The 124,980-nt window shown below is 41.0% G+C and overlaps 3 protein-coding genes across 4 annotated transcripts in view; 2 read left to right on the forward strand and 1 right to left on the reverse strand.

Annotated features, from left to right (window-relative positions):
• Nucleotides 1-5,256, forward strand: part of LOC111662181 (atypical chemokine receptor 3-like) — a 6,414-nt gene extending 1,158 nt beyond the window's left edge. Inside the window, exon 2 of the mRNA XM_023415960.2 lies at nucleotides 2,079-5,256. Coding sequence (XP_023271728.1) covers nucleotides 2,153-3,289 — 1,137 coding nt within the window. The 5' untranslated portion in view covers nucleotides 2,079-2,152 and the 3' untranslated portion in view covers nucleotides 3,290-5,256. The remainder of the gene's footprint in view (nucleotides 1-2,078) is intronic.
• A 24,848-nt stretch (nucleotides 5,257-30,104) lies between these two features.
• Nucleotides 30,105-33,213, forward strand: rpe (ribulose-5-phosphate-3-epimerase). Its single transcript, XM_023415827.2, has 6 exons — nucleotides 30,105-30,271; nucleotides 30,648-30,727; nucleotides 30,888-31,027; nucleotides 31,308-31,442; nucleotides 32,301-32,387; nucleotides 32,496-33,213. The coding sequence occupies exons 1-6, from the start codon at nucleotides 30,150-30,152 to the stop codon at nucleotides 32,616-32,618; spliced, it is 687 nt and encodes a 228-aa protein (XP_023271595.1). The 5' UTR covers nucleotides 30,105-30,149; the 3' UTR covers nucleotides 32,619-33,213.
• A 17,092-nt stretch (nucleotides 33,214-50,305) lies between these two features.
• igsf3 (immunoglobulin superfamily, member 3) lies at nucleotides 50,306-113,210 on the reverse strand. 2 transcript variants are annotated; one of them, XM_023415862.2, is made up of 10 exons: nucleotides 112,502-113,210; nucleotides 112,242-112,375; nucleotides 95,289-95,669; nucleotides 73,404-73,823; nucleotides 69,705-70,091; nucleotides 66,735-67,136; nucleotides 63,467-63,892; nucleotides 57,537-57,947; nucleotides 55,175-55,621; nucleotides 50,306-54,542 (listed from the first exon to the last, which is right to left on the reverse strand). In XM_023415862.2, the coding sequence occupies exons 2-10, from the start codon at nucleotides 112,279-112,281 to the stop codon at nucleotides 54,292-54,294; spliced, it is 3,165 nt and encodes a 1,054-aa protein (XP_023271630.1). In that variant the 5' UTR covers nucleotides 112,282-112,375; nucleotides 112,502-113,210; the 3' UTR covers nucleotides 50,306-54,291. The 2 variants fall into 2 exon arrangements, with proteins under 2 accessions (XP_023271630.1, XP_023271629.1); XM_023415861.2 differs by having other exon boundaries at nucleotides 112,242-113,210.
• Between the last annotated feature and the right edge of the window lie 11,770 nt (nucleotides 113,211-124,980).

Consider the following 124,980-nt stretch of genomic DNA (forward strand, 5'->3'; position numbering starts at 1 on the left):
ATATAATATAAGGGAATTAGACAGAGACCATTGTGAAGGATTATCTCAGCATAGAAAACCCCTCCATTCCAATGAATAGTCCTCCCCAGTGGGCCAAAAATAATCGAAAGTTAAATTAAATGTGAGGTATCTGACATCTCTTTAAAGAGCTTTATCACAGGCAGTGGTGGAAGATATATAGCCATTACATTAGTAGAAGAAGCAGTGCAGAGATGTAAAAATACTCTACAGCAAGCACTGGATTTAAATTGAGTAAAAGTGCATAAATATTCATCAGCCAAATGCATAAAAAACATAAAGCCACTCATTTGCCTCTGTAGAACAAAAACTTCTATCACAGTATATGGAACTTTATATTGTTATGGAACAGTTAGAAGATAAAATAACCAAATGGGAATGTCTGCTTTTTGCTAAATCTAGTGTATTTAAATGCTGGAAAAGTCAAGTTACTTTATCACATTTATGGGAAAAAAGACAATTTCCATAAAGCAATTTTCCTCAATAATTTGCACCATTGTTCACTCACAAGTATTATATTATAGATATAAATAGTATGGCAAACTCTCTGGTGGAAGTCAAAGTTATATTGTCTCAGTATATTGTCATATCGCCCAACCTTGGCCCCTTTATATAATGTTAGGTAGTTTAATTTGTAATTAGATATCTTTTTTCACAAGCTGATCATATGTTCATATGTATAAAACCTGAACCTGCAAAGTTACCACTAACTGTACCTGTCAAATAAAATACAATATTTCCCTCTGAAATATGGTGGGGTAGAGGAATAAAGCAGTGTGAAATGGGAATATTCAAGTAAAGTGAATGAAAACAGATATAAGACACACTACAGAGCTGCACATCTTAATATGGTCCAGGTGTCCTTGTATATGCTTATTTTCACTTCGCCTTTTTCTTTCACCATCCTCTGTGACTTTGTGCCAATTATCCTGTGTACAGCGCAAGCCTCCTACACAGACAGATGTCTGCTGTGGTCACATTTCACTGCTTTCCGGCGTGCTGTGTCACCCAGTGGCCTGTGACCCTCGTTTTAAATCGTGGTCCGAGCAGTTTGCAGTCGTCAAGCCTCCCGCTGATCTGCGCACACAATTCACTCTGTGGGCGTACAAATCAGTCCGGGGAAAGCGCAGGGTTAGGACACCCGTGTTCTGGTTTTGATCTATCACCTTTCACCTCTGAGCTTTCACACTGGCAGGCTGCCATTTAGGGAGCTGAGAGAGACATCACAGCTAAAAAAAAAAAAAGGAAAATTGAAGACAAGACAGATACCACCATGCAGGGTTGGACCTATCAGCGGCCCTAAACTCAAAAGGTTACATGCATGCCAAGCTGCTCTAGACTACTACCCCTGTACCCTGTATTTAAAACTGCGTGCTTGTGTTCAAGTCTTATTAGACTCAGATGTTGCAGAATGACGTAGTCAAGGTTATGAGCAGCATTTTCTTTGATCATCTGGGTGGTGACAGCTCCACTCTCACCCTTTCTTTGCTTGCCTCAAGAGAAGAAGGGAAACATGGGATTTTTTTTTTTTTTTACCATAACAAGCATGTTAAGGGAAAACATTCTTTAAAGTGGCATCAGGTTTCCCACCCTGACCAACGCTTTATCTTGGAATGCACGGAACGCTCCGGAAATACACCCTGTTTGGACTTCTCGATCCCACTTCCTCATGTCTAATCTGCACTATGTGCTAGTGGAGCTAATGTAAACATTTATTGTACTGCTCCCTGACTGCACATCAGTCACGGACAAGTGTTACGTTTGTGACACGACAACAGAGAACCTTTATTAACTCATGAAAGAAGTGTTTTAACAGTTAACCACATTAAGATTCTTCAGGATCTGGTGGCAGACCGCAAGCAGCTTTATGTTTTATTAGCTTGTGCATTTTGAGTTCACGCGGGTAAAATAAGCCACGCTTTATGCAACACAAAATTAATTTTTAAATATGATACCAGAAGATTAAATAAAAAAAACAAAACATGTGGTTTTATTTAACTGTTGCTGTCTTTTTCCATGTATGTTGCAAGAAATGATGAGTTAATGACTTGTTTTTGCAGGATCTCTCCCAGTCAGAGGTGGTGTTTGGTGTGTTACCTCCAAGTGATCTGTGGCTTTCTCCCAGCACTGAAAAATGAGTCTGAGTACCAGTGAGCTGGAGGACCTGTGGGAGTCGTGGGGCGAGCTCAACTTCTCCGAAACCTTTAGCAACATATCGAGTGTGGATGCAACGCTGTGTGCCACGGCGTTCAACCGCAGCACTCTGCTCTACTCCATGTGTGTCCTCTACACTTTTATCTTCATCGTCGGTCTGGCTGCTAACGCTCTGGTCCTCTGGGTCAACATCCGTGCGCAAAGAGACTCCAGCCCTCGCCATGAGACACACATGTACATCGCCCATCTCGCAGTCGCAGATCTGTGTGTGTGTGCCACTCTGCCCGTGTGGGTGAGCTCGCTGGCCCAGCATGGCCACTGGCCCTTCGGTGAGGTGGCGTGTAAACTCACGCACCTGCTCTTCTCCGTCAACCTCTTCAGCAGCATCTTCTTCCTGGCCTGCATGAGCGTGGACCGCTACCTAAGTGTGATGAAGCATGGAGACAACGAGGGAGGCGCGCGCAGTAAGCTGATCCGCCGCGGAGTGTGTGTAGGGGTGTGGCTTCTGGCTCTTGTGGCGTCCTTGCCAGACACCTACTTCCTACATGCCGTGAAGTCGACACATGGGGACACCATGCTGTGCCGGCCTGTGTACCCAGGGGAAAACACCAGGGAGTGGATGGTGGGAGTGCAGCTGAGCTTCATCCTGCTGGGCTTTGTTCTCCCCTTTCCTGTCATTGCTGTGTTTTACGTCCTGCTAGCCAGCGCTTTCACCCGCTCCTCTATGTCTTCGTCATCTTCCACAGTAGAGCAGGAGCGTCGTGTGAGCCGCAGGATGATCTTGGCCTACATCGTTGTGTTCCTGGGCTGCTGGGGGCCCTACCACGCCGTCCTCCTGGCTGATGCCCTGTCTCAGCTGGGCCTGGTGTCGCTGACCTGTGGCCTGGAGAATGTGATTTACGTGTCCTTACACCTCACCCAGTGCCTGTCCTTGCTCCACTGCTGTTTCAACCCCATTCTCTACAACTTCATCAACCGAAACTACCGCTATGACCTCATGAAGGCCTTCATCTTCAAATACTCCACAAGGACGGGCTTAGCACGCCTCATTGAAGCTCCCAACATGTCTGAGACTGAGTACTCTCCTGTAGCTGTAGAAAACCCACCACAGATCTGAAACTCACAAAACCCGCATTTCTTGAACACTGTTTCTAAATCTAACTGACAATAATGCAATATAACCTTATGTTACAACTGATTTGTTCAGATTCCGACAACTATCAGCATTATGTTTGACATTAGATGACAGTGAAAAGAGAAAAACCAAATGCAGAATCTTTTTTTTTTTTTTACAGAAACCTGCTTGATTTCCTGTAGAAAAGCTTGAAGACATAATATCAACTTTAATGGACTGATTAAAAGCACTTAGAAAGCAGTTTAATTATAACAGCTGATACTGAAATCATGAATATTGTCACTCATTTGTAAAACAGTGACTGTAAATGTGTACAATCATTGCCTTTACCGTGTATAGGATTGTATTGTGTGTGTATGTTTGTGTGAGTGGTGTGCATATCTGTCGGGCATTGACTATTGATAGTATCAGCAGAGTAATATTGTCAATCTTTTTTGTATCAAGTTGTATTTATATACTTTTGAACTGTTTTGCCTCTTTCACATTTTAATGTTAAGTCTTGACACACTGATGTCTGCTCAGTGCTTCACTTCATACAATGCTGCCTCATCATTTTAGTCGAGCCACTGAATGGCTCAGCGTTGTAGTCCTGCTGTCTCATTATTAATCGTAACCTCATGTCACACCAGCTGAATCCTTTAGACTAATCATATAAATCAATTTTGAGTTGTTCCATGCTACTAAGGTTTGTAAATTATCTTGTGAGTGTGTGTTCTGGGCACCATTGTTGAGTTTTTTGGAAATACACTTTGCATTTTTACTTAAGTAGTTAAATGAGAAAACAATACCACTCTAATCTCTGTACACTAAATATAAAGCTGCAGCCAACAGCAGATTAGCTTAGTTTTGGAAAGGTGGTAGGAAAAATTCCACCTAGCAGCATCTCTAAATTCCACATTATGTTATTTGTTTAATTTCATGGACAATTATGTGCCAAACTATTGATTAGCCAGGTGCGGTGACTTCCTGTTGTGAAGATAGCTGTAGTCTAGTTTTTTGTACAAATTAAGCAAATAAGTACAAATACATGTTAATTACCGAGCTTTAGAGGTACTGGTTGGTGGATATTTTTGCCTTCGGACAGAGTCTAGCTGTTTCCCCCTGGGTCTTTGCGCTAAGCTAAGCAAAGCAAAGCAAAGGTGAGCTAGGCTAATCTAAGCTAATCACCTGCTGACTTTAGCTTCATATTGAGCGTACAGACATAAGAGTGGTTTCAACCTTCTCATCTAACTTTACGCAAGAAAGCAAGTAAGTGTATTTCCCAAAATGTCAAACTGTTGCTTTAAAAAAAGCCAAGATGTTGCCCTGCTGTCCACACTGCAGATCATTAACTTAACAGTTTACTTTTGGTTGTAAATATTTCAAAACATTGTCTGAAGGCTTCAGCTGGGACTACTGAGCTTCTAATGTACAGTTTTACATAATATACCGTGCTGTCTCTTTCTTTTTACATCAGTGCTAATAGTACAAAAGATACACATATCCATGTAATCCTGCTGCATCAGCACATAGGCCACAGGTGGCTACAACTTTTATGACCAAATAACATGAACGGACAGCTTTACTCCTCTCATATAGACAGCAGCTGTGGCATGTAACAGCCAAGTGTTTATTAGGGACCAAATAGCAAACATCACTGCATTACCGTAGAGTTCTGTGTGTGTGACTGCATACTATAGCTTGACACCAAGAGATGAGGTTTTGTGTGTTATAAACATAGAGTTTACTCACTGTCTGTTGTAGGAAACAACATATTCTTTTGATATGTTGACATTGAGCACATTGTTTCATATGATGGGTTACACTTGGGTGCTTTTACACTGAAAATATTTCATGTTGAGATTAGAGAAGACTGGAGACATGAACATGTGCCTACAAGAGCAGAGGCATTCCTTTGGTATTGTAATGTGTAACATGTGTTTTGCTATATATTAAATATAGAGAAAATGTTTTGCCTCTGTCTTTTGAACTGAATTCATACACAATAAAACACATCAAGAATTACATATCAGCATCACTTCCTGTGGTCTATCCCAGCCGTCGCGACTTGTGCAGTGAACTCTAGACAACTTGTGGTTCAGTCATGGAACGCCTTTAGTGTGAAAGAAAACACACATTATGTAATGCCACACTCATTTTCTTTCAGACAGCAGAGACAGAAGCAGATGTTGCTTTTGTCACATTGAAGGAACAGTCCTACATTTTTTTTTGGACAATTAGGATCAGATGAGAAGATGATTGATTGAACAGCTTCTTGAATTCATTACAGAAGAAGAGACTGACAGTAATAGGTGGGTGGTGTCGCTGTCTGTTGCACCTTCAACTTGCAGAACTGTCACATGGGGGACAGAAACTCATGAATGTTTTGCTCCATTAACACAGCACTTGACCTGCTCTCCCCTGGGAAGGACAACACCCTGCCACTGTTATCTTCAGGATATGTGACAACCCTCCGCCCTGCCTCCTTGCAATCAGCTGCCAGATGTGAGTACATCAGTGTCTTCCGCAGCCTCTTCCCCCTTTTCCCATGAGATGATGAATTAAACTGGGGAAGACCATATTGGTGGCCAAAGAACACGCCACGATGTCTGGGAGGAGATATGTGGTGATCTCCCTTGGAGATCTCCCTGCCAAGGTCAACCCTCATATTTATTGAGGAGAGGAGGGATGATGCAGCTCTTTCCGGTGTTCCCTTGAGTACACTCAGGACCTCACTTTTTCTTGTGTGAATACCCCCTCTTTCTAACATCTGAAAGTAATTTTGGACATGCACATGACTTTTTCTAGTGTTTCACCTCTTGCTTACAGATTTCTGGTGTCTTGGCCTCCTTTTTCAGTATCAGCTAATGTCACCAGCTGTAGCGCTCTTGAGACAGCACAGTCTTACTGACAAAATGTGTTGAAGATTTGTATTGGCAAGTGAGGGGCAGTTCACTGGTGCAGACCCACTGGTGCAGGCAGGCCAGGGTGTCAATAGGTTACTCTGACAAGGAAGCTACGCAAGGAACTCCAAAGGTCAAACCAAGTGAGTGATCTGCTAATGACGCCCTCCCAGCTCCCTTCCTCCCCATGACACTTCCTTGATCTTGCAACACTCCGCTGGTGTGTGGAGGTCACCTCTCATCTGGCCTGAGTCCTGTCATTATCTTCCTGGTGTTGTAGCCTGCTGATGGGTTTCTGCAGGCCAGTGAACCACCACTAACTAAACACAGACTTAAAAAAAAAAACTTACTTTAAGTTTTGACAAATGAGGGCCAAAAATTGCACTGCTCCCTGCATGTTCCTGCATGTTAATATGGTGAGAAGATGATGAAATAAAAATGTAAGAATATGCATCATGTAACCATAATATTAGCTATACAAGACCTAAAGATTAGGTACAAAAACTGGCATCATATTAATCAATAAAACAAATCATCACAAACGAATTGCTGCTCTGTGACAATTTAGATCACCTTAATTTAAAAAAAAAAAATGTTTTCTACAGGACGAGAACACTTTGTAAATGTACTGAGCACACTCATTTTATAGTAGGATATATTCACCCAGGCACCGCAGGGCCTTGTAGTTGCAAATGTAAGTACGATTATTTCTGGCCCATTTCCAAGCATTTAGAATAAGTTCAATTCGTAATCAAGTCTGTGCTCGCTTTGCTTGGTCTGTCAGGAATTCCACATGAGGACTTATGGTGGATAAAGGCTCTTGAATTATTAATGAAGTCGAATGGGAAAGCAGCAGCTGCTTGTGCTCACAGGGAGTTTTTGGTGTGAATATAAAGAAAGTCAGAGGATAGAGTTAGTTTAGCACTCCATGACTCCACTCCTATCAGGAGAGGAGGACAAGTGCTATGCCCAGATGTTGGACAGATGTTCAGTCAAAGGGGGAAGAAAAACTTAAAAGGCTGACCTGAATTTTGATCAAACAACACCAATGGCACGCGTCAATTTACAAAGTTACGGCTTATTTAACCTTCCTGGCACAGGCCTGATAACATTAAGTTGAGAGCAGATTATTCTTGTGCACTGGAATACATCAACATAAGCGGGTATTTTTGTTGCCGTGTTCAAGACTAATGATGATACGGAACAGGTCTTTGGGAGCAGATGGCCCATGCACCTGATATTTTTTGTTTCAGACAAGGGGAAACAAAGCAAAAAGTCCTGCTGCTTTGAGTCTTACTTTTATGTTTGTCCAGGTAGTGAGATATCTATCCAGAAATCTCTGCCTCCACCCCTGTATAATGGAAGTGAATCACATTACAGTGTGGATACTATGGTTTCTGTGGCTTAACTGGGACCTTGTCTTTGGAAAGAGAAGTTACTATTGAATTTTGTAGTGTATTTTTTTATTCTTTAGCACCACAAACAAAATTCTTTTCATGTCCGTTACATTTGGGTGTGGAGGCAGAGGCAAAAAAGAGTCTAAAATCCTGGACAAATTCCACCAAAAGGTAAAATTGCTGGGCTAGCTGGTTAGCGTGTTAACTAGAAGAAAAGATGTGATAGAGAAAAGAGTTAACATTATTGCTCTTCAATACTGGAGACAGCTCTGGGTGACTTAAAGAATGAAGTTTGATGCTGAACTGGCAGCCGTTCTTCTATGACTGGTAAGTAAACAGCTTTTAATGCTGACACTGGCTATGTAGCAATAGCAAATCGTACAAATAGCTCCTTTAAACATGTGGAAATTGTTTTTTTTTTTTGAAGGTATAAAAACAGTTCCCAATTTACTCAACCACCAGACATGGAGCAACATTAGGGTTCATTTGGAATCGTGTTTCTGGCCCCCAAAAAAATGAAAACACGTTGATAAGAGAAGTGAGACCAAATCAAAACAGTAAAGTTTTGAAAGACTTTGAAGAGGACTAGCTTGCGGGCTCTTATAGACCCAGGAAGTCAGATTGCTTGGTCGCATGTGGACTGGACCTTTTACTCTAATTTATGTTCCAAACATCAGACACTGTTCCTAAAATAATCTACCCCTAAATAATGAGTTGTGATGTTCTTTGCTGTTTCCTACCACACCATGTCTGATAATGTTCCACTCGTCATAAACCATCCCGTGGCTTATTGTTAGTGTGAAAGCTGTAATCTCTTCCAGATCCACAAATGTAACTGTATAGGCTGGACACACACGGCTGTGAAGGCTTGATATTTGGGGAGGTGGGTGGGGGGTTGATTTATACCACACTTCGTGCCCAAGCTACGGATCCAGTGTTTAGACATCAGCTAATTCATTCAACATCCCATCAGCTTTAAGAGCTAAAGCCTGACGTGTAACTTTAAAGTTCATCCACAACCACTCCGCAGCACACTCGTGTCAGAGCCGATGATGAAACTTCAAAGACGTGGCAGAGAGGAGCAGGCAGCTTCTTTACAGCTTACGGAGGCGCACAAATCCATACAAACCATTTAGCTGTGTTATTATATACGAATCTGTCATACATTTTATAAGCACCCAGTAGTGTGTTTGGAGTCAGGAGGAAGTTGATCATCACTTCTTGTTAAAGTGTCATGTTATTTCTATTCAACCATTATTTATCTAACTAATCTGTGTTCTTATTTTTCATATTGTGTGACACAAGGACCTTAACATCTTAACACAAAGAACAAGGCTACACCCAAAGAGCTACAATATGCTATGATCAAAAATCTTGCTTCAGTACACAGATTCGTTATTACAGTGCTTCACTCCATAATGGATAATGAATAACTTACCCTCACCTCTTTGAGCCTGACTGCAGGTAATGATAGTTCATTTTGACTCCAAAGAGAAAATGACAGAATGAAGGTGTTGACACACTTTTATCTCAACTGACAGGATGTGTTAACAGTGACAGCTAAAATCAAAAGTAGGATTTATGCGCCTCTGGGAAGTGGCAAAAAAAAAAAAAACCTTCTGGCTGCGGATGATGTTTTGTCTGTGATGATGTTTGAGCAGATGAATGTCCTCCTTTGGTTCCTGTCTGGGGTCAGACTCTGGCATTCCACTGGAAAAACAAGCCTGTTTATTCAGACAAAAGCGGGGCGTCTCAGTTAAGTCAACATGACATCCCTGCACCAGAACCCAGTTTAATAAGCTTCATAAACTTGCAGTCGCCTTCTCTTTCTTTCTATTTTGTAAGAAACGGTAAATACATGAGCTTTTATCAGAAAAAACAGGCTTTGTGAGACTTAACTGAAAATATAACACTCCTCTATGTTTTTTTTTTTGTACAACACTGGAGCATGGAATTCTACAACTTTGGTAAAAACATGGAAATCCCCAAAGTGAGAGTTTGCACCTTTTGCCTTCGCAAATTAATACAGCTCACACAATAGCAATTCTGTTTTCTGCATTCTCATATTTTCATTACAATCACTGAACATTTCTCACCCAAGATAACATGTAATATTTGAGCACATGCCAATACCCACTCAGTCACCACAGAATACCAAACTACGTAGAGAGTACTGTGTGTTGCCAAAAATGTGATCCATCTTATTTGAGTTTTGCATGGGAATTATTAAATGTCATTAGAACACCTGAACTCTTGAACATACTCCTTGTAAAGCAATATCCCCAAGTGAGTTTTCTCCCACAGAAAACCTGTGGGAGAGAAAAAGAAAGAGGTGAGATGAATTAATAATTGCAATGTGACTGCCTGATTCTCTACACCTGCAGATTCCATTACAGACAAGGGGGGGGGGGGCATTATACATGTAATTCACGTATAATGCTATGTGGAAGCCTGTGAAGTTTTTCATTTTATACAAAAAGAACAAACAACCAGAATCAAACTGTGGTCTCACCCGCCAACAGTCTCTTCTATACTATTTCATTCTTTTAATTTTGCCTTCTCAGTTAAGTTAAGGAAATGTAATTGATACCTGGATCATGTTCTCTGTAGTTTTTTTTTTCTAGTGTTGGACGTATTACAAAAAGGTAACAAAAGCACTTTTGTTACCATTTTTTAAGTTAAAAAATTAATGAAAAGTTGGCTGAAAACTTTGTGTCGCATCCTTCAAGATACTTCTGACTTTTTCAATATTTAACAAGATCATGTTTTCATCTAACTGTGACAAATGGATGTTGCAAGAGCAAATATTACAGGAAAATGTTGTTGACAGTGAACATTATACTGATACCTTCGGTAAAATCCAGGGACTTAGACAATAGGTTCATTTTGTATTAATGTAATACTCCATCTTTTCCATCAGCTATTCACATTGCTCCTCACAGACACTATTGTTTATTCAGATGGTTAGTTCAACAGTCATTGTCACTGATGATGTATCAGTGTTTATGTCTGTCTGTCACCAAAAAGAAAAGAAAACCTCTCTGTCCTTTTCCCTCTCTCCTTCCTTGTTCTTCTTCTCTGGATCGCGGCGCAGAGAGAGACTCTGCATGGTATCAGTTTACAGGGAGTTTCACTCACCGTCAGTGACACACACACACACAATTCACACCCTGAGGTGAAAACGAATGTCTGTATGTCATTCAACAACCACCTCGGAGTGTCTTGGCTCTCGTCCTCCTTCATACCAGCCCAGTTACTCCCCTCCCACAGGAGTTAAACTTCCCCTGCTATCCCTGGAACTCACTCAAGTCTTTTTCCATTATTTTGTTTTGGTTGTAAGTTCGCTGTAGCTCAAGCAACCTGCGATGCACGCCATGCATGCTGCTGTGATAAAAGGGAACTCAAAATGAGCGTGCAAATATTGTACACACCCACACAAACAACATGAACAACATGTGACTGTTTCCAATACTGAGGAATTTTGATAATGAAACTGAAACTTCTGTGTCTCATTGTGGGTGAGGTTTGCTACAGTTGGCCTCGATACAATAACCTTACAACCTAACTGTTATTGTTATCCTATAATCTTTGTGTATAAAAAAGAGTTCCCTTGCCACTGTTTTCCTAAGCTTGGTTTCACAGAGCTCAATAAACTTTTGTGTGGCTTGACAAATGAGTTTGTAAAACAGCTCCTGAGAAATAAAACAAAATCACAGTGAGATGAATGGGGGAGGAAGTTGGAGTTTCCGGGTGGGGTTGAGGGTTGGGAAACTGAGAGCTGACACGCCTAATGTCTGTGTGTGTGACACCAAACCTCAGCATTCACTCGCACAATTGACCAAATGAAAACATGCGATGGATGTATTCCCCCTCCGGCCTGTAGTTATGAAAAGAAGATTTTCAGAAGCTGAAGTCAGGGTTTGTCCTCTCCTGTCCCCTTTTCACCTCTCCTGTGGTTTTAAGTCACCCCCCTGTATCAATTACTAGTTTTATTTGCTTCAGGACATCATTGTTGTCACAGCTGCAGCTATTTCATTGTTCTAAAACAAAGATTTTGAAAAAGAGAGCTGCAGGAGAAACACAAAAATGACAAATGTAGCAATTAACATTACCTAGTAGCACTAGAGAAGGCCATTTATCTGACTCTCTCATCCTTGAACTGTACAGAGAACTCAGCAAACATTAACAAAGTTTATGTAAGTTTATTTTGCAATAATGTTCTTGATCTAATGGGCTGTGGATCAACAAATTCAAGTTATATTTTTAGTTGACAGGACAAAGATGTATTCAACATGAAGACATGGAGAAAGTGACCCTGCTGGCAAAGTTTCTTTAGTGACATGTCATCTTATTGAATCAAAAATGTATGGTCTTCATAATTTACAGCATTGTCCAATTAAGTAACCATAGTAACATGAAACATCAAAGGCCCCTAATTTGGGGCTTGGAGCCAAAAAGATGCCATAAAGATGACAGGAAAGATTGGAATGAGGACTCGAGGGAATGAAGGTCTTTTCTGTCTGATTTTCTAATTTGAGTGGAAACTCCCTTAATGAAAACAAGGATCCTGTTGAAAAAAGAAAAGGAAAAACATGAAAGGAAGAAAAATTAATGAGGCACATACATTGGTTTTGCACTTTTATTCTGAGGTCTTTTGATTCGCTCGTCACAGACATGAAGCATGTCATTCTTTCACTTGAAAATACATCCAAATAATATTGATGAATTTGATAAATTTGATTTCAAACTAAACCTCACACGAAAGCTTACATACAGATGCAAAGTAAGGTAATTCATCTTATCCATTAAATATTTATACAATAGTTTGTCTGACAGTTTGTGGCCATTTTGGCTCACACTTGAGTATCTAAACATGTATGGATGAATGAAAGTTTACATTCCTGGTCCCCAAAGGATGCATTGTAAGCAAAATCCAATGTCAACCAAACGTCTTATGCCAACGCCATTGAAACATAGAATACTAACATTCTAGTCATGAGGCTAAACATCACAATGTTAGTGAGCCAATGTTTGGTTTACTTCAGTCCGACGTTCGAGTTCAATGTCTTTCTGACATTACATTGACATCTGATGCGAGCTAGGAGGATGCTGAACATGATAAACATTATACCCTGCTTAGCATCAGCATGTTAGCATTGTGAGCACGTTAGTGTTAGCATACTGATGTCAGCATTTAGTTCAATTCGCCACCATGCCTAAGTAAAGCCTCACAGACTCTGAGTCGTGTTAAGACTGATCTTACCAAGGGGGCGGGGTTGGGGGGCAACGTTGAAGTCAAGATGTATGCTATAGCACTCACCTGCATAAAACAGTGATTCATTGTTTTGCTTTATGCAGAAGTATTAAGATAAAGTTCTCTGGGTTTTTTCGACCTGACTGTAAACTCATACCTGTCTGTGTTTTAGATTGATGGATGAACATTTTCATTGAGGTCGATATGTCACAAGTAAAGGCTGCAACCCAAACTGGGCTTTCCATCTTGCCCTTACACTTGGTATATGGTTTGTAATTCTATAGGAGAAGTGGGGGGGGTTTGAACAAACACAAGTTTAAAGGAGGAGGTATGTGTAGGCGTGTTTCACCACTCTCTCAGTATTAAATTGCTTTCCTTCACATGCCTGTCACCTTGTAATCAATAATCCTAGAATAACACCTGAAACGCAACAGCCATCAGTGAACTGTCAGTCATTCACACCCAAAGTTATCCACGCTTGCACACAAACTCAAAACCATCCATCATCCATAACTGTCTAGTAGCTGCTCAGACAGCACTCACATGAATATACTGCAGCTTCTAGGCATCATCCATCACCTCCGGCCCACCAGAGGGGGTCCATGGCTGGGACACACACAGGCAGCAAACCTGATCCACACCAGGCCACAGACTGGACACACACACACACACACACACACACACAGACCACCTCTAAGGGTGGACAAATACAAACACACATAAAACACAGTTCACCTACAGGGACACACAGGTGCCCTTTTAGATTGCTCAAAGCTTTAAAAATATCTCACCTCCCTCTCTGTCATTACACAGAGTAATTATTTTCAGTCCCTAATCCACATTCTTAATTAAATCCTTGTAAATTTCCCCTCTACTTTCCACCCATTCTCACCACACTCTTCCCCTCCTCCTGCTTCTCCCGCTATGTGGATTATGTTTGCAGTACAGTGTATAAATAGTGCTGAGTAGGTGGCCTTGTAATGGAAACACAGATATACAGATATCAAAGGCTTAACCCCTTTCTTTCGAATTCTCCTCACATTAATCATGACTTGTGTTTCACAGATGTGTCTGAGCACATGTACGCCGTTTTCTGCGTATGTGCAGTATCCACCCTTGCAAGCCTGTCCGGTAATGTGCGTGCATGTCATGCCAGCTGAGAACATATGGCGGCACAGTTTACGCTTTCTCATAAAAAAAAGCCTCAGGTGGGCTTGAAGATGTTTGATAGCACAGTCGACTAATTGATTTTTGCTTCCATACAACGATGTCAGCGTGGTCCATTCACAAGCTGAGGGGTAATGACTGAGAAAAAAAAATGAGAATGTAACTCAATACAGATGTGAAGGTGTTCATGACATGCAGTCTTCTGTAACATTATCAGCCCTGCTCTTGCATTAGCATCAGTCATGGGACTTTTAGTGTACTTTAGCATACATATATGTCCCCCTTCCCTGATCCTATTCCCATGGCCTGGTTCTTCTCAAATGGCAGAGTGCATGGTCTTATTTTGCTGAGAGAACAACTTGATTTAGTGTCAATAATGTTATAAAAAATGTTGGTCTTAAGAATCAGGTTTGCTGTGAAGGACAAACTTCAAAAATCTATTTTCTAAGTTTGGCTTGGAAAAACTTTATGGATTTTTTGGACAGACCACCTGCCCACTGATGTTCTGGCCCACCAGGATTTGTCTTGTCGCTCAGTCCAACTCAAACAAAACTAAACAAAACTGTCATCACAAACAAAATAATCGAAGCGCTCATAAAATCAGCAGGGGGAGGTGCGTTGAAACAGCTGTTTACAGCTTGTAGCTCTCTCTGTCTCTTTCTCTCTCTTTCTCTCTCCAGTTGACTGTGCCTTCACTTCCCTGTCGTTTTCCTTCTGTCTGTGGATTGCTCTAATGGAATAACTGGAATTACAGCCACAGGTTCTAATTACAACCACAAAAACCAAGCAGGTTAAGAAACCAAACTAAGTGACATGTTCTGTCTTTCTGTCGATCTCCTCTCACAGCACAGCACATACACACAAACAGTGCTCCACACGCTTGACCTGAGTAAACAATTGAAGAGTAACTTCAATGGGAGATAAAAGAATGACAGAACAGATCAGATTAAATATTACATAAAATTTATTTACAGATTTTGAAAGTGACAAAGGAGGTGTCAGATTCAATCAAATACTGTATGTGGTGGTGCCAGTCTGGGAGGTCCTGGATCCTGTTCCGGCAAGATCCGGCATGAATTAAGCCTTGTGGGTTTGAAATGCTCTGTTCTGTGTTCTGAAGCCTACAGCTCTACCAGCTGTGTGAACAATAGTTGAGCTGCAATAAGAATACACAACAAAAGTTTTAGTTTAACCTAGGATGCAGTTATATAACGTTCTAGGTGCTATTAAAGCCCTTCAGTCAAAATGCAACATTAGGCTCCCACCTCTCCAGCAAGCAACGTTGTGTTTTAGAATCCTATTTCCTATTCTACCACCAGGGCTTGTGGAAGACTTAAACTCATCATTGGTCAAAATGATTGATAGGGGTATGACCTTGTATCTGGGTGCGTGCCGGTTATCATGATGAGAGTGAAATATTGAGGTTGACAGTTTGGGTTCAGGAGAAGGGAACTGCTGTGAAAATAGTGGTCCTCAGCATTACCTCATTTCTTTTACTGTCAGAGAGTCAGTGAAGTCCTGACACAGCTGCCATGTGCTGCCTGAAGAAAAATCATGCCTCTGAGCAGAGAGAGTATTGAGTACTGAGTATCAATATTCTACAAATAATAATTCATCTGTAACCCAGGGACAATAAGAGGGCTGAAATATTAAGAATGCATTAATATAATATTACTGTTTTCTTGTTGAACAAATAGTGTTTTTTATCTCAGATGAACAAGCAGAGAGATGATCAGATACTCAGTAATCACAGTTGGTTAAGTCCCGCCCCTGGTGGAACATGACAGGTGGATCACAAAGTACCTGCACGATCAAGGTTGTGTGAGAGACAGAGATGCGACGTCCTCGTGTAAAGGACACGGGGAAGAGTGGTAGCTAGCTAACTAACCAACTCAGAGGAACATCAAAGTAGAAGCAGCCGGAAGTTTGGAAGTCCGGTTTTATCTTTTCCAGCTGTCTCGGTAAGCTAGCAGCATGGTGCTAATGTTGTGATTTGTGTGCGCGGCGCTGCGTGGCCTGTCTGTGGAGGTGGTTGGAGAAATGTGCGGCCAACGCCGGAGTTAGTGATTTGCTGACTGTGCTGAATGTTAAATCTAGACGTTGAAGTTGTAAATATTTTAATTACAGTGTCAATATTTTACTGTAGGAGATGTGAGCGTCTGTTAATGTCTCTTGTATTTTCATTAGAGAGTGGGCATTGCAAATATTAGCAAGGCCATATGTAACATTGATACTGCTAAAATCCTTCCTAATATTGGATTAAGGTTAAGCTTATTATTATTATTATTATGATTATTATGATTATTACTATTGTTGTCCTGATGGTTATGTTTCTGCTATAGTGTACAATGATATATGCTGTTATTATGGTACAATGATTTATATATTATTTTTAAGTTATTTGAACTAGATTGTAATGCCAGGCATGAAAATGTTATCATTGAGTATTATGTTGCATGTGATGCTTAATGTTGCATTGTTGTTATCATGCTTTAGTATGTTGCACAACAGATAGTTTGGATAAAATCTTAAAAGTCCTGTTTGCAAAATCAAACAGGTCAGGTCTGAGTGAGAGACACCCCTGGAGATCATTCCTACTGATGGTGAGCCTCCCAGTGTGATTCCAGAGTTGATTCATTGAATATTTCACCTGATGTTAAGGTGGTGCAAGTCGCCAGGACTCCCACACATACCCACAAAGAGTGCACCTTGTTTCAGAAAACTGTCACAGGACAGTTACAAACATTAAAAAGACTGAAAGTGGTCACAAAGACTTTTAATACACTAAAGACTTATTCTAAAGGGTGCATTTTCTTTATATTTTTTATTTTTCATGATCCTGTGAGTTAAATGTTGTGAATTATTACCTGCAAGTTCATTCCACTAAAGGTTTTAAACTACAACTTACCTTTTGCTTCATTCATGATTGTTTTATGTTTTATTTTATGTTTCTGAGCTCCTTACGAACCTAGTAGCGGTGTAATTATTGGGAGTGTGTTAGAAATCGTATTAATGTCACAGTTTCTGATGTTTAAACTTTTGCCTGGTTACGTCATGTTTTGTCATTTAGTTTTTGTCTTTTCCTCCAGCATTCACTCACAATCGAGCCAGGAAGTGATAATTGCAGCTTTAAATGTCTTAACATGAATGTTGTGATGTGGTGATGAAAGTGGTGTTATAGAGTGGTGGTGTGGTGTCACTTTGCTGGGACACAATACTGACTTGTAAAAGAGAGGCAGAAGTGTGCACACAACCCAAATCAGTCTCTGGAGCTGGATAAAGTTAGAGTTTTCGAAGTAAAAAGATACCACTACAGTCTAAGGAGAGTCGTAACACTGCTCCACACGCACAGGGCTCACAGAGGATTTCTTATGTGAAATGTATATTTGTTGATTTTTGACATCAGACAGTACCTGGACCGCTGCCTTCAGACCTTTAAGCATAATGATTTTTGGCCACTTGGGGGGCATTGACATTTACCCTCTAAGTTTATATGGCAATTGTGTTGGCAAACATTCAAAATTGGTTATTTACACATCCATTCAGTATACACAGCTGTGTTGGCATTCATTTGGAAACTGGTCACATTATGGATGCAAGTCCAATATTCATTCTCCTTTTAGCTCTGTTTTTGGTCTCTGCCAAATCATGAGAGGAATATCTTATTTTGCTGCCTGGTGCAGCCACTAAAAACAAATATGAGAACAGTGAGACTGAATCAAATTTGGTTTTGTTGGAAGAAGCAAAAAAAAAAACTCCATAGAGCTGAGGGAAACTATAGCGTTACCCCTTCGACATATAGTCATTTGATCCATTGTCAATAGAAGAATATTTATTATTTCTGGTTTAAAAGAGTCAAGCCCTTGTAAAGGGATGAGTTATTAGGTCATCAAATTATTTGATTTATCTTTTCAAGAACAAGTTATAGCAGGAAAGCTGTGGGACATAGCAGGAAGTTATGACAGTGTCCACTCTAACCTGCAAAAACATCTGGACATGATATATACCGCTGCTTCTCAGGAATGGCGCAGAAGGAAAACCAAGAGTCCCACCCTTGCAACCCATGTCTCCATTTTCCTGATCTTTGCTGTCACTGAATGTGCCAGACCCTTATGGAAGATTTCACACAACCTTATGCAGTCAAGGTGATATCGATTATAGTCTATGTTATCCATAAATCACTCAGGGAGCACAGCTTGGAGACAGCTCAGGAGAGAGCGATGAAAATTAGCCCCTGATGGCAACGAACTGCTTGCTAAAAACATTTACAGCATAGAACATGGAATTGTTGCCAAGACAATGACATGGATCACTCCTTATTTTTGAAGATGTAATTCACAGGCCTCTCTTACCCTTTGTCTGTGAGTAAAGTGACACTCCCACCGGGTACTACCATAATCATGGGAACAGTTATCCTGTTCCTTTATTCGTGGTTTTGTTGAAGCTCATATTCTGCCTTTGTATTACACAAAGGATTCAACATACATCCGTGTCCATTGTAAAACAAACCCACACAGATACACAAAAAGATGTACACGTACACACACACACACACACACACACACACACACACACACATTCCTACCTACATATATTCGTGCAGAAAAAGAAAGAAATTGTCTGTCACTATTTTCCTGCAATTTCTTGCAGGAAGTCTTCTTTCACGATATAACTGCAACACTGCTTTTGTAATTTTCTTTTAAAAACTGTCAAGACGGAACTTCCAACCCATTCTGATGTCTGCCTATCGAATAGGGATTATGATGCACTAGGCACCAAATGCAGGCAGGATTTGAAGTAGCCACTGCCGCTATTGATTGCACTAGGAGCTTCTCTCTGAGGACTTTTCAGTCTTCGCTCTGGGGTTCGACTTCAAAACTTTGCTGAGCCTCATAAGGACCAAACTCATGCCCTGAAAACTTCCAAGCAGTCTTAATAAATACAAAGTTATGTGGTCAGAAATACACAAGTCTTTCTCAAGTTTTTCATCTGGGTGTTGGACTTCATGGATTTTACCCACAACCCTCAAAACTTCCGTGCGAGCCTCTAACACTGAGCCATTTTGTAAGACACTTCTGACCTGTATTTCTTAAAGCATTTGGGCCGTTAGATGTTGGTCTTCAAAATTCAATGAGTGCACTCTTCTAACACCCTGAACTAGTGATAAAAAGACACTTGACCTGATTTGGTAGAGCCTGTATTTACTTCAGGTCTTGGACTTTAAAATCCAGTGCAGTGTGTGAGGATCTAACCCAAGACTTTCCCATGTATTTTAACAAACTAAGCTATTTTGACCAAATACACTTCAGTTTCTTTTTTGGCGCTTCCGACTCTTTCCTTTGGACACTGGGACACTGGCCACTGGACTTCAAAGTTTAGTGAGTATCACAGTGATTGAACCCGTGACCTCAAATGGTGTCAATTGTCCTCAAGACAGTTATTTAGGAGCATTTTAGTGGTGGTTCTTAGCCCTTGTCCTTTGGAATCAAGCTTTAATAATAATTTAATAATGTACCTTGAGCCCACAGCCTCAAATTTTCAAAAACAATCCTCTAACACACTGAGGAACTTGGTCAGACTCTGGAGTTTCTTAGATCCTTTGAGCCTTCACTGCACATGTCAGACTTGAAAATTAATTTAGCCTCAGAAAGTTAATTTCAGAAAGTACAAGCAGTCCGGTAACATGCTGAGCTATTTAGTTAAGTACCGTTTCACTCTTTTTCTTAGACCTTTTGACTATTTTCTTTGGGTGCTGTCCAAAGGAAAAGTTGGGACCTTTGGCAGGTCATGGTGGCAAAGTGGAAAGGTAACTTCTTGTACCCAAAAGTCTTGCACCTAGAGGAAGACAGAATAGAAACAGAGTGAGCATAGCTGGCAAGACAGCTCAGGGATTAAAATGACTGTTCAATAGCTTTATGGTTGTGGGTTTGATTCCTGTATGTCCAAATCTTTAAAACATAGTGGTCAAGAGACTAAATTGCTCAGGAAGAAAGAGGAGACGGCTGTAGTATTGGGTTTGATCCTCACGCTCAGCAGTGAATTTTGAAGTCCAGCATGAAAAGTAAACATTCAAGGGTCAGTTGTCTGACCACATAGCTCATAGTGTTAGGCGGCCGCTTGGAAGGTTTGAGGTTGTAAATTCAATCCTTACGAGACTCAGTGAATTATGTCCCAAAGTGGAGGCTGAAAAGTGCTCAGAGAGAAGCTCCCAGTGTGAAAGGGGCTTTGTGGCTTGTTTGTTTGTGAAGATGACACTGGTGCAGTGTGTGCTTCAAATCCTGCTGATTGTCAGTGAAACCGGTCTCACTGCAGAGGATGAGGCTCTGGCCCCCTCCCGACCTCCTGATAAGCAGAGTGGTTATGCGGTGGAAAACAAGATGGAGAGTTTTGAGAGAAGATTGTGTGTATTTAGTAATAGTTGAGTATAATTTTACTTCCGTGAGGCTGCACCACTGCTGGCCATGAAGGCTTTGGCCTGCATTGGCCCTGCACTGTCTCTCCTCACCACACTGTGATGGGTGTGTAATCACAGAGAGGGCCACTGTTAGTAGGTATACACACACACACACACACACACACACACACACACACACACACACACACACACACATTCCCTTTCCCTAACCCTCAAACAGCCAGTTGAACTTCTAAGGTCCCACACTTTGGTCCTCACAAAGCTGACCACCAAGTATAGCAGGCTTCTGGTTTTCAGACCCCATGGATATAATAAAACAAGACCACACATGCCTTCACGCATACACACACTCGCACCATTCTAGCTTTCATCATAACTTCAGGAGCCTGCCCAAAGTATACAGAATACTTAATAGTGAGAAGCTTTGAATGTAATGGTGTTATAGAATTTATACCAAAGACGTGTGCCAAGAACAGCGGAACACCATGTATGTGAAAAATAAAGATGCTCTTTCAGATTCCAGATTTGGTGTGGTTGAACTTTCCATCACCTCCAGAGGCACTGCAGGGACACAGTAGAAAAAACAGAGAGCGGGCCAGGGGAAATTCCTGCCAGGGATCCATGAATGTCTTAATACCACAGGAATGCACAAGTCAAATTTACATGACTGTCATGACAGCTCCAGATACGGAGGGCAGTAAACCAAGGTTTTTTGTTCTTATTCATTAGTGAAAAGTTGCATATATATCAGCACATTGTGTTTGTCCTCAGCTTTATCAGATTTTTACAAAAGGACTTAAATTTGTAAGAGTACATTGTTTGTTTATAGCATTCAGGTCTTTTAGGGAATCACTGCAGAATGTGTGTGGTCTCTTAACAAGACTCGCATTATGTTAATATACATGGAAACATCAAAACAAAATGAAAACAATATCAATCTTAACATCTAAATTCCTTGTAAGACAGCAAACAAAACAAAGGAGTTTTTCTTGAGATAACAAAATTCAATCCAAAAGGAATGTTAAAGCTATTCAAGTTCAAATAAGATTAAATCAAGACATTTGGAAAATGTGCTTATTTGTTTTCCTGCCAAAGATCGATGCCACTCTCATGTCTGTACTGTAAATGTGGATATAATAGCAGGATATAACAGCTGGTTAGCTTAGCTTAGCATAATGATTGGAAACAGGGGGAAACAACTAGCCCGGGTCTATCCAAAGGTAGAAAAAAAATCCCAAGGCAATAAAAATATTGGTTAGAAAAACAAATGTACTGGCACAAGCTGCTGGCAACAAAAAAAGACGTTAATCTTAAACTTTCACGGTTACTAATGTGTTACCCACAGGACTGGTTATTTTACTCAAAGGAAATCCACCCTAAAGAACCACTAACGGCTTTCATTCCTAGTGCTTGACCTTACATAACCCAATGAGGGAACACCCTGTCACAGCCTGAAAAACAACAATGATGTGTTACATTGCTGAAATTCATTGCTGGGTGGATCTTCTCTAGAACTGCCAGCTTTTCTATTTGTCTCTCAGATAGTTTCTGCATTAGAGAGAAAAAGATTTGTTAAGGCTCGCGTGGATTTGTGGAACTCCCTATCGTGCCTGCATTCCTGTTGATGGAGTAGCTTATGAAATCTGTTGGCAGAGGGCCCATTGATCCTTGCTCCTCAGTTGTGATCCATATTTTTTCCACACTTATTATTCTCTCTCAATGCCATGGGATGTTCCCTGGCTAAGAAGATAAAACACAAGTACTTCCCTCAATGGAGTTGTTCTTCACTCAGGCTTCAGGAAACCAAGAGGGGCCATGTCATAAGCTCGATTACTCTCTGAAATCAATTAAACTGTTCATGGAAAGCACTAACTCATTGCTATTTTAAAACCTGTGCATAAGCACTCACCCAAAATAGTGCTTGTATCAGTATAGCTGATTTTTCCAGCCCAACTTCTATCATCTTGAGCAGACCACTATAGCAGAGTCTGTTATTAGTTGCTATACTGTACATGCTGGCTGTGTGCCAGGCCCCTCTGGTAAGCCACTCAAAGAGGCCAGCGCCAGCCAAAGCCTGAAGCGTTCCCATGCCAAACAAAAACACACCAGTAAAGTCAATATTAGCCTTTTATGCTGACAACCAGCAGCAGGAAAAAGCAGAATAAAAGAATAAAAGACAAACAAATACCTCAAAGGATATCTAAAGGATAAATGAAAGCACTTGGATGGTAGGAACGTTGGTGAAGTGCTCTCAAAGATCTGTGTCTCCAGGGAGCTGTAACCCATCGCATTTCTGCTCTCTCTTCCGTCCATTCTCTGTGTGAGGTTAATTGGAGAGTGGGACAACGCTTTGTCAGGATGTGTACATAAGTCTTTGGAATAATTCACATGGGCTGTTTTTTAAAAAACGTTTTAATGGAATGAACAATTTCCTCTGATAACGGCGTACACATGTTTCACTGCCAGGGACGAAGGTTCACAAGGAGCATGGAGTTTAACAGGAATCTTTCCACCGATTGCACACTCATTGTTTTGATTTAATAAAAAGCAGGATAGCACAATACCTTAGTGTGTCTTGTCACATGACTTTATATATTATATTGCCCTGTCTGTTAAACCATGGTCTCTCTTACAAAAGAAATCTTGATCTTAGTGAGATTGCCTAACCCTTTTAACCATCAAGGTAAAATAAACAAAGGTGAATCTTGAGAGAAAGTCATTACCCTTTTATTTTGAAAACTTGACATTTATTGTTGATGGCTGAAGTGCCTGAGCGTAAGATGCATCAGAAATACCCATTACAACATTAAGTGACGTTATCTATCTGATGAGTCATCTGCCCATCTCATGAAAATACAAAAACAACCTCCAAGATGAGAAAGGGTATAAGCTACAGTATCAGCCACTCCAAAAGCTATTGTTTTAGGACCTGTTGGATTTTTCTCAGTTGTTCTCCCCTATGGTTTCACCTTTTAGTTGCACTGCCAATTCATCTGCTCTCATGCACTCACTCATTCACTTCTGCAGGTGGATGAGGTGTCTTTCCTGACAGTCCTGTTGAGGTTTCATTGCTTGTGTGAGAGGTTCAGGACAGTCATTTCATCTTTGTCAGATCCTGAGCTCGGTAAAAACTTGTTTAACCATTTGTTCAATCTCCTCAGTGTTGTAAAACGTTGTGTATGTTGTGACCAACGCTTAGCAACTTTTTTTTTCTCTGCCAATAAAGGTGATGGCAAGTTTAAATTGATAACCTCTCAAAGTGGACAGTAAAGTTTAGTAGTAGGCTATATGTATGTTTCTGCATCTGTGTGCATCCTAGTTTCTTTTTTTTTTCAGTGTGTTGCAGTTAAAATCCCTAAATGTCTCTTCATTGAGGACAAGGATTTTTGAGAATATGTTGATACTGCTTGACTCTTTAGCACTCTCCACAGGAGGTCCAACAGCTGTTGGAAACACCAGATGGGGTAAGGATTCATTTGCCTTCTCAGACCATGTAATAATACTTGTTCTCGCTTTTCTTTCCCACAACAAATTTATTTTCTCCAAAAGAGATGGACCCTCAGTGCCAAAGAGTTTCATACATTTTTTTTCCACAGCTGAGTAACACTCAGCGGCGGATGTTCATGTTGTATTCTTAGCACTACAAGCATTTAATATTCTTTCCAGCAGAGAAAATCATCATGACTCATAGTTCAGCCTGTGTGTGAAAACTCATGGACAAATACCTTCCTACTTTCAGATTTGTGGCCAGATTTGATTCTGCTTTATATGACTAACTATAAGGCTGTGTGTGTGTGTGTGTGTGTGCGTGTGCGTGTGCGTGTGCGTGTGTGTTTGAATGTTATCAATGAAAAAAGGAGTTTATTATTTCTTAGGAAAGTTATATGAGCATAACATGGAGTTTGGTTTATAGCTGTATGCAAAAACTAAACTACCAAATAGAGGTTTACAGCAGTTTGAATTAAAAATGAATAAATGTAAAAAAAAAAAAATATATATATATATATATATATATATATATAATATATTAAAAAATCTTTCTGTCTGATCTCAAAAAGACGTTTTATTAGAAATGGATTTCCTGTTTTCATAAACCAAACCCTTGCACTCTAAGAGCACATGTTGTGAGAAAATATTAAACCCTGCTGTGTTTTTCTGGCAGTCTCCACAATCTTCAAATATTAAAGATTAAATCAGGTTGGATTAGATTTTTTATGAAGTCAGGAGGTAACCTTTGCTCCAATAAACCTGCTCAGTGGGCTCCAGGTCTTAAATCACAAAAAAATATTTGGAATAAATCTGTGTTTTTATTCTTTTATAACCCCATACTGTCGTTTTGAAATGTCACTAGTGCCCCTGTGGTCCAATTTCTGGCCTTTTGAAGTGACACTTGTCCACCATAAAGCACTAAATTATGACTAGTGGAAGGGTCCATTTCTTCCTGGAGGGCATTTTCACAGGCAATTACCTTTAAATGCTGGCCACTAGTGCGCTGAAGTGTGCTGTGGTCAGGGTACATAAGTTGAGGTCATGTTAAAGAATACGCACCGTGACATAAATTGATTTAATGCTGTTTAAATAACTGAAATGTAGATGTGGACGTGTAGAAAGACAACATCTAACCACATAAACATGTTAATATTAAAAGACCCCTTCATTGACTTCTGACTTTTAGGCAAATTTAATGGTGTGACATAAAATATTAAACATACACTAAAATGGTGGTTTTAAAAGTGGTGTCTGGGGACCCCCAGGGGTCCTTGAGGGGATTCCTGGGGGTCCCATTTATTTTCACTATAATTCTATCCATAAGTAACACAATGACAGAAGGTATGACTACTTTAGTCATGGGTTTCAAACACTTTCTGGAATAAAACATGTAAAAGCTAAAATCATATTGCGTGGGGGACCCTGGGACAAAATGGGTGTGTGGGGTCCTTGATGTGAAAAAGTTTGAAAACCACTGCACTAAAAACCCCCAATCCTGCAACTGCAGGTCAGGCAGCATGAACAAAGACAACAGCTTTGGGATTCCCGGTTCTAAAGTCTCTTTTTTATGTGGTTAATGATTGTAGATCTGGGGGCCACGATAGGTCTTTGCAGCTACTGCATTTCCTGATTTCATCATTGTCATGAAAAGCCTTTTTTACAACATTCAATTAGCTTTGACCAGTATCATCGACAAGACTGAACACTTTCAAAACAGGCCTTGAAAAGTAAAATTATGATTTAAGTTATTACACCTACTGATTTCTAGAATTTTGTTTTTGTTTTGTCTCTTTTAAATACCTGCATGATTGGATCACATCTTTTTCAGCCTATAAAGTTACAGTTCACGTATTTGTTCCTAATCTTTCTCCTCCATCTATCCGGATATCCCACCATCAAATACTCACCAAAAGAAAGTTTCCTTGTTGAGCATCCATAGCAAAGGTACACACACAAACAGGCTCCCTGTGAGATTCCCCCCACCCCACCGCCCACCAGGAAAACAAACTTTACTTGGAGCTTTAACCTATTCTTTCCTTTCCACTTGAGGACCCCGACCACGGTGACATAAAGCCAAGGAAGGGAGAGGCTGCAAGGACACATGTTCCGCACTCTCCTTCCGACCATCACCGACATTGGTTTATTTGTTTGCTCAGGAGGCTGGAGACAACTAGAGGCGGGAAGCAGGAGGAAGGTTTCAATCAAGATAATACATGAAAAGTTTGGAGTTGTACCAAGTTCGTATTAATCAACCACTGCACAGAAAAAAAGGAGAAAACCCCAGCAGCGCTCTCTCTGTTCCTGTTCCTGCTTTATATCGCAGTGGTTGAGGGTCGCATGAACCCAACTTATCCAAGGTCACAGCTCACATACAGCGTACAAATGTACACATCTTGAAGAGCACTTAAAGCACACACACAGGAATTCTTTCCTATATGAAATCAACACACCCTTCCCCCTGCAGATTAGCAACTGTAATGTGGGAGGTTGTTTTTCAGTACGTGCATCAGTAGTTTCTTCACTGGAACTGAGCCGACCATTGATTTAATAGATAATTAATTCATACTTGGCAAATGATGCACTTCAAAAGACTGTTAAACAATTTAAACATGTTTAATACACACTGCTGTGTAGCTGTTAATTAGCCACAGGTAAAGTCTACATCTAAATCTCCAAGGATACAATTGAAAGTGTTTATGAAGTCATATGCCAACTTAGAGGAGAAGTGCCGAAACCCTGTGGGAACACTTTAGGGTGAAAAAAAAAATCCATTTAAAAGAATACTCTCACTGAAAAATATACCAGCACATTCATTTCCATAGCAGCTCAACAACTTGAAACTCCTCAAAATGACAACAGCTAATATATATGAAAATGAACACAGGCTAATTTAGTAAACTGGGAATGGAATTAATTAGGCGTCAACTTTTATCAGCATCAGCTCATATTTGTCCCAAAGTGTGGATGAAAAGACATTTTTTTTAATTGTCTTCACAGATGACTGAGATGCAGGAACGCATGTAACAAGAAATCCTTTATCCACGAGCTCATTAGGATCACACAGCATAGATTTCACAAGGCATGAAGAAGTAGAAAATGTGCAGTACACACACACACTTATGTATCTTGATCATCCAAATAAATTCTGAACGTTTTGCCATTAAATCTGCAAAGGGGCTTGCCTTCTGTCACTTCAATGTAAAGTGAATAAGATGAGATGGTATTACAAAAGTGGCAAGACTTAAAATGTAATACACAGTCAAAGGCAAGTATGCTATTTTATGTACTGTAATGTGCAGTATAAAAAGAACTCATACATCTGTGAATAATGAAAAACTTGAGTGACAGCATAAACATTATATGTATTCTGGGAATATTTATGATTTTTTTTTACAATTCATATTAAACTTCATAGTGCTTCATCGTGAAACAGTGACTACATTTGACAGTACAGTGCTGGTATAGTACTGGTTATTCTGGAGTGTATTTAAACTGGGAATATGTCCACAATGAGCAATAGAGAACAGCTTGATAGCATCTTGAAAATGATTGCAAGTCACATTCTTGTGCTTTTCCTCCTCTACTAAACCAAAGGTGTCTTTAATGGAGACCTCTACTAAACAAAAGCCCGGGGTTGACTGAAATCAGCGCTTAAGCTGTCTATAGTGGGTGAGGAATGTGTCTTAGTGTCAGCTGAAGGAAACAAAGAATGACCCCTATTAAAGACGAAACACAAATGCATCAGCCATGTTGGGCACTGCATCAGTCCAGTGGAAACAGACCAGATCTAACGACTCTTAAATTTCCATTTTGTTGAAAATATTGTCCTGTTACCTGAGATAAGGATACAACTGTCACTGAATGAGCTGCAGTGAATCCTCCTTGGTCCCCTCTCCCATCAACCCTGCCCTCAGGAATCAGAGAGACACTTTCTATACACAGAGGTACCATGAGGGACTTCTGTATGGACAGACGTAAAAAACACCGCCTTGCAGCTATGGCACTGGTCCATGAAATGACTGTCAAAGCCTCGGCTATTTTACTACCTTCCTTGGAGACTCTTGAGGCCCCAGTTCTCTCTGACGCCAACTTACTCTGCTTCAACCTGATGGAAAAATTGCATATATCATATCTTCCTGTCTGCCAGAGTGTGCCACGCCATGAGTGTTTTCATGATCGCTGCAGTAATGCAAGACGTGGGCAGAACTCATAAATGTCAGATTCTGTTTAGCCAATCTGGGTATATGAGTGAAGCTCTTTGTGGGCTGAGCCTTAGCAGAGTGCTGCAGAGAGGCTTTTTAAAAGCTCAGCCTCCTGCCCCTGCTCCTTATAAATAACAACAATTTGCACACTCATATGAAAAACATTCAGCCCATTTCAGTGGACTGTGGCCAAGATGATGATGCTGACAAACAAATTAGACAAAGAAGAACAACTCTGAATGTGTGGTAAAGATACCACACATGTTATCAGTGAAGAGCAGTAATGACACCAAACTGTATAATACCATAACCTATAAATTATTCAGATATTATGAGACATCTGGGGACTGATTCCAATTCACATATTTCATTATCTGGAAGGTGTCCACACAATGATCAATGACATCACAGCCATAACATTATTGAATGTAATTGGATTATTAATGACTAATTTTTTTGTTTTAATGAGTATTTTATACAATTGAAAGATTTTCTATTTGAAGTGTATTTTCTTGTTTTGTCTGTTTTATCGTTTGTTCATTTTTATGCTGATGCAGATAACAGGGCATTAAAGGCTTTTCAAATGGGAAGAGATCTTCTGGTCTTTTTTCCATTTTTGTAAGAGGTTTACTTTGTTTTGGGGGATAATTTCATCACAAGTCTTTGGCAAACAATAATAACCCTGCAGGCTAACCTGTCCTCCACCCAGCTTGGGCAAACTGCTTGAATCAATAAACCCTGTTTTTCTAAAGCCCATACAACTTTATATCACTGAAGCCTGTGTCCTCACACACCATCTGTGAAAAAGTTTTCTTCTGAAGCCATTACACTATCTATCTAATGCATATTTTAAGTAACGACGTTGCAGAATGACAGATGGAGGGAGGTGGCTGACAAGAACAAGTCTGTGAAATCTCAGGGAGACATTAAAAGCATGAAATCAATGGCCAAACACAAAGAGAAAATAGAAGCAGAAAGCATTCTGGATAATTTGAACTGAGAAACAACTCAAAAGATTTGGCAATTTTATGCCTTTTACACCACTTAGTAAACTGTGTCCCACATTATTTCTCAATGTTTACACAAAACTGTGTTGCATATTACCCAATGTGTCTTATTACTGAAAACAACCCAAAAGAAAAAGGTTGAGTTTTAGGTTGTGATCACAGAATTGTTTTTTATGAGTTTTCAGAAAATGCCTTTGTCGTTATTCTGATCACATAATTGTCTTTTAGAACTCAACAGAAATGTCTGTCATTCTTTTTCAGAGCAGAGAAGCTGAAGACAAAGGTTATTCACATTGCTAAAAGTATTCCGTTTTAGCACCAGGAAGAGGCAAGCTGACAGGAGCTTTTATTGCTGTAATCTTTTCCTCCATCAACACCCAGCCATTCAATTTAAATCCACAATGTAGAGCAGAGACATAGTCTATGAGGTGACACACAGACTGTAAATGAATACACACATGAATAACTGTTCTTTACCCATATGAGCTATGCGCCATCTAGTGTTAAAAAGCAATAACTGTCTTATTTTGAAGGCGGAGTGTGACTGCAGAAGATGGGCCAGAGTGTTATCAAGCTAACCACTGAAAGCTAGAGTAAAACCGGAAGTGTTTTCAAAAGTTCAGAAGAAAAACAACAAAACAACAAAACAAAAGCAAAAAGCAGTCACAAATTGATTGATCTATCCCACAGACCTTATAGCTAAATTGACTGACTACACTGCCTGTTTCACTACCTTAATTTTTCAGCCTCCAATATAGGCTACACAGTAGGCTACAACCACCTTTGGGGCAAGCCTGCCGTTTTCTGGTAAATATTTTTGCTATCCACATATCAGCTGTATTTTGAAAGACTACATGATTTGTTGATATATAATAAGAAGACGTGTTGGGGCTATTTGTGGCTTTTCACTATTTCGTCACTTTCACTTTTACTTTGAAAGTTATCAGCGGACGTCGTGCTTTACCTATTGTTTAACTTGACCTGGAGTTAGCCTCCTGGCTCCATGCAGACAGTAACAGCAGTGACAGCATGGCTTACAGTGCGAAAATCGGTCCGTCCATCCTGAGCAGCGACCTGTCCTGTCTGGGCAGCGAGTGTGTGCGGATGATGGAGTGCGGGGCAGATTACCTGCACCTCGACGTCATGGACGGGTCAGTTTATGGTACTTCTTTAGATAAACTAGCATGCTAACGACTAGCAAGCCGGTTGGAAGTTCAGTGCCAGAGAGCTAAAGTTGGCTAACATCAACAAGCTAAGTTAGCTTGCCAGAAGTTAAGCTGGCTGGAGCCGATGTTTATGTAACTGGATTTTTTCTGGCTTAAGTGTGTCAGAGGAAGAGACTTTCCAAACGTCGAGATGTCAAACATCATACTGTGTTCCGAGTCTTAACAGCTGTAGCCCTTTTGCCTGCTGATGAAGACACATTTTACCTTCCTCTACACTTACGCAAGGCGTTACTGTTTATGCAAGATGAGACGTTTTCACAACAGCTGCTAGTTAAATGTTTGGTTTTGTTTCCTTTTAAAGGCACTTTGTCCCCAATATCACATTTGGCCATCCCATGGTGGAGTGTCTAAGGAAGTCAGTAGGCCAAGACCCTTTCTTTGGTGAGAAATAAAACCACCCACACACACACCACATTCTACAAACCATAACCCAATTGAATTGAATTGAACATTGAATTGAATTGAATTGAACATTGAATTGAATTGAATTATGAATGCCTCTGCTGTGTGGGGGAGTGTTAAGACATTGTTAATGTTGCAGACATGCATATGATGGTGTCTCGGCCGGAGCAATGGGTGAAGCCCATGGCTGCAGCAGGAGCCAACCAGTACACATTCCACTTGGAGGCCACTACCAACCCTGGAAACCTGATCAAGGAAATAAAAGAGAGTGGCATGAAGGTGAGAAAACATTCCTGCACTCCAAGAGGCAGAGTTGAATTACAGCTCCAAAGTGTGTAACGTAAAGTGTCACTAATTAAGAGAGTAACTATGTAATGCATCTTTAGATGTATTTAAGAAGTAGAAACCACATATTAGGGAGGCTTGTCTGAATAGACAATGCGTATTTGTACAAGATGATATTGACAGGAAAATTTAAAATATTGGTATCAACTGAAAACATGAGTGCTGAGTCCACTGTGTTTTAGGATGACTCGTTAACACTGTGTTAATGTTGTAGGTGGGTTTGGCCATAAAGCCTGGTACAACAGTTGAAGAGCTGGCACCTTGGGCCAACCACATCGACATGGCTCTGGTCATGACTGTGGAACCTGGCTTTGGAGGACAGAAGTTCATGGAGGACATGATGCCCAAGGTAAGGACAAACTGCAGTTAGAGGAAATATAAAAACAGGAACTTTAAGCACAACCACAGCAAAAAAAAACTAGGCTTCTAAGCTTACAATACAGCCAATCAGCACCAATTTATCATAACATACATGCCATCGTACTTACGGAGAAAACATAAGCAAGTTGATCTCTGTGACAAGAGGGGATAAACTACTGGCCAGTTCTCTTTTGAGCCACTGTAATTACAGATTCATGTATCATTCATTGCATCTGAAACAGTTTCTGTAAGGCAATGACAAAGAGATTAGGCAGCTGGTGGATGATCTGCAACCAGGATATGAAGTGCAAAGCAGAGCTCCCTTCAGTCAAAGTAACTGTGGGATAGATCAGATGAGTTTTTATAAACAATTATATCTTAACAAGATGATTATTATGTACCTGTTTCACACAGGAGACATTCTAAATTAAAGACTAACTATAATCTATTAAATTACTCTAAAATTAAAGACTAAAATCACATAAACGTCAGGTAAAGTTTCACTTTCACAATGATGTGAGACTCAGTGTCCATAAACATTTTTGCTAAACCACAGAAATATATAAAGTTACATTTCAGTGCTCTCTTTTTTCCCTTTTGTCTCGCTTGCGGTGACTATGTAGAAGTCTGTTGAATGTTGTGTAAATGTCTATAACTGCTCGCAGCCCTGATAGAAGCATCTGTTTATCAAAGCCTGGTAGTTTTGTCTGACTAGTGTTCCAATCTGGTTGAGGACATCTGTGCTTTAATCTGTAGCACTGTGTCTCTTTGCAGTGAACTAATATGTGAAAAGTTTGTTGTAGAAATGGTGTTAAGTCGATTTTGATCTCTTTGTTTTTGTCACCAGGTGAGCTGGCTGCGGAGTCAGTTCCCTTCGTTAGACATTGAAGTAGATGGAGGGGTTGGCCCCGACAGCATTCACAAGTGTGCAGAGGTGAGGACTACAAACAGTACAGCCTATTCAAATAACCACATAAAAACTCTTAATTGGATTTTTTTTTTAGGTTATCTCATGCTGTGTGTATTCTCATATTTGCCCCAGGCTGGAGCCAACATGATAGTGTCAGGCAGCGCTGTGATAGGCAGCGACGACCCTCGTTCTGTCATCGGTCTTCTGCGCACCGTGGTGGCCGAAGCAATCCAGAAACGCTCGCTGGACCGCTGAGATGTCCTCTTTGTGGAGATCCCCACGGCAGCACTCTACCAGCCTGTCCAAGCACCACACCACAGCAGCCAGTGGAACAGGCTCAATACGGACATTTCTGGGGTAGAGGTCGGGGGTCACAGTCAGAGCAGTGGGCTTCTGTGGAGGTGTGGGTGCAGATTGCCAAATCTAAAACACTTTAATATGAGTGAAGCTGCATTGTGCCTCTACAAACTGTTTGAAGTTCATCCTGTCCTGCTACAGTCTCTCCTCTCTGAACAGTTTAGTCAAAGTGAGTGTCATCATTTCGAGACTGGAATCTGAAGTTATGCTGATTTCTCATCTGTAAACATTCCTGAATATTGTTTTGCCTTATACTGTAAATTGTGAGTATAAATTAATCATGGCAATAACATGGCACAAGGAGCACTGTGGCAAATCATTTTTTGAATTCCATCTGAAATCATGTTTCTTACATCATAACTGTTTTTGCCCTTTCACTGTTTTGTTGAAATGGACCATTCCCAAAAATCTTCCTGTGCTACTGAGCAAAAATATTGTACACTACTAAATTCAATGAGATTTTGTTTTTGCAGATTAAAGAAACTCATAGGAAGTGATGTGTATATTATTTGCAGTTTGACCTTCAATGTGATTGAGACCAAATTTGAAAAAAAAGGGTGCAGAAATTAAACAAGACAAATTGTATATAATATATACACAGCAAAGTACTGAATTACACCTGGAGATCATTTCTCTTTAGGTTGGTTAATGCTAGCGTGTCTGTGTTACAGGCTACTGCTAGTTCTGACTAGATGAGGTAGACTGATTATCTATTGACATTAAGTAATCTTGATAATATAATCCAGAGTAAGGATGTGCATTGGAAAATACTGTATGCAGTATTAAGTAAAAATGACAAACAAACCTGCCTAATTACATGCAGGAAAGATTTAAGAAAACGGTAAACATGAATTATATGTTATCTGCATGAGTACTGAGTACAGCCTCTCTGTTCTCAAAACAGCCTCAGTTCTTTGTGGTTTCAACAAGATGTTGGAAATATTCCTTTGAGATTCGGGTTCATGTTGACACGATTGCATCACATCATTTCTGCAGATTTGTCAGCCGCACATTCATGCTGCTAATCTTCTGTTCTACCACATCCCAGAAGTGTTCTATTGGAGTCAGATCTGGTCGATGTGGAAGCCACTGAAGTACACTGAACTCATTGTCATGGTGCATTATTGTGCTGGAAGTAGCCATTAGAAGATGGTAAATTGTGATCATAAAAGAATGCACATGGTCAGCAGCAATATTCAGATTGAGGCTATGACATTCAAACAATGCTTTGTTAGTATTAAAGGGCCCAAAAATGTGCCAAGAAAACATTCCCCTCACCATTATACCAGCACCACCACCAGCCTAGACTGTTGACACAAGGCAGGCTTTCTGCTCACCACAGTACCCACTCTGTCAGCCCAAACCCTTTTGGCCATTCTCCTCTGACCTCTCTCATCAACATCATTCTATACTTCTAACCTGTAGCATCAGAGGTAAATATTGTGCATAAATACTCGATTTTATTTATTTGTAATCTATATTTTGTAGTATTATAGTTCATTGATATATTTTATTTCGAAAACATATAATGATCTTCTAAAATATGATGCATAGCCGTAGATTAAACTGCCCAGCGGAATGCTGTATGCTCTATGAAGCTGTGTTGCAGACTTTTAGCGCAATTTCCTTCTTCATACACTAGATGGCGAATTTGGACAAAAACACCTAATAAGGGGATTCCTAATCAGAGTAATCAAGCGTATATTATTAATTTGTAAGCATGATGAATATTACAAAGCACTAGATTTTATAAACAGGTGTAATGTATAACGCATCCGCCCTCCATGGTGTGAACAGCGTCACTAACATTGCAACAGAGAATTGGCTACAGAATGAGTGCTACTGGGAAAAAGGTTTTGCCAAAGTAATTGAAAGCAAACGGTCCTGTCTATGTGCATACTTACACATGCCCTGTTTTACATGTTCTCCCTTTTCTCACAAACTTTTACCACCTAGTCAATTTATATCAAAACATTCATAAAGTTGTGTTGTTATTAGTCACGCGAATCACGTGCGGTAATGGTGTCACAGTGAGTTGGAATAGGGAGAACTGCAAGTTTATGAGCGGGTCTCATTTTGAGGAATCAATATGTAATATTGCATTTGTTGAGCCAGACTGGGATGTGGAGCACTCTTCCTCAGGACACCAAGGAAGACTAAAGACATATCTACAGTATCTCTCATGTCTTTGTCTGCTGAAGGAAACCTTCGTGTCAATGAGAATCACCCATGACATACTTCAAACTGCAAGCAGCTCGCTCTCAATAATGCAGCACATGTCTTGGAGGCAGTTCACAGACTGTTGAAATATTGATGCCTAAAATCTGTATTTTCATTTCAACGTGACATATAATGGCAGATAATGTCATAATTTTAGGTCATTGGATCATTGCATATGTGCACATATGGGTTCACAAAGGGTATGTGCACATGGCAACAGAGTTTGTGTATGATACATGCATTTGTACATTGTGAGGCAATCTCCTGTGACCGATTTCTGTTCTAATAGATGATGACAGCCGTTTTGTCTGCCTGTGTCACTGCCGCTTTGCACAGACAGGGACACAATTCAGTGTGCGGGAGTAGTCAGCACCTACACATGCTCCACACTCCTTAAGCCATGTCGCAGTCTCATTATCAGTTAATTGACAGTTGCTTCACTCTGCAGATTATCTTGCACTGTTTACACACCATTTGTTGATTGATTTAAAAAAATAATAAATCCAGAGAGAGCAAGAGAAAGAGAGAGAGAGATGTGAGTAGCAGCAATTGTGAAAATGAAAGAATTAGTGTATGGAAGATGCTTACACCCGCACAGACACACACATGCATACTTCACATGCTGGGCCCTAACTTATACATCAAAGTCACTCGAGAGTCTTCCTGCTCTGGTGCCATGACAACCACATACACAGGTACTGTCGTTTGTGGTTAAAAGCAGTAATACATTGGGGATGGCAGACACTGAGTAAAATGGTTAGAGATCCATCAGCACTTGACCTTTCCTCACTGGTCAAGTGTATGAGTTGCCTACATCATTCACAGCCTGTCACTGGGTGTGTCCATAAGAAAGCTTAGAACACACATGCACACACACACAGGGGAAGATAGAAAGAGGGAGAGAGAGAGAGAGAGATACTGAAAGTCCAGAAAAGATTTTACACCAAAAATGAATCAGACAGCCATCATGTAGAGCTTTTGATCTTCAGAGCGCTGCCTTCAGGGAATGTCTCAGTCCCTGGCAGAGGTGTGTGCAGACTTCAACAGAGTACTACGGTGTGTACAACCACGCAGGAGAGGCAGTCAGATCACCTAACAGCAGGTCCCTCCAGAGTCCGCCTTGTTAGACTGCAGGGGCTACGTCTCACCCACAGGAACACAAACCACTACAGGGAGCAGCTACACTTAGTTTGAATAGTGTAAAATCCACATCTGCAAATTTTACACCAGGGTCTCAGTGAGCATTATGATACCAGTACCCTTAACCATATTCATGATCATGAGAGATGAATCACTGGATAAGGAGCCCTTATATTATATGCTGTCAAATATTCAATGGGCTCATCCAAAGATACTGTGTGAAGCAGCTGTCCCAGAGGAACGTGGTTTTTACGTTTCCTCTCTTTTTTTTTCTTCTCTTGCACTTGCTGCCATTTATTTGGTGCCATCTATTCCCTGCTGCATTCTCTTTGCCTCCATGATTCACCCTTCCCCCTCTCTGGAATCATTATTTAGTAGAATTATATCTTTCTGCTTCTCTCCTCATCTTCAGCACTAAAGGCACATTAGTGAACTCGCTTTGCCTGCTCCTGCTCATTCATAATTACTTGGCATCCCACAGGAGAACAACATGCACATCACTGATTAGCTTGCTGTTTTTACCACCTTTACTTATGCATAAAGGCCTCATCTGATTGAGTGTGCATAGTCTTATTAACAATTAAAAAACAACTTGCTTAGAATAACATTACAAAAGATCTCTTTGCTCTTCCCTGCAGCAAGGTCGTTGACTGTACAGTATAGGCTGTAGATTGCCACATATTGCACATATACCCATGGCGCCCAGAGAATGATCCATAAAACTTAAGTGTAGCCTCACTATAAGGTTCACATTTGTGGCTTTAAATCATATTGGCTTGAACTATCAAGTTTCAATACTTGAGTACAAAAACATGACACTGTACCTACTAAACATCAGCATATTAAAGGAGCAGTGTGAACGATTTAGTGGCATCTAGCGGTGAAGTTGAAGATAGCAACCAAATGAATACCCCTCCCCTCGCCCCTCTCTTTGAAAACGTGTAGGAGAACCTACGGTGGCCTTCAGGTAATGTGAAAAAGAGAATGGCCCTCCCTAGAGCCAGTGATTGGTTTGTCCATTCTGGGTTACTGTAGAAACATGGCGGTGCAACATGGCAACCTTACAGAGCTGCTAATGTCACTGTGGACTAATCTTGTTTAGAAATGACTTCAGGACTAGTAACTTCCCTCCATCCGTTCTTGTTCACAGAAGCTACATTTAAAACCACCACTACTCCCTTAGATGTTTAAAAGTCCTACATGCTTTGACCAAGCTCAAGATTAGCTTTAGTAGAACAGGTCAAGATGAAATGGCCTTGGCTAAACTTTCTTGAGCAATGATGAATCTTGCAAGGTTAATGCACCTATCGGGTATTAAATCTTCATTTAAATTCTCAATAAAACAAATAAAAGTACAGTTAATTAGGTCCTTGTGAATTTCTAGGCTTCTGCAGGGCCTCAGAGACTAGAGAGACTAAATGCAGAGGTCCCACAGGAACGTTGCCGTAGTAGCAACCTTAGCATCAGTATACTTCATCTTAGACAGAATCAGTGGAAGTGAACACACACAAATTTTGAGTATATCAATTATGGATGAGATGAGAATAGTCCAACGTGTGTGTTTGTAAATTTGTGCATGTTTTTAATTCATAATGAATGATATGGGACCATAGTGTTTTTGTTGTTTGGATGTCAGTACGTGTCTTGTGTGTTTTGTGCTGCATGTGAATCATGTGACTTGCCTGGAGTTTCCATCATAATTATCAGCAAGCTCTTGAAAAATTTTTCCCCTCCATAACCAGCTTTAACTAACAGGCCCTTAATATAAACTATTGATTCTCTTCTTCTTCCCAGTAGAACTTACACAGACCACACTGGTCCAAAGATTACTGACTGCTGCTGATACATCAGTGGAAAATTGTAGTGTCATTTTCTGCAGTACAGGTGGTATAGTGCTTCTCTTCCTACATTTATTGCTGACTTAACATTACCTCCAGGGGTGTAGGTTTGAACATGGATGGTAGGTACATGTCCCTAGAACTGTTTTTGGAGGATAAAATTGCCCCTACCAAAATATGACTAAACTCGTTTGCAATATGTTTGGAATTAACTCATATTACACCATTCCAATGTGCCCTCCAAGAGGCAACTGATTTAGGCATTCTAGCATTTGATTGCCTTACTATACTATAACTTTTTATGACTTACTATACTATGACTTTTTAAGACGTACTGTACTATGACTTTTTATGACTTATTATACTATGACTTTTTATGCATTACTGTACTATGACTTTGAATGCCTTACAATACAATCACGTTGTTATGCCTTACTATATTATGATGTTTTTTCCCGTTTTTATGCCCTACCATACTACGACGTTGTTTGATGTTTTTATGACTTACCATACTATGACATTTTGATTTAATTTTATGCCCTACCATCCAATGTTTTTATGTTTTACTATACTATGACATATTTTTTCTCTTAATATACTGTGACACTTTTTAATGTTTTGATGAATTACTATACTATGACATTTTTATGCCTTACTATATTGTGATGTTTTTTCACGTTTTTATGCCTTACTACACAATGAGATTTTTTTAGTATTTTTATGCCTAACTACGCTATGACCATTTTTGACTTACTATACTTTGACATTTTTTCAAATTTTTATGCCTCACTATACTATTACATATTTTCACATTTTTATGCCTCACTATACTATTACATATTTTCACATTTTTATGCCTTACTATACTATGAAGTTTTATTGACTTTTTCATGTCTTCCGATACTATGACATATTTTTGCGTTTCTATGCCTTACTGTACTATGACGTTTTTTTTTCACATTTTTATGCCTTACTATACTATAATGTGATTTGCATTTTTATGCCTTACTATACTATGATGTTTATTAATGTTTTCATGCCTTACTATACTATGACGTTTTTCACATTTTTATGCCTAACTATACTATGACCATTTTTTGTGATTTTATGCCTTACGTTTTTTTTCGCATTTTAATGCTTAACTATACTATTATCATTTGTGCCTTACTATACTATGACGTTTTTTGCGATTTCCTGCCTTACTATACTATGATGTTTTTTCGCATTTTTATGCCTAACTATACTATGACCATTTTTGCCTTACTATACTATGATGTTTTTACACATTTTTATGCCTTACTATACTATGACGTTTTTTGACATTTTCATACCTTACTATACTATGATGAATTTTTTTGCATTTTTATGCCTTACTATACCATGATGTATTTCTATGTTTTTATCAAGTACTGTTCTATGACCCTTTTTTGCCTTACTATACTATGATGTTTTTTCCCATTTTTATGCCTTACTATTCTATGACGTTTTTTGACGTTTTCATGACTTACTTTACTATGATGAATTTTTCTCTCATTTTTATGCCTTATTAAACTATGACGTTTTTTGGCATTCTTATGCCTTACTAAACTACAACGTTTTTTGCGATTTTATGCCTAACTATACTATGACCATTTTTGTCTAACTATACTATGACGTTTTTACACATTTTTATGCCTTACTATACTATGACGTTTTTTGATGTTTTCGTGCCTTAGTATACAATGATGTATTTTGGCGTTTTTATGCCTATACTATGACCTTTTTTGATGTTTCTATGCCTAACTATACTATGACCATTCTTACCTTATAATACTATGACGTTTTTTGCGATTTAATGACTTACTATACTATGATGAATTTTTTTGCATTTTTATGCCATACTATACTATGACCATTTTTGCCTTATAATACTATGACGTTTTTTGACGATTTAATGACTTACTATACTATGACGTTTTTTCCCATTTTTATGCCATACTATACTATGCCGTTTTCTGATGTTTTCATACCTTACTATACTATGATGAATTTTTTTGCATATTTATGCCTAACTATACTATGACCATTTTTGCCTTACTATACTGTGATGTTTTTACACATTTTTATGCCTTGCTATACTACAACGTTTTTTGACGTATTTTTGCGTTTTCATGCCTTACTATACTATGACGTTTTTCACATTTTTATGCCTAACTATACTATGACCATTTTTTGTGATTTTATGCCTTACGTTTTTTTTCGCATTTTAATGCTTAACTATACTATTATCATTTGTGCCTTACTATACTATGACGTTTTTTTTTTTTTAAGAATGGTCATAGTATAGTGAGGCATAAAAATTCCAAAAAAACGTCATAGTATAGTAAGCCATAAAAATATGAAAATACGTCATAATATAGTGAGGCATAGAAACATTAAAAAACGTCATAGTTTAATAAGGCATAAAAATGAAAGAAAAATTCATCATAGTATAGTAAGTCATGAAAACGTCAAAAAACGTCATAGAATAGTAAGGCACAAAAATGGGTAAAAGCATCATAGTATAGTAAGGCAAAAAGGGTCATAGTATAGTACTTGATAAAAAAATAGAAATACATCATGGTATAGTAAGGCATAAAAATGCAAAAAAACGTCATAGTATAGTAAGGCATAAAAATGTTTAAAAAAGTCATGGTATAGTAAGACAAAAATGGTCATAGTGTAGTTAGGCATTAAACAGGCAAAAATGGTCATAGTATAGTTAGGCATAAAAATGCAAAAAAATTCATCATAGTATAGTAAGGTATGAAAACGGCATAGTATAGTATGCCATAAAAATGGGAAAAAACGTCATAGTATAGTAAGTCATTAAATCGCAAAAAACGTCATAGTATTATAAGGTAAGAATGGTCATAGTATAGTTAGGCATAGAAACATCAAAAAAGGTCATAGTATAGGCATAAAAACGCCAAAATACATCATTGTATACTAAGGCACGAAAACGTCAAAAAACGTCATAGTATAGTAAGGCATAAAAATGTGTAAAAACTTCATAGTATAGTTAGGCAAAAATGGTCATAGTATAGTAAGGCATAAAGTCGCAAAAAACGTCATAGTTTAGTAAGGCATAAGAATGCCAAAAAAAGTCAATTTTTTTGCATTTTTATGCCTAACTATACTATGACCATTTTTGCCTGTTTAATGCCTAACTACACTATGACCATTTTTGTCTTACTATACCATGACTTTTTTAAACATTTTTATGCCTTACTATACTATGACGTTTTTTTGCATTTTTATGCCTTACTATACCATGATGTATTTCTATGTTTTTATCAAGTACTATACTATGACCCTTTTTGCCTTACTATACTATGATGCTTTTACCCATTTTTGTGCCTTACTATTCTATGACGTTTTTTGACGTTTTCATGACTTACTATACTATGATGAATTTTTCTTTCATTTTTATGCCTTATTAAACTATGACGTTTTTTAATGTTTCTGTGCCTCACTATATTATGACGTATTTTCATATTTTTATGCCTTACTATACTATGACGTTTTTTTGGAATTTTTATGCCTCACTATATTATGACCATTCTTACCTTACTATACTATGACGTTTTTTTCCCATTTTTATGCCATACTATACTACAAAGTTTTTTGACGTTTTCATGCCTTGCTATACTATGATGAATTTTTTTTGCATTTTTATGCCTTATTAAATAAACTATGACGTTTTTTGGCATTCTCATGCCTTATTAAACTATGACGTTTTTTGGCATTCTTATGCCTTACTAAACTATGATGTTTTTTCGCATGTTTATGCCTAACTATACTATGACCATTTTCGCCTTTATATACTATGATGTTTTTACACATTTTTATGCCTTACTATACTATGATGAATTTTTTTGCATTTTTATGCCTTACTATACTATGACGTTTTAATGCCTTACTATACCATGATGTATTTCTATGTTTTTATCAAGTACTATACTATGACCCTTTTTTGCCTTACTATACTAGGATCTTTTTTCCCATTTTTGTGCCTTACTATTCTATGACATTTTCATGACTTACTATACTACAATGAATTTTTCTTTCATTTTTATGCCTTACTAAACTATTAAGTTTTTTGCGATTTTATGCCTTACTATACTATGACCATTTTTGACATTTTCATGCCTTACTATACTATGATGAATTTTTTTGCATTTTTATGCCTTACTATACTATGATGTTTTTACACATTTTATGCCTTACTATACTATGACCATTTTTGCCTTACTATACTATGATGTTTTTACACATTTTCATGCCTTACTATACTACAATGTTTTTTGATGTTTTCATGCCTTACTATACTATGACCATTCTTACCTTACTATACTATGACGTTTTTTTCCCATTTTTATGCCATACTATACTATGACGTTTTTTGACGTTTTCATACCTTACTATACTATGATGAATTTTTTGCATTTTTATGCCTAACTATACTATGACCATTTTTGCCTTACTATACTATGATGTTTTTACACATTTTTATGCCTTGCTATACTACAACGTTTTTTGACGTTTTCATGCCTTACTATACTATGATGAATTTTTTTTGACGTTTTCATGACTTACTATACTACGATGAATTTTTCTTTCCTTATTATGCCTTTCTAAACTATGACGTTTTTTGCAATTTTATGCCTTACTATACTATGACGTTTTTTCACATTTTTATGCCTAACTATACTATGACCATTTTTGCCTTACTATACTATGACGTTTTTACACATTTTTATGCCTTACTATACTATGATGTTTTTTTGACATTTTTATGCCTTACTATACTATAATGAATTTTTTTACATTTTTATGCCTTACTTACTATGACTATGACGTTTTTTTAATGTTTCTGTGCCTCACTATATTATGACGTATTTTCGCATTTTTATGCCTTACTATACTATGACGTTTTTTTGGAATTTTTATGCCTCACTATATTATGACCATTCTTACCTTAATATACTATGACGTTTTTACACATTTTTATGCCTTACTATACTATGATGAATTTTTCTGCATTTTCATGGCTTACTATACTATGATATTTTAATGCCTTACTATACCATGATGTATTTCTAAGTTTTTATCAAGTACTATACTATGACCCTTTCGTGCCTTACTATACTATGACGTTTTTTGACGTTTTCATGCCTTAGTATACAATGATGTATTTTGGCGTTTTTATGCCTATACTATGACCTTTTTTGATGTTTCTATGCCTAACTATACTATTACCATTCTTACCTCATAATACTATGACGTTTTTTGCGATTTAATGACTTACTATACTATGATGAATTTTTTTGCATTTTTATGCCATACTATACTATGACCATTTTTGCCTTACTATACTATGATGTTTTTACACATTTTTATGCCTTGCTATACTATGACGTTTTTTGACGTTTTCATGCCTTACTATACTATGATGAATTTTTTTTGACGTTTTCATGACTTACTATACTACGATGAATTTTTGTTTCCTTATTATGCCTTACTATACTATGACATTTTTTCAAATTTTTATGCTTTACTATACTATAATGACATTTTTTGACATTTTCATGCATTATTATACTATGATTAATTTTTTTGCATTTTTATGCTTTATCAAACTATGACGTTTTTTCGCATTCTTATACCTTACTAAACTATGACGTTTTTTCGCATTTTTATGCCTAACTATACTATGACCATTTTTGCCTTAATATACTATGACGTTTTTACACATTTTTATGCCTTACTATACTATGATGAATTTTTCTGCATTTTCATGGCTTACTATACTATGATATTTTAATGCCTTACTATACCATGATGTATTTCTAAGTTTTTATCAAGTACTATACTATGACCCTTTCGTGCCTTACTATACTATGACGTTTTTTGACGTTTTCATTCCTTAGCATACAATGATGTATTTTGGCGTTTTTATGCCTATACTATGACCTTTTTTGATGTTTCTATGCCTAACTATAGTATGACCATTCTTACCTTATAATACTATGACGTTTTTTGCGATTTAATGACTTACTATACTATGATGAATTTTTTTGCATCTTTATGCCATACTATACTATGACCATTTTTGCCTTACTATACTATGATGTTTTTACACATTTTTATGCCTTACCAAACAACAACGTTTTTTCACATTTTCATGCCTAACTATACTATGATAAATTTTTTTTGACGTTTTCATGACTAACTATACTACAATGAATTTTTCTTTCCTTATTATGCCTTACTAAACTATGACATTTTTTGCGATTTCATGCCTTAATATACTATGACGTTTTTTCACATTTTTATGCCTAACTATACTATGACAATTTTTGCCTTACTATACTATGACGTTTTTACACATTTTTATGCCTTACTATACTATGACGTTTTTACACATTTTCATGCCTTACTATAGTATAATAAATTTTTTTGCATTTTTATGCCTTATCAAACTATGAAGTTTTTTCGCATTCTTATACCTTACTAAACTATGACGTTTTTTCGCATTTTTATGCCTAACTATATGATGACCATTTTTGCCTTAATATACTATGATGTTTTTACACATTTTCATGCTTTACTATACTATGATGAATTTTTCTGCATTTTTATGCCTTACTATACTATGACATTTTCCTGCCTTACTATACCATGATGTATTTCTAAGTTTTTATCAAGTACTATACTATGATGTTTTTTCCAATTTTTGTGCCTTGCTATTCTATGACGTTTTTTGACGTTTGCATGCCTTACTATAATATGATGAATGTCTTTGAATTTTTATGCCTTATTAAACTATGACGTTTTTTGGCATTCTTATGCCTTACTAAACTATGTCGTTTTTTGCGATTTTATGCCTTACTATACTATGACGTTTTTTCGCATTCTTATGCCTTATTATACTATGACCATTTTTGCCTTACTATACTATGACGTTTTTACACATTTTTATGCCTTACTATACTATGATGAATTTTTTTGCATTTTTATGCCTTACTATACTGTGACGTTTTCATGCTTTACTATACTATGATGTATTTCTATGTTTTTATCAAGTACTATACTATGACCCTATTTTGCCTTACTATACTTTGACGTTTTTTGACGTTTTCATGCCTTACTATTCTTTGACGTTTTTTGACGTTTTCATGACTTACTATACTATGACGTTTTTTCGCATTTTTATGCCTAACTATACTATGACCATTTTTGCCTTACTATACAATGACGTTTTTAGGCATTTTTATGCCTTCGTATACAATGATGTATTTTTGCGTTTTTGTGCCTGTACCATGACGTTTTTTAATGTTTTTATGCCTCACTATACTATGACGCATTTTTACATTTTTATGCCTTACTATACTATGACTTTTTTTTCGCATTTTTATGCCTAACAATACTATGACCATTCTTACCTTACTATACTATAACTTTTTTTTACAACTTTTATGCCTTAATATACTATGACTTTTTTTGCGATTTCATGCCTTACTATACTATGATGTTTTTACACATTTTTTATGCCTTATTATATTACGACGTTTTTTGATGTTTTCATGCCTTACTATACTATGATGAATTTCTTTGCATTTTATGCCTCATTAAACTATGACCTTTTTTGGCATTCCTATGCCTTACTAAACTATGACGTTTTTTGCAATTTTATGCCTTACTATACTATGATGTTTTTTCGCATTTTTATGCCTAACTATACTATGACCATTTTTTCCTTACAATACTATGGAGTTTTTACACATCTTTATGCCTTACTATACTATGACGTTTTTTGACGTTTTCATGTCTTAGTATACAATAATGTATTTTTACGTTTTTATGCCTATACTTTGACGTTTTTTAATGTTTCTATGCCTAACTATACTATTACCATTCTTACCTTATTATACTATGACGTTTTTTGCGATTTAATGACTTACTATACTATGACGTTTTTTTCCATTTTTATGCCTGACTATACTATGACGTTTTTACACATTTTTATGCCATACTATACTATGACGTTTTTACACATTTTCAAGCCTTACTATACTATAATGAATTTTTTTGCATTTTTATGCCTTACTATATTATGACATTTTTTGACGTTTTCATGCCTTATTATACTATGAATAATTTTTATGCATTTTTATGCCTTATCAAACCATGACGTTTTTTCGCATTTTTATGCCTAACTATACTATGACCATTTTTGCCTTAATATACTATGACGTTTTTACACATTTTCATGCCTTACTATACTATGATGAATTTTTCTGCATTTTTATGCCTTACTATACTATGACATTTTCATGCCTTATTATACCATGATGTATTTCTAAGTTTTTATCAAGTACTATACTATGATGTTTTTTCCCATTTTTGTGCCTTGCTATTCTATGATGTTTTTTGACGTTTTCATGACTTACTATACTACGATGAATTTTTCTTTAATTTTTATGCCTTACTAAACTATGATGTTTTTTTGCATTCTTATACCTTACTATACGATGACATTTTTTGCGATTTCATGCCTTACTATACTATGACGTTTTTTCGCATTTTTATACCTAGCTATACTATGACCACTTTTGCCTTACTATACTATGACGTTTTTACCCATTTTTATGCCTTACTATACTATGACGTTTTTTGACGTTTTCATGTCTTAGTATACAATGATGTATTTTTGCGTTTTTATGCCTATACTATGACATTTTTTTATGTTTCTATGCCTAACTATACTATTACCATTCTTACTTTATTATACTATGACGTTTTTATACATTTTCATGCCTTACTATACTATGAGGTTTTCTGGCATTTTTATGCCTTACTATACTATGATGAATTTCTTTGCATTTTTATGCCTTATTAAACTATGACGTTTTTTGCGATTTTATGCCTTACTATACTATGACGTTTTTTCCCATTTTTATGCCTAACTATACTATGACGTATTTTTGACATTTTCATGCCTTACTATACTATGATGAATTTTTTTGCATTTTTATGCCTTACTATACTATGACGTTTTCTGGCATTTTTATGCCTTACTATACTATGACGTTTTTTGACGTTTTCATGCCTTACTATAATATGATGAATTTCTTTGCATTTGTATGCCTTATTAAACTTTGACGTTTTTTTGCGATTTTATGCCTAACTATACTATGACTATTTTTGCCTTACTATACTATGACGTTTTTACACATTTTCATGCCTTACTATACTATGATGTATTTCTATGTTTTTATCAAGTACTATACTATGACCCTATTTTACCTTACTATACTATGATGTTTTTTCCCATTTTTATGCCTTACTATTCTATGACCATTTTTGCCTTACTATACTATGACATTTTTTGGCATTCTTATGCCTCACTAAACTATGACGTTTTTTGCGATTTTATGCCTTACTATACTATGACGTTTTTTCGCATTCTTATGCCTAACTATACTATGACATTTTTTGGCATTTTTATGCCTTTGTATACAATGATTTATTTTTGTGTTTTTATGCCTATACTATGACGTTTTTTTAATGTTTTTATGCCATACTATAATATGACGCATTTTCACATTTTTATGCCTTACTATACTATGACATTTTCATGCCTTACTATACTATGATGTTTTTTCCCATTTTTGTGCCTTACTATTCTATGATGTTTTTTGCGATTTCATGCCTTACTATACTATGACTTTTTTTTCGCATTTTTATGCCTAACTACTCTATGACCATTCTTACCTTACTATACTATAACTTTTTTTTTACAATTTTTATGCCTCACTATACTATGAATTTTTTTTTGCATTTTTATGCCATACTAAACTATGACTTTTTTATGCATTCTCATGCCTTACTAAAATATGACATTTTTTAGCATTTTTATGCCTTATTATACTATGATGTTTTTTCGCATTTTTATGTCCAAATACTATTTTAACTTACTATACTATGATGTTTTTTCCCTTTTTTATGCCTTACTATACTATGAAGTTTTTTGACGTTTTCATACCTTACTATACTATGATGTATTTCTATGTTTTTATGCCTCACTATACTATGACCATTTTTTGCCCCTAGTAAAACACTATGACGTTTTATCACATTTTTATGCCTTACTATATTATGACGTTTTTTTGGCATTTTTCTGCCTAAATACACCATGACCATTTTTGGCATTTTTATGCCTTACTTATTATACTATGACGTTTTTTCGCATTTTTATGCCCAAATACTATTTTAACTTACTATACTATGATGTTTTTTCCCTTTTTTATGCCTTACTATACTAGTACCACGTTTTTTGGCATTTTAATGTATGACAATACTATGACCATTTTTGCCTTACTATACTATGACGTTTTTTTGAAGTTTTCATGCCTTACTATACTATGACCTTTTTTGCATTTTAATGCCTTACTAAACTATGTTGTATTTTTACGTTTTATGCCTTACTATACTATGACGTTTTTGGCATGTTCTTGCCTTACTATACTATAACCTTTTTGCCAACTATACTATGATGTTTATTAATGTTATATAATATAACGTTTTTTGCCATTTTTATGCCTTACTATACTATGACGAATTTTTTGCGCTTTTACGCCTCAATATACTATGACATTTTTTTACGTTTTTATGCCGACGTTTTGGAGGGGTGGCAGGTTTGTTGTGTCACTACCAATATTGAGACCAAACCTACGCCCTTGGTTTCCTCTGTATGTAAACCATTGAGACAGAATCCAGTGCATTTCTTTGAAACACGAATGTTTCAAAGTAGGTGACAGTATTAAGGTGGTTCTGGCTGACTCACACATACATCACTAAGTGAGTCATACCACACTAAGGTGAGTGCAACAAGCTTTGCATAGGCCTCAGTACACCAGTCACACTCTACAAGCTGTTGATTTTATTTTTAGCTCCCTTATGTCTTTATCTCTAAGAACAGAACAACCTGTCAATCCAGCTTTTATATATTAGTTGCTGAGTATTGTGTGTTCAGTGAACACATATTTCTACACAAGTAAAAATTCCCTTTTGCTATTCACACTTGTATGCTGTTGATCTTTACTGACTTTCATGGATTTTTCTCTCTGTCATTGTTACTATGAATCCAAGCTCACCACAGTGAAAGCAACATAAGACATGTTCTGTCTTTGCATTCTCCTCAGTGCGACCTCTCTCACTGGTAATAAATCATAATCTATTTGCCTGACTGCTGCCCTGCTGCTCTGGATCGTTAAGTACTGTCTGCCCATGTGTGCCCTCTGGTGTCTGCATGTTCAGCGAGGACTGTAGATTTGTGAGTGTTGCTTACTTTTATGCAAAACAGATCTTTCCTCATAGGGTGTGCGCTTGACAAAATGCAGACAGAACAACAACCAGGGAGAAAGTGGGACAGGGAGTGCTCAAAGGGGGAGGATTTGGTGTTTTTGCATCCTGTGAAGTTGTGACGGCGCTGGCTGACAATAACATCAGCAGTATCAGTGTGCCTGCTATCAGCGCTAGCAGCATCAATAGATCTTTGAGTGTGGGGGCTCTTTCAGTCAAGATAAATTGTTTTGTCAGGAGCTGACCAAAAACTCTTGCAGGGGAACCTGCATGCATCACAGAATCCAGAAAATGATCCGGTAACTCCACAAGCAAACACCAAACTATGATTCTTGCAGTGAATGCTGTTTTCCCTTTATGTCACCATGATTTATGGAGTGGGTGGCAGCATTTGTCCTTGGTTTCATTGGGTATGTGTGCATCAATATGCGTTAATATGAATTCATGGGAGAGGGAGTCAGAGAGAAGTTTATGAATGGCATGGATTGGTGGAAGACTGCAGTTTACTGCTGGGGAGTTATTTGTATACGTGAGAGGGAGAGGGGGAGAGGAAGGAAGAGTGAGCATGTCCATCTGCATTGGTTATAAGTTATGAATGCTGAGATGTCATTTGCTGAAGCTGTCAAAACAGTGCCTGATTAACTTACAGGAGACGCTCTTAGCATCATTTATCCTCTGACTTGCTGACCCAATCCCTCTTACTCCTCCACTCAAAAAGGCACACATACACACAGAGACCGACTGCACATGCGGAGTAAATAAACCTTCAAGATGTTGAGGGGCTCAGAGGTTAAAATCCCACGCCGATTTAACAAGACCCTGCTGCCTGCAGGGCATTAACCTTTGGCTTACAGTTAAAACAGAACTAGATGTTTGGGGAGGGTGCTGGTAGCATTTTCGTACTTCATGGTTGTGAGAAAACTGGATCAATATGTTGTTTTTACAATCCATCTCCAAATACTGCAAAGAGCATATAGTTATAGAAAGAAAACAGGAGGATGCACTGAATGTATTTTATTGCAATAAACTGACAATAGCAAAGTGCCTTTTTAATGGTCACGATGGCAACTATTAGATAGAACAAAAAAAACAAACAAAAAAAAAAACAAAACAAACCATGGTCATATAAAAATACATCACTGAAAATAAAGCATCACTGGCTGAACTGAAAACATCACCACAAACTATTTTACACCTAAATCTGGAGCCAGCACACAGCCAAAACATGCAGCCCTCAAAACGCAGCTACAACACTGTCAGAACGTCTGGAGGAATCTTGGGAGGCCGCACTGGATGGTATTCATATTATTACTACTACAAAAAAAAAAAAGTTTGTGTACAGCTCCAATGATGGCGGCAGCAGCACTGTGACTTCACACACCACGGCCATGCCCTGCACTTCCTGGCTCAAGTCTAGAAAGATGTGATGGGTTGAATTTTGAACAAACTAAGTCTAGGATTATGTGATTTTACTCAGTGAAGCTCGAGCAGCTGTTCAGTGGCACCATAGGAATGTTCAAGATTTATAAAAAAGATCAATTTTTCAACCAACAAACAACCTCCTTTCGCTTATAAAAAACTGAAATCAGCTTCATATTAGCATTTACTGCCAGAGCAAATGCAAGTCAATATGATACGCAACCATTACTGTCAAATCACATAAGACCTTTCCAACAGCTCCATTAATTATTCCTGGTGGTATTGGGGCCTGGAAATGCACAGGATGGCTTTCCTGCTGTTTTGATATATACCTTTGACTTGCACTACAACTGCATCAAATAGCAACAGAGGGCTAAAGGTTTTTTTATAATGAGAGAGAGGTAGTTCACACATTGATTATTGCAACTTAATGAGGCAAAATTTTGACCACCAAAGTCTTTGTTAGGCAAACACCATGTGAGAGAAAAACTGGACATAGTACACACACACACACACACACACTGTATTATGAGGACAATTAGATATTTGTAAATGTATCTTCCTCATGCACAGTCACAACATTGTACATATTTTCTATTACTGCATTTTTCAGAAATGTGTATTATACAGTATATATATATATATATATATACACACACACATATATCTATACACACACCCTGGATGGTCTATTAGCTAGTTTATGAATGAATATAGTGAACAATGTTTTGTTGTAGGGTTCTCTAACAGGTGTATACTTGGACTTGTCATCTTTTATTTCCTCTCACATGGGTATGAGTAAGACTTTTACTCTTGAAATGTTGTCTAATCATTTACTAGCTTACAATATTCAGTGTGTGGACTACTTGTCTTTTTTCAAAGTATGCTGCTTTTCTCCGGCACCTTATGCCGAACTGAGGTCAAGTGCGCACATAACCCAAATTCTTTGCTAAGTTTTAATTCACATCAATATCTCTCATATGAAAATAATTGTAAACATATGGTTAATAATGAGCAGACAGGCAGCTAATTAATGGGCCTTTTCTTTGAAGATATCTATCAATTGAGTTGTAGCTGAATTTGCTGCACATGCATCACATTTCTGACTCCCTTGACTTAATAGCACCAGCTCTTCTCAACCTGAAATAGTGTGGTCTACTTGAAATGGTCTGGTTAACTAGAAAAAACAGTGAAGGAAGTTGAAATCTTAGAAGTTGGTGGCTTGTGCCAGTATCAGCTACGTAGCTTTTGGCTTTAATGAAGTGCTGCATAAAAGCAAAGCCTTAAAAGGACAAATATGAGCAATAATATCAAACACAATCTCCACAACACCCATTCTTGAAATAGATTACTTCACAGGTTCAAAGGGCATAATCGGCAGTCAAATATTGTAAATGACGAGGGGCTGGGCTTTGTGTTGACTCTTGGCTCAGGAAGTTGGGGAGAGGGAGGGGGGGTTTGGGCACTGCTCTGTCACACAAACACGATGCTCAAAGAGTTCAAAGTTTACAAAACATCAAAATTTCTCCTTCAGTATTGTCATGCAATATACATGTTGACACAATTGAGACAACAATGTCAAGTTTTTCAAGAGTTTTCATGTCCAGTCTGGCAGTGAAAGGGTTAGGCCCAGGTGGGGTGGAGGATTTCTCACCTCTCCTGGCTGTTGCATTCCAGGGAAGGTGACACAGATTTTCAACCCTTCTGCCTTGCGTCAGGGGAGCTGAGGAGATTCGCCTTCAGCTAGAATCCATGATTAGAAGACGTTTTAACAGTTCGGTTTCGGCTGTCTTTGATCAAACATCCTACCTAGGTGTTACATCACATTTTACTAAATAAACGCGACTCAAGCAAAAAAGCATTAAGTGAATCCATTTTTGTGACTTGTCTGTTCAACTACTGTACATGTAAAGCCACAGTAAATTCCATTATAGATATAGATATACAGTGTATTGACACTGACCAAACTTGACAATCTGGTATGAAATGCTACACACTGCAATGCGCAGGACAAATCTAGCATTTCTACATCTACCACATTGCCAACACACAGGCTATTGACATAATCTGCTTGGTGCAGTTGCCTGGCAACACAAGCAGCACAGTTTTTAGAGAATTTCAAAGCAAAAAGAAAATGTTACAAAGCTATGCAAAGTAGTATAAAACAATAAATAGAAAAATCTTTAAAATAAACACAAAAGTCAAACATTTGCCCCCATCCATCAATTTGCTTCCTAATAATGTGCAGATGACATTTTTAGAGTGTTTTACTACACATCTACACATTAGTAATATTCAGTGTGGCTCTTAACAAATCAAGTCTTTTTTTTTTTTTTAACTAATATGCATCTTTTGAGCTTCTGATATCTTTTAAAGACAGGATGACAGAGTGGTCATACTGGGCAACTTAAAGAAATGTGCAAGAATTTAATTTCAGTCAGTGACCCCCACTGTGCAGTTTAAGAAGGGCAATTCAACTGACTTAACATGAGTGTAAAAATTTGACCTTTTGCCCACAAGGCCCATAAACCCACAGCAGGAGGTAAGCAGACATATTTACAATCTGCCTCAGAACCAATCAGCTCTCCCCTCCACTCTCTTTAAAACTTCAAATATTGGCTGCAGACGACAGCGTGGAAATAAGGAGGACTTGGCACTGAAAAAAAAAAATCCCCTGTCTTAAAGGACGTATATCCTCAGCAGGAGAGAGAGCTGTTCATTTATTCTCCGTCATTTCCGACCTCCCTCTCTCTCTTTCTCTCGCTGTCTCTTTCGGAGAGGAGGAGGATAGAAGAGAAGAGCGGAGCAGTCTCTCACTAAGGCCAGAGTGTCTGGCAGTGTTTAAGCGGCGCACCAGGACCTGTTTCTGTCTGCCAAGGCAAATTCATTGTGGAGGCAGGTGGGCCAACACACATACACACATCCTCACTTAGGACACAGACTTGTGTGTCCTTGCCTTTGTCTCTATGCAGGCTGGAAACCAAGTCATCAGCTACAGAGTCAGTGGGCACAGAGCATCACTATGGCAACCAACATAGTGGGCCAGGCTGTGGCTGCTCTTGGATCAGTGCGGAGACTTTTTTTTGGCATCCGCTCAGTGCCGGAGTTGATTATAGAGTCCCTTCTCTTAAACGTTCCTCACGGATTGGCCAATGATCTCATGTGCGCAGTTTTTTTTTTCTCTTTTGAAAAATAGACAAATATTCAGTGTAATAAAAATCAAAATGCAGCTATGAGAAGTTTCACAGAGACCAAAACAAATAAAAATAAATGAGAGAGGCTCATGATACTCTCTTGCCCTTCAATTTGCACTCACACAATTAATTGTGCTAACATGGCACACTCATTCTAGTCCACACACCCAAACACACACCCAGACACACACAGAGTTGTTAACATAAAACAGGCAGCCGCCAGGGTGGGAATTTTTAAACTGATCAACTGATTGACTAATTCAACACAGCAGTGAACGACAGTAAGGTCTGAAGGTGAAGTCCAGATCTGCTCCCTGGCATCGTGTCGGTTAGATCCGCAATGTGTGCGAGACAGGAGGGGAGGACCCTTGCTTAGTCAACAGAGCCAGGGTGCAGGCTGAGTGCAGGGGGGTCCAAACAGGTGGGAGAGTAACTGAGGTGAGGTTCTTTAATCCACAGGAGGGGGGCGCCGTTCTTGCCTTCTTGGCTCTTGCTGTTGTTGCGGCTCTTGTAGCGCACCAGCAGCACGGCGATGAGGAGGATGCCAAAGATGGGGAAAGGGTAAAAGAAGACAAAGTAGAAGAGGGAGTCGTTGGAGCAGACCACTGACTGGAGCGTGGACACTGTTGAGAGAGTATAAACAAATCAACATTTTTCAGTCGCAGAAAAAGCCATCTTTGGTGTGGTCCTGAAGAAATCAGTCACTGAAAAATTGATTATGATGGAATGAAATGGGCTTTTTGATTGAATTTAATGACTTTTAACATGTAGAAGGCACTTCTCACAGCTACAGATGATCTTCCTCTAGTTGTTGACAGTGGTTAATGAATCTGTTTGAATTCTTTAGATCGCAGCACTGCTTTTGACGCCATTAATCACTCTGCTTTAATGCTAAACAGTGGGCGGCCATGTCTGGCTCTGCTTTTAACTGGGGTTGTTCCAATCTTCAAAATAAATGTTGTGACTGGGGGGGAGCAGATCATCCAAGGCAGGGATGACATTCAGAGTATCTGAGAGCTCCTTAATTGGACTATTAATATTATCTTGTTACATATACTGTAACAAAGAGGACACATTAGGATCGGGCAATATGACAGAATATAGCACGAGACAAAACATTCAAGGGAGCAGGAGTAAAATGAAACCCTATCTTGCTATCTGAGGACAGCCATTGATTCAAGTATTGCTTTGTCACTGTGTTCATTTTCATCTACACTCAGGGAAGCTCAAGGGATTTAGTTAATTAAGGATTTACCTTGCTGCAGCACATTGACGATAGTGAACCCAGAGTTGTTGGTGGCCAGGCGGTACCATGCGTTGCGGGGGTTGAGTAGCCACTCCTCCACATGGCAGTAGTATCGGCCTGCGTCTGTTGGCCGGGCTCCTTGGATGGTCAGGCTGTACTGGTCAGAGGCCATCCTCTCAAACTGCAGGCGGGAAGTAGGCCCCGCCTCCTCTCTGGGGCTGCAGTTCCCATTTCCAAAAACGGCATCGTGGCCGATGGAGAACACACACTCCCCCTCCCTTTCTTCCTCGCCTGGCTGGTCCTCGCTGTCCTCGTCTTCGTAGTGCTCCACATACCAGGACACAGAGAAGCGGGAGTCTCGGGACGACTGGGAAGGAATGCTACAGCCCAGCCGGATTGAACCGGACTCTGCCACTGTCACATTTGACTCCATCTCCTCTACCTGCAGTCGAACCTCTGCAGAAGACCAAGAAGATGAGACAGAGAGAAAGAGAGAGAGAGAGAGAGAGAGAGAGAAAAAAAAAGATTGGGGCAGAAAATGATGATAAGTATTGAAATATACAGTATTGGTTGGAGCCTCGCCAACAGAGCACAAGTCACAAAACTCACTTAAAGTAACATTAACAGCTGCTTTTTGATAATGTATGTGAACTAAAGCTCAAACAATTAGTCAATTAATGAATAAGTTGATTGAAAATTAAATAATATCATAACCAATAAATAATTGGTCATGATTGGTCATGCAGTTATTCAAGTGAGTTTACCATCTATAATAGTAAAGTATTATATGATAGTAAATTAAGTCTCTTTTGGACTGTTGGTCAGACAGAAAAGGTCATTTTAAAACATAATCCTTGCCTCTGGGTAATTATGGTGGGCATTTTTCACTGTTTTCTGACTTTTCACACACAAAACAATTAGTCAAATATCAGCTGATTGATTGATAATTCAAATAAGTCTTAGTTGCAGCCTTAATGAACTTCAAGTTGCACCACAAAAACAGCACAATTATGCATACAGGGACACAGAACTTTGCGACTGTGAAAAAAAAAAAAAAAGATAAAAATAAATAAATCCCACAGTGCTGCCCACAGCTATCACCAGTCTTTGAGCTTTTCAGCAAGGTTTGATCCTACCCTAAGGCTAGTGTATCTTTCTGTATAAGTATGTGACAGCCCTTCAGGGGTGGTACAATGACCCAGTTCCACTGCAGTCAAAAAAATATGGCAGTAAAGACCTGGCTTGCTTGGGTTTCTTTCGCACACAGTTTGGAACAGTCTTCTTGTTAAAGCAAAATGAGAAGCAGAGAGGACAGCGGGAGAGCTGGAAAATCGGCCGGTGCTGGCACACATCTCCCCTCATCTTTCCTCTTGATGGGCAGATTTCTGGATGACTTCCAAGGTGAATGCATTTTTTAGCTCCTGATGAATATCCATGATGTTTATACTGCATATACATATGTATGTTTAAATATCATTAAAAGTTAAAATTTATAAAAGGTTATTGAGAATATACTTCATTCAGGGCAAGATACACATATGCATGTTGCGGATCTCTGCATTTGTACGTTTGCTGTAGCCTCATTAACTGTGGGGGCAGTGTGAACTTCGCTATCTACATAAAATACAGGCAGTTTTCCTTGCCACACTGGCTTATGACCAGACGTTTGGATCCTCACGGTCTAGTTGGGCGGATGCCATATCATGGCTTTCACTCTGCATTATAAACAGGACACCTGGCAGAAGAACCCTGCTCTCGGTGAGGTCTGAAAAAAGTCACCTTCAGCTGGTGTGTGGAATAAAGTCATGCAAACAAAAGGGACTGTCATGGATGAATAGGATGTTATTATTTATTTGCATTTGGGTGCATTGAGTTTCACTGTGTATGAATGGAAGAAAGGTTGTGGTAAGAGAGTGCAAAATTCAGTCAAGGAGAGAAAAAGATTTGAGGTGGCGTGTACTTGAGATAACTGTCATAAAGTGGGATGTGAGGGTCTGGCAGTGGGTACATCATGGCTTTGAGCTCTTTGAGTACTGGACATGAGGATTTGGTTCTCCGTCTGAGCCAGGCTTTGCCCTCTGGCGTGTCATATGACAGCTGGCATGACTTCAACCCATTTTTTTTGCCACCTGAGCTCTGCCCAAGGCAGGTGTAAGGTCATCAGAGCGAGAAGGCCTTGAGGCCTTAAGCAGAGCGTGTTGCGGGAGGCAAGGTGAGGGGAGAGCGGTTTGGAGGAGGGATTAGCTAAACTACGTTCAACTGATCTAAAATAGGACAATATGTGGGGCTAAACTGGCAGCTGTTGCTTCCTTGCAGTGGAAATAAAGATGCATTTTGTTGAGGAGAAAAGCAGTTTTGACTGCTTGCTCACCTGGCTGTCTGACCAGAACCTCCGTGAACCCCGAGGACTCCCGGGAGAGTCGATACCAGGCTCCATCTGGGTCGCTCAGCCACTCCTCCACCAGGCAGTAGTACGTCCCAGAATCACTGCTCTCTGCCCTGTTCAGCGTCAGCACATAGGAACGGGGCGACAGCCTCTCAGCCTGCACACGACGTCGCAGTCTCTCTTCATCTGCGTAGGCGCCGTACTCGAAGGCCCCCGAGCGTTCAATTCTCAGGAGGAGCTCATCAGCTTCTGACCCCGTCGCGCGCCTCACGTACCACAGCACAGCATGCTGGGAGTCCTGGCTGGTCTGGGAGGTGATGGAGCAATTGATCCTGACACGACTGTCCTCCGGGTACACCTGAGACTGGTTGGTCTTTTGCACTCGCAGCTTACTCTCTGCAAAGAATTAAGGGAGAGGGGGTTCAGAAGGGAAAGAGACAGAGCAGACAGTCATTCCTTTGGGTGCAGGAAAATGTGAGCACTGGTGACAGGTACACAATGCAATTTCTGTTTTGTGACACACGACCTGTAGCTGGATTTATTTTTGGTGGCAGCAGGGCAGGGAAAGATAGTTGTGTGTGGGTGGGTACAGCAGGTGACAAAGAGAAAGAAAGGAATACGAGGGAAAGGAGGTGGAAATGTCAGACAAATCAAAGCTCAGGGGAAGGGGGGGAAGTTGTTAGTATCAAGGTAGAAATGTATGATAAGATACAGAACAGCAGAAGAGACAGGGGTGAAGGAGACGGAGCATGTTATTAGGTAAGATACAAGACAAAAGCAGGGCAGGGGGTCTGTCAGTCAGTCAGCCAGAAAGAGAGGGAGGGAGACGGAAGAAGGAACATGTTTATAAAGTCAAGCAAGGACAAGGAGAGAACAGATAGGAAAGGGAGGAGATGATAGAGAGGTGTGACTGAGATGTCAGGAAGGAGCTGAGGCTGCCCTCAATGCTGTGACAGAGTTGGTTACAGTGACATCGGTTGTGGGATAGGATTAGCTGCAGGTACATCAGGTGTGACCGCGACCAGCCCTGCTGTCAAACGCTTGGGGTTGGGTGGGGATTATTACAGCATAGAGCATGTAGGAAAAACACACACATACACACACGCACACACACACAGACACACACGCACACACACAGACACACACACACACACACACACACACACACACACACGATTTATAAAACCACAGAGACAATAAGTAAAAAAAATAATTCGCACCTTATAATTCTCAAGCAAGAGCAATATATGTTTCATGCCATAAGACCTGCTGTAAATTACATTTGGACGTTATAAATTAGGACAGCTGCTTCATCTTGAGATCTTAAAATAATTGCTATTATTAATAGATACTGGAAATTTGTCTCAAACAATCATAATCACAGGGGTATTTACCTGCACTCAAACAAAGACCCTGCAGCTTGAATAAACATCAAATTGTTCTATATAGATACAGTTTGTATTTCTAAAGTGTATTTTCCAGCTTTTTTTTTTTTTTAACTGGACTCATCACAGACCATCTTTATCACCAGCTATAACCATCTTTAACATAAACCATGACTATCTGATTGGTAGCACTTTCTAGTGTTGGCACACAGATAGCAATCCAAGATTTGTTTGTTGGCTGAACACAATTTGGGCAAACAAATTCCCTTAATTGATCTCAGCAGCAGACATACACGATATGTCATCTTTTCCCACCTCTTCCCACCAGAATGAGCCAGGAATTTCTGGATGAGGGGAATGATGTCTGCCAGAATTTTCTACATAACACACTTATCGGGGGATTTGTTAATACACAAATGACAACCAGTTAATACATGGGAAACATTTATTATTATTTATGTTAATATGCCCCATGAAACACTTCAATCTTTTTATATTGTAATTTATAGTTCTTAAATCTAGAAAAACAGACTTCCAATTTAAAAAAAAAACCCCACAAGACGAACTGTTTGACCTTTATTCAAATCAGTTATTAAGTCAGGTATTATTCATTATCCAGCAGGAATAGGGATGGGTATCAAATTTGCATCCTTTTTGGTAGAGACTGAAATGTATCCATAGCACAGAGTTGAAAAACTGTCAACTGAAAAAAAAAAATGGTTTCATAGAAAAACAATTTTATATTCCTCACTGTAAGAAAAACATACTGTATAAAAAGTATAAAAAGTATAATTTTCATATGGTAGCAGCACAAATAATAATAATAATAAACCCTAATTGGGAATATACATTTGTACTAATAATGTTTTGTTAATAAGTTATTGATAATGTAATAGTTTTCTGTTTACTGACACCAATCTGACCCCATATGAAGCGCTCAACCCTATACGTTTCTCTTGCATTCTTAAAGAGCCCCGTGCATCTCCAATGTCACCCTCCTAGCTCCGGCTAAGCTCTGCTACAACTGACTGACTGATTGACTGCCTAGGGTCACAGCCATCTGCACACAAAAACCACTCCCTCATCCACACAGATAGTCGAGCATGCTCAAACGCGATGCTTTTTGTGATCCCGCACATTCGCATTATACGTACAGTATGTCTCACATTTGGTTGCATCGAAAAAGATGCATGGCTATGAGGCATCACCAGACCACCCTGTTGTGCAACAGTATTTCAAGCTAGCATCTCAAATTAGTCATCATGGTTGCCTCGGTACCCACTAGAGACTTGGTAGGAAGCCTGACAATCTCCCCATCCGGAATTACTGCCGAGCCCTGCGGAATCCTGGCAATCATTTTTTTTTTTTTTTTTGTGTGTGTGTATGTGTGTGTGATGGAGAGATGGAAAGTGTATTTGTGTGTGCATGTATGTGTGTGTGTGTGTGTGTGTGTGTGTGTGTGTGTGTGTGTGTGTGTGGGGTTTGAGTTATGAGTCGATGATATTAGATTGTGTCGTAGAGACTGAGGCTTCCCTGGCGATCTGCCATACTGAACATGAGTTTGCCATTATTGCGTTTCAGAAGGAGACAAAGCGAAAACTCAATCAGGTGAAATGTTATATTACCACCTCTGTATGTGGAACTGTATACCGTGTGTTTATGTTATTTTCGTGTGTGTTTGTGGTGATCCACTGCTGTGAGGGATAATACTGAGTCGTGTTCTACCATAAGATAATTACACTTTTGCTCTGGGAGGTAACACCCCCACCACCGCCTCCTCGTGTGTATCCGTGTACGGCATGTTTATGTGTAGACCAGAGCATGATGTTATTTGTGCTCCTGTGTGTGCAGTGGGGTCTCTGCATGAAGCCTATGGGGGACAGTTCAAGCCAAAGTACTGCGCAGGGTTCCCCTTACAATGAAAATAAAAATACTTTATGTATGGGTGTGAGGGTGTCTGTGTGTGTGTGTGTGTGTGTGTGAGAGAGCAGATATAGCAGTGAACTCCTCTCATATGACCCAGGGGACTTGGACACAGGCAGTGTGCTGCTAATGCAATCTGGAATAGGAAGTAGGTCTGGGCTGGGCTACAGGCACCTCACTCGTTTGACGAAACATCACGTTGACCGGCTGACTGCTTCTGTTCCGTCCAGCTTTTATCCACATCCAACTTTTCTCTTCTGCTGATCTAAGATCTACATGGAAGTCTGATCAAGGCGCTATTTCTGATGCTAGTTTTTATTCTCTGCTTTTGAAGTTCTGCAATAATTTAATGAGGGGTGTCATTCCGCATTTGCAAACCATCTCATGTCAGGCACACACACACACAAACACGCAAATCTTTCTTCCGAATTCAAGATGGTAGTGGAATGGACCCTCGGGAAGCCGAGAGAAACTGTTCGGCTGTTGTGCCACCAGGTATCAGGGGTGAGGTGGGCTTCTGTATATTATGCAGAGTAAGCATATGAAAGCTCTAAAAATGCGCACCACAAGAAACACAGCTGCAGAGTCATTCATGCAAGAACTTACACATGCCCACACGTATGTGTATGTGCACACACAACGCGGGTCAGGCAGTCTTATACATACTGAGCAGGTACCTCTGGAAGCACGATTTAAAAGCTCTCAATTATGTATCTGGTCAGATGCTGTGTTGGCTCACACCTCATTACACACGCTCGCCTTTATCCCACTTCTTTCAGAGAGGAACTGAAAATGCCAGCCGCTCATTTAGCCAGGAGTGGTTAACATTTATGAAAATAGAGAGGAGAAAGCAGATGGGCGGGAGAGGCGTGAGGCAGAGAGAGACGTCCTACATTCTGACAAATGAATCATCAGTCTAAATGAAGGTCTGACAAAAAAAGAAAAAAAAAAAAAAAAAAAAAAGTTTTTAAAAAACAAAAACAGGAGGTGCAATAGATGAACACGGCGTGTCCAGGGCTGAACTGGGCCTCCGCAGCCGAGGAGATAAAGGAATAACTCACTCGCCCTCCCTTGTGAGATAGTGCCCTTACACACAGAATGATTGCACCGTTACAGTTACTGATTGGCTCTCAGCCTGCAACTGATCCCACCGTCACGTTTACTGATGGCATTACCAAGGTAACTGATCACTTTGTCATGGAGACGCCACTACACAAGAGAGTGGGAGGATGACCCAGTATTTATTCCCCCAAAATGTCTGAGTATGTGTGTGTGTGTGGGGGGGTTTGTTTGTGTCCTCAGATTTTTCTGAGTAGTTCGGAAGGGGGGTGGGGGGGGGGGGGGGGGGGGGGGGGGGGGGGGCAATGAGCATTGAGGATGATAAGTCGATTTCCAAATATCTTCTGAAAGGCCCGGGGACGCTGTGTGTTCTGCGTGAGTGGTTAAGGTCACAGCACGGTCAGTCGAGCGAGTAAAGCACCGTCTCTGCACTTTGGTGCTTCTGCGTGTGTGCATGTGTGCGTTTGTCTGTTTACCTCAATTTGCATTTCTGTGTGTGTCTTAATCAATAGCAGCGAGGAATGAGAGACTGTGTACAGTATACTGTACATGTGACTAACTTCCACAGGCTCGCTTTGAAAGTGTTATTGACTACCGCAGTCTGCCTTCGACCTCAACACAGTGTCTTAATTTCACGTGAACATGCAGGAGGCTCGCAGGCATTTACACCTATAATATAACATTACATACAAACACTTAGCATTTCAGAAGATGCTGCATGATTGCTGATCTTATTACTGCAAATTTAAAACCTACTTCTCATCACACCCACAGACTTTGCTCATATTACACCTGCCAAATCCAACAAATCTGGACCCCACTGGTACTTCAAGTACCACAATGCTTTGCTGGACAACTGTGAAAGCCAGACTAAAACGGAGGGTCTTTTTTTCTTTTATCAGCAGGATGAGTGTTTGCTTCAGGCACATCCACCTGAATAAATGAAGTATCTCACTGTTGAGGCACACCACGATGGCGTAAATTGGGCCAACGTGTGTTCGCGTGTCCGTCTGTGTTTGTTGTTTGTGTTCAGCCACTAATTGGACTGTGTCTGAATGGGTTTTTTCTCTGTGAGTGTGTGTGGAGCACAGAGGGCCAATGAGGGCGGTGTAGACAGTCTAATGCCTCCGCTGAGGAAAAAAGGTTCAAGGACGGATCGCGCGCTCTCTTTATCACACTTTCTCACTCTCTCTGTCTTCGTCCTTTGCTTCCCTCTCTCCCTCCACTTTCACTCAGTTTTCTCTTCCTGTGGGATATTTAGCAATCCTTTCACTGCTCTCCATTAGAGACTCCACCCTGCCCTGCACACACAGACACACACACACGCACGCACACACCCATGTCCACACAAACTCCAATTAGTGGCTAAACCAGAGACTAAGAGCAATTAGAGCAGGCAGAAATCCTATAAGCTCAGCTGAATTCACTGTGTGTGTGTCTGTGTGAGTGTGTGTGCGAGTGAATCTCTGTTTATCCCTGTTTGTGTGCTGGTCTGTGTCTGTTCCAATTAGGTGTGTGTCTGTCTGGCAAGCAGCCATGCGGCTTTACCTGGCTGTAGGACACTGATGCCAAGCAGGTTGGACGTGCGGTTGGCTACTCTGCTCCAGCTGTTGTTGTAGTTTCTCCTCCAAAGGATGGCGGTGCACTGGTACTTGCCCGCCTCACGACGCCCTGCCCGGGTCACTGACAGCCGGAAGTTGGTGTTGGAGTGGGAGCGGTCCACCGTGGTGCGGGTACCCAGCCCGAGCAACTGCTCCCCCCACTGCAGCGTGCCCTCGCGGGTGAAAGTCACCAGGTCTTTGAACTCTCCCTGATCCTCGTCGTCGGTTTCTGTGCCAGCCGGCATGAAGCGCCAGGTGACCGACGTGGGGACGCGAGGGTTGTGACGGGGCTTGACCAGGCACAGGAGGTCAAAAGAATCTCCGAAGGTTACAGATGGTGTCCGTGATGAGGCCGACACCATGAAGGAGGACTCTAGATGGTAGAAGGAGAGAGAGATGATGTTAGGATGATGCACACAGTACTGCCATAGCACACAGCTTGAGTGTGTGATTGAGCCTGTTCTCTAAAAGCTTAAAATTCAGCAAATGATGTGGGGGGTTCATAATTGTTAACCGGAAAGAACTCTACTTTTAAGCACGGCCACCAAGAGGAACAAAGCCCCCTGCTGGAACAAATACAGATAGTGTTTACTTAAAGTGCACTGCCTTATTTTTTCTCAAAGCAGCTCTAAAACTTCACAAGCATTTTCTTCCATCATGGCCATTACAGCCTAAAGAGAGCCATTTTGCTTATAACATGTGCATGCATATGTATATACCACCCCTGTGCTTGTGTGCGAGAATGAGGTTGTGTGCTTGGCTTGGTTGTGAGAGTGCGCCTCAAAATTAATGGTGATGCAACAAAGAAAACCCAGGGGAGAGATTTCCTCTAAGCGCTGATGTTCGATCTACGCCCAGCTCTTTGCCAAGTCTAAACTATCCTCATTAGGCTAAAAACATTCACCCAACTCCATATGCTATTGCCAAGATACACCTACACTGGAAAGCAAAGGAGACAAGAGAGAGAGAGATAGACTATATAAAGAAAAAATCCTTTTTATACGTGGCCTTTTAATAACCTGGCCCTGCTACGCCTTTTTCGGGGCATTTCAATGAATGTGAATGATTGAGTGGGAATATGAGAAAGACAGTATTACACAGATAAAAAAAAAAAAAAAAAGGGAAGTGGGTGGTGGAATGGAGAGATGTTGATGAAGTCAGATTTTTCCCAGACCCGATAATTCATTTCCTTGAGACTTCGCAGATTTCTCCATTATGTTCTTGTCAACAGCCCTGTCGCTTTCTCTCTGTCCCTCACCCTCTGTCTTCCTCTGACAGCCGTCATCCCCGGTGTCCTTCAGGGTGTGTAATCAATGGCTTTCTGTCCAGACTTGGCTACTGCTGGGACAGCCGCCTGGGGCCATAATTCTCTAATAGACAATAACTCTCCCCTCTCGCTCTATCTCTCATCTCCCCTGCGCCCCTATTCCATCCATCCGTCCGTTTCCCTCGCCGTCTGCCTGCTTCTGTGACAGAAAAGAGGATTTCACGCCGACCCATTTTCCCATACAACAATTTGTGTGAATAAACACGAATGCGTTTGTTTCCTTCACTGTACAAAGTGTGTGTGATGGAGTGCCAGAGTGTGTCAATGAGTACCTCCTATGTGTGTGTGTGTGTGTGTGTGTACACATACTTTGCCACCCCAGACACCCTGAGGGCCCCCACTAAGAACCTTTGTCTTCACCGTGACAAAAAAACGAAACAAAAAAACACAAGATTCCCTGAGGACATCCATCTCCCACCCACTCCATGTCTTGTCAGTAAGACAAGGGAATCAATAAAGGAGGGAGCCATGAACTACATTAGGATACAGTGATCATATGTAATATCTTGGGGCTGCTGTGGTAGAGTGGGTTGTCCACTAAAGGTTTGATCCTTGCCTCCACCTGAACCCCTAGTTGCTCCTGAGCTGCTGCTGTGCTGTGTGTGTGTGTGTGTGTGTGTGTGTGTGTGTGTGTGTGTGTTTGTGTGTGTGTGTGTGTGTGTGTATGAGAGAAAATTGGAGGCAAAAGGTTGTAAGTGTTTTGTAACCACTAAGGTAAAAAAGGTGCTATATAAGTGCATCTATCTTTAGCCTGTTGTCTGGTTCACTCAGAGGACAGGTCAGGGTGAAGCCCAATCTGAGCTCAGAGGGGAGATAGAGATCAAGTTTCTTCTTCTTTATTTATTAGGTGCTAGCATATAAGAAGCAAGGCGAGGGTTGTAGAAGAAGAAGAAAGCTGAAACACAGGAATGCTCTATCTGCATGGCGGGTTTAGCTCCAATGATACTGCATTTGGAAGCTAAAGTGAGAAAAATGAGGATCCAAAAACAAGTCTGAGACGAAGTTAAACACACACACACTGGCTGTCACACAACAGCGCACATTTGGAAAATCCTTTGATCAACAAGCATGGAGGAGAAGAGGAGGAGATGTCGAGGAGTGTAACTGAAGAGAGACGAGCAGCTTTGGACTTCTTTTCCCTCATTTGCATAATACGTCCCTTGTTCCTCAAACTAATGTTTTTGTTGTTGCCCGAATATAACAAATGGCCACTTAAAAACTGACATCTCCTCTCTGCAGCACCGCTGTGTGTTGCTGCAGGGAGCTAATCCGTTGGTTGGTTGGTGTGTGTGTGTGTGTGTGTGTCTGTGTGTGTGTGTGTGTGTGTGTGTGTGTGTGTGTGTGTGTATGTGTGTGCATTGAGCCCAGTGCTCCTGGCCTGCCAGCTCCTAACTGCCCCGCTCCAGTGGCTTCCTCAGCCTGTACCGAGGATGTTAAGCTTAACTCAGCACTGACAGAGGAGACCCACAGACTGTGAAACACATTGCTGCTGCATTTCCATTCTAATAATTCTGGCTAATCCATATGGGTGACTGTGAGTGTGTGCGCCTGTGATGGGTGTCATGGAGGCCTTGCTCTTAATGTGTGGCAGGTGGTGTGTGTGTGTGTGTGTGTGTGTCTGTGTGTGTGTGTGTGTGTGTGTGTATTTGTGTGCGATAATAGCTCATTCCCCTGGGCGGGGCATGAATAAACCATTGTGTATTCTAATATGTGAACTGCATGTTCTGCCTGAGCCATTCATCAGTCTTAAGCAAGTCACAAACCACTTGCCTCTCTCTCAGGGTGTGCATTCGTGCAGACACACCGTCTTGTCTTCAGTGTTTACATGCTTTACTGACTCAGAGGTATTCCAATGTGCACAGTGTTAAATTAGCCTTCTAAAACTTACCAACAGTCTTGACAGTGACTGTCTTGGTGGCTGACTTCTCTCCCATCTTCTCCCAGTTTAGCTCTGGGTCTGTCTGAGACCAATCAGTGGCTGTGCAGCGGTACTGGCCCTCGTCTCCCGGTAAGGAATTGTACAGGGACAGAGAGAATGTGTCTTCTCGAACCTTCTCCACACGTATCTCCCCATAACTGGAGCGCTCCCTGTAGGTGGGGCTGGTCCAAATCGTGCCGTCTCGGCCCACAGACGCCACCTCCTGGGCCGCTCCAGTTCCCTGCTTGTCTGTCCACTGCCAGACAACAGACAGGGGGCCTGTGGTCGACTGGACTGAGCAGATCAACTGGATCACGTCGCCCTCTAGGACCTCTGAGGAGTTACTGGACAACGACACGGTGATGTTGCTCTCTGAGAGGGAAAAAAAAAAGAGACAAGGAGGTGAGCGTGAAAAGCACATATCTGAGACAGGATGCATAAAGACAGGAGACAGGGAAGGAGCTCGAAAAAGTTCCTCAAAATCTCAACTCCCTCTCACGCTGGATCTCACAGACAACAAAAATCACATTCTCCGCATTGAATCATTCAGAAGGCCAGGGGCAGTAAAACAAATTGTTGAGCCTGTTCCCGGGAGTATAACACAATCCTGTGCAAGTGCGCTGCGCAGGTGTGTTCTCATGCTTGCATGTGTGTGTGTGTGTGTGTGTGTGTGTGTGTGTGTGTGTGTGTGTTTGTAAGAGCGTGTGTGGGGAGGACGATATCGCAGTTTGTAACTGGCCTCGGGCACATCAGAGTGACAGCCAGAGAAGAGGCCCTGGTGAGTTTGTGCGTGTGGGTTGAGATTCTCTCTATGAACCTTGTGTAGCTTTGCTGACCAAGTCCACAAGGGCACAGGAAATAAGACTGAGATCACAGGGCTCAGTGGCACTTCAGAAGAAGAGGAGGATAAAAGTCTTTACTGGCTCTCCTGCTCTGTTTTTCTGCTTTATGTCCGCTCTCATCCCTTCAGCGTCCATCAAACATTATGGGGCTGTGGTTGACCTGAAGGCTCTCTTAGCTCTGTGGGGCCCGACACTGCCGTCTTCTGGGGGTGTGGCTCAAGGTTTCTCCTTTTTTTTTTTCTCCTTCCTTTCCCCTCAGGCCAAGCACTGCTGCTTCCCTCTTCCCTCCTAATAAGCATGAGCTCTCTGTGAATACGGAATAAACGCCTCTCACTTCTATCACACTCAAATGAACAAAAGGAAAATCCTTCCTTTTCTTGTTCTTTTCTGTCTTTCATTTTAACAGCTTCATATTTTTTTTTTTACCACGGCTAAAAACATACTGTATTCTATCACTTTTTGACACTGAGATGTGAAGAGACGAGTGTTAGACAGACATGTTGATACAAACATCCTCGCTCCCTTAAAGTTCTCTAGTTTCTGGACAGTTTCTCTAACTTTCCCTTTCCCTTCTCTTTGGAGTTACATTGCAGTTTATCCCCTCTCTCTTTTTTCTCCCGCTGCCCTTGCTCTTGACATTTCTGTCTATATGATAGAGATTCAGTATGGCATGTAAGCTGTCTCTCCCTTTCCCACCACAAAGGTAAACTCATCCATCAACACCGATTTGTCACAAGCGTTTACCTCTGTTTTTCCTTTCCTGTCACCTTTGCCTGCCTCTGACTGATCAACTTTAACCCCTGTCGGACCCTATTACCAACTCTCACCCAATTCCCACAATTAGAGTGATGAAGCACATCTTGAGACTGTGTGTGTGTGTGTGTGTGTGTGTGTGTGTGTGTGTCTCTGCGCGGGAGGTGAGAGAGGGCAGACAGTGGAGGGCAATTTGTGCATGAAATAAATGCTGCCTGACCGCTACTGCTGTGCTTCATGGAAGTTCTCGTCCAATAACCATGGCTATTATCCTGTGTAAACACTATAAACATCTTTTATAGGGCATTACGGTCTTTTGTTGGAAAAACAAAACCTCCCGTACAGAAAGGCTCCCAGGAGACTGCTGCAGGCTTGGGGCCATTGTTTTTGGGCTGATTTAGCAGGCGGTGCAGAGCGGTCAGGATAAGGTAGCGTTGGCTGCCTGAGAGGAGATACTACTCTGTGGTTATCATGCTTTATTATACTGGTAGCAGCTGGCTCCTGCCTATTCAAATCCTCAGAGACATAGGGGTGCAAAGAGAAGAGGGAATGGAGCATATGACCCACACAGATGTAAGGCTGTTTTTTTTTTTGTTTTTTTTTACTGCTGCCACTGACAGCAAGAAGAATCTCAGTGGCAGATGAGAGGATTGGCAGCAAGGTTTTGAAGGTTTGACCGTAAATTTGCATCACTCGGCTTGCGAGCCTGACACGACTGCACCAGCCAGCTCCTGCTTAACACAGCTGAAGAGGACTGCCCCAGCAGAGCACATTAATTTAGCCAGGGGAACCACTTAGAGGGCCCTGGAGAGCTAGGCCCCTTTTCTCTGCTTCTTTTCTTTTTCCACGGTTTCATTTCATGGTTGTTAGCTCAGCCTCCTTGAGTCTGGACTCCTCTGCTCTCCATTATCCCACTATAGTGTAACCCCACCCCACCCACCCCCCACTCCCAGCTAAGCCAAGGAAATGGGAAGGACCATAATGCTGCATTACCAATCCTTAGCAATCCACTCAAACAGAAAATACATCAGGAATAAGAGCGCCATTATCCTTTCCCCGCTTACTCACAGCTAACAATAGAGGCTGTGCAGCTATCTGTTATAGGCCACCTTGTAGAGAGCGCGAGGGGGAGGGAGAGAGAGAAATGGAGAAGGAGAGAGACAGAGGGAGAGACAGAGAGAGAGAGAGACAGAGAGAGAGGCTGGAGAGGAGCACAGTATGACATTCTCCATTGCCTATATGAAGATAAAAGTCCTATTATGAAAAGCTCATCATTCTTAGTGTAATAGACAACTAAAGACGGGACAAGTAAAGCAGTGGCGTCGTGAAACAGATTATTACTCACTGAGCGGCTGGACTGTGATCTGGACATTGCGAGACCTCTTGCTGCGGTCGATGAAGTCTCCCGTGGGTGTCTTCTCCCGCTCGGTCACGCGACAGATGTACTTCCCGGCATCTTCGAGGCGTAGGTGCTGCAGCTTGAGCAGGTGCACGTTGGTGCTCTCTTTGCGTACGGTCATGTGACCAGCCGCCTCGCGGGCGACATAATCGGGGCCCAGGACAGGCACGGCACTGGGGCCCACCACGGCCACCGGTGAGCTGCTGAAGACCCACGACACCGAGAAGAAGCGCTCGGGGACATTCTGGGCCTCAATGGTGCAGCGAAGCTCCAGCGGCTCACCGGCCGTGAAGGACCGTCGCTCCGTGCTCACCTGGATGCTGAAGTCCCGATCTGAGTGAAAGAGACACAGAGGGGACATCAGGGTTAAGGGGTTATAGAACAAGTGGCTGAAAACAAAAAGTTATGTACTGCATGGGAAAATATGATAAATGAAACAAAAAAGAAAATCCCTTCCCTCTGAGTGTTGCACATAATTGTGGCTTAGTAAGATAAGATATTTATGCACAAAACCCCTTGAACAAAGTACTACATTTAGATTAAATAGGAGAATGGAAAGACTGTAAGTGTGTGGGGAGGGGGGGAGGGGGTGCGTTTGTTTTGTTCCTAAACAACTTGTTTCTGATTTCTAAAACAACACTGATGTCTGAATGTGGCCTACAAATGGAATCCATAACACTGTTGCGCTTTCTTAATTTCCACAATTTGCGACTCTAAAGGAGAGCCAGTGAGTGGGTGGGTGGTGAAGGTGGGAGTTAACTTGGTCAGGGATGCGGGGGGGGGCAATAAAATAGCATCAGTTAGTGCCAATGAGAGGATAGAATAGAGACTAAAGAAGGTTGAGGTCATGCGGTGCATCACTCCGGTAAAACGCTGATCTTTCAGGAGGCTCTGCTCCCTCTCTCTCTCTAACTCTCTCTCTCCCCTTGGTTTCACCTCTGCAATAAAAAACACATCTAATTAAAATTCTCTTCAGCGATCTGAAACAGAGTCAGGCGCTCCCTCTTCCTCCTCCTGCATGGTCTCAGAGAGAAGCGAGTAAACACTGCTGCTGCGAGCTCCTCCACTTGGCCAAATTACACTTGCTGTCTGCGCATGTGCTGCTGTGTTTGCGCGTGTGTGCGCGCACACACACACACATGGCTGTGTGTTCAGTCTTATTTGCTGTATTAATTTCCACATGATGAGCACGGTATGTATCAGAGACGGCTGCTTTGCCTCTCAGTGAGGTGGTAGCCGTGAGCTGTAATTACAAAGACTTTAAACAGACTTCCTGAGAAACACGCTCATGGAAAAGTTCAAAGCCTGCCGTTGGTATAGGGCTCATTATGCGGGGGAACGTTCTGATGGGGAGGGAGGGAGGGAGAAGAGGGGGTATTGTTTTGACATACACAAACATGAATGCTCACACATACTAAATATTGACATACAAACGCACAAAGTGTGTTTGCTTGTGCAGAAACAATCATCATCGACCAATAAACAGGAATTTATTTGATGACAATTTTGATAAGAAATTCTTAGTTTTCTCATTTATCTCATAAAAATGCCAAACATTCTGCCTCCAGCTCTTCAAATATGAGGATTTGCTGCTTTTTTCAGTTTTTATATTTGGGCTTAGGACAGTTTGTCTCCTTGGTGCTGCATTTTTTTTTTCTATTTTTGACATTTTATAAACTAAACAATAAACCAATTCACAAAAGAAATCATCACTAGATTAACTGATAATAAAATAATCATTACTTGCAGCCCTTAATGGCAAAGGCGTGAAGAGAACAACCCACAGAGGCCAAAACAAAGAACAGCCATGCTATAACAAGGCAGCAGGACGGCAACCCACTGTATTATGACATTTGAATTAACTGAATGGAGAGGGAGCAAAGCTAAAAAGAGCCATGACCTGCTTTGACAAAAACTGGTCACCGCTCAGCATGGAGCTCCATTAGGGCTGTGTTTTACAGGAAGAGTTCAACTGAAAGGACACAGAGACTTGGGACAGAAAACAATACTGTGCAAGTAGCAGACGGAGAAAAGAGAGAGTGGGTGATGGAGAAAAACTGAGGGAGCAGGACAAAAAAAAAAAAAAAAAAAAAAATGCAGTGATGAGACACGACTGCAATGGAGGAGGTGAGAGAAAGAGAGAAAGAAATATAGAGAGATAGAGAGAGAGAGAGACAGAGATAGTAAAAACAGAGAGCGAAAGGTACATTAGGATTCTGTCCATTGCTCCTGATGCCGGCTGTGGGTGATTAGCTAGTGATGGGGCTGTCTTGAGATCCACTCCATCTTTTATAATAGGAGTCTAATGGAGGAGCTGCTCCCTCTCTCTCTAAATTTTTTGTGTCTCTCTGTCAAATATGCACTCGGACAGGTGCACACATCAAATACAAGTTCAGCCTGAAGCTATGCAAGCTGTGGCCTCATCATGTAATAAGTATAAGCACACAAGAAGAGATCAAAATGCATTCACACGTGCACAGAATTGAGTTTGAGCACACAGCCGCGCACAATTCTGCTGTATTCTCTTTGTCACGCAACAACACCTCCATCCATTATAGATTACAGAGAAGACAAAGAGTGATGAAGGGTGCTGAGAGGGGAGCTCTTTGTGCCTTTTGTCTCCTCCTTCAAGTAGAAGGAACTCATCTGACAAACCTGCTTCGCATCTGAGTCACCAGTCTCCTTCTCATCCACCCATCCGCTATCTGGGGCACTATCAACTTGTATTGGTCCAGAGCGCATCTGATGTTTAAAGGAGAAAGGCAAAACGATTCCACTTTGAAGTGATTTACTGGCATAAGACACTTGCCACTGTGTGCTGCCTTTGTAATTGAGCTAATGTCAAAACAGTTTATCATACCATCTCCGTGGAAACTTTCCTGGAAGCATGCAAAGAGATTCTTTGGAGTGCAGCATAGTGGGTGTGATGGGGTCGTGTCGGGTCGGAGGTTATGGGCACATGCAAGTCGGAAGTCGTTTGTTACTGGTCCATCAAGTCTAGATGCTGACAGCTTATTAGATCATTATCATATGAGGCATATTCCTCAACACACTCTTTGTTTCTCCCATGTATTTCCATAATGCACCCATTGTCACTTACTTGATCCCATGTCTCCCTCCCATGCCTTCCCTCTTTCTTCGTCTTCCTCCCTCAGTTAGTAACTCCCTTCCATTAGACAATCTCCTCCTTCAGAGCTTGCCCCAGACCAGCATGGATTCTCCCACTAATGCACTCAAGCGCAAACTAGACTGGTGTGATTGTTGACGAGGAGTGATTGAAAAACCCATTCTTGGCTCCTGCTCTCTGGGCCACTCATTGCCTGGAGGGATTGTATATGTGGAAGTCATAGGTCTCCCGTGTCAAACACCCACGCTGTTTGGAGCTGGTTAAATTATTCTTGGATACGCTTGTAATGTTGCCCATCAAACAGACACAAATACAAAAGTGGGGAGTCTGTGGAGGTTTCGTTAAGCCCTTTTTAGTACACTAATGAGCTTAGTGCGAGATACTGATCAGCAATCAGAGGAAGCCAGCCCACATGCGTGCATGTGTGCTTGTCAAAAGGACAGGGACCTAAGAGTAGAGCAGCCTTTACCCTCCCTCCCTCCCTCCTCTTTTTCACAGAATCTCTCCCCTCTACTCACCAGTGGGCTGAATGCGGAGCTGAGCCTTGTCGCTCTGCTTGCGGGTCATGGCGAACCAGCTGCCGTCCGGGTCCTGAATCCACTCAGCGGCCTGGCAGTAGAGCAGGCCCTGGTCCACCGGCTGTAGCTTGTGAATGGTCAGCCTGTAGGCTGTAGCGCTGGTTTTATCCAGCCTGAGGTCCCCCGCTGTGATCCGCTGCCGGTACGGTCCCCCAGAGCGGAGAACAAAGTCCCTCGACAAGGTGACCAGCTCCTGGGGTGGGGCAGCTGCATCCTCCGGAGATCGAAGGTACCAACCAACTGACAAGTGAGTGTGCTGCAATGTGGTCCGAGACACCTCGCAGGTAAGCTGTAGTGTGTCGCCTTCCACCTTGGACAGAGTCTGGGCTGGAGCTGCTACTGTCAACGAGTCAGCGATGACTGCAAATATGAAGAAAAGAAGAAGAAAGAACATTAGCACTTGGAGTCAGAAGATGTGGAGGTTGTTGGGGATGTGATGGCACACTAGAAACCCTCAGCCTGTATACAAAAAAAAAAAAAAACATGTAATTTTGTTGTTTGATGGTGGTGAACTATTCATAATAAAAAACAGACGATTTTGGTTGACACTATTATGGAGGTGAAAATAAACAGGCATTCTGCTGTAAGTGGTTCAAAATCAGTTTTACTCCCCATTGTGAGGAAAAGGTGTTAATGCAAACAAGCTTTTGTTCCATTTGTACTCTCCATTTCCTTTTTAATACATGACTTTCACATGTCACCATGCGTTGATGGCATTTCCTCTATCTCACACACACAGATGCCTCCTTAGACCCCTCTGGCACTTCTTTCAGTCTGATTATATCCCATGAGGTTAGCAAACAAAACAGCTCCACACTGGCAACTTACAGCCACGCTCTTTCTCGCTTAACTTCTCTTTTTTTGATCACACATACTAAAATTACAAACTGCAAGTTAAAAAAAATTGCTTTCATAAATTCAGCCCAGCCCTTTTATCTACACTACAATAGAGAATGACTTCAGGCCAGATGGTTGCAAACAGGGGAGATGAGAGAGAGGGACAGCCGAGTGCTAGGAAGCAACAGAGACATCAAGATTTGATCATTTGATGGAAACACTCCAAACATCGACAGAAATAAACATGTAGAGCTTTTTTAAAAAAAAAAAAAAAAAAGCCCTGTATTAGCTGAAGAAGTATTTTTGGATGTGTACCAGAGCGGTGCTGTTTGTGTGTGTGTGTGTGTGTGTGTGTGTGTGGGGAAGAGAGACAGAGAGAGACTGACAGATAGCACTGGACCTAAGATTCCAAAATGTCATGCATTGATGCCAACCAAAAAGAAAAGAGGTCTTAAGGTCATAAAAAAAATAAAATAAATAAAAGTAGTGCCAGTTTGCTGAGTGTGAGCTCTCACAACTGTGTTTTGGATGTGTGTGTCCTCACAAGACAGATCCTGGTCGTCTCCCTATCATTTATACAATCCATGACTTGAGGCTGCAGACACACACGCACGCACGCACGCACGCACGCACGCACGCACGCACGCACACACACACACTGCCTAAGATGCAAAGAATATACTATGACGTTAGTGTTCAGCGTTCACAACAGACAGCAATCAACCATTTAAGCTACGCTGGGATAAAATGAATCCAGTGAATAAATGCTGAGAGACGCTTTCTTGCATTGCCATGTGGTGACTGGGAGCCCTTCTTAGAAGCCAAAAAAATGGAATTGCTTTGTGCGGGTATATGCTAGTGGAGTGCTTTGTCAAGATGTTTGGCTATTTAGGCTCTTAAGGGATTGTCATTGTGAAGACTACAAATCAGCACGTTTCAGATCTGTGCTTCTCCTCAACTCACCTGCTATGTGGAAGAAAAAGCTTTATTCCCACTTTCTTCAGAATGTACGCAAGTAGGCACTACCTGCATGCATTGAAAGTAAACACATGGCTCTGTGTGTGTATGTGTGTGCGTGTGCTCATGTGTCTTGTGTGCAAAAACATGAGTAAAATGGAGAGATGGGGATTGCAAGAACAGAGAAACAGACACCACTAATGAAACAAACTAGGAGGGGAAACAAAGGCACAGAGATCAGAGAAAAAAAGATGGCGGGGGCGGAGAAAAGAGGCTTGACATCTGGTTACTGGAGTTTAACAAGACACTCAAAGAGAGGAAACAACGCTAAAACAGAAGTGGCAGGAAAATAAAGTGAGTAATCAGGTGGGTCAGACACAGTGGCACTCTAATGAGATGCTTCATTCGGGAGATATATACAGTAAGCCCAGACAAGAATAAACCGTTTCCTGCAATATTTTGAAGCAATCGTGAAAATACTGACAAGGTCTGAATGAGTAATCCACTTCTAAATTACCTTCAGTGCTTGATAAACAGCAAGGGAGGCTAATGGCAGTCATGGGCAGCAATAAAACCATTCTGCTGATATATTTGTTTGTTGGTTGTATGGTAAAATGACAAACATGGGAATCTTACTGGGCCTGTATCAGTGTTTATATTCAGAAGTTTTATTTATAATAGGTTAAGGCTGAGCAATCTGTCTCTCCTAACGGCTCTAACGGCTTTCGCTATTGTTCTATAAATCTGTGTTGTCTAAATGAAAGATTCAGTGATTACAAATAAAGAAGACTGATAAGTGAGGCAAAGGTGTCCAGATATGAAATGGTAGTTTTCATGTTGCCATATTTATATTACATGCACCTCCCCACTCCCCCACCCCCCCACACACACACACATATATATATATATATGAAGCCCTTTGAAGACACAAGTTACTCTTAGCCTAATTGTAGTCTAATGATGACATTAAATAAAAGGTAATTTTCATTACACAACAACATCTGATTTTGCTCTACAAGGACCTGATGTCGCCAAGTCCACTCTGACTCTCCAGTCAACACTGAGTGAACGGCAGCCTCACACAGACATACTGTTACCACAACAACACACCTACGCTACAACCTGCCATTGCCATAGTAACCCTCCCACATGATGATGTGGGCCTCTGAGAACACCCGGGGGTTAGTATAACAACCGCACCCCCACCTCCCCCAACACCAACCCGATCTTGAACCTGACTGCTGTCACCTCTGTGAACACCACCTGGGGAACAGAGCGTGAAAACAGCAGGCTGATTCTTCACGACTCTTGGTCCGCTTCTTATAGAGATATTTAACACATAAAATCCTCTGGGCCAATCAGATCCCTACGCGCAGATACATCTGGGAGACAGAACCAATCAGATAGCACCAGCCAATCTCAGCATTTCCAAGGGTCGAGCCGAGGTTGTAAACACACCAAGATCCTCCAATAGTCCCACTGACCTCAATCTGGGAAGGATTAAGAACAGCATGAGATGGCATTCTCTGGCACACGCAAAGTGAGTGTGTGTGTGTGTGTGTGTGTGTGTGTGTGTGTTTGTTGACTAATTTTACCTTCACCATAACCGCTGTGTGCCTAATTACAACCATTACATTACAAATCTGAGAATATTCAAGAAAATATTTTTGTAATATTTTTCTTGCACTCAACCAATCCCAAAACCAACAATGGATTTATTCAACCATTCATAGCCATAGAGAGATCACAGACCACAATTATTATTAAAAAACCATTACAAACATTAATGAGCTACATCATGCCATTGCATGTTTCTTCATTATGATGAATATGGGCACAGTAGTTTAAGGGAATTCAACATCCTGCAGCATTAAATTCTCACAATCACATCAAATGTGTATCAGTCACTAGCTGAAAATAGTCCCTTCCTTACCTTATATTTACCTCACTAACACCGACAAGTCTGCCAGAGAAAGTGTGCTGAGGGTGATGGGAATGGGGATGGAAATGCGTAACATATTCAAAACATTTAGCATCACATTTAGTCATTTCACCGCTGCAAATAACTGTGCGTGTGTTCACTGCAACTCAATGAACCAATCTTTATTACCATAAAATAAACAGCTCAGGGAATTCATGACGGTTCTGAGATAATTTTCCTTATTTGTACCACATTCGTAGACACTGGAATCTCTCAAGTGCTAGTGATTAAAAAATTTTTTTTTTTTTTACAGATAAATCAGGTAATCTTTACCAGCTTGAGATGCAGGTTCTCTTGTGGATGTGAAGAAAAACATGTCTCTGTTATTCTGCTTTTGACACAAAAGCTGTCAGTCCTTTATAAATCTTTAAAACTACTCTCTTCCTGCTCTACCTCATCTGCAATTTTTGCTTTCATCTCTCTCCATTCCTGATCTTCCCCTGCTCTCTCAGCCCTCTGAAGTGAGTGACGGTTGTCATCCCTCAAGCTGGCCTTTTAAGTCCAGTCACACAGGGATAGAATTGTGGGGGACATGAGGACACAAAAATGGAGGAAAAGGGATTTCGCAAAGACGACACAAGAAGAGAAAAAGATGATAATTTATGAAGTCTGATCTCTACATTCTGCATGCACCCAAACTTCTCTCTGCAGTGTCTGAGATGGCTATTGAAGTCGCAGAAGCAGAAAAGATTCTTCACAGAGAAAAGACGTAACAGGAAATCAAATAGCAGTGTTTGTTTGTGTGTTCAGTGTTTTCATATATGGCTGTTCGTGGGGGGGACGTGGTTTTTAAAAGGTGGAAGAAAAAAAAACCCCAGCAAATAGTGAAGATCCAACCACCCAACACTTTGAGCTCGCTCTTGTGGTCTTGTCACGGGAGAAGATGATTACATGAGGAACTGGAGAGAATCACAGTACCCTCTGGATGTTGCCACTGCTACACATGTTCTTGCTCACATAAACATGCGCTCTCTCCTTCCACCAACACAAACAACACATGTATGCACCCACACAGATGTCATTTCACTGAATTTCTTTGCATTTGTTTGCACATGTGCATGTTGATGTGTTATGTGTTTGTGCTCATTTAAATGCCTAAGTGTTAAGCATGAAGGCAGCAAGTTTCTGGGTCTGTTTATTTCTCCGAGAGTCTGCTGGTAGCTTAGAATCAATTTGGAAATGTCAAACTTTTGCCACTAGCTGCTGGCCAATGAAAATGAGGGAGTAGATATCAAAAGGTGTGTAACAAAGGCAATATCCACAAGGGAGCTTTTCTCTCACATATCTTTGAATTCATTCATGCCTGTTGACAAATACTGCAACAGACTGTACGGTGAGGCAGTCAGCAGAAACTATGAGAGCTGATGGGCTGACCCCACTAGCTACACTACATAGACAAATGTAGGTGGACACCTGAACAAAGTATCAAATCTGCTACTCTCTGCTTTTCTGGGAAGGTGTTCCACAAGATGTTGGAAACTGGCTGCAGGGGTTTGCTCCCATCCATCCATCCATCCATCCATCCATCCATCCATCCATCCATCCATATCTGGGGTTGAAGTTATGTGAGGATCTCCATGGAGATTGCGCCCAAGGACATTGTGTTTAGCTGAATGATAAAGAAGTTTCAAATACCTCCAGCAAACTTCTTGGTGAACCTCCACAAGTTGTTATGACTCAACATCGTGTAAAGCTGGATGTGAAAGAGGTTAGCGGTTGAAATTGCTAGGCGTCAGGATTTGTGTAAAGCTGGATGTGCAAGAACCCAAACTGATAACGTCGACCTTGTCGAGAAATTGCTCAGGCAGATGTGGAAGAAGAGCGTAGCCACCTGGTGGCAGAACAGCTGAACTGCAACCCAAACCAGAGGAACGGCTTTACACCTAGTGAAGTCAGATCTGAGTAAGGATTAATCAAGTGAATCTTAATGTTATGGCTGTTTGTAGGCCAGTCAAGCTCTTCCAAACCAAACCCAGAAACCCTTTTTTTGGCTGTGCTTCTGCTCAGGCGCACTGCTTCGTTGAACCAGGAAAGGCCTTCATCAAACGCTGTAGGCCAACTAAGATTTTCCTTAAATGGAACTAACAGCCCAATCTAAAAGCACACAAAAATATATGGACCAGGGTAGTCCACATATTGCCCTGTAGTGTATGACATTCACAACACTACTACATAACACCGCAGATGTTAGGTCACAGCTGAAGTGGCTACTCCTTTTCAGTGTATAATGGCCTTAAGTGTCTGTTTGTTTGTGCGTGTTAGTGTGTGTGTGTGTGTGTGTGTGTGTGTGTGTGTGCTGCTGCAAAGCAAATGACCATTTGGCAAAGCCAGTAGGGTAATTATTGTTAATTACTCTGTGAAACTGAGAGTACTGCTGAGAGGAGAACAGAGCGAGTGGGCGATCCTCAGCTCCACTTCATGTGAGCCCGGGCCTCATCACCGAGCAGACGTCCCTCACTGACCCAATGTGCCTGCAATACATGCAGGCACATTGGGTCAGGGAGTGATAGAAAGAGAAATAAACAGAAACTGTGCCTACACCTGTCTTTCTCATACTTATTATCTATTATCCTGCCCATTCACATCCTCCGGGCTTTTGTTCTTCTCTGTGAGAGCTGTTGATGAGTCAGAATGAGGGATGAAGAGTTTCAATTGGGAAACTGGGTGAGAGGAGGGCAAAGTAGGAGGAAGGGGGAGAAGGTGAGCATATGAATACAAAGGAAAAGGAAGAAAAGAGGAAAGATGAATAACAAAGAGGCAGTGCTCTTACGCTTGCTACATCCCACAACCTAACACACACTCCTTCCTATGCAGGGAGTGAAAAATATACTTCAGATAGATTATTATTATCCTGTTGTAGCCTATATATAGATAGTGTACTTGTCAGTCTTCCTTCACTTCCCCTAAATTCATGCACGCACTAACACTAACACAAATCTGGCAAGCAACACTCAGGGCAACCACTTTCTCGGGAGACTGGGAAATCAAGCAGGTCTTCAAACAAAACAGTGTGAGCAACCAGTAAAGCGAACTCTGACAAACTGAGGTCTAAACACCATTCTCAAGAGCTTGTACTGATAATAAGGATAGGATATGGAGTAAAACAAGAAAAAAAAAAAGGGCAGAGTGAGGATCATGTCTTGGAGCAAAAAAACAGTCATGTGGGAGCCCTCTTTAGCATAGAAGAAAGGGGTGAAGAAAAAAAAAAAAAAAACCACAGAAGACGGGAGCTGATGGCTGCAATATGGGATCTAGCTGCACAGTGGGGGATATATACATAATACAACACACACGCATGATCAGATGAGCCCTGCACCTAATTGACTCTAAGATAAAGAACACGACTCCTTCACTCTGTGTTTTCACACATTCATGCTTTATGTAAAAAAAGGCACAAAAGATGTTGTGCATTGCATGAACCCAGGGAAACAATGTGTTGCTATGAGTCAGGCAAAATGTTTGTTCCTACATGGTACATTTGCAGTTTACAATGAGAACAGTGGCAGGTTTACCAATCAAGTCTTAATAATTCTTAAAATAAGATGAGTTACTCAAATCCAACAAAAAGGGGGACATGCTGCTGACATCACCTTGCTATACAGTAACAGCAGCTTATCTTGGCTAAAAAAAAAAAAGCTAAAAAAAAAAAAAAGACATCATCCTTCCAAATGCTTTAAATGCTGAGCATTGCTCTTATTAGAGCCCCCATGGACACTGCTTCTGCATCTGGGGGAAACTGTGAGCTTGACAGATCTACCATGTCTAGCAATGGTTAATAAGCTATGATTGGAATACCGGTTTGAGGGAAGGGATTTAGCTGACTGAATTATGAATTATTGACTTTTAATCAATTTTCCATCAATTTGTAACATTCAAAATGAAGACTATATTATAGTTTTGTTGTTATAATATATATAAAATCTATCACATACAAAAAGTCAGATGCAATTACTCAACGACTTCTTCTACTTTATAATTGTAGTTCATATGGCAAGAAATTGATGGTAGAGGTGCTGATGAAGCCTTGGAACACGACTTCTTAATAAGGAAACACAATGGGAAGCATGACAGCACATTCATTAGTCTGTATGTGGATGGTGCTGTGGAGTCTGGACTAATTTGTAGCTACCTAACAGCTCTCAGTTTGGAAATCTGTCAAACATTTGACGTTGACACAGCTAAGGTCTTGGTCAGAGGCAAAAATGCTTTTCACATTGCCGAATACATTTTGGCATAATGAGTAAATGCTTACGTAACACACCAATCACAACACATTCATCGATGCAACAAAAGCAACTACTATATCTGCAAAATGCAGGACCTTGATAAGATTAATTCATAGCTCATCAGCAGTCATAGAATTTCTTTTTTTTTCTTCTTTTGAATAATGAAGTAGTTATCTTATAAAGAATCTTTTTGTTAAATATTATTTTCCCTCTCCAGATCAATGAAGCCACATAGTCAAGCTGTGTGTATTAGAGGGCTGAATCAGTTTTCATTTCAGCTTTGTGTTGAACGTCAACCCTTACCTGTCTTTCCCTTAAAATTTCAGGGATGATAAACAAGAGCAACTTGTAAGCAGATTTGATCAGGCCAAAACAAGCAAGATACAAAGTTTTAGCTAAGTGTGTACAGAATAAACAGACTCCTTATGTTATGAATGAATTAACAGTTGTTTATTATCTGGATCACAGACCACAGACTGAGCATAAACCCCCAGTCATACTGCTCTAAAAGCGTAAATTGCTTGATTTTGAGATTTTATAAAACAAACTGGTACAAATTAAAATAAATTTGTCTATAATTTGCTTTTTAAATGAGGCACCATGAGTTGAATGTCTCACATTATCCTGTCTGATCAAAGAGGCTTCCACACAGTCCTATCATAACACACCACCTCCGATCTTCTAAAAAGGGTAGGGTAGATGAAATAGAAATAAAAAGGGGATACAAGAAAAGGCTTGAGAGGATATGAGGGATCTTACAGATGCTGTTATGAGATTTTCAGTTGGGAGCTGCTGAGGTCTCCTGTTAATGGAACATCACTCTCAGCGGGTGTAAGTGTGTGTCCTGTGCTGTAACACAGAGGTCACAATGACTGAAAGGAAGAGGCCTCTTCATTTAATAAAAGGGGTCTCTGAAGCAATCTTTCCTGTCTCCTTACATTGTCATTCCTCTTCGGGCTCTGTCCCATTTTTCTCCTCACAATTTTCTCCTCACCACCGCCATCCACGCCGCCTCTCTCCACCACATTATCTGGTGAGTTTCCTTTTCGTTAGACAAGTTGCTTGTCAGCACCCAATTATCACTTATTCTGTTTTTCTCAGCCTCCTTCCTCCTCCAGCTCGTCCTCTTCGTGACTGTCTTTGAACACAGGCAGGCACGTTTTATCGAGCTGCTGATCCCTCTTTAACCAGCTTATACGCTACATGTCAGTCAGACAATGACCATATTGAAAGTTGAAAGCTTAAAGTTTTTATCCTTGGGGGTCAAAAAACTAGTAAAGGGAGTAACATCTGCTGTGTGTGTGTTAGTGTGTGTGAGAGGGAGACCGAGACAGAGCCAAGCCCCTGTGGCTAACACAGCTCATTATACCTAAAGGTAGGAGGAGAGGCACATCACAATTGGGTTCAGTCTCTCTGTCTCTCTTACGCACCCACCCAAACACACACACACACACACACACACTCACACATACAGTCAATCCTGAGGGGACAGCTGCTCTCTGACACACACAGTAGTATAACTGACTGTGGTTCTCCCCTCTACTCACCCAAGTATTTCCTCCAGAGCTGTGACTCAGCCACGCTGGGTCACTGAATTACAAATAGTCTTCAGGGGTTTGATGCTTATTAACATTTTTTTTTTTTAAAAGAACATACACAAGGTTAATAACAGAACTTACTGGCACAGCATTTGTTTTTACTATAGCAAGTGCTGCGTGAATTTAGACAGCCATTAATTATATAATAGCATTTCAAAATTCATTTGCACCAAACTTGGTGGAGGGGTGGGGCATGGGGAGAACCCATTAAATTCTGAGGCAGATCCGGATCATTTACTATAAAGTGAAATATTTTTTCTCTCAAGTCTGGTGTATGTTGTTTGACACTAGCCTAGATGGAGGTCTGCGCTCTCTGGGTGGCCTTTTAGTTACTACATGTTTGGAAAGTTTTCATGTACATGTACACTTTATTTGAATTAAAATAATTTAAAAACAAATTCTGAACAATACAAGCTGAACTTCCACTGAGGGTGGCAAGGGATTTGAGGAGAGACGCAAGGAGACTAAATTAATCTGTGAGTCTTTTCAATAAGGAATATAATGAATGAAGGTTGATGTGAACAGTAGGGGAATTAGCAGGTTAACATGCTAACATCTAGCATGTGTGCAATCTTGTGAGCTGGATAAAGGAGTTTTCAGGAGACACTTAAGCAGAAGTATTTATGCATCAAGGAGATAGGTGATGGGCAATTACAGATTAACAGGTTAACTAATGCAATGTCATCCCGAATCTTAAGACACTTTCTCACATGGCTCAACATTGAATAAGGTTATTCCATGTCTCTCACATACATGTGTACCATTTCTATTGGATAGCTAAATAATGTCTTACTTAAATCACGTTGAAGACCTTCCTTGACCTTTGTCCTAATAAAGTGATGCATACTCTCTGTCCCTTGGACTCTAAGGCGCCTCTTGCCCTCCCTCAGATGTTTGTATCCTCCTACACTCACTATCAATAAGAGGCTTGATATAACCTTGGCCACTGCTGAATGGAGAGCAGCTGCACGGTCACTAAGCTAGAGTTAAACAATGGGCTATAGTGACTTGTGACTGACCTTGTGTGTAGACATGTTCCTTCACAGCACGTGCAGGACAGTGTGCTAACATGCTAAGCTGCTCTGATCACTATTATAATATCAACAACAGATTCAGTTACTATGATGCGAAAGGATGTCGCTCATAGTGACAAACCCAGAGAAAACAGTCACCCAACTCAGCACTCACCCCATCGGCTGTACTGAGCATTTTAGCTTCTCTCAGCTCATTGTTTTGGTTTTACGTCCAGCAGCTGCTTGTTTTGTTTCAGTTTCACCACTCTCAACAGCCTTGTTTCCAGCTGCTTCCAGCTAAAAGCTCCTTACTATACACTACCTGCCCAGCATCAAACAGCAGACAAAGTTAGCAACTAGCTGGTGAACACATCTATACACCGACACAGAGCAACAAGAACCGTGAATAGTCCAGTTGGCTAGAAATGTGGCTCTAAATGTCTGCTGGATGTGTATAGGCAACTGTTTGCTATCACTTTAGAAAGTGTTATGTCAACGTTGTGTTTACAACTCTTTGGGTTGCCCAGAGGTGGGCAAAAATAGATGATATAATGAAATAAAATAACTCATGCTGGTTTAAAAACTCTCTGAAGAGATTAGACAATTTCTACAATGTCTATCAACTGAAAACTTTCACTTGTCCGTAGAAGTATGCAGGATTAATAAAGCATTTTTCATTCCTCCTTCAAGTTGCACCACTTTGTTTTATTAGAATTATGTGCATTTGCCCATGTTTTCATGTTTTCTCACTGGACAGCACAAGCAGAGAGGGAGAGGCATAACAAAAGCAGAAAGTGGGAGAAGAAAAGAAAAGAAAGATGGGCAGCGGGTGAAAGAGTGGGCTTTGTTATTGTAGCAGGAGAATGGTGACGTGGAGTTAAAAGGCTGAATGTTGTGATAAGAGAGGGATCCATGGTGAGAAGAAGCTTTCAGATATGAGACGGTGTTTACACAAAGGCAGAAGAGGAGGATTTAACACTAACTAAGACGCACGCAAACACATATGGGCACATACACACACATTTACACAATATGACACTACCTCTCACTGAGGCCCAGCCAGGAAATGAGCCTGAGTGAGTGTGTTGGGAAGATGGAGAGTAAGCGGCAGATTAAAAGGCAAGGCGTGAGAGGAGGGGTAGTCTGAAGAGAGGTGGGAGTATGAAAGACAAATCTTCCTAAGAGCGTTTGAGAAGAGCTGTGTGCAAAGCTATCGTTGACTGAAATCCTTTAGAGCATCAAAGATTTACTCATCATGCCTAAACACATGAAATATTCCATCCACCCCCCCGAGCCTCAAACCCCCATTCAGAATTACACTCCTCTTTCTGTCCCTACGTTTCTCTTCTCATCTTCAACAGCTTCAGACCCACTTTCTCCATCATTTTATCCATCATACACTTTCTTTAGCATTTTCCACCTTCTGTCTGCTCATGTATCCAAATAACATGAATTACAGCAAACACTATGTGTTCAGGAGGAGAGAAATACAGACAGACAACCAGTGTGTGTGTGTGTGTGTGTGTGTCTCCTTTGCTGCTGTCCTGGAGGTTGTTAGCACATGTGCCGGGTTTTGCTCCGTCTGCCAACATCAGCACAAACACACACCCCAGAGTCATATACACACATACACACACACACACACACACACACACACACACACAGCCATGCAATAACCCGTCTACCTACAGGCGCACAAGAATGCACACAGGCACACCGACCCACCGTGCACAATCACTCGCATTCATGAACCTTCCCATATGTGCTCTGGAAACAACATTTATCAAGTATATTAGGATTCCAATATTACCGTAGGTGCAAGTATTAAAACTAATAACTTCCATCCCTGTGCTGCACTTACTGTCTCCCCACCTCTTTCTTTCTCTCTATACCCCTCACAGGAGCTCCCACCATCTCCCTTCATCCCTCCCTCCATCCGTCGCTCCAGCCCCAGATGGTAAAGCACTGTGACCAATTAAAGACTTCCCTGAGGATAGAACCAGTTATAGCCCCAGCCATCTGACCATTTCTGTGAGTGTGTGTCCTGTGTGTGTGTGTGTGTGTGTGCGTGTGCATGTGGGTGCATGTGTTTCTACACGTCCACCTTACAAACCATACTGTGTTTTTATCAGTCTACAAAGCATTGATTTTTGGCTAGTTCCACATGCCTTCTTCCCTAAAAAGGTACATTGGCATATGAATAAAGTCATATCTAAAGCCTTTTGTGTCGCATTAACACAAAATAACAGGATCTGGAGTGTCACTTCATTAGAGGAAGTATTAGCAGGTGTGCATGTGTGTGTATGCTGTGTTGGTGTATGAGAAATACTGTCATTGGGGGACAGAGGGTAAAAAAAAAAAAAGAACAAGTAGAGTGCAGTGAAGGGAGGTGGGCAGCGCTCAGTCACCAGGCACCCATCCAGCAGGGCAGCAAATGAGGGAGCAACTGTCTGTCTGAGCTGCCAGCACTGAGGGGAATCAGGCATATGCCAACCCCACCCAACCCCTCTCATACACATATGCACACACAAACCAATCTCTCTACCCACATCCCAGGGTGGCCGCCCTGGCATGGGGGCACAGGTGGCAGCATATGTCTGCTGTCTACCCCCTCAGTCAACTGAGAGAAAGGGACCAGTCATGCCTCTGTTTGTGTCTGCATGTGTGCGTGCGCGGTAGGTCTTTTCACAAAGTCAAAAGTCCTTGCTAAAGCTTTTAGGTATTTGTGAGTGCGCGTATACATGATTAGATCCTGTACTACAGATTTTAGATAGTGTTGTGTCCCTGAGCTGGAGCTTGAGGGTCATCTGCTAGCTTGCTTTAGTGCTGCTTCACCAAAACGAGTTAAGCCTCCCAGGCTTCTCCCACTTTTACTTTTCACTTCTACTACAGCCTCCAGCTAGCTCTACAGCCCACACTCAAATCCATTACATAAGACATTTTAACTAATCCTCTGTTTCCCATTGCAAATAATGAGGCTATGATTAGCATGCTAATGAGGTGGGTGCGATGCTAATCTTTAAACTAGTATCAGCAGTCCTACTGACAGGCCCATGCCAAGAAAGGGACGAGGAGGTGCTGACTCCAAAATGGAACTTGTACGGAGGAAAAGCATTGCTGCACTTAACAACTGACAAGTGTGGCATAAACCATATATCTTCTGAACCCACCATAATCACAGCTAGGTAGCACAGTGTTGGTTAGCACAGTGCTGGTTTGAGACAGGTGGGAACTCCATTTCAATTTGGCACACAAAACATGTTCAGCAGGGGAACAAAATACCATGTGTAGCAACAGCGTCCACCATGGTTTGCTGTGGCTAAATTTAAATGAAAAAGACCCTTTTGATCCCTACCAGTGCAGAGAAGCTGTAAATATTACATATATTTGACTTTACTACAGCATTTTCATGACTTCTGTTTGATTGGCCGTGGATTGATATTTGGCATCACACATGCTGTGTGTGTCCCCTGCTTTTCATTTAATAGTTGCTGCTATGTAACAATCGACATATTGGTACAGCCAAATCGAGCGGGCCAAATGTGCTTCTGACCATAGCCAGCTGTGTTGCAAAAACAGCTAAAATCGGTGCCACCCACAACTGGTATTGCAGGAAAAATAATTTTCCTGGATGCTAGACTCTTTTAATCATGCCAGTTGTCTACCTCTCTACAAACAGAATACATCAGTGAAGAGAATTTCTGTCTCAGCATCCTAAATGTCTATCAGTGATTGAATAATCTGCATGAGGGCATGAGTGCCAATAGCTGTACATATTCTTGTAAATATGAATGTGTGTAAATGGATTCTGATGCCTGTGTACTTGTGTCTGTGTCAAAAGGGGTTATCATATGTGTAGCTTGAACCAGGAAACACCTCCTGCCCCCTTGTGCTCAGATAAGGCTTCAAAGCAAAGCTGCCAACATCAAACAATGCAGCAGCAGCCTGAGTGTCCTGGACCACACTAACAACCGCATGAGTCCTGGAGGCTATTATACTGCACGTTACACTCTTTACTAACACACACTTTAACGACATGAACACAAACACTCATTAGCACATCCATTCACATCCATATTCATGCGGAATTCATATTCAAACTGTGACTGTGCTCTGTTAATCTCCCTGAGAAGAGGTAGCAGGCCCTTGAGGGTTAGCGCTTAGCTAAGCTAATCAAATCAACTTGAGGAACACTAGTGCATCTTTAGCCCATTATATAAAACATTAATAAACATATACACTCAACACACACACACACATGCATTTGTTAACATTAAATCCTTTCTCATTAGCCTAGCTCAGTAGCGTGGGCAACCAGCTAAATGTAGAGCATCTCTGACATCATTTATATTTTCATAAGGGTAACAGCCAAAATTTGCACAGCCGTGTGTGTTTGAAAGTGTGTCTGTAGGTTATGAAAGCATTTAGATTCATGTTTAAAGGCAACAGCCTCTTAATTGGCCTGCCATATTCCTCAGCAGCAATATTTGGAGCAACAGGCAGGGCTGAAACACCATGTGGCCTTATCCGGAGGTCTTTATGGATCTCCTGGGCTCCTAATATCCAAGACCTGATCTGGGACCTGAGTTGGGCTGGGTACAAATTATATTCGGTCTAAATCATTAGGCCCGAGTCCCACTGTGTTACCATGAGTTTTGTATCTGTGTGTTTTTCTTTTTACAGAGAACGTGAACTGTGAAATACAAGAAAAATGAGACATAATGCTACTGTTTTTGACCAAGAGATGCTCATTAATTGGTGGTGCGTCATGCTGCTGTCAGCACTGGCATTCTCTCTCTATTTTCTCCATTTGGTTGTTGAGAATGCTTTCAAAAATAATGCCATCAATAGTTTTTATTTATTAATTATTTTCACATTAAGTGCAGTAAACAGAAGAAACACTGAATCAATTATATTTTCAGTGTGACCACTCTTTGTCTTTCGAAGAGCACCACGTCTCCCTGGAGGTACTATGTGATGGATAAGAATCTAAAAATATAAAGTGCCTAGAAAGTTCAGCACAGCACTGTACATGCAGTACAGTACAGCTTGCCTTACTGACTGACTACAGAGTGCCAAGGCAACTGGTTCGCCCTGTTCAGCAAAGTTGTTTTATTCACAGTGCAACAATGTTGTATTCAGCAGATGTATTGTCTACCACAGTGATCCGCTGGGTTGTTAAAGCCCTCTTCAGCGATGTTCAGTGGGAAGCGTGTGTTCCGATGGGAGCACTACAGCACCGTTCCTCTCAGACTCAATTATGGGTGCGACATCTGTCCTGACTGACAGCTCGCTACAGTGTGTGACTGCGACTGCGTTTGTGTTTCCTGTGTGCGTATACTGTATGCATGTGTCTATGTATGGTGGGTCCTAGAGGGAGCAATGTTATCAAGCAGGAAGCCCTGTCCGCCAAAGTAGATGAGATGTGCAAGAAAATGGCAAGCCAGACATGGTGATAAAATCACTTTCCATTTGGAGTCCTGCCTGGTCTGCGGCTTTGAGCCACGATGCGCATACACACACATACACACACCTAAGGTGGAGAAGGGAATATAATTGTAAATGAAACTGAGAGGTGATTGTGAGGCTAGAGAGAGAGCGGGAGAGGAAAAAGCTAGAAGTGTTACTGTGAGGAGAGACGAGGGAGATGAAATGATCCAGTCACACACGGGCCTCTGCTCCCAATCAATACCAAAAAGATACAGAGATACAACTTCCCTTGTCTATTTATTTACACTTTCTGTCCTTACCTTTCCTCCAGCACATCTTAAAATATGTGTATTTGTTCTCACCATTCTTCTTTAATAAAGATTCCTCTCTTCATCTATTGTCTTCCCACTTACCTCCTCTGTCTTTATTCAATCACTACTTCCCTCCACAGTCTAACGCTATGTGGTTCAATCACACTCGTGCCTTTCTCCTGTGATGCAGCTCAACGAACAGCTGTATTGACAAAACCATATACCTGCATGACCAACACCAGCCGGGAGCCGAGGCGGAGACCGGGCTAAAATCGAATCCGGAGCTCTGGATTGATGGGGAGAAAACATGGAGAACATGGGGAATGGAGAGGTGAGGGCGGGGTCTTGGTGTCACCCAGTGTAAAAGATAGAATGTGAGATAGTATCTCCCCATTCAGTCTATCTCATTAAGTAAAGTAGGGGAGTGCAACTTGGCAGTGCTGACTCTCTTGTGTAAAGAAAGTCAGGGGAGACATACAAATCAGATGCACACTCACAATGCTGAGCTCAGCAGAAGCATCATTCAGCCACTGTTACTCTGTATGTGTGTTTAACGGTGCACGGCCCCAGCTAAGCTAGGGAAAAGTCAACAGCCCTGTTCTTTGCCCTCGTCACAAACACTCGTGCTTGAAGGTTGCACGTGTACAGCAACACACAAACAAAAAAAGATAACTGCATTTTGACCTTGGATAGGCACTGTTTCACAGATTACTAGCTTACCATAGAGCCACGGTTTTAGCAGGTGAAAGGATTTTTTTTTCCTCCACTGAAAATGGAAGAAAAAATGTAGGGCATAAATATAATGAAAATGAAAAGTGTGACTAGAAAAATGTTCTGAAAATGATTCGCCCAACAGTTTCCTTCTTCCTTAATTGAAATTCCTGGTTCTCATCTCTAGCCTTTTCCTTCTTTCTCTTTCTTTCCAGCTTCCTCAATTTGTACTGGCTAATTGCGTTTAGAACTTGGATGGCGGTTGGCAACTGTATTAACCTTAGGAGTCACATCAGGCAGAGACTATTTAAAGTGCACCCCTATAGCGCCAGTTGTATTGTGGGTAATGCCTCGGGGAGGTGTAACCAATCACATTGGAGTCGAGAGGAAGAGCTCATCATTTATTGGTCACACACTCTATTCAGCATCACCCCACTACCCATCTCGAATACTGCCGCTTCTGTCCCCTTTCCTCTCTTTTCCAATTTCCTCATCTCTGCCTTTTTGCACCATCCATCTCACTTTCTTTTCTACAAACCCACTCGCTGCCAAACTTACATTTTTTTCTAGTCACACATCTGAAGATGGACGTTTTCTTCCAGTGTCTTGTCCCGTGGCGGTGAATAACAGAAAAGAGCAGGAGTGCCTCTTTCTGAGAATGTATCAAGGCTTTGGGTCTCCAGCTCCATTACTACATTACTACGGGACTGGGAATGGATGACGACTGCCAAATGCGGAGGCTAGAATCTGTATATCTGCCAGCACGGTGACTCTTATGGTGCTTTCTATGACAGTGAGGCTATATGGCAGCTTCATAAGTAAGAGCAGTGTGATACTTGTCTCAGCGAGGGCTTGTTGTTTTGCTAGCTTTTGGACTCGCTCGCGCACAGGCTGGTGCGTAGGATAAGGACAACCATGATGGCCATGTCAGGCTGTTGTCCTTTTCTTCTGCAATCTGATGTGTAGGAGGAAATCCAAATACACACATACATACACGCACAAACAAGCACACAGAAACACACACACTCAAATTCAAGAGACTAAGATCAGAGAAAAGAGGTGTGTAAGGAGAAACCACAGACGACCTTTGACCTCAAACAGCTTCACAACACACAGGTTGAATGCATGCCTTGTGTAACAACAAGGACAGTGCAGCACAAAAAACTACTGCTATAAAAAGACACCATCTAAGAGTGTGAGAAATAATGGCTGTAGAGAAAATACAGTTGACACATCGAACTCCACTGAAACACAGAAAACACAGGAAAAGTGTTTTATTTATGAGACAGCAAGTTTGGTTTACACCTCTCAACTTGTCAATCAAGTAAAGCGGACATGGGGTCACACCTTTGAGCATGTATGGTAACGTTAACCTGACCCACAGTTACTCTGTAGACGTCCAAAACGTAAGGGCAAAATAGCTAAACAGACAGTTCTTGTTAGCAGTAACAATGTACTGTTGGTTGGGGGTTTTAGGGGCAGTTTGTGCCAAAAAAAAAAAAAAAAAAAAAAATTTGGCCACTTGGAGGCAACAAAAAACAAGCTCTAAAACACCGACCAATCATCACCTTACAAAGTTGATATGGCTCACCTTTTAGCATACATATTTCTATTTAAACATCCAGCACACATGGACCATCTTACTTTTAACTCTGTTTTTGTTCTCCACCAACTCCTGAAGGAAAAAGGTGGCTCTTTATCAGCTTATTGCTTCAGTTTGTCCACCAGCTGGTAGCTAAATGTTTGTCTGCTGTTTGGTGCTGGGCAGGTGGCTAAGAGTGGGTTTTTAGAGCTTTTAAACTGAACGAGTTGGGTGATAAATCTCTGTGGGTTTGTCACTTTGAGATTTCAAATACATAGATACTCATCCTTAATATAAACTAAGAAGTAGTAATTGGCGTTCTGAACATGTAGGCTGATATTTCAGTAACAGTGGAGATCTCTGATTGGACCTTACCAACCAGCACACCATCCTGCCCACCAGTTCAAAATCTTAGGAGGAAAATAACGAAAGAAATGTCAAATCTAACCTTTCTCTGTGTTACAGAATAATGATATTTCGCCATATCTGTGTCACTCCATGATTTTGTGGACATAGTCCAGTATATGTGCCATAATGGCCAATTATTCTTGACACGTGTAATAATACCACACTGCCTGAGGCAGTATTGGCAATTGGGGGCTGAACAGAGCTACATTTTCATTTGATCATTCTAAGTTTAGTATCAGAGGGTATAAAAGACACACACTTTCTGACTGCTCACTCCCTTCAAAAAAAAAGTGTCTCAGGCATACAAAGACAAATGGGGATCAGTTTTCCAGACAATCAACCACACGCACAGCTGGAGTGTCCGGTTCTATGTGACGGGCAATACAACCAATACAACAATAGAAAACACTGCATCATAGTATCAAGGAGAGCGGTGTCCAGGTGCACTGCTGAAAAGGTTTTCCTCCTCTAGCAGCAGGTATTAAGTTCCACGCTGAAACCAGTTGACAGTGGGTGAAATGCATCCCTGTGAGTAAGCCTTAATGCAGCACTCAGGGCACAGATTACTGTGTGGCCTTCTACCCTTTCAATTAACGAAATCACTCCCCCGCCAGACCCCCCCCCCCCTTCTGTCTGCCCTTCTATCTGATATCCGTCCTCCCCATATTTCATCCATAATACTCTCCTGCTTGTGGTTGTCCTTTCACATGAAGCACACATCCTCAAGGGCAGCATCTACGAAGGACTGTTTTTAATACAACAAAGCCAGCACAAATTAAAGAAAGAGGCCAGGGCTGATGAATGTGACAGACAGATGACAGAGTGAATGACAGGAGAACGAGGAAGAGACGGGGGGAAGGGGGGAGGACAAGGTATTGTTTGCCCACATCAGTCCGAAGGGGCGTGCAGCTGCTTGGGGACTCAAGAAGCTCAGCAGAGAGGAAGACGGTGGGGCCCCCGCTGCGTACCCTTGACCTCTGAAACTGGGTTAAGAGGTTAGAGACATGGAAAGAGGCTCAGATAACAAAGTCCCTCAACACCTCTGCTTGCATACTCTTGTCTAGCTTCCTCTATCACACGGCTCTATAAATACTGTGTGCTATCAGCAGTGCCGTTTTACTGTGCCTTGCCCCACATGCAGATCATACCTCTCATACTAGAAAACACAACTGCTGAGGTCCAAGTAATAAACACCTATTGAATGAAAACCCAAGCCTATTGATCTGTGAAGTGCACAATAACTTTTGTCTCTCTAAGCATTGATCACTGTCTGACCTGACGCTGACCAAAAAGAAACAATATAAACACTGATATTTCTCAGTCAATAAGCACTTACAGCCACGTCGAGGATAAAGGCATGAATGTGTGAAAGACATGGAATTGCAAAGTATGGCAGTCGAGTCCTCAGCGCTGTGGGCCTGTTAGGCGGATCAGGAAAAAGGAGATGTGCCATTGTTTGAAAACACTGTCACATCACGGCAATTATTCAAACAGCTCAAAAAAAAGGGGTGGGGAAGGAGGAAGGTCAGTGTGTGTGTGGGTGAGACTGAGAGAGTGAGAGAGAGAGAGAGAGAGAGAGAGTGAGAGAGATGGAGAGAGAGAGAAAGAAAGAGAGAGAGAGAGAGAGAGAGAGAGAGAGAGAGAGAGAGAGAGAGAGAGAGAGAGGCTTGGTTCTCCTGGTGAGAACAGGTGGGACTCTGTGTGACTCTGGAGTGCAGCACTTCCTCTCACACTCCTTCCAAAGGGTGCCCAGACCATGGCTGCTTTTTGGAAGGGATCTGGTTATTAATTTTGTATTTGTTTGTATTTGATTAAAAAAAAAAAAATAGGGGAAAAAATGATTAAAAAAGAATCATGCTGTAAATGTGTCTGGAATATGCAGCGCTAAGGCACAATATGTACTGAAATAACTCCAGGCAGGCTCTGCATTTTTTACTTAATCATGAGGCGCCGTTTTGATACCTTGCTAATTTAGGTGATATCATGCTTATATTGTGCCTGAATAAAGCATGTTTAATAAAATTACCACAAGCTAACTGACACATGGCAATCCTGGGGCAGGATAATATTCCAGAATAGGATTGCTGGTTGTTTTTCGGGGGCTCTACAGGGGCCCACAGCTCCACTTTGCCCTGCCTGGCCCCCCTAGAAGGTTACTGACATAGTATAATCTCAATGACACAGCTTCAAAAGTGTCACTTAAGATTAGCATTACATCAATAAACTGGATGCCAATTGAACCTATAAAATTCCAATCATGTTTGCATTTGCGTATCACATCACCTGCATACCTGTCCTTGTATGACCATGTGTGTCCTCACGTTTGCTAGTAGAAACACAATATAGAAACTAGAAGGGGATCTGCTCATCTAAACACTGCTCCACCAAGGACCACTCATAGTCAAAAACTCCACAGGGTGCCTTTAAAGAATGGCCAGCAGGATTTCTATTATTACAGTAGGAGGACTGTACGCATTCAAATTATCAAACAATAAATAAACATAAACAAGAAATATACTCAAAGGATGTATTTAGGTAGCTGCAGAGGTAATTGTGTGGTATTTCCTATTCAGAGGGTTTATTGGCTGATTACGATCGGTTGCTCATCACCAATTATTATTGCTGATCAATAATTACTCACTGTTCAATTCATCTATAGAGCAAACTGACTACGGATGGATTCATGTTTAACACCTATAACACTGGCGTGTGTGGTTAATTTGTACATTGACTGTGTTTGTGTGTGTATGTGCGCGCACTTAGAGACTCACCAGTGAGGTTGGTACGTGCACTGTAGGATCCAAGGTATCGCCCGTCTGTGTTGGGTGTGTAACACTCAAACAGACCCTGGTCCTTGGCCTGCACTTTGGTGATGTGGAGCACAGCTGAGTCGCGGCTCAACCTCTCCACAAAGATTTCTTTACTATTCACCCTCTGGGCGTACACGGCGTAGGCATAGTTTGGTTGAGCCGTGCTCACAATGCGGATCTCCCGGTCTGGTGCTGATGGCAGGTACATGGACCACTCAAAGTCCTGCTCCAAGCCCTCTTTGTAGCCTGTCACGTTGCACCAGATGGTCACGTGGGAGCCCTCGGTCCGTACCAGCGGTCCACTCTGCACCGTTACCACTCTCTGAGCCACGGCAACACCGGCTACAGACAGAGGTGGGAAAAGAGAAACAGAGAGAAGAAAAAGAAAGGGAGAAAGAGAGAGAGAGGGGATGGGGTGAAGGCAGGGAGAGAGGAAAGAAAGAGAGCCTGGGTTACAAAACTGCTGTTTAAATACATAAAGCATGGGCACCCAACATCTCCGACAAAATACAGAAACAGCATGACATGTGCAGCTAAGCATTCTGGAGAGCGCTTACTGAGGTTGAGGTGTGCATACACACACACACACACACACACACACACACACACACACACACACATTCACACATGGTTCTTGAACACCACTAACAACTTGAAACGTTCACAGTCACTCTATTTAACAGCCATCATCCAATCACGCTCACTGCTATTACAGGCACTCGCATGTTAACCCATCACCACAAGGACAGTGCTGCATCTGTACAACACTGAGGTGAGAGGCAGCCATCTGGGACTTAAGAGGGAGGTCAGTGTGAGCTGGTAAAACACTAGCCAGCCGGGCATGTGGAGTGTGCCAAGCTGTAGAAAGTACAGGTGTTTTTGAAATGGATGATAAATACTGTTTTGCCTGACGCATCCATAATTTTTGTTCCTCATCATCGTTCCTGAGCAGGGATGAGCACAGACTACTTATTAAAACTCAACTGGGCAATTCAGCTGGCCAGATATATTGGCCAATATTGCTTAGTGCCGACAGATCAGCTTTGGCACACGGTGGCTGAAATAAAACAGGAAATTTCAATAGAGAAATGCCAAATTGGAGGTCATGGGTTATCAGTACATTCAATATTTTGTCCACCAGCAATGACAACTTTATTTTTCCCACTGTAATTTTGTCCCTCTCAGTTTTCAGTGTCTTGATCACATTAAGGCATCGTAATAAACCACATTATGGAGATGAAAAATAAACTGAACCCTCTGGCATTTGGACATAATTGCTAAGATGTAAAGGGAAATTACAGTTGAAGTACACACATTACTGTTAAAACTGCTCCCTGAAAAAGGCACCGTACTGATGTATCAAACACCTCCATGTCCTGGGCCAGACATACAAATGCAGTTTGCTTAGTCACAGTTTTATGAGTGTTTGTACCAGCGCTGTTATATTTTTCATTTAAGAGTCTATCATTTGCAATTTGCAAATAAAAAGCATATAAGAAAAAAAAAAAAAAGAATACAGGAAAACAAAACACTGTTTTTGCAGATTTTGTGGTTAAGAGGAATAAACAAACCTATTGTCATATGTTGTTCTCATGTAAATAAAACATGTAATTAGCTAAGTATGAACCACGTGTTGAGCACTGTAACAAAAACAGCTGATTGTAGTGTTAAACCTGATGTTCAGACTGATTATTGCTCTTCTGTATACTGCTTTGTAGCCTATATTTAGGGCAACCAACATATGTGAATCTTGCCTCAACTCCTTGCATGCACACACGCACACCAAACACACACACAGAGCATTCACCATTCAGGGAACAACTACAAACATCCCTCTCATTGGGGCCAGAGACAACAGAGCACTTACACATACACCCCCCACCACCCCACCTACCCCCCGAATCCAGACAGAGCGACAAGTACGCTGTTTCCTGTCTGCACAAGCAACTGGGGATTGCAGCTGGGTTTGTGTGTGTGCGCATGTGTGTGTGTGTGTGTGTGTGTGTGTGTGTGTGTGTGTGTGTGTGTGAGAAAGAAAGTCTGTAAGAGGCTGTGTCTGTGGGCACAATGCTTGGCATTAATAATTCACCAGAACAGCTTTTTAACTTCAACATCCTCTTTCCTCTCATAGTAACTTTCTCTCACACTTCCACTACACCCCCACCTTTCATTCACTGTTATAATTTGAGTCCATTTACGCCCGTGTACGTGTGTGTCCATGCGTAAACATGCATGAGTCTGCGTGTGTGTATTACAATGAAAGGTTATCTTGCTGAAAAATGAAGTCACCTTCGCAGATTGTGTTCACTGAGTTGGCAAAATGGAGGAAAGTGGGAGAAAGGTTCCACATTTACTTCCATGTGCGTACATACATTTATGAGTGTGGGCTTGCGTGCGTGAAAACATGCATATCTGTCCATGTTGATCATACATCTTATTTCCTTGCTGAGCTCCGAGCGTCAGGTCTTTTGTCTATTGCTTGGTTTATGAAACGCATCCCTCTTATGAGCTGATAAAATCTTTACAAATCTCTGATTTACAGTCCCTCGCTTGGATGGCACAACAGAGAGAAAACTGATTAAACTAATCATTCCTTATGGCTTGATGTCTCCTAAAGGACCCCCAAAGGACTGATCAAGATGTAAATTCTTAAACCATATTCATAAATGTCTTTATTCTAAAAATGAAACATGGTAATTATGTTTGTGAAGAAAAGAAAAAAGACAAATAGTTTATAAAGGAATATAAAGTATGTTTATGAAAGAAAAGTATGTCACTGTAATGTCACTGACTCATAACAGATATGTGCAGGAATATTTCACAAGGCCTGAAACGATAAACTGATCCAACTAATGAACCAAATATCAGTAGCTACTTTACTCATCTCTTCCCAGCTGCATATGCCGCCATTCCACTCCACTGCAATAACTAGAGGCCATAACCTGCGAAAACATTTGGCCACATTGACATTTAAAACATCAGTTAACATGGGAAATCACTTCCACAGAAAGTCTATAGTGGAGGGTGCTGACTGAATCTGGGATGCGTTAGGTAAGAGAGGCAGCCATCTATTCTGACTCAGACCCTGGTTCCTTGCTAATCTGGCGGCGCCCAGTCTACCCACATCCAGCTTAGATCAGCTCAGAGCTGTACCGCTGCATCACTGCTTCTCATGTTGCAGCGACTCATCTAGAACTGCTGGAAACATATTACTCATACACCCCCCCTAAAAATAAAACCCCCATACTACTCATATGATGGTGCACTAAGAGCTTTCCTCCGCTCGCCTGTCTCCTGTCCTGTCATCCTCCTGAAACAAGCTGCCTCCTTACTTCTGATTACTCTCATTCCCTTCCACCATGTTTCACCCATCATCAATCCTTCCCTTCGTCCTGCCCCTCCAGTCTGTCTCGCTCTCTCTCTCTCTCCCTCTGTATATTCCTGTCTGTTCACTGTGCCTCGCGGTTCTCTGCATCTTTTCAGGCAGGATTTAAGCAGCTCTGCGAAACTTCAAAGTGCCCATCGCTCTGCAGGCTGTTTAGAAAGGCTGACAATGACATACCAAACCCTGCAGACCTTCAACTGATCGCTCTATTCCACCACCCTTCCACAATAATCCTGCGCCCGGAACCCCTCCTATGTCTTCACCTCTGGCCGCGCTGCCTCGATCACCGAGTGCCCATATTTGCTCAACAAGGCCTCGGATTTTCTATTATTAACACTCATCTCCATCTCTGCATACCGTGGACAACTTCCTACCCCACTTTTTCTTCCCACCCTCACTCTCCTCTGGCCTCCCTCTCCTTGTGGCTCATCTCTCAACTTTGCTGTCAGTTGCTTCCCACACAGCTTGTTGAGTGGACGCAGGAAACATGCGTCCCATGTCAGATGATGGCGATCATGGACAAGCTATCCAACTGACCTTGCTGTTAAACGGCAGGAGCGTGCAAAGCAATGGGAGCAGATAGCTACACACACACACACACACGCAGAGAAAGAGAGAGAGAGAGAGGAAGAGAGAAAAAGCTGCAAAGAGGATTATGCTAAGTGGAGGGGGGTTAAACACTAATCCAATCATTTGTGGCCAGTGTCTTATTCTCAGCGGAAATGGCAGCAAGGCCACTAGCATTCATGTCTACTACTCTCATCATCACTCTTCTATGACACATGATAATTATACACCTAGAAAAGGTGTATAATAAAAACACAGGGGGGGTAACTCATATATAGGGCATTCACAGTAGTGCAGAGATGTGCTAATGTGGACTTTTCAGCCATCCATCTTTTCTTCTCACTTTCGCTTTCATTCCTAATTACACACACACACACACACACACACACCTGTGCACGTACTGTATACACATATATACGTATATGTATATAAGAACACAAAAACAGAAATAGTAAGAAAGTTCAGCTCAATACCTAAGAATCACTACTTCCAAAAACTAAGCGTTTTTGTGAGCACGAATACTAGCGACAACCGGAGGGATATGAAAAAAAGTATGATATGGATCTGTCTCTCTCTTCTATGTTGTAGAACATAAAAACTGTCTCTGAAAATAATGCTTCTTGTCATCTTCTAACATGAGTGACATTATATCATGAACACACTTTTTCATACAGGCACGCTCTGTTTTTCTGCTGCTGTTCTGTGCATGCACGCAGTGATCCCGCTTTTTAGGTCAGACACGCACGCACGCACGCACGCACGCACGCACGCACCACGCACACACACTCTCTCTCTAAATGGAAGAGAATCATCTGGAGTTATTTCTCATGCATGTGATGTGAAGTAATTAAAAGAGAATAATAAAAAAATAGCTTAGGGTTTGGCACATTATTTGGCGGTAACAAACGACTTAAATCATGACACACTGCTCTTTCCTATGTGAAAGTCCATGAGCCACTTTCCAAGGCCCTCCCAATCATACTATGGGCCATTTGGTCCTACATAAACAAAAACTTTATGACAAAGTTGTTTTAGATTTTTCAATACAAAAAAGAAATTGAAGTATTTCAGTTTTTCTCTGTGCTCTTCTCACTGGTTTGAAGTGGGCAGGGCTCAGTTCAGAAAAGGACAGAAAAGGTGGTTGTCAACATCTCACTTCCTGCATCGACTGAAGAAGGTGAGCCTCGCTCCACTGCATTACTGTCTGCTATGGGAACTGCAAGGTCTCTGACCGTCACAGTGGGGAGAACCATCAGTGCTTCTCTCCCCTCCATAAAACAAATCCATGAAGCATGGTGAATCATCGAGGCCCTCGGTATTGTGAACGACCCCACCCACCCCGGCTTCATCCTCTTCGCCCCTTTACGATCCAGCTGGAGGTACCAGAGCATCAAGACCTCCTCGGCCAGGCTGTACAAAAGCTTCTTCGAATAGTCCAAAGAAACAATATTGGGGTTATGACAACAATAAAAGCTTGAACCTCATGAATTTCCATGGACCATGCAGGATTTAGGAGCAGAACGCCGGGTGGCTTAATTATTAATTATTAATACCAATACTGCTCCTAATAGTTTCTAAACTTCAACTTGTTACTTAATTAGTCATTAACATTTAATAACATAGAGAAATAATTAAAGACCTGAAAGTTTTCAGGGTCTTTGATAATAATAAATATTGGTTACTATATCAATATTGTTGATTCTGGCTGGCCGTAACTTAGACTGTCTGAGACCAAACTTGTTGGTATTGCCGACCCCTAATGGTGTGAATGAACAGCCGCCCATCACCTTGACTTCTCTGCAAAAACTTGAAAACTTGGAAAGTTGAAGAGCCGGGGAACTGAAGTAACCACAGCCAGTGAAAGATGAATTAATTTGAACATGCTTGGACCCAGTCAATGTCCTATCTCCCCAAGGGAGGTTGAGACTCATCCCACAGATCTGAAAACGTGTGAAGATTCTCAGACAGCGAGGTAGCAATGAGGCGAGTTGCATGGAAGAGGAAAAAGAGGAAGAGGGAGGAAGCGAAAGAGAAAACGACATCTGCCTTCAGGGTGCTGAACACCACAAAAATGCACAGATTTGAGTGAATATGTGCTCCACATATATGTATTACAGAGAGAATTAAGCGCTGGAGAGAGATGAAGAGCATAAAAGTATTTTCCTCTCCACACTTCTCGAGCGCTGGTTAACCGTTCTCCAAAATCACTCCGCATCTTTCTCCCTCAAGGCCTAAAAAAGCATTTGACCCTGTTAACATCATTACCAGAGAAAGCAAGAGTGCGAGGGAAACAGAGAGATTCCAAGATGTGGGAAAAGTGGAGGGAAAAAGATGAAAGCGGTAGAAAGGGGAGAGAATTTCTTGTAACGGAAATGTTAACGTTTAGAGAGGATGTGGCATCGGTGCAATTCAAATTGTGCTCTATGCACTTCGTTTAACTGTGATCCACAAGAACATAACTGCCTATTTTTTTTTATTGACATCAATGTGCTTAGCCTATGTCAAAACTAAATTTGACACAATAATTGAATTTGTGCCTGTGTTGATGGAGTGGTGGAGTAATATTGTGGTATGAGAAAATTTTCACATTATCCTTGAGCAAGAGGGTGAATATTTGGCTTCTCTTTGTACATGGCACTGAGTAATCATATCATCCTACTGTAAACCATCTAATGGACAGATGAATCCCCGCTCCTCCTTCCCTATAGCCTTCTCACAATCTAAGATCTTTGATTGATGGGCTCCACGCAGCATCAAACATTACAAAGGCCTTTTCCTCTCACTCTTTTCCCACTCCGTATCCTTCCCGCAGTGATAATCATCACCTGTGTCAAAAGCATTGCAGCAGGGTTGTCATTAATAACCTCTGACCCTTTTATCAGAAGCTTCAACAAATCCACTGCTTGATTTACTAACTGGAATATTTTAAAGGCAGATAAGTTAGACGGCATATTTCTTCAATACCGAGGAGAAAGCTAAATGATTTTCAGTGTCCAAGCGAAAAAACGTTCTAGCTGCTGCAAGCCAGTCAGCAGGGAAACAGGTGTGACACTATGTGCGAGGGTGTCACAGAGAAATAAAGCAAGAAAGAGAGGGACTACGTGTTCTAACTTCCATTAGAGGGCCAGTTATACATGCCAGCAGGCCTCTATAACAGCTGACAAACACTTACAACAACTGCCCATTACACCCACGGGGCTTTAATCTGAGGAGGAACAAGAGAGTACAGGAGCGTTCATGGAGTGGGAAGATGAAGTGGATATATCGTATGTCATTGCATGGCCCAGGTAAAGAGAGGCAGGCATTGCTAGCGGTACAGATGCAAGGATAACAAGATGGGTGCAGTTACATGGAGCGGCAAATTCGCTTGGCAAGTTTTTGTAAGCCAGCAATGTCGAAGAGGACTCGCTATCAAACTTTTCAATGCGTTAGAAAGCAGGAAACATAGCCAAAGGGCAGAGAACCAAACATAAAGAAACAGACACATACAGTATATGTATAGTACATGCTCCCTCTGAGACTCATTCTATCTCTAGCTGGAGTACAAAGAGTTCAACTTGCAAAATATCTTACATAGTCCTTCTTTCTCGCTCTCTTTTTTCCACAACTAGGACAGAGCTATTTTTTAAATAGTTTGGCATTTTGGGAAATATATCTCATTCCCTTTCTTACCAAAATTATTGACCAGATTGATAAACATAAGGCTAGAGCCAGTAGCTGGTTAGACTAGCTAGCTTAGCTTAAGAGACTGGAAAGAGGAGGAAACAGCTAGCCTGGCTCTGTCCAGTGGTCCACCTACAAGCACTTCTAAAGCTAATTCATTAACACACTATATCCTGTTTGTGTAATCTGTACAAATATGAAATGTAAAATCAACATGTTTTTACAGAGGGTTATGTGTTTGACCATTCCTCATGTCAGTAAAAAAAAAAAATTGTTACTGTTGAACAGAACTTCTTCCCTGTATTTTCTGTCTTATGATATTCTAAGCTAACCAGCTGTTAACAGCTGTGTTGTATTCAGATGTTCAGAGTTAGATGATCAAGGGAAGGATTTTTACAATGATTTTAAAACATAGGACATAAATGTTTTTGCTTTCAAGTCAAGAAAGTCAAGTCTTTCAGCAGTCAAGTCTAGGCAAAGCCTTGCATCTCCATTTTCTGTGACTCGAATCCAAACAAGGCTCGTGTGTATGGACTCCTGCTTTGTGTCACACCTGGGTCATGTTGTCCTCTGCACTCACCATGCTAACTACTCCTAATTTATGGGCCCCCTGGGCTACAACAGTCATGAACCCACCTGCGCTGTTGCTCATAACAGCTGGTCAGACCAGGATGGAAGCAATGGGGGGTTTCAAGGCTAATTCTTTCTTCTGTGTCAATGTGTTACTGTACACAGTAGGTGTCTATGGCCACTAGGCTATAAATGTAATGTAAGTGTGGGGGTTATACACGCTGAGCAGAAATGTGATTTGTCTGCATGGGTTAATTCATTTTTTCTCCTTTCCACTTCCGGTGCCTGTAGTATTTGTCGATAGTGTGAACAACACAGAGAAGATCATAATCTATCCTCCCCTGCTGAACAGCTGCCTCTTCATCCTCCCTCCTACACCCTCAGCTGCTTCGCCTTCCTGCTGCTGGACCACGATGTAATAGCTTTTGAATTTTAGTGTTTCATCATGAGTGATCATTTCAAACACATAACCAGCAGTGATTCCTCCTCATCGTTTTAAATAATGTTTTCATCAAACATTTTCGATCAAAATTGTCATTAGTGATGCCAGACAAATTGTTTTCCTCCTCCTCGTCTTGCAAACCTACTTTTCCTCAAATGCTATGTGTTGCTTTATCGCTCTGTCCCTCAGCATGAAAGTAAACATGATTACTTTAAAGCTTTGTTAGAGAGTGATTACGTGACCCTGCTGCAGGAGTCATCGAGGAGAGGCTGTGCAGGGCTGTAATTCAGTTACTACACCATCATCACGGCTACAGCAACATGACAACCTATAAATACAATTAAAGCCTAATCATTGCAGCTGGATAGCTGTCTCACTTGCCTCTGTCCAGAAGGCCACACTAAAATAAAAAAAATACAGGTAATAATCAAATCACTGGACCTGCAGTCACAGGATGAGCCATGCCAGACCCAACCAGGTCATTCACACACAAAGAAACATATCGTATATAACTATAACGTATTACATATATAACAAAATATAATAAGGCTAAGATATTATGCTCTATTATACTATAAGGGAAAACGAGAATTTTACTCAACCCAGTAGTTACAATGTGACCACTCAATCAACAGATTGACATAATGCAGGAAGGATAAAAAAAGAAAAAAAAGAAACCCAAGAGCTGTATAAAGGAAGTAATTACAATCTCCATCCTTTTCCTCATGAATGCTGCTGTCAACTTGCTTTTAAATTCTACATCGTAGATCACTGAAATGACAAAGGGGCAATTTTTAAACCTACACTGCACAACTCTTTGTTTCTCACCATCATCTGAACAATATCAGGACATGACACGCAAAATATCAAAATAATTAGATTAAAACTGTATGTGTGATATGGTTGTTTGTATATTGCAAAGAGGACGCTTTACTCTTCACTTACAAGGTGACACACGGTTAGAGTTAGTCTGTATGTGAAGAATAGCACTTGAAGGGAAGTCTGTGCCACATGGAAATCAACCTTTCATCGAAATTTTCCTATCTACTGTTTATGTCTGTCCATGGCAGTGGGGGAGACAGAGGTTAAAATAGGGGACAGACACAAGTTGTCAAACTGGTTCTTTCATATCAGCCCATGCACACACACACACACAGACACAGACACAGACACACAAACACACACAGACACACACACACACACCTCTAGTACATTAAGCGCCTCCATCGCCTCCATCGCCAGATCCATTAACTCTATAAGGACACCTGCTACCCCACTAACCTCATCTTCCCAACCCCCAATCCAAAGCAGTCTTACCCCCCCATCCCTCCCCCGAAACATACACATCCCCCACTCTGTCTGAATGACAAAGGACTGTGGTCTAAGTCTGCCGCAAACAAAACTTTCACACACACGCACTCAGATAAGGAGAACAAACCAAAAAAAAAAAAAAGCGCAACCCATTATATCTTGTCATGAGCAACTGCTAAAGCTGAGCTGAACGTTTGCGTTAACTGTAAAAAAAAAGGCAAAAAAACAAAACAAAAAAAGAAGCACTCCTCTATCTTCGGTCATTATCCATCTTGTGCTTGTGGACAATTAAGCCTGACAGCTGTATCTACTTTGTGTACAGTGGTTAGTTTTTGTATGACTGGCAGCTTGCTATCACTTCCCACGTTTGCACATTAAGCTGCAGTTTGGAAAGGAAACTAATTAACTATTAATTAGTCTACTTCAAACAGACTTTTTCTTCCATTGTCAGTCGTTTTGCCTTTCAGGCAGAAAAAGACATGCGCTTGTAAATTCATGCATTTATGCATAAGCAGTTAGACACACAAACACACACATGTATCCCTTTGGTTTTAGGTGTAAAGCGGCAAACAAGCACACCAACCAAACATAATGGCAAAATGAGTGAAGTGCTCTTCATCATTATGTAAGAGGATTTTTAAAATGGGGGGGGGGGGGGGGTTTAACATGCATATAGACATATTTATTCATGGGCGCCCATGCATCTTTGAACATGCACACCACTGAATATGGATCAGCAGTGTGCAGGTGGGGAGCAGTCGCCATAGTTACAGCGCCTGGTGTGTATCCCACCAGCGTGGGATCTGCTTGGGTTTAGGAACAAGCAGGGAGCAGGAGAGTGTGGCTGCACTCAAGGACAGCAGCTCTGAGCACTGTGGGTGCCTCTCTGGGGGTGGGTGTGTGTGTGTGTGTGTGTGTGTGTGTGTGTGTGTGTGTAGAGGAGTAAAATGGAATCCTCTTGTTGGCCAGTCACCGTCTCCCCCAACAGAACAGCAGAGGTGGGAGGGGCAGATAAAATCCCAAGGGGAAGGGGGGCTGGGTCGGTCTTTTAATTGGTCAAGGAAAGGGCTGATAAACAGTCCAAAGGTAGATGAGGCTGTTAAACACAGATTCTTCCTCTGTAAGAAAGATGAAAATATCTGGCTTGAATCACTTAAGGGCAGTTTCTAATTAGTGCTCTTTGAAGAAGAGGTGGGTTGGGCATAGTATTGTTTAGGAACGAGTGGGGGAGGGAGGTCAGGGGCTATTCACTGGAGGAGGAAGAGGAGGCAGCTGGAGTACCTTTTAAGTGTGTGAGTGAGATGAAGCAGAGATCTATGCAAATCAACTCTAAAGAACACTTATAAACAGTTTACAAACTAAATAGCTAAAGGCTTGTTGCTGGGTTGTTAACACAAAAACATGGAGATACAGTTTGAGGCGTGAAGAGATGTGCCGGCACAGAAGTGCGATTCTGGCAGAGAGTTGTGATGTGGGACAGTCCTGACAGTTAACAAGAGGTGCTGTTGCAGAGTCAAACACAAAGCAGACGCTGCCTCTGCTCTGTCTCCAGCTACAGCCACTTTCCTGATCCACTATGGCAGGCAGGAAGTGTCCCTCAAGAACTTTTGTTTCACTTCACACAGTCACTCATCTCTCCGTGTGAAACGGAGAGAGACTACAGCTCAGATCTGGGTCATGGGGGGGTGGCTCGTCATTTGGAAAAAAAAAAAGTAAAACGGACACTGCGTTATACTGCGTGATTATCAACAACTGTCTTTGGTTTTTGATTTACTGCTCAGCTAAAAATAAAGTTCAAACTCAAATGTTTTCCTTGATCTCCTCTTAAAAGCTCCACTGGGGGAAAAGCTGTTTTTATTCCCTCACACTGAGTTTTTACCTTTGAGAGGACCGAGCGAGGAGGGCACCGGATAACGGGAGACAGTGGGGCTGCAGTAAAACTGCAGTGATAGTTGGGTGTGAGTTTCTGTAGCTGACTGCAATATCTGTATTACGGGGCAATTACTTGCCCTTTAGGTAGTACACACTAGTAACCAGCATTTAACTTGTCCACAAGCACAAAAACACACCCATTTAAGCACAATTGTTCAGCCCTCATACCTGGTCCTATTGATCCATGACTAACAAGACATCTCAGTCTTCACAAACAGCAGAAAACTGACCTACAGATGGCCTGTGTTTTCATTATGCCTCCCAATTTTAATGAATATTTACTGGAATCTTACCACACAGTTGGTGGTTGATAGCCAAGCTGTCAGTCTTCCTTCTGCTTTTCTATTGTTTTTTTTTTTTTTATTTTGTCAGTTGAGTCAACAATGTTATGATATGAAAAAGACAATAGCAAAAAAAAAAGGCGTCTTGTCATGGGTATACACAAAGACGTGGGTCTAATGCTTATCATGCAAACAAGCCTGCGTGCAACTACAGAATATAGCAGGCACAGAAAATAACAAGGGGAGCAAACAGCACCGCAGTCAGACAGCTGCACAGGCCCATATTTCCCCGAACAGAGAGAAGTAGGTCCTCTGTTTCTGGTGACAACAACAGACAAAAATAATGAGAGACAAAACTTGGGACAATCACATGCGCGCGCACGCACACCAAACTTTTCCAACGTTGCATATACAAAGAACAGCTACACTAAACAGCTAGACGGTGAGTTACTGCATTTCGCTTCACTGTCTAGACAGCGCGCTCTCTCTCGTGTCAGCTGAGGCTTACAAACACATGGAAAGCATTCCCAGTGTGGCAACAGCTGACTCGAGATGCACAGCGAGGAGACACATGGCTTGACCACACACACAACTTCAAATCCCTGTCATTTCAGGTCGGGGGCCCTTCCAGCTGTCATTCTTATTTGGGACAGAGGAGAGGCTGGGGTGGGCATCAGGGAGTGGCGGTGCAAACTTTGAATTCTAACAAAGTTTGAAATGCCTCCGAGCTGACCTCAACATTCCCATGACCATTAAAGGTTGAAAAGAAATAATTATGAGATGTGTATTTAACTTATTTTAAAAGCATGTGCTTCTCCTCTTTTCAACCTCCATGCAGTTAAATGTTTTGGTTAATATGATGTGATTAAACAAGGAGAAATTCTTTTCTTTACATCATAATATCGAAAACCCAGCCGGCATTTAGTGAAGCTCTATGCAGCTATCTAGATGAGTAAATTCCATACACCAGATTTCTAATTTCTTTCACCATTAATCATAATCTTGTTTCACATTATGCAATGCACACATTTTAATGAGTTTGTCTGAAATGGAAAATTGGATGATTCAAATCCTAACCACTCTATGCATTTGTGACACTAACTATGCATTTGTGACAATTGTCACAGCACCACATGGACAATCAAATCTAAGTGGCAATAAGTGCTGCCCTTCCTACGTTGTGCAAAGGTTTCGAGAAAAAAAAAAAGCACAGCAGTTGTGCCTCAAATGGAAATGAGCTCTTAAGTACCTTTATGTTGTTTGATTGGGGCAATTATGCAAGGCTGGCTTTATACTCTGTCTGCTGATAAGCACAAAGTTTGACAACTACTTAAAACTTTTCTCTTTTCAATCAATAACACTGTAATGAGCCAGGATAACATACTATTGTTTCACATTCTCCTCCGAGTTGAAACAGCTGATCAAAAAATAGCATCAAAAATCTCACTAAAAGATAAAAGAAACAAGAAAACATCTACCCACACAGGCAGAGTGAAAAGGAATGGAGGTGGATGAAGGCGAAATAAGATGCTTAAAGAACATCAGGGCTATGCAAGGTTTACTTGCTTGACTAAAAAGTACGTATGTATATTTTATATTACTGCTGACCATTTTCCAAAGTGTGTGTTTCAACTTTTTGAATGTAGCTTTCTTACTCTCCAGGTAGTCCTTGCTCTTCATGTATTTCTCAATGGATCCTTGAGTTGTGTCTTCCATCAAATCTGCAGTGTATATTTTTTTTTTTAAATTTCACTTTCAATGAGGTTCAATTGTTGTTGTGTGGTAATGCTGTTTAACTGCAGATTGATTTGAAATAATATAAAAAAACATGAATCCACATGTCATGCTTAAACTTTGCCAATATAATTTCATACACTAGAGATATTAATGAAAAGCTGACATGCGACAGCAGGGTTTAGAAAATTATAGGCAGTGTTGTAGTGTTAAGTTCAAGCAGTGTTAAGTGTTTAGTAGTGTTGCAAGGCCCCACCCACTGCCACACCCCACTTTTAAGCATATCAAAAGATGTACAATTCTCTTCCTATCTCCACAACCAACCCTCTCATGTACTTTTGTGCAAATTCATTCGTAACATGTTCAGATATTGTATCAACAGGGTGAAAACAGCACCTGTCCTACTGAGCTGGCAGAGCTAATCAAGATATATATATATATGAAAAACATCACATTATGACAGATGCATGAGTAACTGCAGGTGGCAGAATGTGCATCTTGTCAAACATAAGCTCATAAGATTTTCCTCTGTACAATGTGAAGCTGCTCTGAGACCAGCTGATAAACCGGACTAGTGGCAGCTCATCAGAAGCCGGGTGAGTGCAGGCTGCTCTCCTGTCAGCCCAGTAAATGGAAAGCACTCAGGCATTTCACAGTTAAACCAGCCAGCCTCACACATATTACAGTTTCAATTTACTTATATAAACTGGGATGTCTTGGGTACTTTACGTTGGCGCCCCGTTTCAAAACGCACTCTTACACAAGAAGAAGCATAACCCAAAAAAAAAAAAAGGCACACACCGGTACACCACACCGAATGCATGACATCTTTCTCACTCTCTGTGGGGGAGAAGGATGACATCCTGTTTGTAAAGCTAATAAACAGCCTTCAGGCAACTCTTTTTATATGCCTTATATCATATACCCCGATGCCACAAATAACCACACGCACGCTCACTCACACCTGGTTGCAAACTCAGCAGCATAAATAACACCGATCTAAGATTTGCCTGCCAAAATTGTATAAGTGCCACCTCCGTCTCACACAGCTGCCATCCACCTCTTTTTTATGATTTTTTTTTTTTTTTTTAACAAACAAATGCAAATGCAAACACGTGCCAGCTGACACAAAAATCTGACAGCTGATCAGATATAAAAGACGCACACAAGCACATCTCACTTAACACAGATGTTTGTGCCTGTGTATGCTTCTGGGAGAACGATAAATAATTGACATAATATATTGCTATACATTCTGTGAAATGAATACACTAGCACCAATATTGCATTACTGGAGCTTAACTGTATCCTAACTTGAGACAGGACAGCCTTTAAGTAGGGTGATATGATGGTTTTAGAGAATATTAAGATGGCACATGTGCACAGGTTACAGTAAGTGTTAAATACAGCTTAAGATTCGTGCCATACTGCAGCTTAATTCGAGTCGCGTAACACTTTAAACTGAAAACTTTTTAGTCTAGTGAATGAAAATAATGTGACTGGTTCTTGCTTTTGAGAAACATAATAGGGACATTTTCCCTTTGATAGTGTGTCTCACAGCTGATGATTTTATGGCTGCAACTAATGATTATTTTCATTATCAGGAAATACAAATTCATTGTAGTTTCCATAGCCCCAAAGATGTTCAGTCCACTGTCAACAAAGACTCTACACCAAATGATATTCACATTTGAGGGGATAGAGCCGGAGAATCTTGCTTAAAAAACAGGGATGCAACATGTCTCATATTGCAGAATTATCAGCTTTATGTCACCAATGATTCTGATAATAGCATTAGATTAAATATCACAAGTTCCTTTGTGATTTGTGCCAATGATCCACAGAGACACACACCACATAAACCAAAACCTACTCTTTCCTAACACCCGAGATGTTTTCTTCACCACCTCAAACTGCCTCCCATTTAACCACATGATTCATGATTATTATGCAATATAAAAATAAATAAAAAAAACCCTCCATTATCCAACCTACACTGTTGATAAGAGCTGTATTGTGACGGTGTGTGGTCTCCCCCACTCTACTGTGAACAATACATGTCACGTTTTCATTGGGAAAACTGATTCACAGCCCCCCATCCTGGTGAAAGTGACTTCTGATGCACTGAGAGGGGACTTGAAGCAAGGCGAAGGCTGGTAATCCTCTTGGCCAAGTGGGGGCCTCCAGCGGGCTGACTTCCACCCCACCACCCCCACCATCACCCCCTACCTCCCCTTCCTCTGTCCCCCAGCAGCACTGACAGGCCTCCCAATCCAGGAACAGAAAAGCCATCTGGTGTTTGTTTGGGACAGTTCACAGGCAGGATGTGCGTGTGTGTGTCAGCACAGTCATGCCTGTATGAATCTTTGTATGTGTCACCGAGTGTCATCGGGTGTGAATGTTTGAACTCACATTTGTCTGTGAAATCTCGTAAATATAAGGTTGAAGTGACAAAGATATGTGAGAACTGAGCACAGTGGGCTTCACCTGCAGGGATGACTTACTGTACAAGAAAGCTGGTACTGGGTGTCTTCACCCTGACTGGATGACTTCATACCCTGGGGTGCTGGGGATCTGTGATCCAGGTGTATCTGTGATGTGAGTGTGTATAGCCTAGTGTGCATTTATAGCCTGTGTGTGGGTTAATTATAGACTATATCAGGTTGACAATAGCAGCCCTTGAACACAGGAGATCAGACTACACAGGGTTAATCTGTGACTAAAGTCCAAATATCACATTAACCTAGTTCAGCGCGCGCGCACACACACACACACACACACACAGCTGTTCACAGGCATCTGTTATTATTGCAGTGATTATCAATGCAGCCTACTTTCACCTGACTCATGATGACTAGTAGTTGCTCTCGCAACAGACCCGTTCAAATCCACATGTCTCATACAGGTGTGCCGTGACTGAGAGCCAGCAGATGCCGATTTACCTCGTTAATAAAAAAAATTTAAAAAAAAACAGACGGGGAAAATTTCACTGCAGAAATTCAGGCTGACAGCCTCTTCAGATGACTTACCAAGCAGCGCACAAGCAAAAAGGAGCGCACCGGCTGCCATTGTGTGTTGCCCCGCAGATTCACTTCCAATATTCCCCTAAGATGAGGAGGCGATGTCTTGGGGTTGTCGGGTTTGTTGTGGTTATCCGCTGGTTCTGAATCAGGAAGAAGAGGAAAAAGAAGAAGGTCTACGAATCCCGGGCGACAAAAACAGCCAGGGTTTGTCCTGAGAGTCAAATCCACCGCCGGTGAGACCGGCGGTTTGCCAGTGTCCGACTCACCTCTCCGGCGTCCTCCTGCTTAAGAAAACCTCGGGTGGTGCTTCCCCTCGCTTTCACCCTCACCTATCTGCTCTTATCGCTGACGACGTGTGCGTAGGCTATGCCAGGCGCCTAGGCGACCCAACCCACTCCCCGTTTACGCATCCGAGACTGCGGAGGCGATTCACCCTCCTCGGTGAAAGATAAAAGTCCAGCGCGACTTGCGCGTATCCGGACAGGCCACCTGATTTAAGACGGGAGACTAAATGTACACAGGGGATCTGTAAGTCCTGGCGCTATGGAGTCAGACTGGAATAAGTCCTTGCTAATTTCCCTCCCCTTCACTGATGGGAGAGCAAATCGCAGTCCAGGCAGGCTCCGGCTTTCTCCACGGCAAATCCCGGAGACTGTAATCAGTCCCCCACTATCGCTCCGCAGAAAGCCCAGTGGGCGGGCGCTGTAGATGAGGCAGACAAGGCTTTGTGCGCTGACACAATAAATCAGATTAATCAATACAACTACCAATACACCTGAGCGAGTGTGTCCTAGTTCACAGCACTAAAATACGCACAAAATCCTTCGACTTAACAGCCCCAAAAAAAGCTACTTTACTCAAGAGTTCAAACACTGGCGTGCTAATTTAAAATCTGTCAGACAAATGCTTTGATCTGGTCTCAGAAAGAAACAGTCCAGCGCCGTTCCCCCTCCACACTGACTTCCCTGTTTCCTGCCTGGCAAATCTCTTCTGTTTGTCCTGCAGTTTGAAAAGTTATCAGCGTGCTGTCTGCCCCCACCCCCTCCCAATGACCACGCCCCGGCAGTGTGGGACACCATGCGCTATACGGGAGAGGCCAAATCTGCGTTTCTGAATTTAAAATCTAGGACAAGACGTTGATGGTTTGAATGGGTGAAGTGAAGTGGAGGGTAATTAGGCCTCTTAAGATACCACTTTTCTCAGCTGTTTTATTTGCAGGGTAAAGTTTAACAGCCCTTTGAGGCTGGCATGAATCATTATGGCACAAAATCAAATTATAGGCCTACTGCATATTAAGCACAGGCTTTTCATTGATGGTGTTTACTTGTCTTGTGTTGATCACAAAAGTCACCTTCTCATGCATAATTTACTCAGCAGTCTCTGTGTCATAGGAAGAAATTTTTCTATCACTCCCACCGCCTGTTTTCTCCTTCCCCACACTGCCATACTCACTTCTGGCAGTCAGCATAATGAGGTGCCACTCTGTTTGGGAACTGTATCAGAACAAACACTTTTTTTCCCACCCAGCCCCAACATATTGCAGTTCACCTTCCAGGGGAAGTAGCAAGTTGCAAATTTCACCTTTCTTTGATTCAGATCATATGCACAGATTTATTGATTTGCACGACTCCGCTGCATGATTAGGAGGTTCTCAATATAGACTGGGTGAATGTGAGTTTGCAGGGAGACAGAAAATAGCACAATGAGATAATACTCCTTTGGTGTGAAGCTGAGAAAAGAGTGCTGCTATTGGGTAAGGACAGAATCCAAAAAGCTCCAAGTTAGTGAAACTCAAAGCTTTCTCCTGTGTAATACATAAATAAATGAGCAGGCCTTTGCAGTGCATACAAAAAAAAGTAATTGCAATAGACCCATCTGGTAGTCTTTTTTATCAACTGGGAATTGCAAGTTCCGAACACTGCCTGAATGCAACATGAATACCATTTTTTTTTTTTTTTTTGGAAGCAGTAAAGATGATTTTTCTCCCTTTGCTGTGTTCGTGGATTTCAGCTCAGATAAAACTTCCTGAACAACCGGTGAAACGAGCCTGAGCCCTGAGGCATCAGGAGAGATGTTTACAGAATACTGCACATTAATAAACTGGAACATCACATCTGAATAACAGTTAACCAAACTGTTAAATGGGGATAAAAAAATAAATGTTTGTCCCTCCTTCTGTCTACAACTGTGTTACGGTATTACCAGAAAAGACGGACAGCTTTTGGTATGTTTATATAGAGAAAACAAAGCTTTAGCAGGCATTGCTGCCAACAAAAAAGCAAGCCAGAATGGGATTAGACACTGGTATGTAAGTATGTGGGCTATTGCTTCAGCTTCTCCAAAGGTCTATCCAAGTCCAACACTGCTGAATTAATACACAGCTAAACAGAGCTGCCTAGGTAGGCCATGTGCATTACACCTGGTCTACATATTGCTGCACCTAAAATTAGCTCAGTCCTCCACTGACTCCTTATTGCATGGCCGAGTGATGGCACAGTTTGCTCAGGCAGGCAGCCAGAAGCCAGCAGTAATGTTGTTTGAGCCCAGCATCATGGTAGCGCTGAAGATGAGATCACCTTTGACCCCTCACGCCAAGTTTGGCAACTATCCACAAGCATGTTTGTTTAGACAAAAAAAAAAAAAAGGCTTCTGACAAATGTTTGCGAGCACAGTGGATGCCGGGGATCACAATAGGTCTCCATGGAAACAGAGAAGTCTGCATTGTGGGCACTTCATAACAGGGTCCATCACCTGGATAAATCTTAATTGCCACAGACTTCTTAAGAGTGTCCTTTGTAACTTTGAATTTAGGACATTAACATCACTCATTACCTGTTGGGATGGTGTAAGCAAGGTTACATAAGATAACTGAGAGAGGCTCGACGTGGCGAAAGAGAGACATTTGTTCACTTGTTTCATCATACGCTAATTTTCATAGTATGTCCCAAAAGTATATGAATGATTTATTGGATTTCTTTATGCATTTCAGCTCTAGTCTCAAACACATCCACATACACAAACAGATGCAGACATTAGCACCAATGCACACACACGGAGCGTCACTTTAAATGATATAAAACTTGCACATGAAAACACAGTATGTACCACACAAACATGGAATCACATTTGCACTCACTTTGTTGATAAATCCTGAATTTCAACCGAGGTGCACACAGGATACAATGAGGCCTATTACACAAATGATATCTGAAACAAATGATGAAAGTATAAATAAGTAAACAAAAGCTCTTTGTTTTGATGGAGTCAGAAAGTGAAATAAACTTTTGAAACTACCCCTGGCCATGTTTATTCTAAGAGGGTTCTCTAAGAGGAGGGAGACATAACAGAGACAGAGAGCAAGGCAGGGAGAGATGGGAAATAATCCAGATGGGTAAAGATTGAGGAAAGATAAACAGAGAGCAGAGAAAGTGTAGCATTTTATTGTCTAACAAAAGTTATGTTGCAATATGTGGGTCCTCTGAAATAAACATGAGTGCAACTGAGGTTATGTGGTAAAAGTGATTGGGCATTGCTTGTGGGGAGAACAACTGTTGTGCAAAGCTACTTCACAGTCCATCAACAAACAGGCTCACATTCACAGTCAAAACTAACATCACTCCTATCAATATACGTGTGACATGCTCTGATTCTATATAGCCTCTGCTGGTGGGCCTTGAATGCACGAAGGAAGTATAGTGGCAGGCACCAGCTTGGCATATTGTATATACTGTGGGTTTTGACAGTCAGCAGACTGACAGACAGCAGGCAGAAGGCACAACACTCCAGCTGGGACCAACCAGATTCAAGAGTGTCACTCTTCTATCTGGGAATGTATATTAAAATGTGAGCTGAGTCACTACACAGTCAGAGCAATACAGTTCAATTTCTCTCGCCATGCTTCGCACTGGCGCAGAAGATTACACGCTGCATTGTCAGATAGATAACCTGTGATTACGTACAGCTGAGGCTGGTGCAGTCAAAGATGTAATTTTATCTTTACATTATGAAGCCATGCACAAGCTGCTTTTTTTTGTTAAGCTAAAAATCAAGCTCACTTATCCAAATTTGCAATACTACATTTATGCTGTGTAAACTTATGCTGTGTGCATTCATAGCAACATTGACAAGGCTTTACTTTACAATGCATTAGCCAGCCAGGACCACAAGTCAGTACATTTTCCAGCAGATTAATTATTCATCATAGGGGCTCTTAATGTAGAGTATTAATATGAAATGACTGTCAAGCTACCAATTTTTTTTGCCTCCTATCTGTCTGTGTCTTCATCTTCATCCCTGAGCTCTGATGGCCTTTTTCTCTCCCTCACTTTGTCATGTCTGTGCCATGTGCAACCCAGATTTTATGTATTTTTTTCTTCTCTCCGCTTGAAGACTCAGATTACCATGATTACTTGATAATACTTGATGATACTGGTACTTATGTGTGTGTCTGAGTGTATACTCATTTTTGTATGTGCATGCGTGTTTTTTTTTTTCCATTCTAAAGAATTGTAAAAGATGTTATTTTGCCTTAGATATCCATTCACATGAATGCAAGCATGAACAAAGGCTTTCAGTGAAACACAGATATTGCAGGAATTTAAAGACTACAGTAAAAGTGTCCACTCCTTGCTGTCCACACCAGAAAGTAGGACCAGTCCTAGCCTGGTCAGATGCGTACACGAACTGATGAAGCCTCTTGGATGAGAGGTGAAACGTCTTCCCAGACAAATAACCTAGTCCAGTTGTTTTCGATTTAAAAAAAACTCCTTTAGGATATCATGACATTATGTTCATCTAAATCCCTTTTATTTTCAAATTACAGCAGAGCTGAAAAAAGGACCAAACACCACAAGTAATTATCAGAATCATTAGCTGACAGGTGGTTGCCAGAAAAATTCTGTATTTATTTTTATTGCAAATGATTACTCTTGCTGAATGTGGCAATTAAAGACTTTTGAATGAAGTGAACAAATACTTGAACATCTGAGTAACAATAGATCCTTTCACCCAGTCTGGCTAGACTTACTATAGGTATCATTACACTGTGTTGCACCAGGTGTCCATATACACATATTGTCAGCAGCAGAGCCGCATGGCCACACTGAACAGAACACGTCAGATATAATTATGACAGTTCCTGGCAGCAGTGTGGATGAAATTCCTCCTGTGTCGTGAAGAAGGACAGCTGTGTACACTTGTTCTTTCACTGCGTGTAGGCGAACTAATTTTCTGGGAGCTTCATTAAAAATAATTTTAGCGCGGTTCATGTGTTTGTGTTGCATTCATCGCCTCTCTCTGTCTGTCTTTGTCTTTCTTTCTCATCTTGATTATGTGGGTGTTGCCCAACGTGCAAACACAGCTGAATGTCATACATTATTCATCTGTAGTGTAGTGGACACACAAATGACATACACACAGACACAGACACAGACACAGACACAGACAGACAGACACACACACACACACACACTATTCTCTTAGGGAATGAAAGCAAGGGCATCAAGGTGAGCTTAGACACCCTGTGAAGATTGTTCGGCTTTACACCCCAAAACACCGACCACGTTACACAACACACACACACACATCCCTCATCATCCCTCACAGGTACAGGCTTGTCCTTTTTGCTGTTGGGTAACAACAACAAAGCAGATGCCATCTATCAACTCCAGGCTGTAAAACATCATTTGCTTTTCATGGTCACACTTAACTGGAGCTTTTGCTTTGTGTGCGCGCCGAACAAGGTAACTCTTGCTCACCACACACCAATGTAAAACTGATGTGACTCATGGCTGGAAGAGGAAGTATGTGGGCAAAAAAGGCTTTTGGAGGCACAGTTAATACACCACCAGATTACTGAATCATGGCATTATCCAAGCTGCTAACAAAAGAGGGTCACTGCATGTGAAATGCTGTAATAGATTTTAATAGAAAGGTGATGGTGATGAGGAATCACACTGAGTGTTGATGTTTAGTTATATTCACCTATATCCTTTACTTTTACATTGTGTGCTTCACTACATAATTTAATTAATTTAACTAATGAAGGAATGGGGAATATGGCATTGTTGTGGTTGGTTGTAGTACACGTTCATTTTACTGAGGAGGCAGTGAAGTGTGGAGAAATAACAGGGTAGTTGTGACTGTAATTGTAGCTGTTCAAGGGATTTGTGCAACCAGAGGGTCAGTACCAGGAACATGTCTGTTACCCCCCGTTCAGATCAACTAAACACAACCACGCAACATATGTTATTCAACCTGGGAGCCCTGCTCCTACTCACCAGTGTTGAATACAGGTTTTGTATGAAAGGCATTAAAGAATAATTATAGGATTACAATATGCTTTTATCATTGGATTACTTTAACCTCAAGCATCAATTTTGGTGTTGTTGCTCTCTTAAACATTATTATAGGCTGTTGCATTAGTATAAGATGATCAAAAAGAAAAGTGCACAAGAAAATCTAAATGAATAAGTAAATAGAAATCCTGTCATATTACATCATTTTATTCATGCCCTCTGTTTTTGTTGAATAGCCGGAGCAAATTGCAACCACCAGTGTCAATTAAATGAAAGTCTACTGCTCTGTTTTGTAAATATGGGTCTGGTGAACCTCTGTAATTTCCCAGTGATGTACAGCAACAGTGGCCATTAGACTGATGTCATTAACTCGTGACCCAATTGCTTAATAGACTCCAGTATCATGAGAGGATGGAGTTTATCCCAGGTGCAAGGCACAGAAACACGACAAGACGTGAAACATGAGCCCATAGGTGAACACGATCGCCAAATCTCCATTCTCTGGCAGGGACAACAGACAGACGGAAAAAACTTTTACACTCATCATCATATGGGCAACAATCCCCTTTAATACTTCTCCATTTAAAGGAATAGAGATAAATGTACTTGCCAACAGTTAATATGAAGCTAGAGCCAGCAGATGGTTAGCTTGACTTAGCATAAACACTGGAAGCAGGGAGAAACAGCTTGCCTGGTTCTGTCCGAAGGTTAAAAAAAAGAAATAATAATCACCCCACCAGCACCTATAAAGCTTACTAACATGTGATTTAATCCTTAGGAAGCTGAGATCCAAAAACGTGTTCATTAGTGAGCTTAGCTGAGCCAGCTGTTGCACCCTGTTTCAAGTTGTGATGCTAAGCTAAATAAATCACCTGCTGTCTCTACCTTAATATTTACTGTGATGACATGAGAGTGGAAAAGATCCTGTCATTTAATTCTTGACAAGAAAGCAAACAAGCATATTTTCCAAAGTCTGAAACGGTTGCATCATTCAATTTAGTCAAATCATATTTGGTGATCAAATAAACAAGGAAACAAGACATCATATGACTACACAAACTACAAACCAATAAATAGTTGGAATTATGTTATGCTGCATTCAAACACTGCAGAACAAGGCAAACCTTGCGGTTACCAACAAGGAGTAATCATTTCTGTATTTGACCGTGACTTCTGTCCAAGTGTTCTTGAGAAAGTTCCTTAACATTAAATTAAAAAACAAAATTGCAAGTCCATGAACTTACACTTGAATCGGCAACAGCACTGAGATACACTGTGACTGTGATTGTCTTTTCTGACAATGAAATCTGAGAACTGAGAGTGCCACAGTCTCCAGGACATAAGTCTTGTTAAAGGTCACATTGAAGTATTGATGGCACTAATGCACAATAAGTCATACAGTAAATTTGGTCTACACTGTGTGACTCAGATAAGAGCTTGTTAATGTAAGACCTAATAGTAGCCATGGCAATGCTACCGCCAACGCCATTCTCTTTTACTTTTAACATGTGTAGGGTACAATGCTGTAAAAATAGTCTATCTATCTATCTATCTATCTATCTTGGGGGGGCATTTACAGCCTGCAGTGTTCCCTACATAGTTCATTTGAAACAAACGGTGTGGTCTCAGTTCGGCTCACTGAGACCACCTCTTGAGGTGCACTTCAAGTCCTCCTTGCTGTTCGCTTAAGCTGTGCATTGTCAACACAAAGCGCTCAAGGTTCGCTTGACCTTTTGCCTTTGTATTTCAGTCCTGCCGCAGACACATCACATGCTACTGCACTAGGATGCTCGAAAATTATTGGTTATTTCCTTTATTGATCCAAGGAAATAACTACTGTATTACATCTCCAGATGTCGAACAAACAAGTCAAACAGCAACTGCCTACTATAGACAGAAACTTATGTGTATGATGGTGATTTTGTAAGATGAAGTCGTGGTTATAAAATCAGGATTTTAGCAATGCAGAGCAGCAGCTTGGGAAATGCCTTGGAAGTTAATATCTAGCAGCCTAGTTTCAGTCAATATTTCATACTTGTTCCTTTGTCTGACAACAGAAAAAGAAAAACATGTAAATGAGATGAGCTTATTGGGAATTTGGCTGCGTTAAAGTAAAACATTGTACTGTATATGTGAGCACAGAGAGTAGGAAAGAAGCAAACCAATAAAGAGCTGAAACCGACACTGGGAATGCAAGTAGTTTACGTTGTTGTCCAGCCACATACTAGGTTTTGACCAAGTATTGTTGGAAGAGGTGGAGCCCAGGGGTCCTTAAATGATTGGGTTCATCCGATCTCATCTCTGCTGCCTGCCAAGCAGAAGAAACATGAGCTGCCTGCCTACCCCGGGTAGTCATGCACTTTCACTCTCTTAAACAAACACACTTGCATATTCATCATGCACGGACACACACAAAGAGACGCGCATGCACACACAGTTTAGGACACACATACATACACCTGCTGAAAAAAAAAACACCGCCTCTGATGCAAACACTATCTCATGCCAGAACTCCCATGCAAAACACTTTCTCTGACATGCCTTTGAGCCTGCTGTTCTTTTTCATCTCACCTGCATTCATCAGCCACATTCATATGTGCCTTTCATGTCCTTCAAAATTCATAAACAGAGGTTCACAGTGCTATAGCTTCCCTCCTAGTGACTCACTGCCTTGCTGGAAAGATACTGTTCTGTAGAGGGAGAGACGATGCGAAATTATCTACATGTAACCCACATGTGCAGACCTGCAGGCAGTCATGCATGCACACATGCAAGCTCAAGCAAGCGTGTGTTGACTATGCAATTGTGCCCACACAAACTTTGACACACCTCTGTTCAAAAACTTTCCAAGCCCTTCATACTGTGAGCACTTGTGCAACAGCTAGTGAATCCTCCATCCTATGAGTCATGACAAAAAACAGTTTGCAAGTCCTGACATTCTCATTTTACAGCATGAGGCCAGAAATCATTCTTCTGGGTCCATATTGGCTTTTGGGCTCAAAGTTTGGCCTGAAATGTGTTGAAGAAATGAATTACAGCTTGTAATGTTGTTCATGTTTTAGCAAAAAAAAAAAAAAAAGTATTATGATCTAAAATCAATAGGATATATGGAACCAACAGGATCAAACCGTGTGATATTAATTCAAGCATATTAAATGTTCCAGGGGGATATTAGTTCAAGGACTTATAAATGTTACAGGAAGTGCAGGGAATCAAATTGTCGTTGACAGATTTGACTTGGATTGCATGCATGATGAGCATTAGCTGCACTGAGATTCAAAACGATCAGGCGGAGTAAGAGTTGTATTTTTATAAAATCGCCTTCTCTTTTAGTTTTTGTCAGAGGAAATTACTGTGAACAAACAGTCTCCTCATTGCATATACACTAAGTGAAAAACATATATCTGGAAAGAAGAGATGATACAGGCTGAGTTGGCCCATGTCCTGTGCATACACACTTTGCTTTGAGCGTGCTGTAAGCAGCACACATGCAGCAAAGATAACATTGCAGCTGAGCTATCTGAATCCAGGACTTACTCTCTATCCCTCAGGACTCCACATTTCTCCTCTTCTTGGTCCACATTCTTCAAATGACTGAGGGAGAGAGGGCGAGAAAATTAGTTTTCCTCCTTCTGAACCAGGCAGGGCTGTTAGCAAAAAGGTTTTAATTGATTTTGAAGAAGTAGCTGTTGGGAATGCCTCTCACCGTGAAAACATGCTTGACACACAGAAATCAAAACAGCTTATTACCACATCAAAGTGGCAACCACCCTTTGCCATTTGTGTAAACTGAGCCGCTAATTTTGATGACACAGGCCATTTTTTTAAAAAATGTTAATTTATGAACTTCCCCTTAGTTGTATTAGGGTCATCTTACTGCATTTGCTCAGGATATTCAACCACTTATACTTTTAGTGGAGGGATTATCATACACAGAGAGGTAGAAGGGGAAACGTTTATACACCATAACTGCATACAGAGCAAAAACCAAACAGGCCAAATCACTCCCAACAAAATGTGCAACCGGATTTTGTCTGTAAAGTATTGGAGTGTGTTCATCCTTGGAGGTATATATTTGAGTGATATGTACAGGTTCATGTGTTCTCCGCAGCTCTGATATCAGGCAGTCTCCAGCACAGTGTGAGGCTCAGCTCGGGGATAAAGAAGCTGCTTACCAACAGAAATACCAATTACTGCACACTGCATCATGACGCCTAATGGTCCTGCTGTGGCAGAGAGATCCTGAGGATGAAAGACTTGTAAATTCTGTTACAGTAAAACCTGTATCTCAGCCCTCAGCAGCTTGTTTTAAGGCCGCTACCAGTAGAGTCTGAAAGCCCTAATGCCAACACCATAAAGTTTTATCATTGTATAGATTTCTTTATTCAGCTTACATGAAGTGCTAAATATACAATATATGGTTCATTGAAAGGACCGTATCTGCATTAAACTTCTGTAAATCAGCATCTACAGCCATCTAAGCGTCATTGCTAGTACACTTTCACACAGAAGAGCGAGGCTAAGCACGACAAACATTACACCGGGGAACACACTTGTCTTCTGTTTGAGGTTTGGCAGGGGGTAGCCTTTCATGTTAGCTATGTCGGTAGCAGATTTGGCTATCTATGTTGTAAAGGGATTACTAAATGCTAAGGATATATTCATGTCATAAAAGCATTAAAAAGTAAGAAAAACAGCAGCATCTTCAGTGAGTTGTAACCTGTAAATACCTGCATGGTTTGTATAGGATCAGCATATTCAACTCTCATTACTCTGAAAAAAGGTGAATTTAAAAGATGACAGAATTTATTCCACTGCAGGGAAACGCATTTACTGGATGATCTCTAAAGGATAAAACTTCAAAAGTAAATCAACACTGAATTACTGAGTAGAAAACTGGTGCTGAAAATCTCTCTATGGGTGACAGTGTCAAGCATGCTGCACTCTTGACCACATACCAATCAGTGATGTTTTCAATCAGCCACTCATAAAAAGAAGAAAAAGAAAATCACATGCTTTTACATCTCTGATTGCAGTGTTGCTAGAGGTGCAAAATTATTCAAACTTTCCTTGCACCATCAATTTTCTGCACTATTTGAATCAGTGTGGATTTTTCCTTTGAGTGGAAAACAAGATAAAGAGAGGAAAAACTGATTCATAATAGTGTTTGCAGTAAAGTATGACAGTCACCCCTTCAGCGCTGCATCAAATGCTATGAACAGTGCCAAATATATTATGTATATTTTGCTTGTGCCTGCGGGGTCATTTTCTAATTCAAGGTTGCAAACTATAAATGAAATAAAAAGAGCAACGTCTGTGATGTCTTCGTCTGTACTGTATGTAATTAGGCAGAGACTGACATATGATAAATTTTAAAAAAAAGTGGCATAAAAGTATCATGGGACCTCTCATTACCTCCATTATCACTTTGAGTCTGGCTGTGCTCTGGACTAGAAAAAAAAAAGATACACCTACATGTGGATGTGGATCAGACCATCTCTCTGCCCTAAAGGCCTGCTGTGTCACACTGTAAGACCCTGATGATGTGCGACGGGCCTGCCTGCCTGAGTGTCACATCAACCAGCTGCTCAGAAAGGGAGACAGAGAAAAGCTGCAGAGGGAGAGAGAGCGAGAGAGAGAGAGAGAGAGAGAGGCTTAAAGTCTTTTAGCTTCATATTTCTCCATATACTTACCTGATTTGACCCCCCGATGGAACAGATACAAGTCTCACAGAAAATCCACTAATGAGGATCATAAATTAGATATAATAGAGATTAATGTCACTTATAAGTGGTTCATTTACATTAAAAAACTTTTTTTTTTTCCACTTTTACCGTCATTTCTCTCAAGGAGTTGGTTGCCATGGTAGCCACATTATTATGTATGATTTGAAAAAGGAGATGATAATCACATCCTCTATTTTAGTTGAAATGATTATGTACACATTTAATATCAATAAAAGATATATGCTACAGTGTATTTTTGATTAGAAATTATGAGAAAAGATGTAAATTATCTAGTATTTTTAATCAGAAGTGTAGATTAATTGGCAACATGTGAAATAATGTACTAACTTAATATGAGCTGAGTGTGTAAAATAAACGATACACTGAGTGAAAATGTTTGTTTTATGTGAAAGTATGTAACATGAATGGCCATATGCATGCAACTGTGGATATGTATGAATGGGAATTTGTGTGTGGTGTGTGTGTGTGTGTGTGTGTGTGTGTGGTTGCAGATGTGGTATACAAACATGAGTGTTGTAAATGTGCCAGGTCCTTGGTCGAACTGTACAGTGTTTGTCAGCTAATTAGCAACATGAATTAGTGCAACAGCAGTTGGGGGAGCTCCTCACACGCAGAGAAAGGCTGATGGGAGCTGATGGGCGCAGCAGAGCATCGTTGCTGGTGACTGAAGAGGAGAAAGAAGAGGGTGTGTGTGTGTGTGTG

Source organism: Seriola lalandi, unplaced genomic scaffold, assembly GCF_002814215.2.
Source record: "Seriola lalandi dorsalis isolate HSWRI2012SDOR001 ecotype SW California unplaced genomic scaffold, Sedor1 jcf7180002054559, whole genome shotgun sequence".
NCBI lineage: Eukaryota > Metazoa > Chordata > Actinopteri > Carangiformes > Carangidae > Seriola > Seriola lalandi.

Excerpts from the sequence above, each read along its gene's own strand:
- rpe (XM_023415827.2), top strand. The coding sequence starts at position 30,150 with ATGGCTTACAGTGCGAAAATCGGTCCGTCCATCCTGAGCAGCGACCTG. Across the intron at positions 30,272-30,647 it reads CACCTCGACGTCATGGACGG|GCACTTTGTCCCCAATATCA; the intron begins GTCAGTTTATGG and ends TTCCTTTTAAAG. Across the intron at positions 30,728-30,887 it reads AGGCCAAGACCCTTTCTTTG|ACATGCATATGATGGTGTCT; the intron begins GTGAGAAATAAA and ends TTAATGTTGCAG.
- igsf3 (XM_023415862.2), bottom strand. The coding sequence starts at position 112,281 with ATGGCAGCCGGTGCGCTCCTTTTTGCTTGTGCGCTGCTTG. Across the intron at positions 63,893-66,734 it reads AGTCACTGTCAAGACTGTTG|AGTCCTCCTTCATGGTGTCG; the intron begins GTAAGTTTTAGA and ends TCTACCATCTAG. Across the intron at positions 57,948-63,466 it reads CATCAGTGTCCTACAGCCAG|AGAGTAAGCTGCGAGTGCAA; the intron begins GTAAAGCCGCAT and ends AATTCTTTGCAG.